Consider the following 143640-nt stretch of genomic DNA (forward strand, 5'->3'; position numbering starts at 1 on the left):
GCGATTCAGTTTTAAATACAAAGACAAATCTCCAGCCTTATGCCTCAGTGGTTTTTAAATCCGTCATGTAGTAGTTTGGTGCTAAAATGAAAATGTGGGTGTGAGTCTGAGCACATTTGAAATTATTCTTATTCTGAAAGTGGATCCGCTATTTGGAAAAAACTCCACAAAATTCAATCTTCTTGGTAAACGTTGTTGTTAAAATGCTTATGGGCTGTTTGTTTGAATGTATGAATAACACACATAAGTGGAGCAGTTTCCAGGCCGATGAGCGTGATAACAGGAGGACGCTTATTTTCTCATAAATCCCTGCATCTGATTCTGCTCCATGTTTCGTCAGCATGTTTTTCTACCTGTTACGACTCTGGATCCGTGTGAAGCCACGGAAATAAAACATGAGAGACGAGAAGATTCGCTGCAGGAATCTTAAATATTTCTCAACGCTTCAGGTTTTAATTCCCAAAACTTCCCCGACTGATTTCTCGGATTTGTTCGTCCTCGCTGACACTTTTAGTTTCCAGAAATAATAAATAATATAATAAGTGTTTCTTCATGTGCAGGACGGATGTATTTCACGTCTGAGAAATCAAGAAGCAGAAACCTGTCGCTTGATTTATAATCTAAGCTTCATTCTGTGATCGGTGACAGATTCAACACTGCAGGTATTTTTGTGGCTATTTGATTTTCAGCTCCTGTTGTTCAGGATGATGAGTAATCTGAACACACAGGTTTATTATCTTTGCCGAGGACGTTTTTTTCGTCTGGACTGTGGCTGCAGCCGGGTTTCAAACCATCACATTGTATTTATGCCACAGCCATTGGGACCAGGAAGTCAATCTGTCACCTTTTCACTGTCTCGTGTTTTGTTTCAGGCGCCTGCAGGTTTTCAGGCCGTGCATACACTCGCCTCTATTGTACATAACAGCCTGGGGGGAGAGAATCCAGCTGCTATTGTGCTGATGGAGTGGCCGGCAGCTCAGCCTGTGTTTATCATCTCCCGTGCAGCCACAGACTCAGTAGATATTAGCTCAGCCTTATCAGCGGGAGCCACAAAGGGCTGAGGCTGAAGTGGAACGGATGCTGAGGGAGAAAAGCTCCTCAGGGGGGAAGCGGCTAATGACTGTCCCCCCTGACAGAGCCTGACACTGGGCCTGGGGCGCGGCCGCCGCAGCCTCTCCGTGGAGGACGGAAACAGGCGGCGGTGAAAGCTACCGTGTAATTTCAATGCTAATAGAAGAATTTTCTCATCATATGAAGAGTTGGGGGAGTCTGTGACATCCGGGCTGGTTGATTATTATTCAGATTGGAGGAAGACAAGTGGTTTGAAAATGAGGCTGATGGTTGCAAGGTCACTGGATCAGACTGGGAGAGACCAGAGTTTACTGGAATGATCATCACTAAGGTCGTTGATGACAGGGACATGATTTTAGATGCAAACAACTTTATTCACGTGTTACAGAGAAATGTATTCTCTGTATAACCGGAGCTTTCTTCCTATGTTGTAAACTAACTGGTCCCAGGTGTCGACCCAGCGTGACATCACCCACTGGTTTGTTATTTGTTGTATTGAAGCCTCTAAATCGTGTTCAGGGCCATCTTGTCTTTGTTGAAACCAAAAGTAACCATATTTGGAGGAGCAGGGGGTGGAGCCTGACTGAGAGCTGTCAATCTAATGGAAACTACACTCATATTGTGCTTTTTTGACAATTTAACTCTAAATAGGATCATAATTTACAAAATGAACACCCTGCTGTATTGAAGGAGACTTGAATCTGTTACTGTGTCTCACAACCTGCAGAGAAGACGATTCCAATTCAGATCTAAAGTCGTATCCGATGACAACTATCCTCTCCACTTGTGTTTACCAGAAGGAAAGAATCTCATCAGCTGTGCTGGTCTGTGGTCTGAGACATGTCAACGTGTGGTCGCTGACATGAGAAAGAGTCTGAGCGTCTGCAGGAGGCTGCGCCGCACGTCACTCGTCTGCTGTGGTTCTGTATCTGATCTTTATGTTATTTCACACATGTCCGGTTCCCTGAGTGCCGTGATGGGCGGCGGGCCTGCCGCCACACGGCTGAGGAGGTCGGCAGCTCTGGCTCTAAGCAGATAACTGCCCCTCGGAGCAGCTGGCATTTGGAGCTTTTGAAATCTTAAAAACTAATCAGAGTTTTCAGCAGAGGCAATCCTGAAGCCTGGCGGAGAGCTGAGGTCCCTGAAACGCATCTGCAGAGAGATATCTGACACGTTCCTTATGCATTTCCCTAAAAGCACATATCTCTGTGTGGATCTGGCGCAGCAGGGGAATCAAACTGTGATATCAGAGGCCAGGGAACAGCGGGGAAGACATGAAAAGATATTTACATATCAGAAGAAAAGAAACTGTTTTTCTCTTTTCCAAATACTTTGCATTTGCCCTCTTATGATATGAGCGATAAAAGAACTTATTATCAAGGTTCAACCCGGATCAGACATCAAATCAGATTCATTTCTGGGAGAAATACTTTTGCTTGAAGTGTCCACATTGAAACATTTTTACTTTGGGCTTTGCTTCAATGGGATTTTGGTTTTAATTTGCAAAAGGAGCAAATGGTTGCACGGTGTTTGTCTGCAGCTTCTTAAACGAGGTTGTAAGATTTTAAATCGGGGGGGTGATGGATCATGTTGCCAGATCTGGAAAGCACAGTCAGTAAAACTATTAGAAGTTGACTAGTTTTCTTTGTGATTCACTGGAACAAACGGTGGAAACATGCGACACAGGGACGATGTTTAAAAATGAAAAGAACACCTGGCAGGTGAATGACGTCCAGTTCGCTCACTTGTGACTCTGGTTACATTCGTGGCTTTTGGATTGAAATAATTACACAAGTTGAAGACTGAAAAAGTTCCCTAATGTTAAAAGAGAAGTTATCCATCCATATCCAGGTGTTTTAAGGGTTGTGGGTGAGAGCTAAGAGAGGTGGGGGCTGACCTTCAGACACATCCCAACGTGACACAATGATCTTCTCATTCTGGTTTATAGAACGATACCAACACCGTTTGTCCTCTTTTCCTTTTTCCAGGGTGCTGATGTTAAATCCGCAACTCTGACCCATCAATGCTCAGAACAGATGAGCTTTGATTTTCCATTATTGCTTTAGCCACAAATTGCACCTAGAGCCCCCCCGAGGCGGACGGTGTGAATTCACCTCTAAGCGATTAACGACAGGTTGTGGTTGAAAGGGCAGCTGCTTTCATTCTGCTCCATCACCTAACGCTTATTTCCAAACCCCAGATTCTCCCTCACTGACTCGTGATGTGCGAACACGTCCACTCGTCTCATTTCCAGTTGTAATGAGCTTCAGCTGATGCAGACAAACGGGGACGAGACTCTGGGAGGAAGTCGGCCTCGTGTTGACCGGTGATTTGTGTGGAAAAACCTACAGTTGACGATGAGGCCACTGACGCTTTAATGCATCAGCATTGTCCTTCCAGAACATCTCTCCCACAACAGCTCATTAAAATGTTTAAATTCATATAGACTTGGTTTTGCTGCAGTAATAATTGCTACTGTTAGAGGAGCCTCTCCATTTATAACTGAGCTGCTGCCGGGGGAACCGCATATTCCCATTTCCTGGCCAGTTAGTTTCTCTATTTAAAATAATGATAATTATCCTCAAACCATTAAATAATCTTTGTTTCCTGTGGATTGACTCACAGTCGGTAGTTTTGATTAAAAAGAGCCAGTTTGTATTTGACAGGTATTTTCACAGCTCAGAGACAATAAACATAAAGTAACAATGAAATTATGAAATGTGCTTCAAAAATGTATTATCGATCAATCAATCAATCAATCAATCAATCAATCAATCAATCAATCAAACTTTATTTGTATAGCAGATTTCATAAAGAAAACACTGATATGTTGAAATTTATAAATGAAATGAATATATTTTGTTGCATTTCAACACTGGACATTATAACTAATATTACTATTGATAATAAATGAGTGTCACCAGGTATTCAAACAAACTGCTGTTCCCCGTGGTGACCTGTAGAGGGAGCGAGGCTTTCCACCACCGGAAACAGGGGAGCAGTCATGTGACATTTAACCGGAAGTAAACAGACTTCCCGCGCAGTGAAACCGGTGCAGGGAACACTTTTCCCAGTCAGCGGTGGAAAGATGGACGAGCTGTATTTAGACAATATCGACGAATACGTCAACGACCACAACAAGATCGTAAGTGAATTCTTCTTCTCCCGTCGTGCGGACGCGGGCCGAGCAGGAGCCGACGCGACCTGACGTCCCCCGGCGTGTGGGCTGCTGTGGATTTCCGTTCACTAAACTCCCGGTTTAACGTTTGCGTGTCTTTTTAGGCCAATTTATGTGCGAGCACGGTTTAAAATCAAACTTTATACCATTCGTACGTGTGTTTTGAACAATTCGGCTCTAGAATCATCTCGATAAATGTGTTTAACATGTCAGATCGGTTGGTTCAGGACAAACTGTACAGCACAGGTTATTGTGATAAATCCTAAGTTTATTATCCACCTGTATTTTGAACATTATTTGACCACTAATGTGAAATCTTTCACCACGAAGAGGTTAGTTTCAGGTTCGACACTCGGCTCACATCGTCCCTGTTTGACCAGGAGAAAAACTGCTCTGTCACATATTCAACCCTAAAGTTCCCCTCACCTCTTTGTGTGTCCTCCTGCTGTCCCTAATAATGTGCTCAACAGACTGTTCTGTGTTCCCCAGGTGACCTATAAGTGGCTCAGTCTGACACTTGGAGTCCACGTCAACACAGCAAAACAGTGAGTGTCCCTCCTCATCCTCTGATATGCAACTAAATATGATGATTAGGATTTATATGTATTTTTAATATATCAGTTTGTGTTTTTGCTTTTAATCTGTAAAACTGAGTAACTGTCTCAGTATCCCTTCATCTTATACTGGTACTATGATGTATTTATGTTTGTTCCTTATAGAAAATAACCTGCCAAACTTTGCAGTGTTTGAGATTTTCTTAACTATAATAATTACAGTGTAATATCAGCACCACGAAGAACACAAGAAGAAGAACCCTAACCCACGGGACCTCGAGTCATTCCGAATGTGACGAGTGATAAAAATGACTCCAACTTGTGCTTTGTCTTCAGAATGCTCTTCCACTACCTGGACCACAAGAGGAAGGAGAGTTCAGCTCAGCTCCACGCCACGTATCTTGTGTCGGGGAAGTTCGTGGACAACGGACAAGCAGTGAGTCGCGTTGTTTTCATCTTTACGGGAAATGAGAAACCTGTGTTGATCGATTTCTATTGATGCTGTGTTTGTTTTTTCAGAGCCACAAGGTGTCCGTTGTCAGAGAGGACAAACTGGAAGGTGTGTAGAGATTGTTTCCTGCAGCGGTGTTTAGTAGTTACTCTTCTGCTTTTAGTCCTGATGCGGGAAAAGTAGAATGAGACTATTTCCAGCAAACGTATGATGAGTAACTATGATTTAACACCGCGCTCTTGTGCACTTAGACCATGAGAGCATGAGTCAGGATATCTGTTTCCATTATGGTTATTCAGGGGTTGGTAAGTGTCTAACTTGTTGTTGTTGTTTTTCTACAGACGTTAAAGCCAAGATGAGCCTGATCGTCAGTGTCCATGTCTACAGTGTCCAGAAAGCTCTACTGAAGGACAGCGGCCCCCTGTACAGTGTGGACTACGATGCTGTGAAGGACAACTTCGAGAACTGCAGCAAGTACGTTCATCACATTGTTTCCATGGGGATAGACTTGGTTTTTAAAACATTTACCTTGCAATTCACCAGGCACAAGTGGCACAAGTGGCCCAAGTGGCCCAGCTCATTTAGGATTGGTGCCGATGTGTAGTTGACTCTTTCCTCTCTCTTGATTTGCAGATACAGTGCGATCCACTGCAGCAGTGCAGGGCCCACGTCTTCTCTGGAGCAGACCAGAGAAATACAACGCGCTCCCTCGCCAGAGCCGGTGGCAAAAAGACCCGGCGTGAACGGAGAGGTTGGTCTGGCTTCAAAACCCTCCACCAAACCGCCAAAGGGCATCATGGGAATGTTTGCAAATAAAACCACGACCAAGAACCAGGACAAAGAGGTGAAGTCGGAACAGAAAGAAGAGGCTCCTGCGGTATTGGCTTTGTTTCCTTCGGTGTAAATCAATTTCTCTCTCCAAAAACTAATCAACCAGAGGAGGAGAAGGATTTAAATCGAGGTTTATAATTGTGTTTTAAATTTTAGGTTGTCGCCTCTAAAAGCAAACCAGCTGCAAAAGTTAATCCAATGTCAAACTTCTTCGGGAATCAGACGGCAAGTGAGTAATATTCACATTGATGTACACACATATAGTCTCAGGGATTTTTTTACTCCACATTTCATTTACTTTATTTCTAGTTGTCTGTGCAACAGAGCTGAAGTTATTCTAATAAAAAATAAATCCCAAGTCCTAATGGAGGTTCAGGTTTCACAGGACATTAATTCGATGTCTTTGTTTTCTTCAGAGAAACCAGACAAAGCTGTGAAGGAGGAAGAAGCAGCAGCAGCTCCGTCGACCTGCGGAGCCGAGCTGCGACATCAGAGTTCACAACCTGAAGAAAAACCAAAAGCTGCTGCACCGTCGCCGCCGAAGGACGTGAAGAAAGACGTGAAGAAAGACGTGAAGAAAGACTCCAGGAGGTTTGTGTTTGTTTTTATTATCATGAGGTAAATCTGTGGAAATATGAATAGAAATAATCAAGAAGAAACGTTGTTAAGAGACGTCTTTCATGTAGAAATGTAGAGATGTGCAAAGTATTTGTTCTTCATGGTCAAAAATGGCTTTTACTTTATTTTAAAGCAAAACCAAGCGAATGGAGGATTCTGACAGCGAGGAGGAAAAAATGGAGAAGAAAAAGAGGCGAAGGATTAAAAAACCTGAACCAGACAGCAGCGATGAAGACGGTGAGATCTTAACCTTCACCTCGTTCTTATTTCTATTCAGTCATTTTTTATTTTAAAAAACATCATTGAACAATTCAAGTCAAAAATGGTCCTGACAGGAAAACTGATGGGTTTATTTAAATTGTACAGCCAGATTATTCAAGATCTTGAAAAAGAAACAAGTTTAATTTTTAGGAAACTAATCTTTTATTGTCGTGTCCAGTCATTCCAGATTCTCCACAGCCGATGGAAACCAAAGAACCGTCACCACGTCCTAAACAGGAGGTCGAGGCTGTTTCACATTCACGTGTAAGAGTTTAAGACGGTTTATCAAGTCCATGTTTTCCACTAATCGTCTTTTCTCTGTATTTATCACTGGATGGTTAATTAATTATTAATTATTAATGTTCATGTTTTCATGTTTATTCTAAAGCCGAGTCTCCCTGGAATGAAAATAAGGAAGAGGAGACGAGTCCTGAAATCTCAAACCTTCCTGGACGATGAAGGATGCATGGGTACGACACCAATCCATTCATGTGTTCATGCTACTGTTTATTCTAAGAAAGTCACAGTGAAATTAAGTTTGACTATTATTTATTATTTATAAACTTCTTAATGTCTTAAAATTTGATTAAATTTGTTGAAGAACAAGCAAAACATTTAAAGAATTTTATATTTGTCTTTACAACGTTATTATCTTATAACTATGGGTTTTAGTAAACACAGTTCAGAAAGATCATCTCAGTGAGGTGATTAATCAGTTTTCAGATTACTGTTATAGATTCTTCAAATGAAACAAATATTCAAATTAAGGAAAATAGATGATTAATTAAACAATTACTTTATTAACAAAATAGTCCATTAATTGTAATTTAATAATGTAAGTATGTTTTTCAACTTTAATTCGTTTGACACCTGGTGTATTTAGTTGCTTTTAAAAGGCACATTATGCATAAATAAGTGTATGAGTTGGATTCAACAAAATACAGCAAACACCTTTTTAATATAAAGTATAATAAAACCAATCAAGTCCAATATTACATTTGTTTTTCCTACGGTTTAACAGTCAGAACAACACATGACATAATTTACCTTTTTAAAACAAAAAAGACACAGTACCTCACTCGCCTGCACTTTTACTGTAGGTTGATTTGTCTTGTTTATTAAATCTGGTTTTGTTTTATTTCCTCCCCAGTGACGGAGAAAGGCTACGAGAGCGAGTCGTACTCTGAGGCCGAGGACGACTTTCAGGCCACCAGACAACCTGCGAAGAATCCCTTCCCAGCAAAGCTCCCAGCGAGCAACAGAGAGGACCAGAAGAAAAGTCAGAAGAAAACGTCCGCGAACGCAAACAAAGGATCTAAACAAGCCTCCATTATGGGATTTTTCCAAAAGAAATGAGAGGAGACGGAGTCAGAAACAAAGACACAACGAGCACAGACTCAGGATCTCAACTGAAACACATTACGTGGACGTGTCCAGTTCAGGATGACAAACGTTTAAGTTTTTTTTAAATTGTACCATGATCAGTTTAAAATGTGAATATGAGGCCGACTTAATAAATATTGACGGAAACTAAACACACGTCCTGTCTCAAAATAAACGCAACAATTTCTTAAATATAAGAAGTTTGGTTCAAGGAGAGATTTAATTGTCAAACTACGTTCTGCAGACTGTAATGTTGAGTTACATAGAGTTGAGTCGTCTGTTTGTTTAATAGCAGGATTATGTAAAAGCCACTGGGCAGATTTCCATGAGACCTGGTGGAAGGGTGTGATTATGGGTCAAGGTGCAGATCTGGATCAGCGGCGGATCCAGGAATATTTTTTCACTTCCTCTAACGTTAGAGGAGACGTGTTTCAACGTTTTCGAGAATAATTTGTGGATCTTGATGAAAGAAATCCATCTTATCTGTATCAGTTCGTAAGTGAGTTTAATTTGGTGCAGATCCAAATAAAAAAATCCAGATCTAGTGAATTTAACTGGTTTCAAATCGGGGCCTTGACAGGTTTGCGCTCTACTGGGTGACATTCTAATTATAGAATTTAATTTAACAAATTACTTCCTCCTATAAAAACAAGGAAATCTTCATAACCAGTCCTCAGAGCATTGCCTTTTTTTAAAAAGGCAGAAAACTAAAAACAATAAAATCTTAGTGTTCCATCAGTGTTCAGCTGACACGTGCAGCTTTTATTAAGTTTTCGCAGCAGATGACCTCAGTTCAACAGTCACCTCGTCCTCACTCAGTTTTCCACCTTCAGTCTGGTGGGTTGGATGTTCAGCCGGACGACAGAGCACCGACAAACGCTGGGAACAAAACAAAAAAGGTGATGAGTTTCCAGAAGACTGTTAACCACAGAACATCTGAGAAGATCTGAGCGTGTGCATGGACCCAAGTCCCCTCTGACACCTGCTTCACTTTTTGGCGACCCAAGTAATTTTAAATCAACAAGTCGTAGCATAATTAGATTTATGGATGAGTTTGGTGAAGTTTCTCAGTCACTGTCCACAACTTTCAGCCCTTTGTTGAGGTTTCTAGATAATTGTCGGTTAGTTCTTCTTTCCTTCGGCTCTGGCGTCTAGTTTTCTCCTGTGATATATGAACCAAAGCTCCCCTGTGACTCTCACCTGTGTGAAGCTTCCAGGTGTGACACACATCAGTCCAGCTGCCCACAGAGGCACCATGACAACAGAGGACAGGGTCATGGCCCATCCCAGGGAGTACGCCCAGTCAGGGTAGGTGTAGCTGTCGTTAACCTTCAGTTGTTCGTAATCGACCATGTACAGGATGAAGGAAATCTGTGAAGAACAGGGACGTGCTGTACATGAAACAATAATAACAGAGCTGAATACATGTATTGTGATTAAACTGAAATGTACAAATATATAAAATTTGCATGCAAATCAAGCAAATTAAGCTTTTCTGCAGAGATACTGGAAGACAAATTCAAATTCTCTGAGCAAAGTGAAACTGCTAAAGAAATCCCCAGCAGCCAGCGAGGAGAGACTTCATTTCTGACTCACCAGTGACAGCAGAGGAACGATGTATTTCCAGCACAGCTTGAAGAAGATGAACGGCCTCTGTCCCGTCATGTCCTTGATGGCGTCATTGAAGCGGTCAGCACCTGAGGGAAGTTCACATCGTTCATTTAGGTCATTTTCACACACACTAAATATTTGATTAAATCAAGATCATCAGCAGTTTTTTCGTAATCCTGCTGACGAACAAACAAACAAGGGTAAAAACACATGACCTCCTGGGTGGAGGTAGAAACTCATAATTAAGTTAATTTAGAAGTGTCTTTTCTCACCAAATATCCAGGCAATAGCCAGGCACTCGGCTACAGCCATGAAGTCCTGACAGGCTCTGGTGCAACCGTAATAATCAATCAGCTGGAATACGTAAATGCCTCCCTGTGGAACAAAGACAACTGAATAGACGTAATGTTGGAGAAGCATTTATAAAACAATACGTTTTAAAGTGAAGCCATCTTTTTACGTCAATATCTTCTTTACCTCAGTGACGAGGGTCAGATGTAGGAGGAAGAAGGACAAACAGATGACGAGGACAAAGACCTCGTGTCTCCCTCGAGCGTGAAACAGCTTCGGAAACAGGTCGCTCACCGAGGTGATGACGCTCTCCACCGTCACGAACTGTGGGGAGAGAATGAAACGAGCTCACGCTGGGATTTCTGTGTCTGACTTTCAACTAATTCATGGGGAGTGCAGCAAATCTCACATGTGTGTCGACAGTCAACAGGATGAGCATCAGGAAGAAGCAGACAGTCCACAGCTGTGGCAAAGGCATCATAGCTGTTGCTTGTGGGTAGGCGATGAAGGCCAAACCTGGACCTGTGGTTCAGAAGGAAATGAGGAGAGAGTCGATACTTTCTGTTTGGGTAAACGTGGACTTTTAGGGAGTAGCAGTCTTTCTGTTTAAATGGAGAAAATGAATGAATCTTTTCGTTTTGTTAATTATGTTGCCACTGAAAATCAATGGTATTACTACCGGCATCAGCACCTTCAGGCACAGTACTAACACTAGTTCAAATGCACCACATGAACGTCCTTGTGGTTCAAACATATCGTCGGAGCTGAAGACTGCAGCTGCTTCCTCTTCTTTTTCTTCTTCTAATGTTTGATGCCGTCTCAACTTCCTGAGATTGGTCAGAAAGTCTGAACGTACTGAGACCACCTCTTAGTCGGACTGAGTTGTGGCTCGTCGGTTCCACACCAGTTATTTTGGTTTGGACCAAACTGAAAATTCCAAAAGGTCTGGACCAAACGAGGCAGTTTTGAAAGCGCTGTAAAAGCTGAGTTACCTGATTCGGCCACTTTGTCGACGCTCACGCCCTGTTTTTGAGCCATGAACCCAAGAACAGAGAAGACGACGAATCCAGAAACAAAACTGGTCACACTGTTCAGCAGACACAGCCAAAAACAATCCCTGTAGGGGTCAAACACACAAGAGGCCATGTCTGTTGTTGTTGCTCAGACAAACACGATAGAAGAATATGCACGAGGGCAAAACCTACTTGTAACCTCACTACAGGAGAAAGTGCATGTGATGTCTGACTTACTTGTAACAGTTGTTGTTGTAGTTACAGTAGCTGCCCAGGACATTGAGAGTCCCCATCGTCAGGCTGTAGGAGAAGAATATCTGAGATCCTGCCTCTAGCCACACCTGCAAAAACACACTTCTGTAACTCGACTGTTTGTACAATCACAACACATGTATGGATGAAAGAAAGTCAAAACAATTAATTTAATAAAACCCCAGTCGTTCCAAAGTTAGCATCATATCAACGTGGTCACCTCAAGGTTAGCCAGCTTCTTCACATCTGGATACAGGTAATAGTAGATCCCATCCCAAGCTCCAGGGAGAGTCAGGCCTCTGATGAGCAGTATGAAGAGCATCAAGTAGGGGAACGTAGCTGTGAAGTATGCAACCTGAACAGAGACGGACATTTTGAACATCGTCTTGAATCATTCTTTCGGTTTTAAAATATCTCAAAAATATTCCCACTGACCTTCCCGGAGGATCTGACGCCTTTCCAGATACTGAAGTAGCAGAACACCCAGCTGACGAGAAGACACAGAGCCAGCTCCCACCTGACGCTGCCCAGCTCCTCGATCCCTCCAGACATGCCCAACACCCGCCGTCTGACCAGAAGGGGAGTTGGTGAAAAATACAAAATACTAGTATCATGTAAATGTGATTGATTTTTTAAAATTTTTCTAGAAAACAAAACATGAATAGAAACGTCTTTCAAAACGATTTGACACACATCCTCAGTCATTACCGCTCGTTTCAGAGCCAGTAAAGAGGACTTTTTGAAAATTCAATCAAAACAATAATATAAGTCCTCATTGGGCTCAGTCCCATCCAAGAACATGGTTCTCTCAACTGTCCAGTTACCAATGAATCCAAAAATGTCAAAGAAAAAAATCACCAACAGCAAGAGTACAGCCGAGAGCTTTAGCTGACGGTAACATGTAAGGCTGGGTGATAAAATAACAACAATAATTATCACTAAATCATTTTTATAATTAGCAATACAACAAAAGTTCAGTATATGTTGGTATATTGCTGAGACCTTGTGTAAGCATGGTGAGGAGGGATAACACATCATTAGTTTCAGTGTTCTACCTCAGATTTGAAAGTGTTTCTCTTTCTCTGCCCTTAAAGAGAAAAGAGTACATCTGTAAAATTGAAAGAAATAATGATTTGACATCAATCGTGATAATTATTGATCTCATATTAACGATTTTTCTCTAATATATTTACTCATATTCGCAAAACCATCTTCATTTAAACATGTTCATCTCAAACATGATTTTTATATTATACATACATAGGTATTTAAATGTATACGTCATTAAACAGTGATCAATTTCCAAATATTTGATTATGACCTTGGGGTAAATCAAACCATCTAACTTTAAAATAGCAGAGAGTCATTGTCAGAGCATGAAAAGTGAAGAAGTGATTAGTGATCGATAAGAGACTCACTCCCAGAACTCAGTCGCAGAAGAGGTGGTGTTGTGCAGATTTCCCGTCACATTCGATGAATTGGAAAACTCAAGACCGACACAGTTAGCTGGGAACAAAGAAGGATTTCATCACGGTAAATGAGAGAGGAACTTCTGTCATGAAATATGTTATAACAATGATGGTGGTCATCTCCACGGGTGAATTCAGGTAATCTGGGACAAATGACTGTGATATCTTCTAACACGTTAAATCAACATGTTAGATAATCTGGTAAAAAACCTAAATCTTAATCCTAAATCTCATATTCAAGATGTATATCACCAATTTAAAAAAAAAAAAGCAAATTCTGATAAAACTAGAATGGGACTCAGCAGAGCACATAGTCCCCGTAAATTCAATCAAGCTGCACCAAGTTGCACACACGTCCTTAATATCTTATCTTTCCCCTTTATCTGGATCCACAACAAACTTCAACGGGTTCTTCCCTGACCTCGTCCACATCAAACATCAAGTTTGGTTTTAATCGGTCCAGTGGTTTTTTTGTAATTTTGTTTACAAACCAACAAACCAACTTGTATAAAATAAAGCTCTGTATGCATTGGTGGGGGATACTGTGTGATTGACAGCTGGCAGACGTCCAGTACGCAGGTGTAGGTGTCCTCGAGCTCTCTGTTAGGCTCCACCCCCTGCTCCTACCTCTGTTTTGAAAAGATCAAGAGGCCGCTTGGCTAAAAGCCTGAATTCCAACCCACAGCTGGCATCGTAAATGTGGGTGTATCACAATACCCGATGTCCCAGATTACCCAACTTCCCTCTACATTATGTATTACACAAATGACAAAGGTTTCTGGTAAGAATGAAGTCTGGATGAACCTGTGTTCCAGTGGTTGTCACAGTTGGCCCACGGGAGCTGAGATCTGAACGAGAACACCAGGTAGAAAATAGCCCAGACTTGGACTAGAACGTAGCTGAAGTCATAAAGCTTCATCATGAAATATCCATATCCAATCCCTGGAATAAAAATCAAACACGTGATGCAAATTTTGCTTTATTGACGGTTTAATGCCGTTTTTGCATTTGATGTAAACTCACCTTGGGCCAGTGGACACAGTTTCCCCCAGCAGGTGATGAATCCCTCCTGCGTGTACTGACCCATCGCAGTCTCCAGTAGAAACAGAGGTATCCCACACACCACAGCTAACAGGCAGTACGGCACCAGGAAGGCGCCTGCAGTCAAAACACAGACATGTGGTCGTGGAACTCACTCAACTCTCATCAACAACAACAACAACAAAAATCCTGGTTGCATCGCGCAGTTATTCACCTCCACCGTTCTTGTAGCAGAGGTACGGAAATCTCCAGACGTTGCCCAAACCGACCACATTTCCAGCCACGACCAGAATATATTCAGCTTTACTGGCCCACTGTCCTCTGTCTCCATCGGCGCTCGGATTCTCTCGTTTCCTTTTTTCTCTGTTCATCTCTCAGTCGAGCAGCTCGATGCTGGCGTCAGGGACCAACTGCTGTTCTGAGTTTTTGCAAGTCTCACTTTCCCTAATTGACAGTTTGTGAACATACCAACATTCTTTTCAGGAGAACAAACCAGTCGTTCAACTCACTAAATCTAAAGATGAATCAATGCATCTCTGAGTGTAGAGACCAGCCCATCAACTCTCTGCTGGATTGAAACTGGAGATTTTTATTCCAATTCTGTTAAGGACTAAGTTCTATTTTACGTTCTACCTTTTGAGGTAAATAGACTTTGTCCATAATCAGTTTTTGGCAAATTAGGAGATTTTGGGAAACTCACCTGATCACTGATTAAAGTGACAAGTTTCTCTAGTGTTGAACTCTGCTGAGTTTCTATTGCTGGGCCATTACCACCTGGTGCCTGATTGACTCCTGAGCAGGGGGTGTGGTCAGCACAGCTGTAGCCAACCATCATCAACTCTGGTTTAAAAAGCAGGAATTGTTTGACGCGTCAGCTTCAGCGTCTGTGAAGACTCATCGTGCGAAGTCTTCGGGGGAGGCTGAGTATAAAGCTGCTGTTTTTATTTGAATATGTGTATACTTTCCGTGCGCATTACTACTCGTAGATACTATAGGCTTTGCACTCGTTCACACCAATACCGTAACCTTTCCTCTCTTATCTATCCCACCCGTTCCACACATACCCAACATCTTGTCACAGGGGGCCTATGGAACTGCTAGTCAGCTACCCGCAAGACAGACTTCATCTCTGGCTTTGCTACCCAGCAACCGCTTGACTTCCTTGCTCTCACTGAGACTTGGATCACACCGGACAGCACAGCCACCCCAGCTGCTCTCGCCTCTGCCTTCTCTTTCACCCACACACCCAGACCCACTGGTAGGGCTGGTGGTTCAGGTTTACTCATCTCCCGCAAATGGAGTTTTTCTCTCTACCCGCTTCCACTTTTTACCCCAACGTCTTTTGAATTCCATGCTGTGACAGTTACTCATCCGGTACAATTAACTATTGTTGTTCTCTACCGGCCACCAGGTTCTTTGGGAGATTTCTTGGAGGAATTAGACGTCCTCCTGTCAAACTTCCCAGAAAATGGGCCTCCACTTATCCTTCTGGGTGACTTCAACATCCAGACAGAGACGTCATCAGACCTATTACTTTTACTGTCTTCTTTTGCTCTCTCACTCAGTCCTTCCCCTCCTACTCACAAAGCCGGTAACCACCTTGACTATATTTTCACCAGAAACTGTTCAACATCTAACCTCCCTGTAACCCCACTTCATGTCTCTGACCACTTCTTTATCTCTTACTCTCTCCCACTATCTCAAACTGACAACCCTACCACATCAACAGACTCTGGACCTGTCCATCGCAACATTCGTTCCCTCTCTCCCGCCTCTCTAGCCTCCTCTGTTTTATCAGCCCTCCCTTCCACTGACTCCTTCTCACTCATGCATCCTAACTCTGCCACAGACATTCTCCTTTCTACTTTGTCCTCCTCTCTTGACTTGGTCCGCAAGTCCTCCCCAGCTCCGTGGTTGTCTGACTCGGTGCGTGCCGACAGAGCCACTATGCGAGCATCAGAAAGGAAATGGTGGAAATCTAAACACCCGGACGACCTGCTCACTTATCAGTCTCTTCTCTCCTCTTTCTCTGCCTCTATTTCCACAGTCAAAAGCACTTTTTACCAAACTACAATTCAATCCTCATTTTCTAACCCCAAAAAACTCTTCTCCATCTTTTCCAACCTCCTTGACCCCCCCAGTCCCCCTCCTCCCTTCTACCAAGCCACTTTGTCAACTACTTTACAAAAAAGATAGATGACATACGCTTCTCATTTTCTAATCCTCCTTCTATAACTACATTTCCATCAACTTCATCTTCATCCCCTTCACTTTCCTCTTTCACCCCCCTGTCTCCCAATCAAGTTCTTACCTTGGTAACCTCCGCCCGGCCACCTGCCCCCTTGACCCCATCCCACCTCACATTCCCCAGTCTATCGCTCCTGACCTTCTTCCTGGGTCCCCTCCTCTTCTCTCTGTACACCAACTCTCTCGGCTCTGTCATTCACTCACATGGCTTTTCCTACCATAGCTATGCTGATGACACCCAACTAATCCTCTCTTTTCCCCAATCTGAAACACAGGTAGCAGCACGAATCTCTGCCTGTCTGTCTGACATCTCAGTGGATGTCTGCACACCACCTGAAAATTAACCTTGACAAGACTGAACTACTTTTCCTTCCAGGGAAAGACTCTCCCACCCATGACCTGACTATTAACTTTGACAACTCCGTGTTAACCCCCAGTCAGACTGCTAGGAACCTGGGTGTGACACTCGACAGCCAACTCTCCCTTACTGCCAACATTACTGTAACAACACGTTCCTGTAGATTCATGCTGTACAACATCAGGAGAATACGCCCCCTTCTCACTCAGAAGGCGGTGCAGGTTCTGGTCCAGGTTCTGGTCCAGGCCCTGGTCATCTCACGCCTCGACTATTGTAACTCCCTCCTGGCAGGTCTACCTGCTAGTGCCATCCGACCTCTGCAGCTCATTCAGAATACAGCAGCTCGACTGCTCTTTAACCTAAATTCACTCACACTACTCCGCTCCTCCGCTCCCTTCACTGGTTACCAGTGGCTGCCCGCATCCGCTTCAAAACATTAGTACTTGCGTACCGTGCTGCGAACGGATCGGGTCCAGTCTACATCCAGGACATGGTCAAACGTTACACCCCAGCCCGTTCGCTCCGCTCTGCTTCGGCCAATCGGCTTGTTGCTCCCTCACTGCTAAACACTCATCAAAATCACGACTGTTTGCTGTCCTGGCTCCTAAACGGTGGAATGAGCTCCCTATGGACATCCGGACATCAGAAAGTTTACACATCTTCCGACTATTCGCTATACCTTGAATAACATTTTTAAACTAACAATTTAGTAGCACTTAAATGGCACTTACTTATAGCACTTTGTAGTTTTGCTTTTTTGAAGAAATGTTACTTTCTTGATTCTTGTTGTTCTGGGTTTGTACCCTCATGGTTGAATGCACTTATTGTAAGTCGCTTTGGATAAAAGCGTCAGCTAAATGAAAACTGTAAATGTATATTATGCTTTCAAATGAGCTAACGATAACGTTTTAACAATCTTTATTTGTTTGAATCCGCTTCACGTCCCGATAGCCCCCAATAAATCAAGTGGTCTGTGGTCCTCGCAGGACTGTAAGAAGCACGACCAATCACTTCATTCAGACCAAATGAAATGATTGGTGGGCGTACCTGTCTGTCACTTAACGACCTGCCTGCCCGTGCTCTCATGGCACATGACCGGAGTCTTTACAAGCCAGAGAGACAAACACTTCGGTAGCAAGTGAGTAACAAAAACAGCAGCATGGATACTAACATTAATGTCAGGATGTCGAGATGCCGGCTTAATTATCTTTTAAACAAAAATGATATTTCTCTGTTCCACTTATGCGATTGTATGCCTCCACCAATCAGTGCAGTTTCAGTCACATGCATACTTTTTTTTCTTGAGGTATCCTGTTCACGAGAATGGGGCCGACGAACAACCTGAAAACATTATTCCTCCAACCTGTCGCTGATGCTGAGGCATAAATACCTTTGTACTAGAGAAAAGCAAACAAACACCATGTCTCCTCTCATGTAAACGATGTTAACTTTGAAGGTTTGGATGATGCTGCACAGAGGTGCAACTCAAGGTCGATACCCGGCACAAAACCCTTCATTTGACTTCACCCTGCCCTCAGGTTACAGTGACAGATTACAAAACCAGTAATTCCAGTGTGAAGGACCGATGCTGGGTTTATGTTACAATGCCCAGAGGAGCTGTTAGTTCCTATTGTAATCTGGTAATTAAGTGAATTCATGCAAGCAAAACCTCGTTAATAACCCTTCTAATTTATTTTAGTTTGATGTTTATGGGAAGTTTTGACAAATGTAGTCATCAGCACATTTGATTTTAAATGTTTTCACTTCTGTGCTGTTGTCTTTAGCGCCTCAAGCCACTTAACAAACAAAAGACATCTAACATGTTATTCTGAACTCATTCTGCACAATAAGTATTTTTACTAGCGTCACTTTTTATTACAATATAACAAATATACTTGTGGCACTTATATGAACGTATTTAAATTGAATAATATATATATTTAAATCTATATCTTTCTTTGTGCTGTATTAACTGTTTGTCTTAACTACATGAAACTACCTTGAAAGCAGTTAGTTATTCTCATGTGTTCTGGGAGTGAGTGAGCCTCAGGGTTCGGAGGGATAGTGAGAGACAATCGCCTCTAACCTCTCCAAGCTGTTTGAAATCAAGCTGCCCTGCTCGCCTGTTACATTCATTCTGAAGGACCTGTCAAATTTGGGCCTTGAACTAACTTACGATTTCGGCAGCAAAAACTCCCTCTCTTTTCGTGCCAGTGTTGTGACGTACCTGGACATGGTGGACGTAGATCTGTCGACAGCTCGAGCTCATGGACTCAAGGAGTCAGAGGCTTTGTTTTCACTTTTAATGAACCTCAAGGAACTTTATTTGTATATTTTGCCTCTTTAGTGTGTGTATTTGTTTGTTTTTTCAATTTTCTTTAATATAAAATCCAACTTTTGTTTAACTTTAATGCACCAACCAGGAGTAATATTCTCCATTATATTGTATTTTCTACAATACAATGACTACAAAGGCTTTCTATCAAATGATAATACCTTTTCAGACTTTCTTGGGGGGAAAGTGAATGATTTGAATTATCAAAGGCTTCTCCTGCTTTTTTTTTTTCTTCCGTTTGGTAAACACTGATCAAGCTTTACACAGGATGCAGATGAACATGTTTGTCTCCTCAAAACAAATCCATGCCTGCAGCCCAATGCATTAACAATGAAAGTACATCAACACGCTATACAAGACCATAATAACTAAGTCACAGCTGTCAACTAATAGGCTTAAATTGATGCTGAGCCCTTTAATACACAGTTAGGATTCAATTATGTGTGGGTGTGGACTGGGGGTCTGAAATAAACAGCTCAGTATCATCAGTTAATGATTCAGTGTGGACTCTCATTCCAAAGCAAAATGTGTAAAGAAGCTTCCGTATGAAACAAGAATGACACTCGGAGAGCACGTACCTCCGCAGAGGCGATTGTCACTTATTATACATATTACATCTAATGTGCCTGATTGTCTTCATCAAGATTCATTAATTACTTACAATGTTAAAGAAAGTAAGCGAAATTCCTGGATCCTCACCAAATTCAATGGTTTCTTCCCTGATCTGCACCCTAACGACTGTCATTCAACAAAGCCACAAACACTGGCACGGGTTAAAAAATGTCGCCCGGCGTTAGCCTCCACCGGCCCGCACGCTTTTCTCTTTATCACGATCACGTGAATTCATCTCCTCACATGTAAGGTGACGTGTTTTAAATATGAACAGTCAGTGTTAAGTTAGCCAGCTTTGACTCAGAACTAACATTAGCTAGCTGACCAGCTGGCTATAGTACCAGTCATTCGTCATCAGTCATTAGAAAACAACATAAACTGATAAATATACTTTGATTAAAGACCAGGAATCACACATTGTAAATCTATTAGTGGAAATGTCAGACTATAAGTGTTGGAGGAGGTGTTGCCCTTCAGTGACATTTAACTGGTAATAACCCAAAATTGAGATATGATGTTGAAGACGCCCAAAACAGTTTTTTGACCTTTGACCACCAATATTGAATCAGTTTATCTTTGAGTCGAAGACACATTCTTACCGAATTTGAAGACTTTCCCTCGAGGTGTTCTTGAGGTATCCTGTTCACGAGAATGGGGCCGACGAACAACCTGAAAACATTATGCCTGCAACCTGTCGCTGGTGCTGAGGCATAAATACCTTTTGTACTAGAGAAAAGCAAATAAACACCATGTCTCCTCTCATGTAAATGATGTTAACTTTGAAGGTTTGGATGATGCTGCACAGAGGTGCAACTCAAGGTCGATACCCGGCACAATTCTCCTATTCCAAAGTGCAAAGATTTCCATCTTTGCTGCTTTTGATAGCAAAAATAATGTAATAATATAAACCTTCATTTGACTTCACCCTGCCCTCAGGTTAAGGTGACAAATTACAAAACCAGTAATTCCAGTGTGAAGGACCGATGCTGGGTTTATGTTACAATGCCCAGAGGAGCTGTTCGTTCCTATTTTAATCTGGTAATTAAGTCATGTGAGCAAAACCTCGTTAACAACCCTTCTAATTTATTTTTGTTGGATGTTCATGGGAAGTTTTGACAAATGCAGTCATCAGCACATTTGATTTTAAATGTGAAAGAAAACCTGTTTTCACTTCTGTGCTGTTCTCTTTAGCGCCTCAAGCCACTTATCAAACAAAAAAGACATCTAACATGTTATTCTGAAATCATTCTGCACAATAAGTACTTTTACTAGCGTCACTTTTTATTACAATATAACAAATATACTAGTGGCACTTATATGAACGTATTTAAATTGAATAATATACATTTATTTAAATCAATTTTTTTATTTTGTGCTATATCAACTGTTTGTCTTAACTACATCGTATAATATGTGCCATGTGATCTTTTACACTTTTATTTTAATGTCTCGGGAGCTTTACTCAATGAAAACAATGGCTGAGCCCTTTAATACACAGTTAGGATTCAGTTATGTGTGGGTGTGGACTGGGGGTCTGAAATAAACAGCTCAGTATCATCAGTTAATGATTCAGTGTGGACTCTCATTCCAAAGCAAAATGTGTAAAGAAGCTTCCGTATGAAACAAGAATGACACTCGGAGAGCACGTACCTCCGCAGAGGCCGATTGTCCACTTTATCACCATATTACATATTGAGCTCAGATACATTTATGGACATACAAATATCTATATCATATCTTGTATCTCATATCCCTAAATGTGCCTGATTGTCTTCATCAAGATTCATTAATTACTTACAATGTTAAAGAAAGTAAGCGAAATTCCTGGATCCTCACCAAATTCAATGGTTTCTTCCCTGATCTGCACCCTTCACCCAACTTTCGTGTAAATCTGTTTGGTAGTTTTTTGCGTAATACTACTTACAAACAAACAGATTGACAGGGGTGAAAACATAACCAGCTCATATTTCTGTTTCCTTCTTTTATACCAGACCCATATAACGCTGAACAGGAAACAATGTGGTCTGTGTTCCACACCCTCTGAACACACAAGTGGGCCAGTAGAACTGGTATCTAAGAGCCGTGGGCACTGAAAAAGGATATCCCTCTGTGTTTCGGGGAGTGGCCAGAAAATGTGTTCGGCCACTTGTGGTTTGCTTTTTGCACCATTATAGCATCTGTGGAGTGAGGTCAGACATTATGCATTTTGATGTAGGTCTCACAGCTGCAGCTCCACAGCAGAGCAGCCTTAAAGACAGCTGACTCACAGGCTACACTTATATCCTCATTTGGGCGTAACCACCGCTCCAGTGTTGATAATATTTTCCTCAAGTTCCCAGTAAAGCCTCATAGACAAAGCACACGTCTTCCACACTGCGTCGCGTCTTAAACTGTGTCCGCTTGCATCACTTTATTATTACGTGAAACATTAAAGACACCGTTTTTTACGGTTGCACATTTAATGGAAACTTGGACTCCTCTTGTGTTTTACCTCATATTTTCCAGTAATGCAGTGACGCAGATTTGATCCCATGGGATCTTGAGTTGGAAATGTGTTTTTTATGGGCTTAACCAAGCTTGTCCACACAACATGTCTTTGTAGGACAATATGTTTGTTTATATATAATGTTTGCTTTATAATTTGTTATATATGGATACATCTACCTGTCTATCTATCTATATGATATATAATGATATTAATACATGTTGAGGATTTGTCTATAATGACACAGTGTCGTGATATTTCTGTTTATATATAATGTTTGATTTATATAATGATATTTGTACATGTGGAGGATTTGTCTCTAACAACACAGTGTCGTGATATTTCTGTTTATATATAATGTTTGATTTATATAATGATATTTGTACATGTGGAGGATTTGTTTCAAACAACACATTGTTATATTCGTGTTTATACATGTTTGATTTATATAATGATATTTATACATGCTGGTGATTTGTCTCTAACAACACAGTGTCGTGATATTTGTGTTTATCTATAATGTTTTATTTATATAATGATATTTGTACATGTGGAGGATTTGTCTCTAACAACACATTGTTATATTCGTGTTTATACATGTTTGATTTATATAATGATATTTATACATGTGGAGGATTTGTCTCTAACAACATTGTCATTGATATTTGTGTTTATATATAATGTCTGATTTATATAATGATATTTGTACATGTGGAGGATTTGTTTCAAACAACACATTGTTATATTCGTGTTTATACATGTTTGATTTATATAATGATATTTATACATGCTGGTGATTTGTCTCTAACAACACAGTGTCGTGATATTTGTGTTTATCTATAATGTTTTATTTATATAATGATATTTGTACATGTGGAGGATTTGTCTATAACAACACAGTGTCGGTATATTTGTGATTATGTATAATGTTTGATTTATATAATGATATTTGTTCATGTTGAGGATTAGTCTATAACAACAGATTGTCCTGATATTTGTGTCTATATATAATGTTTGATTTATATAATGATATTTCAACATGTTGAGGATTTGTCTATAACAACACAGTGTCGGTATATTTGTGATTATGTATAATGTTTGATTTATATAATGATATTTGTTCATGTTGAGGATTTGTCTCTAACAACAGATTGTCCTGATATTTGTGTCTATATATAATGTTTGATTTATATAATGATATTTATACATGTGGAGGATTTGTCTGTAACATAACATTGTTATGATATTCGTGTTTATATATAATGATATTTATACATGTGGAGGATTTGTCTCTAACAACAGATTGTCGTGATATTTGTGTTTATGTATAATGTTTGATTTATATAATATTTGTTCATGTTGAGGATTAGTCTATAACAACAGATTGTCCTGATATTTGTGTCTATATATAATGTTTGATTTATATAATGATATTTATACATGTTGAGGATTTGTCTGTAACATAACATTGTTATGATATTCGTGTTTATATATAATGATATTTATACATGTGGAGGATTTGTCTCTAACAACAGATTGTCCTGATATTTGTGTTTATGTATAATGTTTGATTTATATAATGATATTTATACATGTGGAGGATTTGTCTCTAACAACAGATTGTCCTGATATTTGTGTCTATATATAATGTTTGATTTATATAATGATATTTATACATGTGGAGGATTTGTCTGTAACATAACATTGTTATGATATTCGTGTTTATATATAATGATATTTATACATGTGGAGGATTTGTCTCTAACAACAGATTGTCCTGATATTTGTGTTTATGGATAATGTTTGATTTATATAATGATATCTGTTGAGGATCGTAACAGCAGGAGGAGAGGGGAGCGCCGGGCTGACGTCATGCTGATCCTCAGCATCGGGCGGGTGAGGTGGCCACAGCCGCTGATCCACCGGTGTCATGGCTTCCTAACAGGAGGAGGAACCGCCTGAGAGGAAAACAACGACCCGTGTTCAACACCCGGCGGATCCTCATCGATCTCCCCCGGACCCTGAGCTCGGGACAGAGGGGCCCGGCCTCCCTGTTCGCCCCCGCACGGCCGCTCCTGGGCTCCAGGACACACTTTTATATCTTATCGGTGAATTTCCATTCGTGGACCGTGGAAGATGGCCGACCCGGCGGAGTGCACCATCAAAGTGATGTGTCGTTTTAGGCCCCTGAACAGCTCCGAGGTGACCAGAGGCGACCGGTACATCCCCAAGTTCCCGGGGGACGAGACCGTGGTGATCGCGGTGAGTGGTTTTGTTACCGGGCTTCACGTGCACATGTCTCCCGGGCAGAAAGTCGCCTTTTTCCGATTGTCCTGCAGCTACGGCTGTTAGCACCTTAGCTTGTTAGCTAACGTTAGCACGGGGCTGACCCGTCCGCCGCCGCCGCCGCTGCTGCTGCAGGCGTCTCCCTCACATCCAGTCCCACAGAACTCACCTCACGTTCATGTTAATATATTATTATTCTGACGCCAGCAGCGGTTAATCCCTCGTGTTCACGCAGAAAGTTTAAATTACCGTAAAATGTCACAGTTCGCAGTTGCCCTGTCACGGCTAACGAGCTGTCATTCAACAAAGCCACAAACACAGGCACGGGGTTAAAAAAAAAAAAATGTCGCCCGGCGTTAGCCTCCACCGGCCCGCACGCTTTTCCTCTTTATCACGATCACGTGAATTCATCTCCTCGCATGTAAGGTGACATGTGTTTTTAAAATATGAAGAGTCAGTGTTAAGTTAGCCAGCTTTGACTCAGAGGTGGCTAGCACACCGTTGGCTAGCAGGCTAGGCCAGCTGGTAGTTGACAGATTAGCCGGCCTTGGCTAGGTGGCTAGTTTTAATACTGTAGCTTAATTAAAGCTAACATTAGCTAGCTGACCAGCTGGCTATAGCACCAGCAGACCGAGGAGTTACTGCTCAGTCATTTTGAAAACGACATAAATACTTGGATTAAAGATCAGGAATCACACATTGTAAATATGCTATTAGTGGAAATGTCAGACTGTAAGTGTTGGAGGAGGTGTTGCCCTTCAGGGACATTTAACTGGTAATAACCCAACACGTGCATCTACATTGTGATCGAATACTTCATCCATCTTCCTTCTAACCAGGACTTTAGGTTGGGACCGAAACGAAAAAGTTTGATTCCCGAGGTGTAATTGCCCCATTTCACGATACAGACCCTCCAGCGCTCGATGGGGATGATAACATGGGCACACGTTCAACTTTGACAAAAGAAGGAAATGCCTCCACTAATGCTCTGCCTCGTCTTTACTGAATCCACAACGTATTTGCTCAGAGGTCAGTTCGACAAATGACATGCTCCACATGCCTTGTCATCATAGGCCTGTTCACTATGTCTTCGAAAACCCTGTTGACACAACCTGGGCTCATGCCGTCACACGTCTCTGCACCGTATCGGTACAGCAGGATGGAAAATCACGTACAAAAGTAAAAGGTTTGGCCTTTTCATATGCTTTATGACCGTAGTACTAGTGATTAAAGAAGCAAGTTCGCACATGCTATACGTGCAGAAGTCAGTGGTGTATCACGTGAACTAAATAAATCGTGGTTAAACATTACTTTCCCTTCACAAGACGCTGTCCGTCTCCTTGTGGACTTTGGTGTCCTCATACTCTGCACACCACTCTGCACACCACTCTGCACACCCATGCAAACACCTCCGTAAAATGAGCTTACAGGGCAATGAAGTTGCAAATGGACATGAATCACATCCTCTTTTCAAACTACTTGCTTAGGTGCTGAGTTGAGAATACAACAGGACTATTCATGCTCTGTCATGAATAACAGAAGAAGACTAGTATTGCTGTGGTGAATTCTTGAATGGGTTTGCGGTGCAATGACTTCAGGGCTTCAGCTGATAGCAGGCGTGCCGTCTGCGCCCCTCTGGCACGATGCGGCCCTGCCCAGTTCAGAATGCCAGTCAGTCACGGTGCCAAAATACCACTGCACATTGTGAGAGCCACAAGTGTTGCAGCCCAGAGCCCCTGTGGCCTCTGCCGGTGCATCTGCTCAGAGAGGTACAACCCTTACAGTGCCCATAAGCAGCAGCTCAGGCCTCTTGGGTAATCCCCCTGTGTTTCCTCTCCTGGTAACCAGCTGTTTGACCAATCAGAGCAGGCAGTTGGCCGGCTGCTGGGCATTCTCTCCGGGTGGGGAGGGTAATTATTACGGTGATGTACTTTGCTTTTCAGATGCTCTTGTCCACGATTATTGAGTCACTTTGCTTATATTTTCTATCCATTTAAAAATGATCTAGGGCGTGGACTCTCTTAATGGGACTGACGCCTCGGCACTGGTGCCTCATCGCTCAGCTTGTGTCGGAGCTGACCACGCTGCTGCTTTACCGTCGCAGGCCTCGGTGATACTGCTTTTCATACAGCATATTCACTGATTCCTAACATCAGAGATTTATGTCATCAGTATCCAGATGAGGTGGAATCGGTGTTGTAACCGGCTCAGTTTGTGTGTGCAGCAGGTGAATTATTCATGCGTCCGTTACCTCCCTGTCAGTTGTGCACCTACGAGATCGCGTCACTCTCCCATTCTTTGCTGTCACATCTCGTATTTGCCTATAACAGCCCTGGATGCTCCGCAGCAGCAGGACAGAGCTACTTTTAGATACTCTAGTGGTGGATGTGCGTGAGAGGTCAAAGGGAAGAAAAGGATTACAGAGATAACTGAAAGTGCTCCTCGTGCATTCATACAATAACACAGCAGCAATCGACACCTGTCTTTTTCCGGCCAGCTGTGTCCCAGGAAGTAAATAATAGATAGATAGATATAATAAGACTGACTTATTTTGCCGAGTAATACGAATCCAATTAGATTTAATGCAACATACAACACGACTTATGTGGATGCTGGAGGGTAACCTTGGACAGTGGAAAAGCTTTCCATAGGCAGTATCATAACGTAGCCATGGACGGCGTGGACATGACGAAGCACTTATGAATACTCTAACTATGCAATTCACTGTAATTATATTTTCAGCAAGTAATCCCATTAGAGGGAAGTGTAGGTAACGAGGCCAGTCGCAGCGGTAACAATGAGGCCTCTAAACCTGGGCTATTGTTTGCTGACAGCGGCTGGCCGGCCCGATAGTGGCTCTTGTTTTTGTCTGGGTTAATTGACGGGATGTAGCGAGCTGGAGTGAATTATCAACGTCTTATGATGCTGCTGGTCTGTGTTGCACTGAGCTGTAGATGTGACCGTCTGTCGGGGGGGGGGATTATGACACAAGGAGGAGTCTCAGCTGTAATACTTCAAATTATTCTCGCACTGCTTAAGTTCCTGTAGCTTCCAAAGTCAGACTGTGAGATATTTGGTGGGTTCACCTTCAGTTACAGATGTGTTTACATGTGAGACTAAACACCCATGAGTGGCGTCTCCATGGTGACACCAGCTGCTTGTCAACATTCTCTTGCTATTACATGTGTAAACACTGAACCTGACAATAACTATGTGCGTTCTCGCAACCCAGCGTGTCGCAGGGTCTGTCTCGTTCCCAAACTCCTAAAACATCAGAGCGAGAACCCCACCCATCGGGCTGGAGATGAGTCAGCTGCGACTTCAAACCTCCAAAGATTGCCTGCCATCTCAGTTGAACCTCAGAATTGCATATAACATCACTTTTAATACCCTGCGGCTGCCGTCTTAAGTCCAGCTATTGATTGCTGTTTCATTGGACTTGTGCTTTGAAGTTTTGGCAAGCTCGTAGGATATCTCAACCAGCTACACTCTGATTCTTTGAAGAGGCTGGCTCTTTAGCAAGTGATAAAAGCTCAGGGTCTGGTTGAGTTCGTTATAAATGCTGAGATTGTCGGAGGGAAGTCTGAATACCAGGACAGGGATATTGATTTTCATAGGTGAACCAGAATGCTGCAACTATAGCACAGGATGAATTGAGTTTGGGGCGTTACGGAGGAAAAACAGACTATGTACTTCTACTACATGGTTTTAACAGGGTCTTCAAAAGTGTAACATTTAATAATCTTAATTGTAGTCCCTAGAAAGTCTTATGTGTGTCGCATAATAAACAGAATCTCGTTACTGGTTTACCACAAGTTTCAAGTTCCTCTCTGCCTCACGATTTCTCTCAGGAGACACATCTCATTCATACCAAACACTTGTCTGTGTTTGTCAGTTTGTGGGAGGAAGTAATACACTCCAATCTGTTTACACAACCTGTCAAAGAATATTTTTAATAAAGTTACGCAACACTGGGTCTTGTTCTGATATTGCATCTGTCACTCATTCTTCTTCCTGTGTTTCTTTCAGAGTAAACCCTACGCGTTCGACAGGGTGATGGGATCAAACACAACACAGGAACAAGTGTACAACGCCTGCGCCCAGAAGATTGTTAAAGGTGAGGACTCGCTGTGTTTATAATTGTGTTTACACCCCAGACTTATTACGTAGAGACACATACAACATCACCTCAGTCTTCTTTAGATCTCGACTTAAATAGAACCATTGAATACCTCCTCAACATGTTGTATTTGGTGTTTTACAGATGTTCTGGACGGATACAATGGAACAATCTTTGCATATGGACAGACGTCATCTGGTAAAACACACACCATGGAGGTAAGGCTTACCCCTAAGAACTGGTGTTGATTTTCAAATGAAATGCATATACAGTAGCATTTGAATATAAATGGTTGGGCGACATCACAACATTACATTCGTTTTCCCTGGGTGTGCAGGGGAACCTCCATGACACAGACGGAATGGGCATCATCCCCAGGATAGTTCAAGACATTTTCAACTACATCTATTCCATGGATGAAAACCTGGAGTTTCATATCAAAGTAAGCTGAGTGTGGATTCAAATATGAAATCATATTTGGGTTCAGGTTGGGTGCAGCCACATTGTCTGATTTGCAAGTAATGAGGCTGTTTCTTCATTTACAGGTTTCATATTTTGAAATCTACTTAGACAAGATCCGGGACCTTTTGGATGGTAAGTAGCTGTGACAGTGGAGTTATCACTGAAGCTCTCATATCTTCCTGTTGCACACGACACTAGAAATAGATGTGACAGAACAAGCCGCTTTAAATCTTGAGAAAAAAAGCTTATCTGTATCCAGAACGCAGTTAATTGTTCAAAAATCATCTTTACAGGGAGTTTAAAAAGAAAATGTTTACCTAGTCCTTACATTTTGATTTTAATAGTTGCCATAATACTCAGTTTCTCAATCTTGTTTCACAAATTACTCCAATTTTGCTGAAGACTCACATTTATTTTTACACTTAATTCAATGCAAAGACTTCACAATGCTTCCTCCCGCTTAGATAACAGATTTATTTCAAGGGACATGAACCTCACATTTAAATTTCAAATCCTTAAAACCGGCCAGAGTGGAGGGATTTTAGTGAAGTTATTTCCTGATAGGAAATGGACTTATACTGAAGTCCAAGTCCATTTGAAATGTGTTGACCGGGGGTCATCTACAGTCAAGCTGGCTGAAGGAAAGGAAGCGAGGGCTGCATTAGATATTTCAAGCTCCCAGAAGGACGTTCGTAATCACAATATCTTAAGTTCTCCTTCAACTTCTTAAGAAAATCTTCACTTCTTACGTTTTTTTATATTATAAGTATCGAACTTTTGGTGCATTATTTAAAAGAAATCCACAAAACCGTAGAGAACAGTATTCTGTGTGTGTGTCTCTCTGACACATTTTCCTCTTATTTCCAGTGTCAAAGACCAATTTGTCAGTGCATGAAGACAAAAACAGAGTTCCCTACGTCAAGGTGAGCGCTAACCTCCTGTCACATTTTAATATTACTGGTCAAACCTGTTTTAATTAGGCCATTAATCTAACCCTAATGTTCTGACTGTTTATTTAAGGGCTGCACTGAGAGATTTGTCTGTAGCCCGGAGGAGGTGATGGATACAATTGATGAAGGCAAATCTAACAGACATGTAGCAGTTACAAGTAAGAAGCCATTATATTCTTAGCCACAAATATGTTGTTATAACCCCACAGACTGGAGTATTAACTTTTGAGGCAACTACGTTTTGACCACGTGTGTTTCTCCTCTTGCAGACATGAACGAGCACAGCTCCAGGAGTCACAGTATCTTCCTGATAAATGTCAAACAGGAGAACACTCAGACGGAGCACAAGCTCAGTGGCAAACTCTACCTGGTGGATCTGGCTGGAAGTGAAAAGGTACAGAGAATCAAACCAAAGTAAAACCATCTCTTAAACATTTTTGGCATATTCAATCTAGTCCGGGAGTAGTTTTACTATTAGTGTAATCTGCATTTGTGGTTGAACCATTTCCCTTTTATTGTCTGCTGGTAATTCGGAATAGGCCAGGCTCAGATTACTCTTTGTTCTTCTGAATCTTTGAGTTGCACTGGATTTTACTGAGTTTGTTGTCTATGTGATTATGTCTGGAGAGTTCACCGCATGTTGGACACAAAACTGAAAAAACAAAACAAAAAAACAAGAAGAATACAAATATCTCCCCTCGCCTGAGTGCTCCAGACATTCTCCTGTTGTTGTGAACGCGTCTGACTCGGACAATCTGCCAACGCCATTTTCCAGAGTTCATGTCTGTAAACTGCTCATGTGATTTTTCAGGTCAGTAAAACAGGAGCAGAAGGAGCTGTGCTGGATGAAGCCAAGAACATCAACAAGTCTCTGTCGTCCCTGGGAAACGTCATTTCCGCTCTGGCTGAAGGAACGGTCAGTGACACGACCTCAACTGACACTTACCAACAATTTGTTCAATATGTTGTGGTGTGCTTCTGTGGGTTTTGGTTTTATGCAATTTGCCCTGAAAGAAAAGGTGATTTGCTTGATGAGATCATTGAGGTTCCTACAACACAGACGCTGGTTCTAATCTTTACTACAGATCATAATGAGCCCAAATCTGTTTCTGGCATTATAATCTACCTTAGTCAGCTCAGTAAGTGTTGGATCAGCTATGACCTCAGGTGGATTGTTTTCATAGCATTTTAAAATGGCAGACCTGACAGTTAGCCGACAGAAGGGATGTCTGTTCTGTTTATCAGCTGCACAGCCCCGAGCGAGGTGTCTATCTGGAACACCAGAATCTTTCTCAGTTATCTTACTGTGAAAGTACCGTTTTTTTTTAAACCATCTATGGCTCCCTTTGCTGCTGAAATAACTTTAGCAGATAAAAACTTTCCTCCGAGCAATGTTTTGCTTTTGCGGTTTCATAGCAATTTCACACTTTTCACTTTGATCAATGATTGGTTTGTTCTACTTCCCCTCGGCTCTGTAAACAACCTGGGGCGGACAGCTGCTGATATATTTGTGATGCTCTAAAACAAATGAGCTATTGTACAGAGACGTCCCAACTCCCAACTGAGGGTTGTGGTGTCTAAAGAATTACAGCAGACTGCTCCAGCTCAGCTACTTGTATCAATAATACTGAATATTCATGTGTGTTAGTATGGTCGAGTGTGTTATTGCTCAACTATTTACATATTAAATGAAAGTTTTCATCAAACTTTCCATTTTCTGAATAATCACAGGGCCCGTCACAGTACAATTTAGTGTGTATAGTATATTTGTCTCATTTTCTGTATATATTTGTGTGTAATTGCCAGGCCTACATCCCATACCGAGACAGCAAGATGACCCGTATCCTGCAGGACTCGCTGGGCGGTAACTGTCGAACCACCATTGTTATCTGCGCCTCGCCCTCTTCCTATAATGAGTGCGAAACCAAATCCACTCTCATGTTTGGGCAAAGGTTAGTAGAGTTTGACTGCTTTTTGTATTTTCTTTAGTTTGTCCTGAAGAAATTAAATTGAGGTCCCTTGCATCGTGTAGAAAAGTTATTAAAGGCCAAACTTGGTAAACTTAAATTTTTTACTCCATCCAGAGCAAAGACTATCAAGAACACTGTGATTGTGAACATTGAGCTGACGGCCGAGCAGTGGAAGCAGAAGTATGAGAGGGAAAAGGAGAAGAACAAGACCCTGAGGAACACCGTCACCTGGCTGGAGAATGAGCTCAACCGCTGGAGGAATGGTGAGGAGGTCATCTCTGACCATCCACAGATTCTCATCTAATAGTCTTGAGTCTGTACTAAAGTGGACATTTTCTTTGATGGCACAAAACTAAGCTTTTTATGCACTAGACCATCCAAACATACTGAGCATGATCTGTGATCTCCCGCCCCAGGCGAGAGTGTGCCAGTGGAGGAGCAGTTTGATAAGGAGAAGGCCAACGCTGAGGTGCTGGCCCTGGACAACGTAATCAACGACAAGCCGGCTTCCACGCCCACCGTGCCCGGTGTCCGCCTCACCGACGTGGAGAAGGACAAGTGTGAGGCTGAGCTGGCCAAGCTTTACAAACAGCTGGATGATAAGGTGAGAAATAGATGTCTTTGTTTAGCCCATGTTCCCCAGTCACTGAGTCATGAGCTGGGACTGAACTCTGGACGGGGCTGTACCCAAATGTCTGAGTCAGTTGCTCAAGACATTTTCCAGAACTTTTCCCTGCCAGCCTTTCCTGCCTGAGTGAGCCCATGTGAGAATACAGCAGGAAAATGTCTGGAAAATATACAACGAACGAGTTGGCGTATTGTTGAGGTTTCTAACATGTGATGGATACAAAACTGGAAGTTTATCTAAATGTCACGAAGAACTTGGAACAACAAAGAGATTCTTGAGCCTTTTGCAATAAGGGCGCCGTCAGTGTCTACGTGCTATAAACAAAGACACACGACTTCCTCAGTGGAATTTATAAGCAATGTCCTGCTTCCTGAATGCTCTGCCCAGACGCCATCTCATGCCTGAATGTTCCAGGTATTTTCCCGTCCTGAACACGTCTGACTCAGACAATCTCCTGCTGTGTTCTTCATATGTGGGAAAGTCCAGAGAATGTCCAGGTGTCTGAAAACATCTATGGGCAGATGCTTAGTCAAAGCTTTGATGTGATCACCTGCTCAGTGGGTTCCCAAGCCCTCAAAGAGAGATCATGGACAAATATTAATATTCTTAATGTATAAAATCAACACGGTTCTCTGTATTTCCTCCAAGGCCTTGATGATTTCACTGTCTATCTACCATGAGACCTGCGGTGCTCCGTGTCGATGCTAATGTGAGTGTGTGTCTTCGTACGTTACAGGATGAGGAGATCAACCAGCAGAGCCAGCTGGCAGAGAAGCTGAAGCAGCAGATGCTGGACCAGGACGAGGTGAGTACTGGAGGTCCAACATGTGGGGGTGGGGGGGTAATTAGTCAGTGTTGTAATCAACACTGACTAAATGCTGCAGCTCTTATACATTTGAACATATACATGTAATATACATAATAACACTTCTCTCCCCAACACGCAGCTTCTATCCTCCTCTCGCCGTGATCATGAGAACCTGCAGGCCGAGCTGAACCGCCTGCAGGCGGAGAACGAGGCCTCCAAGGAGGAGGTGAAGGAGGTGCTGCAGGCTCTGGAGGAGCTGGCTGTCAACTATGACCAGAAGAGCCAGGAGGTGGAGGATAAGACCAAGGAGTTTGAGGCCATCAACGAAGAGCTCAGCCAGAAATCGGTGAGGCAGGCGACAGATAAGAGCACGGCCAGGAGTGTGGTGCAGCTATTGAGATGTTATTGACTGCCACTGAGAATTTCAGTACATAATGTGTTTTAATTTAAAAGCGGAAACTGATCTTTATGAATTATGTTTGTTTTGATATTTAAATCCTCTCTTTTCCTTCAGTCCATCCTGTCATCCCTGGACTCTGAGCTCCAGAAGCTGAAGGAGATGTCCAACCACCAGAAGAAGAGGGTGACTGAGATGATGTCGTCACTGCTCAAAGATTTAGCCGAGATCGGTATCGCAGTGGGCAGCAACGACATCAAGGTACTGAGGTGGTTTCTGCACTGTTGCCATAGTAACACAGTATCGTTGCCAGCCTCTGAGAATGCATGAAGAAATTTAGGTTTCCTCTTCAGCATCCCACAATCCAGCTTTACTTTCTTATTTGTTTTGGTTGCTCTCCCTCTTTTCCCTCCTTTCCCTCCTTCCTCTTTATGCCCTAATTTTTCTCTTTGGCCTGTCAAGCAGCACGAGGGCGGCAGCGGCCTGATAGACGAGGAGTTCACGGTGGCTCGTCTCTACATTAGTAAGATGAAGAGTGAAGTGAAGACCATGGTGAAACGCTGCAAGCAGCTGGAGAGCACTCAGTCAGAAAGCAACAAGAAGATGGACGAGAATGAGAAGGAGCTGGCCGCCTGCCAGTTGCGCATCTCCCAGGTACGAAGGAATCAACTACAAACAAACAGCAAATGTACACCTGAGTGTACGGGAAGAATAATTTAGCTTCTGAATCCGCTTGTGTATAAACGTGTGTGTATCGTCTTTGTTTCTCCAGCATGAGGCTAAAATCAAGTCGCTGACTGAGTACCTGCAGAATGTGGAGCACAAGAAGAGGCAGCTGGAGGAGAACGTGGACTCACTCAATGAAGAATTTGTCAAGCTCAGCGCTCAGGGTATGTTCTCCGCCACTTTCTAAGTTTTGCTCCTTTGATTCCTTTGATTTTCCGACTTAAGTACAATTTAGAATCAGTCTGAAGTATAAACAATACCCAATCCTTACTAATATGATTTCATATTCTGAGGGTTCAGTAAAAATTCACATCACTGGGTTTGTTCCTCTACGCCAATCTCATGACATTATTCTATTTTACAGAGAAAGTTCATGCTATGGAGAAAGAGAATGAGATCCAGTCTGCCAATGAAGTCAAGGTACGTCCCTCCATCCATTTTAAACTGTCGACACACAAAACCAGAAATCAACTGTGATAACACTGTAACGCTAAATCCCAGCACCCACCTTTCATCGTCTTATGTGTTTTATTCAGCTGAACCAGATGTAAGTGTGTTTTTTGTGTTTGTGTGCTCAGGAAGCGGTGGACAAACAGATCCACTCCCACCGTGAAGCTCACCATAAACAGATCAGCAGCCTGAGAGATGAGCTGGAAAACAAAGAGAAACTGATCACTGAACTGCAGGAGTAAGAATTTTAATTTGTGTCTGTAACTTCAAGCACTCTGCTGCTGTTGTTGTTGTGGTGGGTCAGTGCTTCCCTGGTAAAGGGACAGACAGAGGGGCCTTTAAAACCACAGTCAAAACAATGTTCCTTAATTTAATGTATTTTAAATGAGTTAATAAGTAAAAATAAATACAGACTCGTCTTTTTTGTAATCGTTGCTGTATTTCGTTTCTTCCAGTCTGAACCAGAAGATCATGCTGGAACAGGAGAGGCTCAGAGCTGAACACGAGAAACTCAAGTCCACCGACCAGGAGAAGAGCCGCAAGCTACATGAGCTCACGTAGGTTTCACTTTGTTGATCTAATATGATCGACTTTTGGGGTTGAGTACAATAAAAGTGAAGCCATTTATCATCTTATATAATACATCGTCAAAAGTAATTTAATCCACTGTGATTTAGATTTTGTGTTTAAATGTGTTTGTTGTTGTTGTTCAGGGTGATGCAGGACAGAAGGGAGCAGGCAAGGCAGGACCTGAAGGGTCTGGAAGAGACAGTGGTGAGTTGATCTACTTCATTTAATGTTTTCATGAAGATGCTCTACTCTAACTATTTTTGGTTTGACTATAAAGAAACAATCTCATTAATTGTATGTGTCTTTGTCTTATAAATCTGAATCCACATAAAGTTAAAGTTGACATGTTCTGATCTTGTCCAGGCCAAGGAGCTGCAGACTCTGCACAACCTGAGGAAACTCTTTGTCCAGGATCTGGCCACTAGAGTGAAGAAGGTGAATTATAATTTTTTTTCTTGAGTTCTCAGTTATCGTAGAGTAAAGATGTAATTAAGTTGAATCTGTTTTGCACAGAACAAATGAAAACTGACTCTATAACCACTATATAAGTGGTGCTTCCTTTCACTGTGATAAACAGCACAGAAAGCAGGAGTGTACATAGATGTGTGATCACTTCTTTCTTTCTTTGTGTGTAATAATTGTGTTGTACTTGTCGTGCAGAGCGCTGAGATGGACTCGGACGACACAGGTGGGAGTGCTGCACAGAAACAGAAAATCTCCTTTCTTGAGAACAATCTTGAGCAGCTCACCAAAGTTCACAAACAGGTAGGAGTCACACCAGCAGCCAGAGATCATCCCCGTCCTCAACTCGTTCTTCCGTATATACGTGTAAAGCTCATTGCAAAAATACTTCCATGATTCTGAGTGGCGATTTGAACTTTCTTGCAGCTGGTACGTGACAATGCAGACCTGCGCTGTGAGCTTCCTAAACTGGAAAAGCGTCTTCGTGCTACGGCTGAGCGGGTCAAGGCCCTTGAGTCTGCTCTGAAGGAGGCCAAGGAGAACGCCGCCCGCGACCGCAAGCGCTACCAGCAGGAGGTGGATCGCATCAAGGAGGCCGTTAGAGCCAAGAACATGGCGAGGAGGGGACACTCTGCCCAGATCGGTTAGTAGGGAAAACCACAGCTTGATGGAATCATCGAGCACTTTACATATCCTGATGTTGCAGTCAAATAATATCTCCAGTCTACCTTGGTATGGATTTATTAATCCTCGGTCTCTTCTCCATCTCCTCCTCAGCCAAGCCCATCCGACCCGGGCAGCAGCCAGTGGCGTCTCCCACCCACCCCAACATCAACCGCAGCGGAGGAAGCTTCTACCAGAACAGCCAGTCGGTGTCCATCAGGGGAGGAGGCAGCGGGAAACCAGACAAGAAGTAAGTTCTGTTCGATGTTCTGATGAAAACTCTTCATGATATTCTGTTACAAAGATGATTTTAAAAACCAGTATAAATGTACGAGTTGTGGGATTTTAGCAGCCGTGTGAGCGGGAGGTATTTTAAGCTAACGGCGTCGTTTCCGTTTCTCTGCAGCTGAAGAGCAGCAGGACAGAAGGACAATACCACAGAAGAAGACAATATCACGCCCCTCGCTCACCCCTGACAACCTGTCATTCCATTACAGCGAACAGGCTCCTCGTCGCTGCTGTGGAGCCAAGAAGGAGTTTCTGAATTATAAATATATATATATAAATATTCCTGGCCTGTACAGCTCCTGCCCCCCCTTTCCTCCCTCCCTCCCTCACCACCACCACCTCCCCCTACTTCCCCCAAAATCTCACCACGACTCTTTTTCTCTTACTGGATATGATAAAAAAGAACAGACGAGTTTTAATTTACTAAAAGGTAAGATAATATTCTTCTCATCCACCGAAACCAAACGCAGTCTTGAGCGCAGCCAACGGAGAGAGAGAGAGAGAGCGAAACCACGTGCACGCGTCTCAAAATGTGTAGCTTCGGTCTCGTGTTTTGATTTGCACAGTCTGTTGTCATCCGTCGTCGTCGTGCGAGTAGTTCTGCACTGTGCCAAGCTGAATGTAACGGTAGCAAGATCCGACAAAATAAAACAAACTCCTAAAATATAAAAAAAAGGAGACCCTACCAAGAGAACTAGCTTGACCCTATAGGCTAACCTCTGTACATTTCATCATAACTGTTATTGGTTGTTAACCACACTTTTCTCTGGCTAGATTTTACATGCTTCTTTAAAGTAAAAAAAAAACAAAAACTACCAAAAAAATAACCGTGCGGTTTTTGAATTGACTAGATGGCGTCGAGCACCACTGTTCTGTCCGCTCTTGTTGTACAGATGTAAAATTGGCACTGCTGCACACAAGCCTCCCTGGAGAGAGAACTGGACGATCATCTGGGAACGGCTGAAAAGAAGGATTAAAAAAAATATGACAAACAATAATGACAATAAAAAATACAAAAAAAAACAAATAAGCCAAGACGTGCGACAGTGTACTGTAGATGTATTTAACTAAATACCTGTGGAGGCCAACTGTTTTTATCATTAAGTTAAAATGAAAACCTATACTCGCTCTCGGTGACTTCATGAGAAGGATGTAAAGAATGTAGAAAAGAAAGGAGAATGATCCCGTTAACTGAAACTTCCACCTCTTAGGACGGCCTATGCTAAGTAGCTAAATGTACTGTTTTTACTGCTGCATATTTATATCTCTGCACATCGGAGCACATAGGCGTATAGACTGAGATAGCACACAACGCTCGTCCTGTCCTCGCTGGGTCGCTGTCACTCACTCATCTCCCCTCACTCTCAATGTTTGTTTCATCAGTTTTAAACATGACCTATCAGGAACTGTTTGACACCTGCCGTATCATGATGTCTTCTCAAGGGTGCCTCACGTTTCATTTTTTCTGTCTTCCCTCTCCACAAAAAGGCGCGTGCGACTCAAACGTGTTGTCTCTTTATAGATCGTGGACCTGTCAACTGTACGTGGCCCCTTTTGGTTGTAAATTTGCAGAAAGTACCGTGTGTTGCTGGGTTTAATGTACTGTATCTTTTCATTGTTCATAGATCGTGTAGATGCATATTCGAAGGGGAGCGGCGAGGGGGGGGCGTGTCAGTCAGTTAGTCAGTCAGTTGATGGGACAGACCCGTGCCGCTGATCAGCCAGTCAGGAGAGCAGGGTCTATAATTGCACAACAACTTTCTGTCATAATCTGGAGGAGGGGTTTATTTAACTAAATCTAGTTCGTCAGGGGTGTAGGATTTATTTTGTGTTCTGTCGTTTTTGTCGTGTTTCATTTTTTAGTGTTCTTGATATTTTCGTTTTTGCTTTCATTTTGATTTCCAACACAGCTTTTTTCTTTTCCTTTGGAACCTTGTGAAGCTCCAGTGCATTGGCGAACATCTTGTCGTGATTGTAACCCTCCCCCCCACCCCCCAGCATGAGAACACTAACATCTTGTGCAAGTGCAATATACTGTAAAATACACTGTATATCAGTCAGACCGGCAGGTGTGATCAGGGTGCGTCAGCGGCGGTGATCCTGCCATGGAAGTCAAAGTCCCGCCCCTCTTCTCCACTGGCTCCACCCTCACTTACTCCAAGTGTGAGGGCTCATTTCATTTCTCTTTCTCGAGCTGAAACAGGATTTTACTGCCAACAATCAATGATAAATTCACGTTCTGGGCAACAAACTCTATGTAAGATGGCAATGTCATAAACATTTACTGCCCAGTATTTTATTGTGTATTTAAATTGAGATCATGACTTTGTAAACAAACAAATTAAAGAAACCTTTTATTGGAAAAAGGACATTTTTGGCTGATCCAGCTGGAAAAGGGGGAACGGGAGTTGGTCTTTCTCCAGTGAGACGTCCGACTGAAACCTGTCGTCTCTCCGAAACAGGGGAGTTGGGTTGAATAGCACTTCTTCACGATATCTGCACTCAGAGAAACACTCCACATTGAATATTTGACTGGTTTCCAAAGTCCTGAAAGGGGAAAAAACTTTGTTGACATCAGATAATTAAAAAAATTAGTGATAATGACTCTGTACAAGCTGCCGGGAGGAGGAGCTCCCACGTGACAGGACAGTGTTTGGTGTCTATCCAGATGCTTTTATTCCCTCTGTGTAAATCTACTAGATTTAGTAAAGCAGCAGCAGCATGGACCTCAAAACGTTTAACCTTTGACCTCTCACCAAAACTTGCTATCAAATGTGCGGGCGGGGGGGGATTCGTAAATAAAAGCAGCAGAGAATATTTGTGGTGTGTTGCTAAATTAAATTGAATTTTGCATTGATTCTAAATTTTAAAAAGACAAAACAAAAACAAAAGTGTATCCGATTCTTTTCTTTTTTTTTTTTTTATTACTGTGTAATAGTTGGTGACTTTTTAAAGGACAGTTTTGAGGATCCATCAGTGGACAAGGTACTGGATCATTCCTGGAGAACTGGGGCACAAAAAGCAGGGCTCTGATACGGACGGAGATGGGAAGTTAATGAGATCACAGTTTTGGATTGACTGCATGATGTAAATGTATGTGTGATTAAATAATTATGACAAAACTCTTCCCACTCGTGTCGTTTTTGTGCTCAATCTAGATTTTAAAAAATAGTTTTGTGGGAATGAAACAAACAAATAGTCATTTAATGCTTGTTTCCATGTCCCTTTAATTTTGATGCTGTATTTTGGTGGAAGAGTTTGTTTATTATGAACAACGTGTAGTATGGGTAACATTAGTGTTTACTCTTGTTCTTCATAGTTTGATCTGAGCCATTTAAAATCTGGTAACACTTAGAGTAGGCAGCATTTATGAAGAGATCATAGACTTATGAAAGGTTTTGTTTCTATTAAATTTAGAATGAACTCATTAAAATAATCAACTAGAAGTCATTAAAACAACTTCTGGGTTGTCTGGGTGTGGAAATGCTTTAAATAAATATTAAATAAAGACAACTATGCTGAATGAGTCAAGAGTATAATGAGGTAAATAAATCAACATTTATCAGTAATCGGATAAAATATGAATCTACAAAAGAAATAGATGCAATAATTCAATAAAAATATGAATTTCAAAGGCACGATGATGAATAAATATTCTGAATTAACATTGATAAATATTAATTTGTGGTTTTAAAGAATAGTGTGTGTAGCAGCGATGATTGTGTCTGTGAGTTTAGATTTATTTTACTTGTTTATTTTTGGCTATTTTTAGCGTAGTTGCGTCTTCGCTTCGTTACAACCAGGGGGCGCTGTTTCCCAGTTTGCGTCTGAACACCTGCGGGCTCGGACCATAGAGTCGAAAAGTTAGACAGGAGGACTCACTCTGATAGGTTCTACCGCTCATCTAAAAAAACCCAAACACATTGCGCTGGGTTTAAAACAACTTCGCGTGGTCCATCGTGTCAGCGGACGATCTGTGTGTGTGAAGGTAGTTGCTGAAGTTGTGGGAGCGGGAGCGAGGACGCGAGGTGACGGGAGCGAGCAGCGGCTGGAGCGGATCATTACACCGGAGCACCGAGCACCGGAGAACAGGCCCGCGGACCCGCGGACCCACACGCCAACTCACCCCCAGGACACAGAGAGCCAGGGGAGGGGGACTCGGTGGACGCTCCACAGGGAAGTTACCGGGGAGTGGAACCGACGAGCCGCGGCGGGGCTCTGCTCTCCCGGCGGAGCGGCTCCCTCCCGGAGAGAAGGTGGGTGAAGGTGCGGCGCTGCCCCGGACACTCAGGAATGTCGTGGCCGCGCGGCTAAATCAGCTATCTAGCGTTAGCCCCCCCCCCCACGAGAAGTGCACGTTAGTGTCACGAAACGCAGAGTTAAAGGTTTTTTAACAGAGTCTCTGAAAGTTCATGTAACTGCTGACACGGCTGATAAAGTTGAAGCGGAACAAACCCCAACAGGGGGGATTCGAACTGAATCCCTTCAGGAGTGAGAGCTGCTGTCTGGGCTCTCACCTGACTGAGGTGTGTTTATATCCCGGTTTCACCTGAAAGCAGCTGGAAGACACCGTGAGGTGATGGTTTCGTTCAGCTGGATCAAAGTCAACACGTTCATATCGACACGTATCGAGATGAAAGTCACTTTTGTTTAGTTTGACGACTGGTTTTTGCTCCTGAGTCAAGAATGTGCTGTTAAACTCTTTGGTGTCAGAGACAAATACCTGATAAACAGCTAAATACTTTATACATCTGAGGCAGATTGATTACTTGCACAGTGTATTAGCGATATATCCATATATCACTATATATATATTAAACCTTTGTGATGATTTTGTCTCGAGGCCCAAGTGTCAGAATCAATCTGTCATGCTGCAGAAATCCTGAAATGTCAGTTTGCAATTTGACAACTGACGAAATCAGTTATGATACAGATGCTGTGGATTGGTTGAACTCTCACTTACCTTCTAACAACAACCAGGACAAATCTTTATATAATAAATCTCTTAACTCTTAACATTAAGCCATTTGAAGGCATCAGTCTGTGCTTCTGACAACTGTGGTTGTTTTATTTTTATGTTTTGGGACATTTTATAAAATTAGTTATGTCATTAAAAGGAACGATTGTATGTTAAATGTTAACTGCATTTCCAAATATGATCATTAATAGTGTAATGGATCATTTGAATCACATCTCAAACCCTTCCCCCTTGTGAGTGTGAGGAGTTTATGATAGGTGTTGACATATTGAATATAAGTTTCCATGGCCTCCTCTCAGTCCTACAGTCGGTGACCTACCTGCCGCCAAACGTGTGTTTCTCTCCTCCCTCTCTCACGAGACCCACTTTACATGAGCTGCGGTTGGTCGGAGCGCGACACACTGCGGTTGTGACGGGGGCGGGGGGACCGCGGGGAGTTGAGTTTCGAGGGAAGTTGTGGTGAGAGGCGTCTAACTGGGACAGGCCGTGCTGAATCCAAGCTGTTCAGGGCAACGTGGGCCTATATTTGGTTTGACTGCAAGTGGAGGTCACGGAGCACAACTCCGCTGATTCTGCTTGAGTCCAACATTCACTCTGTTTTTAACTCCTCCGACTCCCGATGGAAATATACAGCATGTCCCTGTTTAGCTGCTAGTTTCCACCCTCTTCACCAGGTAGTTAATGATACTCACCATGTCTGTGCCTGCTGAGCAGTAGGTGTCCAGTGGTCATTTCTCTTCTTTTCACTTAAAAAAGCTGCCTGGTTCGGAAGAATGAAGCTAATATCTCCAGAAAACACTTGAACATACATCAGTGTAGTAAGAACCACCTAATGTGACATTTAACCACATTTGAGAACAATTTATTCAATGTGTTGATTTGGCCCACGCCCCATCCACTAACATGGAGGAGGCGGGTTTATATAACGCAGCCAGCCACCAGGGGATGTTTTGGCTTTTACTTTTGGGGAGTTGTCACACAATCTTTGGAGTGAATCAAAAAGTAAAGTTGTGTCTTGGCAGCTGCACAAATGACAGAAACTCGCTCTAAACCTTCAGGATCATCAGTACGAGTGATCACATCGTCACGTTGTCGTTTGTGTTTAGATTTCACGATGGCCACTTTAAAGGTCAACACATCTCTCCTGACACAAACAGTTGACAGTGAAGTTTGTGAATGAACTGTGTCTGAAAAGTTAACATCATAGTTGTCCAACTCTATGTGAACACTTCATTTCCCTTCTTCTCTTCGAAACGACTCTGCAATGGGAGAGAAGTTTTCTCTCTGTGATAAATATAACTCATTGAAAGTAATCAGACAGAGACAGTCGTCCTAACAGGAGTCATGTGAGACCCGCTGCCTCCTCTCTTCATGTTGTCCATGTCAACATCTCATGCATTTACAATGAGAAAACCCAAGCTGCTGTTTTTTTTCTGTTTTTGCTGAGGCATGAAAACATTGGAGGGTGTGTTTCCTACATGTGCTGACAACGACCGATTGTTCAGCCCATGTGAATTCAAGCAGTCATGGATACGTTTCTTTTGCCTTCTCCAAAACATCAACCGAGGCCCCGGTCTTCATGTCCTGTAGCTCTGGATGGTTTTATTCCTCCGGCCCGCTCATCCACCCCACAAGCCCTCCAGTAAATCTGATTACCATCACGTTAGATTAAGGTGCTTCCTCTTGTTTTGCTGATTGGACTCAGAGAAGATTTGCGCAGTCTGCTAAATAGCGGTGCTGATGCTCGCACTTAATCTAGACAGGGATAAGTGAAAGAGACAACAGCCCCCAGGTGCTTAACCTTCTAAATCCCTCTCAGGACGAAGAATACGAGTCCTCCTCAAGTCCTAATACTGTATGTGTGTTGTTTGTGGACTTGTAGAGTTTTTCATTTAAATCATATTAGTGTCAGGAAATGATTTGAATTGAGGCATTCGTTGTTTTTGTTGTTGAGAAGGATGAATTAACTGGATTATTACAAAATAAGTGAACCTTCACTGGTTTCAAATGATTAAAATGAATAATGAATAATAATAAAATGCACAAAAATGATTCAAATTATGAACAAGGCTCATTATTCAGTCAATTTTTAACAGAGCTGCAGTTAATTAATAGAAAAACAAGTAATTATTTTGATAATTCATAATTAATAACTCATAATGTCATTATCAAAACCTTTTTACAAAGAAATGTAATTGAGGCTTCAGTCTAACCATAGACTTTGTTGTAAATAACAATAAAAGCACAAATAAAACAAAATATATAGAACTTTTAAGAAAATAAAGACATTTTCAACGTAAAACTTAAACTTTTTTACTGCTTTCCGATCTTTTATTTGCTAAAAAGTTCCTCTTTTAGTCGAGGAAAGAGCTGTCAGCTTAATTGATAGTAAACGCGTTCATTAGCTGCAGCTCGGCAGGTTTGTTGTCTGCTGTTCCCTGGAGTCCACAAGTCTTCAGCACACGGATTAGATCGAAATAGAAAAAACAGAACAGTCCCCCTCCTGTCGGGGCAGCCATCTGAATTAGGAGGTCACAGGTTAATGAAGAAGGCTGCCAGCTCCTGTCATGATACGCCCATCACCCGGTCTAATGCTCCATTAGCCCGCTCTACTCTGGGTGTTTTCACTGCGAGCTGTGAATTAGTATCTGAGCCTGTGTGGTGTTTCATTTGGTTAATGGATGGCAGGAGCAGCCAGTAGACTTGGTGAGAGAGGTAATCCACGGTGCTGTTATTAACCCTCTGGTCCCTGTATCAGGAGTAATCCAGGTGCTGCTGTGGCCCATTCTCCCCTAATGATAGGTATTTACTATGCTAGTGATCCACTGAAAGTGAAAGAGATGGAAAAGTTGGTGTAAAAACTATTTTCGGCTCACAATGAAACTGTGGTTGGACAAATTGGACTTTGGCGAGCTGCCACGGTCGAGGTAATCAATGGGAAGCGCTGCAGAGCCGCCACAGAAGTGTTAGATAACAGCCGCCTGTCCCAGGTTTACAGTTCAGCAATCACTTTACGGCTACAGCTCCGTAAAATTACTCGTGTGGTTTTAAAACGGCGTAGCTCATGTTGCTTAATGTGTGTGTGTGGGTGTAATGATGATACTTCCCATGTTTCTGTAATTGTGGATTCTTGCAAAATACAAAACAAAAAAAATTGTAGCTTCTGTGATTTGCACATTAGATTTTGTTTGACTGTTCAGCAGGACATGGATCCATCAGGATTGATCCGCCTCCCTGAATTTAGCACAAACAGAGATGTGACTGTGGTGAAAGACGTCATCGTGGGCTACGTGTCTTTCTTAGTAGAGCTCATACGTCGGCCAAGGCCCAACAGTCCCCTGGTGAACCCACGTTTAAATCCGCTAAGTCCAGATTTGTCTTGTTATCCGCACCAAATTGGAAGCACTCACAGATATCAGTCCCCTAAAGGTCCACGACTTATTCCCCGGGGGCATCAGTGAAAATGTAAAGGCAAGGCCCAACCGTAAAACCACTTTTGAATTCACTAAATCTGGATATTAATTTGAATCAAATTTCATACACGTCCCCTAAAAGTGCCTAAATCTTTTTTATTATCAAGATCTATAAAATATTCTATGAGAAAAAAGTCATAAAGTAGATTTCTACTGTTTCACTGAACGTGACTCCGTGATGACTCTGAGGAGCTGCTGTTATGACTGTCTTTATGACCGACTGTGTAATATCCTGCTCTCACTGCTACACACATTGTAATATCCTTCCACTTCATATAGAGCAGCGGCTCAGACTGAAACACTGTCTTTAAAACCACTGTCTGGACTTTCCTGCCCTGCTGGGGTTTAAAGTTCATAGAAGCTCATTCTCTTTTGTTTGGGATGTCTGGGGAAATAAGATGAAGAACACCATGAGATAATCTTTAGGTTTATTACGAGACAGGGCTTTGTTGTGTCTTGTTTTATTAGACATTGTTGTTCCCAGTAATAATTTGGCTGAGGAGGACTCAGCATTTGTTATTTTAAGGGTTTTAATTATCTGGCTAATAAGATCTCTGTTGACTGATAAATCTGTTAATTGGACACTAAAGATGTTCAGTTAACTGCTAAGCCTCCTGTCCATTCTCCATTCGATTGGGGGGGAAATTAGTGGGAGAAATATTGTTTGTAGTTACGAGTTTGCTGATTTATTCATTCAAGGCATTTGGATTATCGCTTTAAATGGAGAAGAAACATGGACCATTTAATTTTTAGCGTGAGTTACTTTATCTCCAATAACATGTAGGACTTTGAATATACAGGGATAATCTAAAGTGGACAAATAGGAACATTTTGCTAAACATTCCCTAAAACCTAAATTTTCCACACTACAGAGACCAGATTCAAAACTAAGATGTGAACTTTTAAACTTGTCAGAACACGAAACATTTATCTTCCTTCCACTACTGCTGCCGATACTAACTGAGGCTCCGGCTAACACTGGTAGCACTGCAGCCACGTCTCTTTCTACCTCTTTCCATCAGAACAGCTCGTGCACAGAGGTACAGCCTGAGGCATGAGTACGACAACCCCTCATCATGTCACATTCCTGCCCAACGGCGAAACTCGCACTATACCATTTTCTTTACTTTAGCCCCCTGTTTCTTGTCTGTATTTGGTCGATGGATTCTTGCTGTTAAAGCCACGTCTGTTCTCCAAGTTCACTACAGAGAGGAGACTGTAGTAAATAATCTTTTAGTATAACGTGCTTCTTGCTTTCAGTGTCGGTTGAGCATTCTTTTACGATTGCTTGGGGGAAAAAAAGAAGAAAAGCTTCAAAGTTCAGGTTGCTCAAGGTGTGTTGCGGCCTCGCCTCATGTTGTCAGAGTGCTCGTGAGTGTGTGTGTGTGTGTCTGTGTGTGTGTGTCTGTGTGTGTGTGTGTCTGTGTGTGTGCAGATGTGACTCCAGCAGGGAAGTATGTGTGAGGTTTTACTGATCTCGCCGCTCAGCAGAGACATGCCTGAGTCGCTGTCAGGCAGGAACAGAGAGGGAGGCCGCAGTTAGTCAGATACACAGAAACAGTCATGTAAGAAAACCATGTGAGTCACATTAATGTTTCCTCTCCTCTCTAATCTCTCTGCTATGACTGGGCTTCACATTCAGCATTTAGAGGATTACTATGAAAACTATCCCTGTATAAGTAATACTTCTCGTTTATACCAACACACCTAAAAAAGCATATCACGTACCATTCCCGTGCGCTGGGTTTGTGGGTTCTGAAAAAAAAAAAGAGGCATATTGTTTACCCACGGATTTATTTTCACACTACAACGCAGCCCGAGGGTTTTTAAACTGAAAAGAGGTCAGCAGCGTTTCCAAAACTTTTCAATGTTTCGAAAACTAGTGTGAACAGCAGGTGTAAATGTAGTCATGGGTTTTAAAACTGAAACGTAGCCTCAGTGTTTCCCCTATGTCCACCTAGCAGTGTTACACCACTGCGGAAATATTTCTTTATTGAGAGGAGAGGGGAGGGGAGGGCACCATATTATTTATTTACACACACCTGTGAGTGAAGCATGGATCATATAACGATAAACTTTGCTGCCCTGAAAAAATCCCACTTTAAATAGGCAAAACTCATTAAGAATCAGTTCACTTGATTTCACTTGAACCCGCAGTTCACTTACGAGGATATATGCATTTTAAGCTCTGTTTCTTTGTGTCTCTTCAGGTCGGCTCATGAAGCCATGCTAATAACCATCATCCTCTAGCGGTGAGCTGCCTGGTGGACAGACGGAGGCGTCATGGCCGAGCTGCCTATTGCCCCAGGAGAGGTCTACATCGAGGTGGAGTATGACTACGAGTACAAGTCCAAGGACCGCCTCATCAACATCCGGCAGGGGGACTGCTACATGCTGGTCAAGAAATCCAATGAGGACTGGTGGCAAGTGAAAAAAGAGGAGGGGACTAAAGCTTTTTATGTACCTGCTCAGTACGTCCGAGAGGTCCGCAAAGCTCTCATGCCACCTCTCAAACCCATCACCCAGCCGCCTGCCGCCACCGGCAACACACCTCCCCAAGGTGGGGGTGCCCTCTGGGTAAGGCCAACCAACCTGGAGCTGGGACTCCAGGACCATCCTGCGGAGAGCCTTCACAGACACGAGTCCGGCTCTCACCCTCGGCGCTCGCCCTCGGCCCAAACTGCCTCTTCGGGGCACTTCAGTCCCCCCGGCTCGCGCAGGAACAGCTCCCACCGCCACACCCCCACCTCCCCCACCACCCCCACAGAACACGACCGAGCTCTGCACGACGTTCTTGTCCACGGTGGAGGTCCCAAGCCCAGAGGAAGCTCCAGCACTCTCCCACGTTCCCGAGCTCGATCCCCAGATATGGCCAGGGCGCCGCTGGACGTTGACAGCACCCAACACTTTGACTCTGCAGAGGAAGAGAGACACACAATCGACTCCGAGTCTGGAGATGAACTGAGCAGCTCCTCCACTGAACATCTCCAGGTAAAAACAGGCAAACTCAAAAAGCTTTTGTTTCTGAGACCCAGTTTCACTGTCCGGCTCATTCCTGGATCCTTTCCACTTTGTCACTTCATTTAAAACAGCAGACTACTACTTCATATATCGTCATTTATTTTACCAAAGTGGCCGAAATGTCCTTCAGGATCACAGAAGTATTTTTATATTTATCTATAAAGTACTTATCTATCTCTAGTGATACTTACATTTTCCTTTTTGGGCTTTTTCTTTGCCATGCATGGCAAAGTTCGCAGGGCAGCTGCCCTGTTATTTGTCTTTGCTCTCACTAACACTAAATCACACAATGACGTAACTGTGATTCAGTGTGATGTGTTTGTTGAAGGTCATCTAAAAGGGAACATATCCACTTTTACATTCGGCACTGAAAAGCCATTCAGTCCACAATGGCGCTGCTTCCTTTGGCCGCTCTTTATGCCGTGTCAATGGCAGGAGAAAGGTCAGAGTTTTCCAGCTTGTTTTTGGGTGTGTATACAAAGACTCCAGCTTTGTCTGCAAGTACACTCTTTGTGTGATTTTTATTTTATTTTTTTTTATTTTTTTCATACCATGAGTCATTTGATCCACAAGTTTAATTATCCCAACAAATACAAAATCTCTGGTCACCAATCTCGTTCTGCCTCCCTCGGATTTCCCAGTTAATAACAGAGGCACTGTTACGCCACGGCAACAGGAAATGTGTCACTGGTGTCGATATCCGGACACCTGGTTAACAGTCACTGTTCTATAGCAGTGTCATTTAAGTGTCACCTCTATAGGACCACAAGTACAGTACTGATGATTTATGCTACATTTAATTAATTACCAATGGTCGAAGGCACCATCTGCAATCCAAATATCAAACAAAGCTTCTGCACCAAATGTAAAAGTTTGAAATCTGAAGTCATTTCTGAATCTTTTGAGTTGCTCTTAAAACACACAATTGACAAGTTGATACCAACTTAATTTATTTATTTCCTAATGTTGTTAATTTTGTATTATTATCCCTCTGGCATACATTGCTATGGATATAGGGATCATTTCGTTAGCGGAGAGAACTCTTAAGAGAAGGATATATAGAGAAATATTACGACTTCATGCATCTGTGACCGCACCAGATTCTCTGCTCCTTCAGATTTTGTGGGTGCCGGGGGGGATATGCCGGCTCCTGACTTCATTTCTTTAGACACAAGAGTTATGTTTCAATGAGTCACGTTGCAGCCCTGGAGACGCCTGAGTGTGTTAATGCTCTGCGGTGTCCTGATGTGATGTGCTGTTCCTCGCCTCCACCTCATCCAGTGTATTTCAGGAAGAACGTGTAAACACTCTGCTTTTTTCCTCAATTGATTCATGGTTGTTTGGTCAGCTGGATCCGCCGTCCTGCCGAGCTCACGTGATCTGGACGGTGGGCGTTGGTGATGTGAAACTGTCCTAGTTTCAGTGGGCTGGTTGTTTGTTTTTCCTCGGTCCTGGCAACACGCGGCCGCTGATAACACCACCGCTGAGCGTCGGGACTTCCTGAAACATGACGACTCTCTGCTACTCCTCCATCTCTGCTCTCACTTTTTCCTTTCTCGTGTGTCACCTCAACCTCTTTCCTTCGTTTCAGTGTTTTGAAGTAAACAGAGTGACCATTAAAGCAGGAGATTTAATGAGCATAAAACCAAACCAGCAGCCTCATTGCTGGAAGCAGAGCAGTGTGTTAATGTCTGCAGCTTCCAGGGCTTTGCTCCTTCTGATAAGTTCACAATCATCAGGCCGTGATGAGTGTGTCTGCAAAGCTGCACAGCTCCTTACCAGCCTCCTATCTCCTGCACTGGACCTGAGACTAAGGGCCCACTTCATCACCACTTGTGAGACTTGTCACTTCCAGTAGCCGGCACAGTTGGGATGTACGATATCTAACGAAGAGGGTGTATGACAATGTGTCTACAGTCAAACAATGGGATGGACAGAGACTTTATATAGTAAACTAATGCATAAAATTAAAAAGCAAACGCCTGGGAAATTCCTCTGTGTCGTGTCAGCGATGGAATGGAATGAAGGGAATGTTTCGCTGACTAATATAACACGTTTCTCAGCGACATTACGTAAAGGATTATCCAGCTCCCCTCTTTTTCAGTTTGGATTCTTCAGTCTCGTAAAAGTTGTCTTCTTGATGCTTGGGTAGACGTTGTGATGATTGCAGCCATTTGGCCTTAGATAGACATTGTCCATTAGCCCAACAGTAGTTCAATCTCCTCTGGGCTTCATTCATTGAAACTTTTTAGGTTGTGTGGTTGTGGTTACATCAACCGTTCCTTGTGTGACATTTGTCTCTACGTCATTTGACTGAATTCTGATACAACCTCAGGGACGGATTTGGAAGATTTCCAGGGCCTTTCCTTTCTCTGCATGTCAAGGCCCAGTCACATTTAGAATTTAAAACTTTAGGACAAAATCAGTTCATTTCAATGAGCATGAATGTTCTACAGTGAACTTTGGACACATGACTATTGACACCGTTGAGCAACAGCTTGTTAAAGCGGTTCTGGCCTTTTGAGGAAATAGAGAGCTGGAGAGTTCAACATGGAGAAAGATTTCATAGCTCATTAAACTGTGCTTCACACACAGTCCAGTTTTATTTGACCCTCCTCTGTTGGAGCGCAACTTACTCAACAAACGAGGCGTTAAAGGCAGAAGTCGATTGTGCAAATATATCTTTGGATTAAACTTACATGAACTTACTCCTGTTGGTGACGGAGCTAATGAGCTAGTTCAGAGAGCAGTTCCCCCTCCTCTGCAATTCTTTTTTTAAAGAAATGATGTAAAAACCTGAGAACAAGAATCCAAAGGAAGGAGATTGTTCTGTGATTAAAGTTCTGCTGTTAATTCCAGCTGCTTCTTTTCAAAGTGAAGTGTTTTTTACAAGAGCTTTTTCTGTGAAGTAGCTTCGAGTGTGGAGCTGACGTCTTTTCTGCTAGTTCAGTTTAGGTCAAGGTTTTAAAAGAAGCTGAGTTTGAGCTACATGCATCAGTCAGTTTGTTAAAAACATCACACATCATCAAGGTAAACAACGCTTTTTGATTCTGGTCTAATTTGGAATCGAATTTACTACCTATAATCGCTATGTCCGCATTGGCCCTAAAACAAATCTGTATCGATCAGGCTCTTGTTCAGATGAGACATGCTGCAACATAATCAGAAAGAAATTGAAGCGAGGGCACGTTTGAAAACAAGCCGTCTCAACATTTGTACCGAGGGTCTTGTCGAGACCGTCAGCCATCGATCCCTCGTGAGAAAAGGTTGAAGTCGCCCTCTGAGATGTCGCCTGATACTTTCAGAACGTCTTAGAGCCCCTGGCCACGGTGGGTTGGACAGTGAATCCACTGAAGCAGATGTTTCCCTCCAGCCACTGAACATAATGGCTGTCAAGGTCTCAGTGTCTTTTAATTTGTTGCTTCACTGCACGGCCTCCTCCACTCGGCTCTTCCTCTTCTCTCTTCCTTCAGGATCATCACAGGGTGTACCACATACTGTACGCTCCATTTTTAAGAACTGAATATAGATACCGCATAGATTAACTCAGCCCATCCTGACAAACTCAGAGCTGTGCCCAATAAGAAATGTATAGAGCAACAGTAAAAGCTCTCCGATAAATGTATCGGAGAATGTTAGATGTTAAATGTTAAATGTTAAATGTCTTTAGAAGAAATGACTGAGTCAGCTGACCCAGTCATTTCTTTTAAGTCCCTCTTATGATTGGATGTCCCCAGATGCATGTTAATACTATAGGTCTGAACAGGGCGAGTCACAGAAGAGTCACCTCCCCTCTCTGTACCCTCCACACGTTCGATCGTCACAGTCAGTAACACCAGCCCGACCCCACCGCCTCCCATCGTTCTTTATGACGGCTGTAATCAGCTAAAACCCTTTGAGGAATCTCACCAGGATTCCTCATCGCTCTGATTTCTCAGTGTGACAGGAAGTGTGAACCTGTGTGTGTTTTTTTTTTTGACACCATCTCACTTTACCGTACATGAAGTGATTGAACATAGCCATGCATGCTAATGTACATCCGTACCACATAAAGTAAGGAACTCATTAATCCAGTCGTTCACACACCACTGCAGACTCTCAGCATTTTCTGTTCCGTTCTTCAGACACAGTAAATGTGTTCATACACACGGAGTCTGAAGGATCTGTTAATATGAGTTAGGTTTTGGGAGCTCATATGAGTCTGGGAAAAAAAATGTATATGCAGAGTGAAACTGCACTGTTTGGCGTAGGCACACAACCACAGTGCAGTATTTCTAATTCACCCGTAAGCTTCCTGCTTCTACTGAAAAGCACCAGAGAAATGGGACGCTTTGCTCAGGGCCACTCTAATGTTGACAGAAGGGGAGTGTTTGTCACACTGAAATTAAATAAGCAATTAACACACTTTTCCAGACTTTTTATCGTTCCAATATTTGCTGAAAGAGTTTTTGTCACAACCACAGTTCTGTGTTTTTGTTTTCCATCTTATCTCACTGCGTCATGTTTCCTGCCAGATTGTTAGTGGATTACAAACGATGCCCTTCTGCCACAAACCCAGTTCTGACATCTGGGTCATTTCAGCTGACCAGATGACTGCGATTGTCAGCACAATGAAACACTTAGGGTTTTTTTTAGCATTGCAGCTAAAAATAATTTGCCTTTACATGAGTCTGGAGTATTTTATTTATTAATCATGTTATTGTTTTGTGAAAAAAAATGCTAGTTACGGTTTCTCAAAGCACAAGGAGACTTGAAGAACTATCCTAAAACTAAAGTAAGTTAATGCACTTTCCTGTCAGATGAATAAATGTGAACATTTGCTGTTTTTGAGAACCTGGTATATTCACATTTTGTGGTTAAATACTTATTTAATACTTTTTTGTTTAAATCAAACTTCTTGAAATGCATTAGCTCCAATTAATGGGGACGACATCTTTGCTGCACATATTGTGCCGTGGATTCAGACGTATTTTTGGATTCAAGCCTCAGAATGACTTCCCAGATGTCTCCTTTTCAGGAAAATCACCATCAGCAAACAGCAGTTCATTCAGTTCAAGTCTCAGCGGAGCACTGCAGTCTGTGGCGGTGTCGGCCTGTGTACTCATCACCGATGCTATGAAGCACTCCCAAGGGCCTAGAGTACTGTTCTGTACTGTTATCAACCTGGGACACACACAGAGCTTCAGGCGCTCTGGCAGATGACCCACTCCTTTGCAGTGTGTTCAGCGGTTGTGTAACAGAGACCAGGGGTAGAGCCGAGTTTGACACCCTCACTTTGTGTCTTTCTTTATCTCTCTCTTTTCTTTTCTTTCCTCTGCCTTCATCTCAAATTCACCTGCTCCTGCTCCAGCTGGGATGCAGCTCTGGTTCCTGTTGTAGCTCTGCAGTTTTAACTCAATTTAAAACTGCATGAAATTATGAATATCTTCGGTTTAAGAAAGAAAAGCTCCCTTATGTTCAGATTGCACAACTTTCAAAGTCATCGGATCACCGTGCACTTCCCACTACATGACTTGTTGTCTTGTGATAGGGAGTCTTATCCGACGTGAAGTGACTCTGAGCTCTGATTGGAAGCCTCGTTGGATTTTATCTGCCAGCCGATGAACTGATCCAGCTTGGGTGCAGATTTCCCAGCTCCCTAACAGATCTCTCACTGTGTGTGTGTGTGTGTGTGTGTGTGTGTGTGTGTGTGTGTGTGTGTGTGTGTGTGTGTGTGTGTGTGTGTGTGTGTGTGTGTGTGTGTGTGTGTGTGTGTGTGTGTGTGTGTGTGTGTGTGTGTGAACGAACACATTTGAACGACTAAAGAGACATTGCTGAGAGTGTCTGCAGTGGTCTGTAGATGACTGGATTAATAAGTTACTTATTTTACGTGCTACGGATGCACATTGATATGCATGGCTGTGTTCAATCGCCTCATGTACAGCAAGGTGAGACAGTAAAAAAACAAAACGAGACCACACCACTTCTGTTTTTTTTTCTGCGAGTTCCAAAATGTATCGCTGAGTGGAAAATCTGGTTTATAAGTGTAGTGTGAACTAGGCATGACATGCAAATGTCACAATATGTACTTTTTTACTGCAACATCATTACAACTCTGAACTTAGGGAATCAACAACCTCTGTAATCGCTGTGCTTACTTCATCACATTGCTGCAAAAATACGGTAAAACCATTATTGCCTAAAGCTTTGCAGCTTATTGCAATCACTGGAAAAATTTAAAAACAATTATATTATACTCCAACAAAGAAACTGTATTGAATTTGGCTCTGTCACATGATGACCAGTGCGTGATCCACTGCATAAGGTCAGTATGGGTCTGATTTTGATCTTGTGTAAGAGATAAGTGCATCATCACATATCTCTGAACTACAGCTGTCAAATTAATAAAAAACCCAGAGGTGGTGTTTACCAGTCATGTGATGATCCAGAGCTCGAACAAGATAGTGGGAGTTGTGTCAAAACGCGCAAGTAAGATGTGAAGATTTGCAGCTTTCAGTTTTCAATTGCAGAAATCCACTTTGTTAGATAATGGAGATACTGGTAATGGTTCTAATGGAGATCAGAAGAAGATCATAATGTCGATTGATCTTCCTGGGGTTGCAGGACTGATAGACGATAGAAGGTTTGAAAACAACAAACAGAACTGCCAGCATATAATAAATATCCTTGATGGTGATTATGGGGGATAATCCAGTGTAAATCGTTACTGTGTGGCTGTATGACTTCTTTGATTAGAGACAAAGAAGAGTAGTGTGTGTGTGGAGGGGCAGGGGGCACGCTGGTCCTCACTTTGTGGAGCTTTTCTTAATCCCTCTGGGAGCTTCAATTGGATATGTGTGTGCGTGTGTGTGTGTGTGTCCGCGTACACACATGTTGGTTATTATGTCAGCAAGGGCGTCCTGTGCTATGTGATGTAAATAGTGGCATTATAGGAGAGCCGGTCAAGCTGTATGTTTTGTTGCAGCTCGGGGAGAGCGAGCATCACAGAGCTCTGTGTTCTCTCTCTCTCTTTCTCTCTCTCTCGCTCTCTCTCTGTTTATGTAAGAACGTGTGTGAGTATATCAGCCACTGTGTGTGTTTGAGTGCGTCCAGGGCTTCAGAGTCACATTATCTGGTTTGCTACAGTGACATGTCAGTAAGGGAGAGAGTTTGTGAATAGGCAGAGGCTCCTCTGCATCATCGGCGTCCTCGTCAGCACCGCCGGCTGCTGCCCGTCTGACTTATTCCTCTGCAGCGGCAACTCAGCGACGGGACAGTATGTACCCAGATGAGAACGAGACGGTAAGGCAGCTTCTTTATCACACAAACCATCAAGTTCAGATGCCTCAGGAGTCGGTGTGTTCATGCAACTTCGTGTGCATGTTTTGCCAAGTCAGCAAAACCCTCAGTTTGATGTATTCTACTGTATAAAAGTAATTGCACTGCAGCGACTGATGCCTGCGAATATTTCGAACAAAATCCATTTCATAACAAAGCTTTCCAGGTGGCAGGAACCTCTTTTCCACCCAGATGCACACACGGCAGTGGGCTTTGTTGCATTTAGTGTTTGTTTCACTCTAAGAGAATTATGTTTAAATGAAGCGCTGAAGCGTGTGGATATTTTTGATCCCAGTCATGCAAGCAGAGAGTTTAGTTAACTACAGAAGCTTTCGCTCAAACAGGCTCTCGGAGCTTATGTGTCTATTCCTTCTCATCTCTGTATTTCTGTCTATGTCCCTCTCCCTCCCTCCCTCCCTCCCTCTCTCTCTCACATACACACACACACACAGTAGCTGATCTTGCAGCTTTTGTCCACAAGCTCAGGGCAGACGTGTGTTTCTCATCCATTCGTTCAGCCCGAGCGCTCAAAGTGATCCATAGCATCGATCGCTGAAACCCCACACACTTTTTCACCGAATCCATGAAATCAGTGGCCAGGAAGAAGAGCCGGGAGGTTCAGCCGTGTGTCCTGAGATGTTTGAAGTGATGATGCCATGCGACAGGACGGCTAAGAGGATGCGCTAAGCACCGGCCGTGCTTCATTACATAAGCGCCGGCTACATAACATTTGTTTGGACAGCTGTCTGGTGAGAAGAGCTCAGGGCAGCAGAGAATGATGGGAGACGGGACGGAGAGAGGGTGGAGTGGCAGACGGGACAGAATACTTTGTATTAATATATAGATATGTGTGTATATATACATATATCCTATCTGTTTGTATTTTAGCAGGTTCACAGGTAGAATGGCTGTGTTGAAAGTGACTTTAGTAACTTTAGTTTTAGTCCCTGCCAGTGTTTTAATTTGAATCTATTAATTTAAAGGTCCCTTTTGTACAAGATAACTCAAGATTGCAGAGATGTATTTTCACTGAACTAGGCGGGAGTATTAGGTGTTTATCTCCTGGTGATATTTTGGAGCTGATTGGATCAAGATCAACATAAATATGGTCAGAAAAACCCATTTTCTAAGATACCTCAGCGATGTGTTTATATCTAGTGCTCAAGTATTTCATGTGACATGATTAACAGCAAAGTGGATCCAATCCTTTTCCTTATTGTCCCCCTTGTATACCTTGGTACATGCCATTTCCACATGAGCATCTAAAGAGACAACATCACTCACAGGTCTTCAAACCTGAGAAAAGGACTTTTTGTTTTTGCAGCTGCTCAGATGCTCCTCTTTGTAAAGTGAGATCAGCTCTTTCCAAACCAACATGTATATCTGAGGAGCCACTAAATGACAGAGAACCGTTTCCACCATATAATCTCTGGGTCCGGTATAAATAAAGGTTTGCTTGTGGCCCAGCCCCATGTGTACTCATGCCTGTCTCCCTGATGACAGTGTGCGCTGTAATTTCTCACTTTCCAGTAGAAAGGACCGTCTTTGTTTGCACTTTGCCCTCAGTGAAGCTGAGACTCAGAGATGATTAACTTGGCAACAAGGGGAGACTTTTATCTTCTTACTTTACGTTCAGACCAGTTATGATCTGATTATTGGGACTTTCCTCAGTTCAGGAAATGGATTTAATCTGCGAATAGGAAAATACACAGATTGAAGATTTGTTATTGGTGTGAAATGACTCACGGATCACTGTCAAGCTGTTTCAGTCTTACCGACACTTGTTTTGATGGTAATTTTATCTCTGATTTTGTCTACAAATCTCTGATTGGTTGGATGTTTTTCAAAATGGGAAAGTGATGTCAGACTTAGAAGCACTGACTCGGTTTTTGTCTCCTTGTTTTTTCATATTGTCTTGTTCCAGGTTGTGTAACGTATGTATGAAACGTACCGTTGGGAAAATGTGAAGTTGTTCTTCATACGTTGTGTGTGTGTGGGTTTCTGCAGCTGAAGCTTAACAGAGGACAATGTGCGTTCGGCTGGTTTTAGTCTTCAATTACAAAGACCTACTTTCTCCGCGGAGCTTACAGTGGGTTTCTTATTCACGTCACAAGTTCAAGTATGGTTCCAGCCCGGTTGTTACAGTGAAGTTGCAATCACACAGGGCAGGGGTCATGGGTTAGAGAACACAGTGTGGGAATGGTAGTAATATTAACTGGTGGAGGATCAATGACAGGATGATCCACGCTTAAGTTGAGCTCTAGGCCTGTGCAATGCAGATGGCTGACGGAAGCTCCTGTTTCATCACAAATAAACTTTTATGTGTAAATCACATCATCAGATCTCATATACACAGTCCAGCTCCAAGGGCTGAGTACAACTCTTAACTACTGTCATGGTTAAGTTTGAAGTTAGATATCAACACACCGGTGTTTAATACATGTGGAGCTGGGAGTGAGTCAGCATCCTGTGGCTACTGTTTCATCTTTTTGTGCATATTACGCTACTTAGCAACTGCATGCATTGTAGTTGTGTGTGTACTTCTTGATCATTGCCACAGTTTTTTAGACAGTAGGATCAAATGTTCTCATTCAGCAGCTGATGATTTAGATCTGTGGCGTCGATATGAGCATGTTATTATGTAATAATGAGTATTGCATCGTACCGACCACAAGAGGAACGGGTTTAGAACAGATTTGACTAATTGTGCGTGACACGTTCAAACAGTGTGAGCTGAATGATTGAACCGACAAACCAAATGTCTTTTCTAGGTTTTTTTGTACTTGATGAAACAAGCTCTACGGTTTCTTCATAGCTCAAGGTCTTTCTATTTACTTAATCATGAATTACATAACTTTAGACATGTTAAGGCCAAGTATTTGCTGAAACGTCCACTCCTCACTATGATGGTGTTAGCTTCCAGTGTGGCGCAACAGATGCACATTTCTACCATTTACCACATACCTGCAAGTTCAAACCCAGCTCTACAGCTTTGGTGCTTATTTGTCAGACTGTGAAGAAACAGGCTTTCAAACGCACTGTGTCTGCAACACAGCGATTTAAATATTTTTAGTAGAACAAAGAAAACAGAACGAAGGGATGGACCTGCAGCCAGAGTCCTGCTGGGGACTTGGCTGCACACTATCCGCTCTCCTTGGTTTAATGTCAGCTCCTCTCTTGCAGGATAAAAGCTCCTTAACTTCCTGTGTGGATTGTGCCCCTGGGATAATTCCACTTCAGATTAGATTATTTCAGGAGACTTGCCTGCCTCTTCCTCCTCCTCTTCCTCCTTCTCCTGCTCCTGACCTCTGATCATTTACAACTTAATAGCATATATAACACTTCACAACGTCTGCATAGTGTTTTGCTATTGTCTTCATCTGTTAAAATGCACTCAAATGCCACAAAGAAAACTCAGCAAGCCCCCCTTTGTCTTGTTGAACTGGTTCGACGTGAGCAGGTTTCTGTGCCGTGTTGAGATTTGTTGTGATGTCTGAGACATGATGCACGCTTCAGTTCATTTGCATTTGAGACCAGAAATACAGGTTCAGGCCCAGTGAATGGCTGGTATTCTGAACAGGCAAAAACTAGCATTTTACCCCCTCAAGGACGGCTTGATTTTCCTGCTTTTTGTTGAATACAAAGAGAAATCACACAATGCTTGTTGTTATCTTTCAGTTCCACAAAGCCCTTCTCTGTGACGGGACCTCTGCTCTGTGTTTTGGTAATTTGTTATATTAAAATGTGAGCTGGGTCTGATCCTCGTCCTTGCTGCTCTGCTTCACGGAGCAAAGGTATCAGTCGAAGTGTCGAGACTAAATCTAAGCAATATGCAAACGTCTGCAGCTCCGGAGCCGTTTTGTCTTTTTTATCAACTTTGGTCGAGGAGATAAAATGTGTTCAGGCAGAGAGAAGCTGTGAAAGAACATCGCCCTTCCTGACTCAGCCCTGCAGCTGAAGGACACAGTCGGAACAGACAGAACAGCTTGTTAGTGTTGTTAAAAAGTGTTGTTAAAAAGGTCATCATCAAGGTCAGAGCACAAGAGAGTAACTATGGAAGAACATCACCTCAAAGTTATGAATATGTGTATTTACCTTTACAAAATGCCTCCATCACATACTGCTTATATTTTATATGAAAGCTTGAAGCCTTGTAGAGATCATTTCATTAATTAGTTTTTTTAAATAACCCTAAAGCTACATTATCAACCTGACTTTTCCAAACATCTTCTATTGATACTTGGATATGGAGATGAAGCGCTGAAGTTAAATAATACTTATTCTACCGTTTAAAAGAAAGTCTTTGCATTGCACTAGTGGTTTCCCTGTCACTAGTTTTCTTTGCACATAATTTCTCAGTATTTGAGCTCAACAAGTAATTTTAAAAGGAGAAGTCCTGACATGCTGCAGACAGAGGATCATCTTTAACCAGAGGGATCCTTCATCCGGCCTCTGTCTTCCTCATACCTGCTCTTTACTCTCCTCCTCCTCCACAATGAGCTGTGCTGTCGAGACTTGCATCTGTGAGGAGACAAGTACACGTGGCCTGTTCTGTGTCGCTGCAGGAGCCACAAAATATGAGAGTATTTCTCCTTTTTATATCTCTACCACGACGCCACATTCTTAAAGGTTTGCAGAGACGAGTCGAAACAGGATGTGGCTAGGAGCAAAATACCCAGAAATATTTAAATGATATTGAGTACGTTTGCTAGTTTTCACATTTACTTTTAGAAACCAGTGGTATCAACTTTAAGATACCACTACAGAATGAAATATAACTGCACTGAAGGTGGCTGACAAGGTGATAGGATTCTCACAGCACCACCCACACCCCCCCCCGACAGTTATCTTTGAGCAACATGTCCTCTATAAGCTGAGGTTAATAATAAACTTCACACATGAGCCCCTCTACTGTGAGTTTGAAAACCTTGCATCATGCCTGTTGTAAGTGTAACAGACATGGAAACTAATTTGCTTCCTGTGCAATAAACCTGCTGAATCTTCACGTTATCTTAGCGTATTAATTTGACTAATCTCAGTTCCTATATTTCCAGTTCGAAGCATTGCTTGCCCTGAGTACTGCAGAAGTTAAGCACAGCTCAACTTCTCTTGCACCAGCCAATCAAACTGGGTTTAGTCAAACAAAGCAAGTGCAGACACTAGCCAATCAAAATCCTGTTAATGAGAAAGAGGAGGCAGAGGCCGCTGGTGAACCTGGTGTGTGTTCATCTAATTGTGGATATTGTTTTTCCATGTACGTCTTTAAGCACTGTATTAATAACGAGCATGGCACGTCATGTCCACTGTCAAACATTAAGGCAAAGCATCCACGTGAGTCCAGCCTCAATACTGGAAACATTATCCAGCTGCAGCGTTTGTGGACGAATCCAAGCTGAACAAAACACAAAGGAAAACACAGGACACTGCGACAAGTGAGCTGGCTGATGTGATTTCCTATCCCAGAAAGATTCCAGTGAGGCTCTGGCAGCAGACGAGGAAAACTAACCTCCCTGGACTGAAGGAGGGAGAGACTCCGATCTGCCTCGATGCAACAGAAAAGAGCAATAAAACAAACGCATGCACCGTCGTGGGAGTTTTCATTATGCACAGGTTAAATCGGGTTGAGGGGATTGTGCAGGAGACTATTTCTGACTCTTCATCAAATTTGAAAGAGGTGTTGTATCTTCGCACCGATTTGGCTCTTGCGGCGCATTCTTTCCTCCTCACTCAGCCTGTTACCTTGAACTGTTGTTGACCCCGTGAACAGACTGTCGATGGAGTATTTGGGCTCATTGTCAAAGCTGAATTACACTGCGCTTTTCTAATTGCTCTGTCATTTCGTCGCTGCACGATGCCGCTCAGCTTTCCCTGTGTCGCAGTTATTGGTCTCTTCACTGGCTGCGTCGCCGTGTGTTGAACTGACTCTCTGCTGCTAAAGGCAAACAAAGCTCTGCGGGTGTTTTCCATTTCGTTCTAGACGATTAGATATGACCAAGGCTGTACTTTTTGATTTCATACACATACGTCATACATCAAATAACAGTTGTTTTCTTTATCGGGTAATTTACTGATTATTCACCCATTTGAAAATATCAGTAAATTTGAATTTTACAAATGTATATTGATTTTTAATTATATACATTTAGAACAGCTGTACAACTCCTTATTGAAAAAGCTGGAATAAAATTTTGCTTTGTAAATAAAACAGATTATCAACATTATATTTTGTCACCACCACCAGATTTTTAAAATCTGTGCTACTGTGAACTACAGAGATTTAGCTGCTGCTGTGAAGGAACTTGAATGTAACCAGCGTTGGGAGGAAGTGTTGATGCCATGTGAAAACGGAACTCATAATATTGTGTTATACTGTCATGATCCTTTGACGCTATCTCAAGCTGGCGAAAGCCGTCAGTGCTTCTTCATGTGCAGCGAGTAGCATGTGCTTGTTGCCTCTATAAAAAATCCTCAGTTGGCCTAAAATACAACTTGGTCCATGAGTAAGAATGTCCCATATAAAAGTCAGGTCAGTAACCCAGTTACCCCAATCAGGCCAGGGCTGCACTGACCTCTAAAATACTGTGTTTCTCATTTTCCACTGAAAAAGTTGAAAATCAAGTTGAAAGTAAATACCACCCAAATGAAGATTAAGTTGGTGTTGTTGGGTAAACTGGTCTCAACTTGTGCTGATTGCAGATTTGTTAGATACGATTGCCTGTAGAAGAACACGTCCTTTTTTTTAAAACCCTTTTCATGAACAAACCCTTTTTGTCTAAGTCGATTTATAACCCAGTTCAACTCTCTGAAGAAGAATGAATCCAATATGTCATCGGGGCTGGTGCTCTTGAAACGTAATTCTCTCCCTCTCGTGTAATATATTCTTCTCACTTGGACCAAACCCTTTATTTCTGTGTTATTCCATGATTTGTGGTGTGAGTGAAAAGGCCACTTGTAACATGTCTCAGTCGTGACTCACTGTTTTCCAGCGCCTACTCATTTATGAGGTCCACTGTTACGTCTATGGCCTCGAGTACATGACAGTTAGTGTTTCAAACATGTGAAGCTTTTTTTCTGGGCATTGAACACATTTCCTCAACTTCACATCTCTTCAGGTATTTCCTCCGTTCCATGTTTGTCCCTTTCACTCCTCTGATAATGTACATTTAAGAAAGAACTTTAGTATTAACAACGAACAAGTCCTCATATTGTGTATATGCGGAACCTACTGTCCCTCAGCAGGCGTTTGACTTCTCCCCTACACGTTTGACCTCACGGCCATTAATAATGCAGCGGGGAAAAGAATGTGGCTTTTCATGAGTCCAGAAGTGGAAAGAAACCGTTGTGGGCAATGACCTAAAGCTCAGAGGCTGATGCTGGTCGGGGTGTTTGTGTTTGTGTTGCTAAGGGTGTCCTGACGCACATGTTCTTGATATCAGTCCAGGAGGAATTTACAGATTCTCATCTGTCGATTCACAAACGAGCTAAAGGTACCAGGAGGTTGGGCACTGCATTCTTCAGTAATGAGACATGGCTTTGGAAACAGAAATAAAGGTTAGTGACGTCTTGGAGAGTTTTACTTTACAGAATGGACCTTGAATATATTCCAAAATAAAACGTCACTGAAGCTGTTTCCAGACATGAACTCCGGAAAATGTCCAGAAAGGAAAACTCTGGACATTTTTCCGAGTTTTGTGTTAATTACATTATAATGAAAAAGGAAACTGTTAAGTTGGTACTTTTTCAGTTAATCACTCACATTCCAATGATATTTTAACCCACAGATTCACAGATTTCACTTATGATCGCTGCTGCTGATAATCACTGCTGATTGTTGTCCTACACTTGCTTGTGTCTTTTTATGTTTTATGTATTTAAACATTGATTTTAGGATTCATTATTTATTATACTATTCTTTTGAAGGACTTGGGTTTTATTGGTGTTTCATTACGCTTACATTTTGTTATTTGATCCCTGTTGACATTGTTATTTTGAAGAGGTTATGGTTGAAGAGCCGCACTGACACGAGGATCTACAAAGAGGGTGGAAGATGTTTCCTGACACTTTGTTCCAGCCGGTGGCCTCACTCGAGGCCCTGTGGTATTTTTGGACGAATATATTCTACTTAGATAATTACTGCACCCAGCTGAGTCTCCCTTTATCTCTGTCAGTGACACCGAGCTTAGCAGCGTGGCTGTGTTGTGTCCTCGTTTCTCTTGGTTAATGAGCATACAGCCTCATTTATGTCCATGAATGAACATCAAATACATGCGGACTGATGGCCTTAAAGGAACTCTGTCTGCGTGTGTGAAGGAATAATACTCAGTCCTGTTCCTCCCCCACTGGATTTGGTCTTAACTCATTCAGACGACCCAGCTGGGTCCGGCTGCTCAACAGAGAAGCTGTGTCTGTTGTAATGTGATCGGACCAAATGAGACACTAGAAAGGGCTGAGGTCCTCAGAGGCCATTTCTTTTTTCTCAGCAGCGAACTAAGTTTATTTGTAAAAATAAAAGTAGATTCGATTAAATTTATCTTTGGAACTTATCAGTGTGTAGGTTGAATTTAAATAAATGTATATTGATGGATGGGGAACTGTAAAGCTTGAATGACAGAATTGTCACTTATGTTTATGCGCAACAGTTGTGAATATTTGCACAGTTGAACGTATCTGTTGTGCATAAACTTAAGTGAAATTTCAGCCCCATATCTTGAAACCATCATGTTTTGAAACCATAGGCTGTTTAGAAATAAACAACTTGACAGCTCCCCTAAAGAGGTCGCTCCCTGGTGGCTGGCTGCAGTATTGGTCATAAACCCTGCCTCCTCCATGTTAGCATATCGGACATAGGCCAAACTTAAAGGCACTGATGTATGTTCAAGCGTTCATGTTCCTGATAAGTTTAGTTTTTATCACTTCAATGGGTTGAAACATCATGATCGACAGCTGGGACTAGCTTGTGATTGGTCAGGCCGGTGTATCAGCGGGACCTGGATAGATGTAGATCAGGTGTCCTAAATCCTAAAGTAAATTGTTTACTTTAAGTTTCTCCTTTTCATAGCGCACCCTCTTTAAAAAGATTTTGAGTCTGACATTAACAGAGTCTCCGTATCTTGGCTTCATATCTACATCCTGCTCAGCTGTGTTGGATCAACGGAGCTGGATTAAGATAACAGGCGTCGAGATGTAAACATCCATCACTGGTGGTTTAGATCGTTGTGATGTGGTCAGCGGGTTATTTCCACAGCAGCAGAGCAGCAGAAAAGCTCCTCTCCACCGGGCTCTGCTGTTGTGAGAGTGAAAAGTGTGTCTTCTGTTGTTTAACTTTGATTTTAAAGATTTGTTTTCTGCCTAGCAACAGGGTCTATAGCGTAACGTATGTGCGGTAAACAACAACTTTAAATCCTCCAAGTCGGAGGGAAAAGTCCTATAAGTCGCATCCAATTTGCCTTATGTGTCCTGAGCTGTGATTACACCTGTCCCCTTGCTACGCTCTTGCATAATCACCTACACACACACACACACACACACACACACACACACACACACACACACACACACACACACACACACACATATGCCAGCTATCCTTACCAGACCTCTCCAGCCCCCAGCCACACACTGTGCTGGAAGAATTAGCCTCACGAGCTGTGACCAGTCAGGTAGATGGAATTAGAGGATAAAATCATTCGGTCAAGGCTGAAGCTGCCTCGCTGCTCAGATAGTGTGTTTCCCACAGCACCGATTTTATATTTAAGGCTGAGTCAACTCTGAGATTATTATACAGAGCATTTTTTGAATTTATAAAAAAAAAAAAAAAGGCGTGTGTCACTACGAACAAAGCCTCAAACCCCAGAGAGTGAAAATATGTCATTGAACGACAGCGACTCATTTTCTCCTCACTTGTTTTAACCGTCTCTGGTTAGAAATGTCGGTCGGGCGTCTGGAAGTCAACGGTCCTGTTTGGCAAAATGAGACGTTCCTGCGTTCAGGAAGGGCGACGGTGGTTCCAAGCATCGCGTTCCAGCCTGTGGGGAATAACGCTTGTCCCCTGTGGTGAAGGCAGAGCAGCATCCACACAGCTGCTGTTCCAGACTCACAAGCATATGGTCATACACTCTGCAATCTAAAAACCACACTCGCAAACATCTGGGAAAGTTCATTTGCTCCCACATTCGGGTGCCGCCAATAATCCCTTCTGTATTACTCTTGTGTGTTTATTTTTGCACACTTAGTCACACAATAGTCGACTGTACACAATCCCCACAGAGAGTCGTACACTGTCGGAAATGTGACATATTCAGCCCCAAATGAGCCTCATTCATTTCAATGATCTCTAATGCAAAAGGCTCTGGCAAAGCATAAAACATGGTTTAAACCCTGTAAATGAATAAATAATCTATTATAAGTTGAAGTGTAATATATGCTTCAGGAGCTTAGTTGATGGTCAGTGTCCTTATTTAAATATGGGTGTGTGTCCAGTGGCGTGTTGGGTCAGTGCAGCCTGAAAGCTTCCTGACTTCATGAGGTCACTCGGAGCACAGACTCACCTCAGGCCTTTCATTGTGTTTCCCCTGCGTGGCATTGTCCGCGCTTTTCTCCTGTTGAATGTAATTGCACAGAAGTTGCGTAATTGCGTTGGGTGGTGCCGCTATTTAAAGAGCTTTTGTGTTGACTTGCCGGCGGTTCGTCTGTAGTTGTTTTTCCCTTTGCCCCTGTTATTCATTTCAGTCAGATTTACTGAGATGACCTTAGACCAGACGGAAAGACCCACCACGCTGTAACGGACGTGTTTTATCAGCCTGAAGCTTTTCAGGGTCAGACTTCAGTCATGTTTATGTTTTGTCTTGTTCGGTCCCTTGTTATTTCTCAGTAAATACAGCGAACACAGATTTTCCTTTCTTTTTCCCTCCCCCTCGTGTACCCAGGCATACTTTAGGCATAGATATGTTTTAAAAGGGGAGAATGACAAAAGAAAAACAGATCAATGGAAGGAAGGAAGCAGCACGTCAAAATATAAAAGTCACACAGGTGATTCATTTGAAACTGCCAACCTTCCTGTTTAGTCACCTTGTTTCCTCGAACGTCTGTAGGGTGTTCTAGTCTCTGATGCAATCATAGCATCCTCTCGGTCACACCTCATGGTTTCACTAGTCGCACACATCCATGTGTTAGTTGCTGTGCAGCCACTACTGATTACTTTCAGTATTGATACACTTACATATGATCAACATATGTGTATGAACATATAATCAATTATCTATTTGTCTTTAAAATATTAAATACCTTGTTTTACCAGTTTACTAGATGCAAAGTAAAAAAAATACAAGTGATTCTGTGTTGTGTTCTTTTCTGAGTCATCAAATCAAGATCAATTTCTGCCTCCGTCAGCGACACTGGGGTGGAGGCCAAAGAGGAAAACATTAAGAAACATTTCCTAAGCAGGTTATGCAATACAGCTTCCAGCCACAGCCGTGTGTGTGTGTGTGTGTGTGTGTGTGTGTGTGTGTGTGTGTGTGTGTGTGTGTGTGTGTGTGTGTGTGTGTGTGTGTGTGTGTGTGTGTGTGTGTGTGTGTGTGTGTGTGTGTGTGTGTGTGTGTGTGTGTGTGTGTGTGTGTATAAACAGCACTTTGTCCCAGTGAAACTAAATGACCTAGTAGAGAAGTTGCTGATTTATCCGTGTGTGATCATGTTTGAGGTCATATGTGTACACGTGCGACTTTGAACGTGTGTGTGTGTGAGCACATCAGTCCAGCTGTGTGTGTGAGCACATCAGTCCGAGCTGTGTGTTTATACCGTGTGTGAATGTTTTGTGTTTGCACGGCCCAGCTCTCTGTGGTATGCAGCAGAGCAGGTTCCTCTGTGTCTGAGAGGAAAGAGGAGGAGAGAGGAGGTGAATGTGTGGAGCTCCTCCTCCTCCTGCTTCATCGCTCCTTCTCTAGCTTCACTAACTTTGTTGTCAGGCTGCCATCTAAAGGACTGTGCAGCCTGCTCCATCCCTCACCCATGAAGGGTTTGACGCTGTCCTCGTAGAGCTCTGCCTCCACTTAGTCATGTCGTGCATTGATTAGTTTGGATGATTTATTGATGATGTAGATTGGGTTCAAACGAGGAAGGTTAAATCAAATTGATTGACTGTGAAATAAGCACATTGGCTGTTGTTGTGTTTTCAGTGCCGCCTGGACAAGTTGAATCCTATGACCCATAATAACCTCTTGAAACATACAAAAATTTGAAACCACAACATAAACCTGATCTGTGAAGGAGCCAGCGAACTAAACCTGGAAGTTTGTGTTTTGAATCTCACACCAGCCTCGTCTAAATATAACTGTATGATGCCAAAGCACCTGCAGACATTTCCGTCTAATATTAGCTCTGATGTGTTCCCTGCCTGAAACACAGTCCTGAGTCCTTTTCACTTTTCTCTCTGTCTCTGTTTCCTTTCAGTTTCTAATGTGGTTTATCTGCAGCTGAAGAGCACCGGGCCGGTTGATTATTATTCCAGTGCAGAGCTGCAGGCAGCACAGATAACAGCATGCAGGTCTTAGACAGGAATTGGCAGCGTCATTCTCTGTCCCTTCATATTCTCTGTCCATAAACCCTCTGGACCGAAATAGGAAACAAATCATATGCTGAGCTGCGACCAGAAATCTTGATTGTCTGCTCAAAGCTTTCTTTTAATGATGTCACTGTCCATATTTCAAATGAACGGACTTTCTGAGACTCCAACACCCTGTGACACTTGTCGACCTGGTCCCACCTTTCCTTGAAGCACAGTGTACTATCAAAGAGAGCAGCCTCCTCGGGAGACGAGGTCAACCTCTGTCCCACTGTGGGTCACTGGTTTCTGAGCTCCGTATTGATCAGGCGGTCAGTCTGTTCACACCAGATGTCCAGCACCAGCTGCTCAGGAACATGCCGCTGCTGTAATGGAGTTACAAGACTTCCTGTGAATTTGTAATGAGTCCGCCTGGCAGTGCAGCTTTTACTTACTTAATGAGAGCGAGTATTTGACAGAACTTATTTTCCTTCTGTCTGTGGAAGTGTTTTTATTTGTTTTTTAAAGTTTGCTCTACATGACGCTGAAGCAAAATAAAACTGTACATCCACCAAACAATAAAATAACAATTAGATTTTTATTTTTTGCTGGAAATGGAATAAAAAGCTTCTCACCGTGTATTTGAATTTACAGCAGCACAGACATGAGGGGAAAATCTAGTTTTGTGGGATTATGGCTTTTCAACCGTCGATTGACGAGGACTTCCTCTCTGACACATTCATGCCCTAAATCACATGTACAGGAAGGGCACGGTGCAGTGTCTCCAGGGCTGTGCGCTGCGTGCGTTGACGGAGCTCAACTCAAACTCAAAATATATAAAACGGGGACAATGGCAATGATCCGTTGGAGGAGAAGTTTTTTCAGATCAAGCTCAATAGATGAAGAGGACGATATGTTTATGAGCTGCTCACTGCAAGAGGTAATCTTTTATACATTTGTGATTGTTGAGCTCAAGTTAAGTTTAAAGCTGTGTCTTGTTTTGCCGTCAGCAGGATATGAAAACCTTTTTATTTTACAGAATAAACAATGACGAAAAAGATTTATATCGGCATCTGCCCCAAAAAACTCCTTATCAATCATCCTCAAGTATACTACACTTTTATATCATTGTGTATATGATGTGTGTTTGGTAATCCGCTCATGCTGTGGCAGCGTATTGAACAACACACGTCTGATTATTCAGTTTTCCTCTGCACCTCCAGCTGTTTGCTGAGCTCCTGTATATTTCATCCCTATTGATCCCTGTGCAATAAAAACATCACCGAGCCAATGTTTAAAGCCCTGTGGGTGCCGGCATTATTCATGACTCTGTCTGCGCGGTGGCTCCGCAGACAGGCAGCGTCTTTCTAACGCCGGCATGAAATAATCATGAGAAGTCGTTCATTGACGTTGGTCAAGGTTCTGAGGAGAGTTGCTCCATCAGCGGAGGCAGCGGGTCGGCTGCTCTACAGCGCTGGAAACTTTTTGTCCAGCTGTCGATAGGCACACAGGCTTATTTATCAATTCTTATTTGATTTGTTTTTGACAGTTTAAAAAGTTTTTTCTTCCAAACTTAAAAAATATATCATTTTAAAAAAGTATTGGTGAAAATGTAGTTATAGTCAGGTTTAATGTTATTTTTATTTACTGTCCTCAAAAAAGTTGTAAAACGTGTTATACCACAATTTTTTGGTGAAAAAAAAAATTCCCCCGTCTGCTCTGATGCTTTTCAGTTGTTTTCGATGGGACAGATTTTTCACAATTCTCTCTCCTCGTGTGGTAAAGATGAGTCGGCACGAACCCTCCTCTCAGTGTTCAGGATGCATCTTGACAGCCAGTTTTACTTCCTTATTTTTAACCGACACGGGTCCCTGCCCCTCTGCGTTACCTAACAGCAGCACTGACTTCCCCCTGCGCTGCTCCTTTAGGTTCCCTGCTCTTCCATGGTAAACACCGGTTATGTCAGCTTCATCGACAGAAAGTTCATTTGACATTTCAGTCATTTCCTCTATGTTCCACTGCCGCTAACCAACCTGGCACAAACTCTGCAGACACTCTGTCGTTTACTACATTTTCACCTCAGTGGAGACACGGAGTAAACGGTGTGGGGGCGTTTGATTGAAGCCCTGAGGTGCTTAAAGTTATTTTGGATGAAGGTGTCCATCAACTTGCACCTGCAGCTGTTTACACTCTGAAATCTGTAAATTTCTTACGTCACGCTGTCCTGGAACTTTCCCCTGATTTCATATATATATGTATATTATAACAGACTTAAATCCACTCTCAGATGACTCACAGTTCCACCTCTCTCTCTCTCTCTCTTTTTCTGTCTTTCTCCCTCCATCAGACGGTGTCTTCAGGCCAAGGCCGCTCCGAGTCGCCTGTCTACACCAACCTCCAGGAGCTGAAGATCACTCAGGCCAACCTGCCCCCTCTGCCCTCGGGCTCCCCCCTCCACACTCTGGGCGACTGGGAGACCTACAAGGACCAGAATGGCCGACACTTCTACTGCAACCGCTGCACCCAGGAGAGGACCTGGAAACCTCCGCGAGCCAGGGACGCCAACAGCGGGAACTCCAGAGGAGAAAACCACAGCGCGGAAGAGAGCTCCGAGGTACGGAGCATTCACTGCAGAGAGGGTTCAGCCAAACACACACGTAGACACATTATTTTATACCTGGTTTTTATGAAGAACTTCCAGTGACAATGCTCCATGTAAGTGCCGTATGCCAATTGGCAAAATCTCACTGGGAAAGTTATTCAAATCTTGATCCTGATTTAAGTTGCCTCACTAAAAACGCCCCTCCAGCTGTGATCCATTCAGCTCACACTGTATGTAAACACAAACAGTGGAGGAAGTAAGAGTGAGAGTTAGTTCACACATCTGGTCGGTTGCTGCAGAAAGCAAATGAAACTCTCTGAATATCACTTTCACAAAGTTGGGTGACACACACACACACACACACACACTTACCGACTCACAAAAACACTTGGTCATCGGACACACGTCACATGAGACACTGTCAGGATGCATGATCATGTCAAGTGTCAACAGATGAACTTATGATCGAACCTGTTGGGACTGATATTAATATCATGTCTCAAAAGGGCCAGAATGATTCGTCTCTGATCATAAAAATGAAACGCCCAACATTCAGCCTCACTTAATTCAGAATCTTGATATTATATTTTTGTACCTTAAATTAGCAGAAGATACAGTTGGATCCCTGCTCTCTGTCATCTCTGAGTTTATTAGCGATACCACTGCTTCAGGCCTGATACCAAATTCAACATATAGATACTAGATAAACAACCAGTCTAAAACGGAGACAACCATCAACACCTGAGGCAATTTACACATCAGGAATCAATAAAAACAGACAATATACTGTATGTCAAGATCTATAGAATAAAATGAAATGATACAATACTATTAATAAGTGGAAAACGTTAGACTCTGAGGTGTGGCTGAGACAACACTGTAAAAGGGAAAGTATTATCAGGCACAAAAACCAGTGGAAAGGTCGGACTCAGCTGAAATGACCTGAGTTCGCAAAACTATAGTCACCCTGAGCTTAAACTGTTTTTCACAAGTATAGGATTACAAGAACTCCCACCCTCATGTGTTCACGTATCCTCGGTGTCAATGACTCAGATATTAAATAGATGACAAACACACAATCGAAGCCAGGATTCAGTTTGTGTTGTGTCTTTCTCATGATTAAGTGCTGCACATGTAGACATCAGCAAAATTGTTTTCCGCTGGCGGTGACAGATTGTTATGGGAAATTTGATTTGTCAGGCAAAATATATTTCAGAGAAAAAAAAATTCAAAGTTTTCTGTCTGACATCCAGATTCATTTCCAGAAAATATGTTGTGGGAAAAAAAACACATGCAGACTTTTGTCATTGGGAAATTGCACAAGTCAATATCAACAGTGAGAACGATTCTGACTGTGAATGACACAATCACAAACACTGAGACTTCCCAGCCTGAATCATGTGGGATTCATCTTTGTTTCACTAAATGGCTGCACCACACTGCCACCTACAGGTGAAAGGCAGTCACTCTCACACTGCAGCCTCCACAATGAAGCATTAACATTGGTGATTTTTTACTCCTTGATGGGTTTTCTGGTTTTCTGTCATTTTCTCGTTGCTCATTGGTTCTGGGTGCTTGGCAGATTTTTTTTTTCCTCCTCTGTAACTTCATGGTGAAAGACGCCCTCTCTTTTTCTCTCTCTCCCTCTCTCTCTTTTTACAACAATGTCAGACGACTCCTCTGTCGCTCTCGCCGTCTTTCCTTCCGTTCCTCTCGCTCTCCATCGGTCGACTTCAGCCTCTGCCGTCGGAGGACACCTGCTTCAGTACCTACTCTAGCCAGTCAGACAGTCAGTACGGCTCGCCGCCGCGTGGTTGGTCGGAGGAGATGGACGAGTACGGCCACACGCTGTACGTCAGCGACTATACAAATGAGAAGGTACCGGCTGCACGGGGCTGATCCTCTTTACTGTGCTGGCGATGCATGGGGGGGATGGATCTAGTGTTTGGTTATAACAGTGTTGTAACAGCACAGCATGACAGTGATTACCAGCACCAGAGAAAAGATGAAAATATTCCTCATTATCTGGAAATTGTTTTAAGCACAATAGTCACATACAGATTCCCACAGGAAATGGAAACAACGTGGGTCCAAATTCAAAACAGCTCTACAAACTGCTTGTAACACCTCATGTTCGCCAGTAGGTTTGTTATCAATTGAGATGTCAGAATGAGTCTGGGCTTTCTCTTGTCTGTCCGTGTGTCACCAGTGGTTAAAACACGTTGATGAGCAGGGTCGACCTTATTACTACAGTGCAGACGGCTCCAGGTCAGAGTGGGAGCTGCCAAAGGTAAAAAATCTGTAGGAATCCCTGTTTGTTTTATTGCAAAGGGAATCAACACTAAAGAAAATAAACATTTCTGTTAGTGGCTGATATCCTCTTTGTGATAGTGATTCATTAGATGAATTTCCCGTTACGACATCATAGAGATTTCAGACACAATAAGGCACAAACTGATAAATACAATTTCCTTTGCTGAAGTTGAAAAGTCTTGTCCACTGATGCCGTGCGATTCTAATTACCTCCCTGCAGTACAACCTCTCTCCTCCTCAGCCGTCAGGAGATGCTCCTAAAAGTCGCAGTCTGGACAGGAAACACATGGAGCCCATCGTCCTCACCAAGTGGAGACACAGCGCCTACGTCCAGGAGCCCAACGACAAGGTGGGACACGCAGATCTGCAGAGTACAGACCTGCCAGTGGTGCCTCACAATTCTTATAGTGTATGAACTTCAAACGTTTACTTTACACTTCAGCTGTTTTCTGTTGTGTTCATTGCAAAGGTGTTTTTTTTAAGTCAACAGTTTCAGTTGTAGACTTGTTGCATTGCAGCGGCTGTTAAAAACCAGACGTTTCCGCGCAGTCTCCGCCCGTCTTCACCCGTACAAACACAAAGTCAGTAGTCTGTCTCACCGACCAATCAGTGCCCTGTCCCTTAATCCCAGCAGCCAATCAGCTTGCATGAAGATAATGAAGATAATCAGGAAACAGAAGAAGTCATAATTACTCTGCCAATTGTCCTTTAAAAAAAAAATTCTTGCATGATTACCTGAGTTGATCGAGTTGTTCATTTAAATAACTTTGCTTAGAAATTGGACCTTCAATCATAAACCTGTTTAATTAAAGCTTGTTGAGCGATAACAGCAGCCGTCAAGCAAGTGATGAAATATTGTGCAATAAAAACACAGAGTTTCTGCGGGGTCTTAAAAAAGTTAAAATTGATCAATCTCAATTTTGGATCCTTCAAAAAATCTGAAATATTTGAATTACATACCAGGTCTTGAATACATTTTAAATATGTTAATGTTCATTTAATGCTAATTGCTTCAAAACATTTAACTTAAAAATTTGTTTCTTAGAGAAATGTTTTGTTTGCGATACAGATATTAGCACCATGTAAGAAAACTACAAACAAATTCCTTCATATCTGTCGTACTTAACACAGATCTTCAGTCATTATGGTCTTAAAAAGGTCTTGAACGTACAAAATTACAAATTACGAGTGACCAAAACAAACGGTGGATGTAAAAAACATCCGACAGACTGACAAAGCCACATGTGAACCAGATGTGATGCATAGGTCCAGTCGTTATTACACATTATAATGAAGAACTGTTGCATATTAAATCCTGAAAAGTAACTGACTGAAACCTGCAGAAACCCTGAAATACAATAGTTTGTAGGTGCCTGAGATTTCTGACAAACACTGTTCCTGTATCCACATCTAATTAATAATCCATGTGCGCCTCCTGGACATCACACAGGTACTTGACACACTTGGCAGCTTCGTAATCTCACCGTTAATTGCAATCACACTGTTTGAGCTCTCTGTGTCTTCTTAACCTCCCATCATTTTCTCATTAACACTCCGTTATTAGCCCATGTGACAGTTTGTTTTTTTCATCCCTGTCTCCTCACCAGGACGCTCCTCTGGGCCCCGTGCCCCCCTCTCCTGATTCTGACTCCGGCCCTTCGTCTCCCAAGTCCCCCTCCTCTGTTAGTACTCGCCCCTAACCTCGCTTCCTCGCCTCGCCCACCAGGCTCTGTCCTGCGGGGGGGTTTAACTTCGCCCCTGATTGGAGGCAGCGACACATTTCTTGCGGCTTGCTGCAGGGGTTTCGACGCTGGTCTGGATAATGTGGAAATGATTAGAGAAGAGTCGAGTGTGACGGCAGAAACAAAGAGAAGAAATCTGAACTTGAGCCTGTGCAGACATTTTTGGTTAAATTGCGTTTTGCTTGCGTTTGTTGAAATCACACAGGGGCTTTATGATTTCAAGAGACAATTGAAATAATTGTTCGGGTTCCTGATTGGCTTTATCATCCGTGTGTCCCTAGAATCTGCTTCTTGATCCTGAAAGGCATAAGATCGCTGGCAGAATGCAGCTTGACCAAGACCTGTTTCTCTTATTCTACTCTCATGTCTCTGTTCACTCCCTAGTGTTCAGTCGCTTGCTTTTCCTGTGGGCGCAGTCAGCTGGGATCGCTCTGGTGGTGGTGGTGGGGTGTTTACACCGGTGTGACGCCTGCTTATCGTTTAACCAATATCAAGCTTTGACGGCAGCTTCGTCCGCCGTGCTCCTGCTGTGGTTTTCAATCAGGGTCTGAGCGGCTGATGTGTCTGTGACATTTTGCCCTAATGTTTGTTTTTCTCTGCAGCTGTCTGAAAAGTGTGGGGTCCTGAATGTGACCAAGATCACTGAGCATGGCAAGAAAGTACGGTGAGTAGCTCCGCCTCCTTAAATATTCGTTTTGCTTGAAGCTCCTTTTGATTTTGAAAGTACAAGAAACTATTTTTGACAGATAAAGAAGTGAAAATTAAATACCTTGACAGGAAACTGCACATAATTACTTCCTGCACTCAAACTTTTGTGATCTTTCTCTTGCAGGAAGAGCTGGACGTCCTCCTGGACGGTCCTGCAAGGACACACGCTGCTGTTTGCCAAAGAGAAGGGAGCCGGAAGCAGTTGGGTGAGCGACAGAAGCATTTTCTCCTTTCAAGAAAACAAAATGTCTCTCGTCACGTCAGTTGTTCTGTGGTGTTGCTGTCTAGACTAAGGTGCAGTTCAAACAATAGAACAGTGTTCTCGATTAGTCAGGGTCATTGAAAATAGGCAGAAATGTTGAGTTTGTTAAGATGACATGACGGCAAAGTGTCTCAGTCACTCCACCGTGCAGACTCTGGCTTCAAATTACATCATCAGAGCAAGGTCCTGTGTCTGGGACATCTAGGCTTCATGTCTGGAGAGTGGTCTTTACAGTCTCTGTGTAAGACTAATACAGTAACAATGAATTCAAGTTAAGAACAGACCTGAAACAACATAGTGCGCCACAATAACATCACCATCAATCCCAAAAATAAAGAGTTATCCAGCTGTCGTAGCACATGGATGGAAGCTGAAAGGGCTTTTACGGGAGACGGTGCAGCTTCAGTGTAGTTTCTCTCACCTGCACTGTGATGTCCGGGATGCAGACTCATGAGAACAGTGGGTTCATCTGCTCTGACTCTTTTCTCTCTCTCTCTCTCTCTCTCTCTCTCTCTCTCTCTCTCTCCAGTTTGGAGGCAGTCAGTCCAAACCTGAGTTCACTGTCGATCTGAGGGGCGGCTCGGTGGAGTGGGCGTCCAAGGACAAATCCAGCAAGAAGCACGTAATAGAGGTGGGATGGAGCTCACAGCCAGTTTATGTCCTCTTCGATCTTTTCCTTGTTTTGAATCAGATTGTTTGATTTTTGTTGAAAGTGCTAAAAGGTCTGAAAGACAAACAATCTTTCAAGTGCAGTTTAAAAAATCTGTCGGAGCCTTTATTTCTGCGTTGGTTCTCTTTCTCTTTCCAAAGCTGCTTTCAACAACACAACCAAATCACCCTACTTTGGCAGTAAACATGTAAAAATTACTGATTATTTCATAAATGACTTCACAAACTCACACACATGGAGAACACACGAAGGAGTAAACGATAAAGAAAAATTTAATCTAGATGTGGTTGATTTTTTTTCGCAAGCTGAATCTTTGGTGTGTCTCTCCTGGCTGCAGCTGAAGACTCGGCACGGCACGGATCTGCTGATCCAGTGGGACACTGACACCATCATCAATGACTGGTACCGAGTGCTGCAGGAGACCATCAGCACCCACGTGAGTACTGACGCTCTCACTCGCTCGACTGAAACCTCTTATCAGTTCGTTTTGGTTCAGGAAAACGAAAGGTCAGCAACTCAAGCATCTGTTGTGCAGCTCGAAACACAACAATTCGGTCAAAGTGGTAGTTGCAGGGTTGGAGAATGTAGAGAGAGGAGCAGCCTGTTGAGAGGAGGAGTGGAACCGGCTTTATCACATTTTACTAAATGCTGCTGGCATGTTTGCTTTCCTAATGAAAGTACACATTTTAAAACAGATGTCCATGAAGTCAGCTTCAACTGAATATCAGCTGCTCATTTTATCTGCAGGTTTACGCAAAAACTAGTGAACCAATTTATTTACGTTTGGTGGAGCAGTGCGTCATGTTTAGAGGAAGAATTCTATAAATTCTGGAGCAGATTCCAGATAAATCAGCAGATCCAGGATATTATTTTTCACTTTCTTTAACATGGCAAGACAAACAGGGCGTTGGCCTTTATGGACGTCTCCGAGCGCCCTTCTAGTTTCTGAACGTTAGTCAGTAAAACTAATCATTTGTGAACAAGTTGTTGACCTATTTTTAGAAGTAACAGCAAATAGAAACAGAAGAGGCGTTCTCTCAACGAGGGTCAGCTAGCGGCTACTCCTTAAATGTTCTGTTTCCGTTCTGTCGAGCCATGTGCGGAGGCTTGAGCCGTCCTCCGGCGCCTGGGAGTCCAAACGGGCGTCCAAAGGTGCAGCAGATGTGGATTTTTACAACCAATGTTTTTATATCCCCGTGTGTATGTGTGTCTCTCTCTCTTAGGCCTGGGAGTCTGATGAGGCCATTGAAGAGGACTTGCCCGACTCTCCTGGTTTTGAGACGGGAGACAAAGAACAGAGAGACTCGAAGAAAGGCAGAGGTCTGTTTTAATGTGAACTGAAGTTTAACAGATACATGAGCACATGCGTAGAAAAGTAAAGCATGACATATAAGTTTTAGGGAAATTGGTAGTAAGTCGTAAAGAGTGAAAGATTGAAGTGTTGAATGAACAGGGTACAAGAGAAATGAACGGGGCGTGCTGTGTATATCGAAGAGTGAAAATCAAAGTACAGCAACAACCCAGTGAAGTACCGGTGTTTGACTCAACTTCCTCATATGACTTTACCTGCCCCATAAAACAGCTGCTTATCAGTTTCATTCCTCCCAAACATCGAGCGGCCGTCATGGACGTCAGAGCAATGAAACGACTGCTGGAAAACAATGTGTTGTCTCATCTCTACTTCGCAGCCGTGAAGAGCTCCTCCAGCGTGGACACCTCCGACAACAAGAAGACCAGACACAAGCTGAAGAAGTTCCTCACGCGGCGTCCGACCCTGCAGTCCGTCAGAGACAAGGGATACATCAAAGGTGACACACACACACACACACACACACACACACACACACACACACACACCACACACCTCTCCCTCACACACTCAGAATTATGTGTGAGCAGGTTTTCATTGTGTTCATGCAGAGGAGCGCAAAGACTTTACTAATTATCATATCGTATTTGAGTTTCATACATTTATTGGATTTGCTGGTGGACAAAAATAAATAATATGTTGTTGTCCAGTGAATTTCATGAATTTTTAATGTGGTGATTTTGAACTTTGAGATGAAAACTTGCCTGAATGGGTTTAGAAAATTCTGCTCTTTGGCAAAGTCCACCACATAAAAAATAAAACTTCCCGACTGCCTTAAAAATGCATCATCACCGGAGTGCAGCTCTGACTGAGGACTCTGGACTGTTTTATGACCTTGTGTTTGTTGTTGTGTGTCTTCAGATCAGGTGTTTGGCTGCAGTTTGTCCATTTTGTGTCACCGGGAGAACGGCACAGTGCCGAGCTTTGTGACGACGTGCATCGACCATGTGGAGACCAGTGGTGTGTTGGCACATTCATCACTTTATCTGTACTTAGAGGAAATGGTTCCTTCTAACATTTAACCTTTAGCTTTCTGGCACTCGAGGTCATGTCAGATGAGCCGTCGCCTGACAACATGATGTATACTCGTCTTGTTTTAGTGGAGTCATCACAGCAAATAACAAAAAACATGAGAGTAATTTTGAGATGTGAGTGAACTGGTGTTTTCCTCCCATCATGCCCTGCAGGTCTGTGTGTGGACGGGCTCTACAGAGTCAGTGGAAACCTGGCTGTCATACAGAAACTACGCTTTGCTGTCAATCACGGTGGGTCCCTGCTTCTCTTCTCTCTTTGAGAGCAAATAATTATGAGATTAATGTTGAGGAGCTTGTTTTTCTGTAGTTTTCTCTCGTCGTGGTTGTGAACTACATCGACTGAAGAGTGTGTTTGTGTCCAGATGATGAGGTGAGCCTGGCAGACGGGAAGTGGGAGGATATCCATGTGACCACTGGAGCTTTAAAGATGTACTTCAGAGAGCTGCCGGAGCCGCTCTTCACCTACTCGTTCTTCCATGACTTTGTCAACTCCATCAGTACGTCTAACTTTATTTATTTATTTATTTGTTTATGGATTCGCTCTGTGTGAACTCTCTGTGTTAAGAAGTGGGTTGTTAGAAGAAGCATTTACTGCTGCAAAACCACAAACCAGCATCCAACTGAAATTCACTTCAACGAGCATTTTGTTCTCCAGGATTTTCCTTTTGAAGTATATGTTGTACTGATTTTATTAATTTTAACTGGGAGATATTAAATGGGAACTTTGCTGATTTTCAGTATCACTGGTATAAGTTTAATTTCTCTCCATGCTGCTGCTGCTGCTGCTGCTGCTGCTGCTGCCTGCACCCAGATCTCCCTGTTTCCTTTCCACCAAAATCTGCCGGGTGACTTCTGTGCACATCCAAATTAATTAACTGAGCCACAGTTTATTTTTTATTTTTCGCCGTCTGTTTGGCTCAAAACGTTGTGTCAGTATTCTTCAGTTTGGAATTGAGACGACACACTTATTTAAAACTTTAGGATTAGTTGCAGCCTTTAGCTGCTGACTTCAACGCTCAGGGTCCTGGACTGGAAACCGATAAATAACTTCCACAAACTGTTTCTTCCTCGACTCCTCGCACCTGAAAACAATCCAACTCGACACCAAAGCCACTAAATCTTTCTTTTTAACAAGCAAAGTGTGGCTGAAGAATGTTTCCTTTCTTTATGTGGACCCCAGCGGCTCCTCCACTTACATTTCGTAACCCACTAGAAGTTCCGGTCCAGCCTTTTCAATAGGAGAGGCATGGGAGTGCCTTTGGAGCCCGGTGCATTGTGGGTGTTGAAGTTATATTTACCTTTTGGGTAAAATGAAAAACCTCAGACCATTTCTATAACCTGTATCATTGTGGTTCCTTTCATTGAAGGGTAAATGATTGTTGGTGCACCTAAATATAAACGCACTTGATGATCATTCACTCAGACATTTTATATATATATATTGTTTTTGTGCTGCAGAGATGTCCGACTACAAGCAGAGAGTTCACTCCATCAAAGATCTGGTCCGACAGCTGCCAAAGCCCAACCACGACACCATGCAGGTCCTCTTCAAACACCTCAGGACGTAAGAGACGCACAATAATATGTATCTACTTTGAGACTGTCACCACTGAATTATTGTTTTCCACGTTATCAGCGTAATGGTTATTTAATATTCCATCTTCCCTCCAGGGTGATCGACCACGGTGAAGAAAACCGAATGACCACCCAGAGCGTGGCCATCGTGTTCGGCCCCACGCTGCTGCGACCTGAAACCGAGACCTGGAACATGGCGGTCCACATGGTCTACCAGAACCAGATCGTGGAGCTGATACTGCTGGAGTACGAGAACATTTTTGGAAGGTAGACAGAAGAAGCCAGAGGACAAAGCCTATGTAGACATTTGTCTCCCCCAACGCAGAGCTCTTCTTCACCCGGCACGGCCCGGCTCTGCCCGGCCCTGGGGGGGGGAGGGGCAGCGGCTTAATCTTCATCTCAAACCAACCTGCGCTCACTGGCTTCTCCAAACTTCCACAAATACAAACTCTTGGACCAAAGCCAACGCGAACGTCTCATAAACCAAAATAAAGATGTAACTAACTAGCGACCCAAAAAAAAGGTTTTGCACTTTTTTCAGTAGCTCGTTTTCTCCTGTAGCTGCAGAGGTGACGACTTCCTGTCCCGACACTGGATTCTTAAACGTAACGACACGCGGGCCACACACGCCTCCACTACTGCACAGGCCGACTGAGCAGCGGCGAGCCACAATCCGTAACACGGGAGGTTTATGACGCTGTTCGTACCGTACTGTAAAACCCATGTATTGACCCATCACTCCTGAGGGAAACGACAGAATAAACCTGCTGTTCATCCTCTGCTTCGCTTTCGACATTTTAACACTAAGAGGTGAAAGAAGTTGGAGCTCGACCGAGGAGAAGAAGGGGATATGAGGGCTTTTTTTATTTTTTACTTTAAAGAACACTTTTGCCTCTTTCTGTATTGATCTCGTTCTTTTTTTTAAATGCTCCGTTCTCCACCCTCCTCTTTCTCTTCCCCTTTTCCCTGGACCGGGGTCCTCAGAACACATAAGAGGTTATCGCCGCGCTCTGTATTATATCTGCACGCCACCTTCAACAATCGGCTTCTAGAACAAATCATCTCGCGGCGCTCGGTCATCAACTTGAAAACAAAACAACGGTACTCAGCTGTTGCTTTCCTCGTCTACCGGACATGAAATGTTGAGGCACGCGGCCGTTAAACATGTCTCCATGGATACATTTGTACAGTGTATATGTGTGTGCATGTGTAGGGGGGGGGCGGGGGCGGGTGGATGTATGAATGGATTTACTGATGATATATTGTACAAAATAGTAAAAATAAGTACCTTTGCCGGGAGTGTTAAGAATAAGAGAAGAGGGAGAAATCACTAACCGACGTGAGGAGTGAAGTGATGAAGGGGAAGTGGAGGTTTACCTGTGAATCAGGTCGATGGAAGATTGTGAATGTAACTTTGCAAAGAAAAAGATGTTGGCTTTATCAAACTGGAATAAAGGCCTGGAACAAGAGAGGTGTTGTGTTTCTATACTTATTCATACGTGTACTTAACTCAACGCAGATCAGTCTGATGACGACGCCCCCTTCTGGCCTGGAGTTGATTTATCAGAAGAAGAATCTGTTGGTGTTAAATTATAATTATTCAACCAAACTTCGGACTTGATCTAATCAGAAAGTTGAAAAATCCACAGAGCCTTGTTTTCATTGATGCAATAAGATGCACAGTTAAGTGTTAATGAACATTTGACATCTTGATTCTAATCATCATTAATTTAACCATGAAACCAGTCAGTGTTAAAAAGCTGCTTTGGGCCCACGGCCGCCTGAACCTTCATCCGTCCTGGAGAAAAAAGAGTTTTGCTTTTCTTGCAGGTTCTTTTATTTTTTATTTTTGTATTTATTTCTGGACTGCCCTATTTTAAATTGCTCCACTTACAGAGCAACACCTTTAGAAACGAGGTCAACACTTCCTCTGGTGCTTTGACCTGAATACAATCCCTTGATGGTGGTTTAATCCACGTGAGGCGTTTGTTCACCTTCATCAAATGATGACACGTGCACATTCAGCAAAACAAGGAGAGGTTTTAGTGGAAATCTCATGTCGGTGTTTGGTTTACGACTAATTATGTTCGTTATGGATTATTCTAATTAATTAAAATGTCATAAAATACAGGGTTACACAGCCAACTTCACAAAGATTTTCAATTTCCACTCACTTTAAAGGGAGAAAAGCAGCAAATCTCATTTTAGAAAAGAAAATCAGTAAATATTTGTCTGTTTGGAGAAGTTTTCCGCTGATGAGGGAGCAGAGAACTTCCTGCAGCCGGTCTGAGGCTGTGAACCTTGACCTCACCGCACAGACTCTGAATGCCAACCCGCTGAAATGTAAAATTCAAGACCAACTTGTGCTTTGCAGAATGAGGAGATTCCTCGGTTAACACTGACATGTCCTCCACAGAGAGGCTGTCGCGGAGGTGCCCGGGCCCAGCGTCAGGCTCTGATCATTAGGTGCTGTCCAGCCACAGGAGCCCCCCCCCCCCCCCACAGCTTCCACTCCTCTGCAGCCTCAGCCCTTTGTGGCTCCTGCTGATAAGGCAGAGCTAAAATCTCAGGCTGCTTTGGAAACGATAAACACAGGCTGAGCTGCAGAAACTGGAATCCAACCTTAAAATGCCTGTATTGTGCTTTTCGGGGGTTTTCTCTTTACTTTAGTGGGTCATTGCTCATCTGTGCATGTAAAAGGTCTTTACATGTATGAAGGCCTAAGTCTGCAGGAAGCAGAGTGGTTCTCTAACTGAGAACCATTCGTTTCTTTCTGTGACAGAATCAAGGCTGAAGTTTTCACAGCCTATGTACACAGCAAAACGTAAAAGGTAATGTCTTGTTCCTTTAACCAACAAACTAAAGCCCTAAAATACAATTTACAATAATATGAAACTGAGAAAAACAGCAAATCCTCACATTTAACAACCAGTTTGTCTTTATTTCATCAAAATATATGTTTTCTCTGTCGATTAAATTACATTTAAAGATTCAACACAGATTCCAGTTAACAGGAGCTGAACTTGGAGCTTCAGAAAACAAATAATGACAGACAACAGGAAAGAAATGAGTCCAGCTTCCCATCATCCCTGTGTTCCTGCCGGCCTGTTCCTGACCTTTAACCTCATGTTGTATATTTACACGTGTTCTGTGTTTATATCAGAAGCTGATGAGGAGATCGGGAGCAGAAGAACAGAAGAGGGGCAGGCTCTGAAACGACAGGAGGCAGAGAGATGATGAATAAAGTGTCAGAATCATTTCTTCATAAGACATCGGACTCTGTGTTACATTTATTAATCAATTCATAATATTTCCACATTCATTTATCTTTCATTTAACAGCTGAATGAAATATGCCCTGTGGTGATGAGGACTGATGGAGAGACAAGACGCTGACCGGTACACACACACACACACACACACACACACACACACACACACACACACACACACACACACACACACACACCCTGACTGTGTGTTAGAGTGTGTGACCCCCTCTGAGGAACTCCCCTTCCATCTTCACATGCAGATCCAAGCCGGACCTCCTCTGTGACGATCACTTCTGCATGGTAATTACATTCTCCTTTGCAATTTGAACACAAACACACACTCACTTGATCTGCTGCCAGGGTTCATCCCGACTCCGGCTCGCGGCTCTGCATGATGATTGCGTTCCCCGCAGACATTCGTGTTGGCAGCGCCGGCACACCTCTCTGTTCCTGACACAGGCTGAATGCCAGAGCAGCCAGGTGGACTCAGTGTGTCCAAGTGTTGGGCACTTTACCCCGAGGCTAAAGACAAACCTCACTTCCACCAAACACACGAAGCCCTGGTTCTTGAACAAGCTTTAACTCTGTCCTATCCATTAAGAAAAGCTTAATCCCCAAATAATGATAATAAGTATTTAAAAAGTAAAAATAATAATAGTTTGACAAACCCACTGTTACCAGACCTGTTACCTTCTGCAGTTAAAGGTGAATAAAGGCCTCGGTCACTATTTGAGGAGATAAGATAATTAAGTGTACGAGTATTTGAGTCATTCGTCAGCAGGTGGCGTTTATTAAAGGCTCTGACCTCTGACCTCTGACCTCAGTCTTTACTTAACCCCCGGAGCTGTCGGACCAGAAACCCTCGAATGAAGGAAGCCACCAACAAACAGCTCCTGTTGAACTCCAGTGACTGAGCAGCTGGAGCTGAACTGGTTGGATTGAGAAGAGGCAGCGACTAATAAGGACGATAGAATCTGCTGAGGAGCTTCTCAGAAACACTGCTCTGATTTCCTCCTCTGTTATCACAGGCAGGACGGAGGAGTCGCTTCTTATCACAGACTGAACTGAAAAATATATTTCATGCTCTGCTCCTTCCTACATGTTTCCTCCCTGAACCTGCTCTCCTCCAGCAGAAAGCAACATCTGGTGCTGCTTTTTAAAAGTTAGTAATGAGGTTGCATTTTGTATGTAGGAAGTGTAGAAAAATGCAACCTCATGACTTCTTCTTTGCACATATGAATGTTATTTCCTTGATGGGACTGAGTAGAACGGACTATTTAAACTGATGAACTGAGGGCACATGAGCAGTGTTGGTGCTAAACGGAGGAAAACGGAATCAAGCATGCAACAATAAAAGAATTGATTAGTGTTTAATTGCCTTGTTGGAATTCCAGTGTTCTCTTGACATTTTGGTTTGACGGCTGCCGGCAGAGACGCAATGCAACCGAGTTAACGAGATTTATCCAGAAAGGCCAACGAGCTGATCCACAGCGACGCTGTGACATTTCCGACGCTGCAGATTGATCGATAAGTGACGGGCCCCTCCCCACGGACCGAGCATCAACACAGGAACACTACAGGAGAAGGGAAACTTACTGAATATGTCAAACAGACTGAGTTGGACATTTGAGGATCCATCAACAAGCGGAACGATCAATGAAGGAAACGATCTTCTGTGTTGATCGAGACATTTGGGAACCTGGTGTTTTTCTAAACTGTTTTCCATCCTGTCTCTTTTGTCTGTATCTAATATCTGTATTCTGCAGATTTATGGTCTACACATTACAAGTATATAAGGTTGAAGGACATTAAAAACAAATGGGCATTGAAATGACAGGTTGAGTAATTAAGGATGCAGCAGATAGTTTAGTTTTATAGGCCTGAGTGGTTGTTGAGTGTTGTACTAGGATGTTATACTCACACAATAAGAGTTTAGCATAGATTTGCATGAGCCTTTAAATATATGCTGCAAGAAATACAAGAGGGGGGGGGGCGTTCATCCAAAACCAGTTTCCTCCAACGTCCCCGAGGCTGCAACTGTTTCCATCAGTGGAAAATGGAAGGAACTAATAGAGCAGATTAACATGAAGTGTCGAGAATCACATTTCTACCAAACTGTCCAAAGTGAAAGTTTTCACTGTTTAAAATAACAAGAGGAAGAACCTGTGCTTCTGAACCTGTGGGGCCTCGAGGCAGATCTGTGGCTTTGCTTCTGTTTCATAAAGACGCAGTTGAAGCTCATATGAACTCATGAAGTCGATCCTGCAGCTCGTCACAGCATCTGTTAACACAGCATGCTTGGTTAGATCGGCGACTCTCCTGCTCCCCCCCGGGGAGACGGTGGAATAAAAGCAGGAGGAACGACGGCACGTTGTGATTTCACATGCTCAGTTAGGTCCGTCCACCGTGTCGGCTCAGAGCTTCGCTGTCTTGCCTGATTACTCCCAACGAGTTCACACCTCTCCAGTCATTTGCCGTCAACGAGTTCTCGTGGAAAACATCACACGCTTTGATTTCTGGAGTCGTTTGTGTAATCGCTGCCTCTCTGCCGCCGTCAGACGCTGGTGGAAAAAAGTATTTTGCTCTCTCCTCAATCCTCAATCCAATATGAATATTTTGTCCTGTTTGTTAAACTGGTTCTGGATCCCAGAACTAAGCTGGTGTGCACATTCCAACACAAGGATCCAAGGAGCCATTTAACCATTGATTGAGTTCATAACGGATGGATGGAGCAAACACAAATCAATACACTGTCATGGAAGCTGTTACTAAAAATCAATGAAATAATTACAAATTAAATGCACATAAATTGGCTTGAATAATCCATGTGTCCACGAAGGTTAACAAAGAATCTGAGGTCATCATCTGGATCCTTTTTAAACAGGATCACATGATAAAACTAGAAAGGCTCAACAGCCACTTAGATTCAATCAAACTCGACTCACACTCACAGATATCATTTAATCAAGGTCTTTGAATCAGTCCTGAGGGATTGGGGAAAATGTAACTCTCCCCCTTTTTCCAGATCGAATCTGTTCCGTAGTTTTTAGTAATTCTGCTGAGAAACAAACAAACCAAACAATGGAGTGAAAACATGATCTGTTAAATCCACCATCACTAAATGTTTGGGGTCGATTAGGAACCAGAGAGAATAACAGACGGCTTCAGGTTTAAGATTCTTAAACAACATGATTTCTACCAGGATCTCAAATCTTTCATTGTTTCCTCCGGTGACGAATGAGGAATCCAGCCTGAAACCTGTTGCTGTGAAGACGGAGGAGACGAGCGGCAGAGAACCTGGAGATGTTCGTGCTCGTTGAGCTGCTTTGGAAGAAAAGAGCGTTTCCTCCCTGTTTCCATCACTAATCACTGTTTAACTGGATCCTTCCACAGAGAAACACAACAGTCCTGGAAATGACAGTGAATTAAAGGGGGGGGGGGGAATCTCTCTCCCTCCGTGTCATGTAAGTTAACAGGTTTAACTCTGGAGCCGAGGATAAAGCTGCAGGATCGAGAGAGGAACATGAAAAGAGGAGCAGAGACGCTGATGGAGACACAGACAGACAGTCACTGGGAGTTATGTAAATTACCAGGAGCTGTTTCCAGTAATCGTTCCCATTGTAGATTGTGGTGAAGCTGCGCTGCTGCTTGCTGCTGATAAACCTCTGGAAGAGTCCGGTCTCTGCTGGATTCTATCAGGAGGCCGTCAGACAGGAAGTGTTGGCTCACACTGGTTTTATTGGTCGCATTAGTTTTGCCTCTTTGTCTCTGCGCCGACCAGATGTGGCAGCACGTGAAGAGAAGACAGGAGCAGCGGACGGAGACGGACATCAACACCTCAGTGTCCTCATGTCTTATCTGCAGCAGCTCCCAGTGCTGAGGGAGAAGGACTCTGGGTGGAGATGGTCCCAGTGGAAATAAAACCACTGAGCGTAGAGGAGCTGCTCCACCTGTTGGTCCCTCTGAGACTCTGAACCTTTCTCACAGGCTGAGACACTGACTGTGCAACAGGAGCCGAGGAACAAACCAGGAAAACACATTTGTTGAATGTGTCATTTACAGAATGGAAGACGGAGCAATTACCTCCAACAAAGAAGTAATTGAACCTCCGGTCGATCCACAGTTTCTTCCTCCTGAATTTAACTCTTGATGATTTACCTTTTTTTTAACCGCAAGATGAATGAGTTTAGAAGAATAACAAGTCAGTTATACATAATTCAAGGTCTGTTAATCCAGTGAGCCAAGAAATCCTCACACAGTTGCTTTCTGAGCTCTTTATGCATTCAGTCATGTTTTTTTTAAACCCCAGTCTGCTTTAATCAGTGGTTTTAAGAGAAAGTCCTGCTCCCTAAATGGTTTCCTCTCTGTTTGCTCAGGCGCAGTGAGCGGGGCCGAGCGGCCTGATGACTCTGAGCCACTCGGACTGAAGATTATAATTACTCCTCAGGACGGTCGCAAAATGAGGCAGAGGCAATTCCTTTATGCTTTTACAGTCACTTCGTTTTCACTTTCATGTTAAAGCAATTCTGCGTTAAAGCATTTGCATTAATATCAAAGAGTTTATTCTATTCTGCAATCGTCAGTGCTGTGGTGATATAGAGGAAATGAATGAGTGTCAATACGACTTACTTAGCTGCAATTTATAAATTATAAATGATCTGTCAGGGTTTGTAAGTGGGCCACAAGCTGAATGCAGGAGTCGAGGCTGGGACATGTTTTCCTGTGTGTGTTTTAGAAGTGTCTCTTCACAAGAGGGAGGGTCTTTCTATGTGAAGCTCCCACGTTCTCCCAGTAATTGCGTTGGGGACTCCGTCTTCCTCCCACAGTCCAAAGACATGCAGCTCAGGCTCATTGGAGCCCGTTGGACAATGTGAACATGGACGGTTGTTGATATGGTCCTGACCGGTCCAGTGTGTCCATCCCCCTCTTGTAAACCAGAAGCTGTATAGATGGTAAATGGGTTTATCGTTCTTATAGCTCTCAACCACACATTCACCTGATGTCACTTCTAATGAACTTATTCAGTGTTTCCCATTTATCTCGACTGTGGTGACCTGCCATGTATATTAATATACGTTTTATACACTTCTCAATGTGCACCAGACTGCTGAATGTGAAAGAATCTCCAGATTGTGGACGTCTGTCTCTCCGAGGACTTCACGTCTCCTGCAGCTGAATGTGACTCTTCATAAGCTTTGTTCCCGATTCTTCCTGCACAACAAGTCCAAGGTCACTTCAACACGGCAACAACAACAGGAGGTGTTTCTGTCCGGTGGGAGTCGGACTCTGTTGGTGACTTGCCGACGTGGACGGGCGTCCTTGGCTTGTCCCCGCGTTGCAGTGTCTCCAGCAGACGAGATGAGCTCTGAGGACAGAGAAGCTGATGGGATTTAGAATCTCCTGAGAGTCACTTTGCATCCATGTGAGCTCTGCGTCACTGTGACTCCGGATAATTAGACAAATACTCCGAGCAGAGGACCACTTTCATCTATATCCGGTGCACTTTCAGAACTTTTAGTCGTAGTCCGAAGCAGTTTCTCCTTTTTTCATCTGCGGCAGAGGGAAACCGAGTCTGTGGCTCAGGAGAACAGAGGGAGGGGGGGTAACTCAGACCTGCTGTCGGCCTGGAGGGAGCCTGAGGCGTGTGGCTGTTCACGCCAATGGACAATCATGCATGTATTACATAATGTCTGTATAATGTTATGTGGTAACACAGTCGTTTGCCTTTTTATAACATAAAGAACATACAAAAAATGACAAAGGCTCGTGGACCGGTGTGGAAAGACAGATGCATTTTTAAATGTGTACTTTAAAATGTATTGAAATGGATCTAATTGCAACACCTTGGATCCCATTATTTGAAATAATTTACTTTAGGGCTGACTTAATAAATATATTTATTATAAATTCAGAATAAGTTTCCTGGAAAGAACTTTGTAAATTCGTTATGTTGGTGAATTTATTCCGTCTAAATGCTTGTGTCTTTTAATCAGTGTCCAGAGAATCCTCGGAAAATGCTAAATACCATATTGTTCCACAGTAAAGTGCAGTAATCAGCATATATGAATAAAGTTTCCAGTAACTTATGAATAAATGAGGTATAAGGTCAATCACTTGAAGCTGTAGAGTGTTGAACATAGACCCGGCGCAGGCTGCACGCTGAGTGGATTTAGAGTTGGTTCAGCACATCTGTGCACAACATCTGTTTAATGGTAGTTTCCCCTGCTGATGGAGAGTTACTGTGGAGCGCTCGGTGACCAGCGATGGAATCAGCTGAAGGACGTGAGCAGCTCCAGGCAGATGCTCTCACACACAAACAGTAAACATTCAGGACAAAGACTCCAGCAGCAGCAGGACTAACGTGCTGGTGGCTCTGGTGGAACTGGTGTGGGGCAGGTTTTTCATCTTCTTCCTGTTTGACTGGTTTGTGACTAACTGAGCAGACAGGTAAGCTGCTTGCAATGAGAAGTCAAATTCACAAAGATGTGGCTCTTGTGCACTGAGGGTTCATGCGACTTGTGACCTCGACCAATCAGGTCCGTTTGTGTGTTGGTTGGTTTGTTGGTTTGTTGGTTTTGACTTTTAAAAGTCAAGAAAAACTGTATTCATCAAATAAATCTGATCATTGCAGATAATGAGCCGTGCAAAAGGACTAAGGGACGAGTCACTCATACGCACATGCAGCAGCAGCGAACCTTCACCTCCCTCTCACTTCCAGTCTGTGGATTGTGAGCAGGCAAATAAAATATCCCTTCCCTTGTCAAAGCAAATCAAAGTTTGGTGAACTTTGACCCACGATATTCACTTTGTATTCATGACTGTGTGACCGTGCAAGTCTTCAAAAATACAAGTCAACCTTCAGACTCAACCAACGACAGTTTATTTTATCTTATTCATTTATTAAAGTCTGATTATTAACTTTTAAAGAGAGTAACTTCCTGCTTCATGGTACAAGCATTATCTTCTTAGTATATGAAATAATTTCTTTATCCTTGACTGCGGTTACCCGACGTCCCACAGCCAGGAAGCTGAGCAGCCACACAGACTCTTAGAAGTTCAGTGTGTTGAGAGAGGCAGTCTGCTGGGGGGGGGGGGTTATATCCTGCTGGGAATACATGTTCTACAAAATGTATACACTCCCAGTATGCAGAGAAACTTTGGATGAAAGCAGCCACTTAGCGGTTTTAATGGAGGAGAAAAAGACGTTCTTTATTCTCCTTTGAGGCCGATTTTGTTCTCAATCTTTCAATTTCCCCCCCAAAGCAGATTTACTCATAAAAAAATAATTAAGGAGCATGAAAAGAAAAAAGGGAGGGGAGGCTGCGGAGCGGCTGGAGGACGCAGAAAAATAAAATCTGTTGAAAAAGGAAAGTGAGAGCGGAAGACAAAAGGACAAACAGTGAAGGGGAAGAGTGCACAGCAGGAGGTGAGGACTCCAGGCCTCTCATTATAAAGGTCACTAGTGGTTCTTCTCCTCTGGGACCTGATTCATGACATTATTTAGATGAAGATACCTCTGAACTCAAGACCTCTGACTCTGAGTTTAGAGAAAACAAGGTCATCAGAGACAGAAGGGCGGCTCTGCAGTGAACACCGTACAACTCGGAGTCAACTGAATATGGAGATTAAATATCAAAGTGTCTCTGCATTGTGTCATCAAAGCTGATGAACCACCGGAGCAGATGAAGAGAAATCTGCGCTCAATTCAAATGAGTCGGACTAATTCTCCCCTGGATTCCGTTTGATTCGTCACTCAGCTCCACCGTCTCCTCTCGTCGCTCCGTCTAATTCCACGAAACCTCGCGGCACATTTGATTCTGTCGCTCGTTCGGCACCTGGCTCAGTTACATGTTTAATTTCTCCTCTCGGCCGTGTTCGTTATGTGTCTGTGATCGTCTGGTTTCTTTACCGACGGCGCCGGCAGCTCGGAGCAGGAAACAGCTGCAGCCTGGTTGGGGCTGTGTGATGTGACCAAACTCTCACATCCCAACAGACGTCATTACATCTCCACATCGTGATACATACGGTTCCTCGTATCCTCTCTCGACGGCGCATTGGGGCCATTTTTTGTAAAGAGGGAACTTGTAGTAGCAGCTGTTATCTCCGTCCATCTTTTGGATTCCTTTGCTATATTTGTTTGGGGTTTGTTTGGAGAACTCCACTGATCCTTAGACTCTCTCGCTACAGTTTGACTCTTGTGTGGGTGATAGAAGACGTTAGTAATGTTGGGGATCTGTCGAGAGGACAGTTGAACAGCATCATTAGCAGAAAAGGTGATGCAACGGGTTGGATCCAGGATTGTTTTAAGCCTCCCTGCCGACAGCCAGCAGCCGGGGGCCTTGTGTTCTTAGGTCAACGTGTAGCAGGTGGATAAACTCATCACTTGTTAACATCTGATTGGCTCCATTCCCCCGTGCTCCTTTCAACCGCCCAGCACTTATCAAATCATTAATTAAGCCTGAATCAAATCTACTCCCACAGAGCCGTGCATGCGTGTGTGTGTGTGTGTGTGTGTGTGTGTTTGTGTGCACGTGTGTGTGTGCGCGCCGGCTGTGTTTGAGATGCAAATATGAAACAGAGGTCATCATGTTTTTCTGTGTGTTCACGTCTCCACAGGGAAAATGTCAGAATTTGCCACTAAATTAAACACAACAGGCATCCTGCACGTCTCCATGGAAACCAAACAAACATTCGATTTATTCTAATCACCTGCCGACTGCGGAGGATAAAAGTTTCTCTTTTTGGTTTTAGTTCCTAGTTTGGGCTTTTCGTACATGTCTCGTCACGATGCAGGTTGTTTCACCCTCGTGTTTTACTCTTTTAATCTCCCACAGTTCATCCGGTGTAACAAGATATCAGGTGAATACATCCTCTGAGAATTTTATGTTATGTTTTCTGGAGAGAAGGATTTCCTCTTCCAAGAGCCCTGGTATATTAGCTCACCTCCAAAAAGCTGAAAAGCATTAAAACGGACACTGTGGGCACTGTGAGTCTAAAGTGATAAAAGTTTGTGTGAGAGAAACGCGGCCGTGGTGAAGGTGTGAATCATCACGATGTAGCCGAGCTCTGTGTAGAAAGGACATTTCACAGTCTGACTCTGTTACATTCCATTTCACAGCCATAATCGAGGGCTGCAGTGACATCTGTGTGTGTGGAAATGATGATGATGATGATGATGATGATGAGAGGAAATCTTCCCCTATCACAGACTCTTATGGAAAGAATCCCCTCCAGTGACTCAGACGCTCTCTGAGTCAGACATTTAGCACATTTCAGCTTCTGGGTGAAGGTTGATCAAAGCTGTGATTGAGCCGATCGTCCAAACGACACTGACTCGTCTGTTTGAAAGAAACCGACGACTGTTAAACGTTTTTTTGGATCATCGTCTGGAATTCAACAAAAACAAAGATTTGTGTGGTCGTCAAACACTATGACCTTTAAAGGCTGTTGAGCTTTGACATCACTCATCATTACTGAGCTCAGAAATGTAAATCAATTATCAATTATCTATATATAATATATAATATATGACTTGGATAAAATGTTAAAATGACTTTTAGATAAAACGGGAGCAAGAAAACAAAAATGAAAATTACACATAAGAGAAAGTTACACCTGAGGTTACTTAATCAATTTGGTATTTTTCTGGGAATCGGCAGATCCCCAATGCTTGTAAAAATAAGTTAGAAGCTAAATGAATAGGCACTAAATAATAATAAATGATGGAATATATTGTATATCTCACAGAAACACACATGATCTGAAGTTAGAAGACATGACATCTGGTTGAAAGCCACTAAAAACTTCTAAATTGAACTTTAAACTTATACGTTTTGTCTCCTATTGGTCGAGAATGACCTCACAGTTTGTTCGCTGGTTATTGTCCTGCCTGCTGAATGCAGTCTGTTGTCGACTGGGGTCGGATCTCAGGTCCTTGTGCTCCGACACAATGACTGCCTTGCTCGTGGGCTCGTCAGCAGCTCATCAGAAGAGTCTCTGAGGACGGGACGGGGTGAGATTTGACCTTGATAGCAGTCAGAGAGGGAATAGATGAGCTGTTTGTGTCTGATCTCCCTGAGGGGTCCCTCATTTACCTGCTGAACACACAGCTCCAGTGTCCTGTCTGCTCCGTCCTTTGTCCCCACGCAGACACCTTGAAGGCTGGTGTGTCACACAGAGACGACCCGTATTCTTCTCCCTCCATCTTCTCTCTCTCTGCCGCCCTTTCATCTTGTCCATGTTGGAATACGCTACTGGGAATTTGCCTGAATCGTCCAAACGTCTCCCTCCGTCTTTCTCTTCTTTCTGTGTCTGTCTCTCATTACCTTGCACTCTGTTCGCTGTGGCTTTATTTCTCTGCCTCTCTTGCTCTCGGCTGAAAATCCATTACTGCACCTGAAAGCAGTTTGAAAGAGGTGAATTTCTATACCGTCTTTTTGAGGTCGGCGATGTCCTGAATGGAGCCATTATAACCTCGGAAGCGTTTTTCACTGAGATTCAAGCAGACACCAAGGTACCAAAAAAACAAGTAAATTAGGTTTTTTAATCTTTAATTCATTTACAAAGCAGTTTAGAATTTTTTTTTTGTCACAAGCGGAAACAAAAGGATTAAATTCACAAGGACGTCATTGTGTGTTTTGAATTTGCACATTTTACGTCAATGGGCATCTTGGGACCAGGACGTTTCAAGCTGCAACGATAAAGGCCAATGAATTGACATCAAAATTCACATTAAAACAATTTGGACTAAAGGAAAAATGTTCAGCGGGATGAAATACAAGGTCGTCTAGATGCTGCCGTCTTCTCCCTCTGCACCACCACACCCTGAGGACAAGTTCAGCAGCGGAACTAAGAAACAAGTGTCCAGGCTCGACCTTGAACCTTGGGAAGGTCGCGCTCCCTCATTAATGATCTTCAGACCTGGCAACCCTCAAATCACAAACATATTCATAAGACTGTGCTACATTATTCACATTCTGAATGTCTTTCGCTGCTTTGTTCAAGAGAGAGAAATCAACTTGTTCATGGTTTTCTAACTTAAAAACATAAGAAAAGCTGCGAGCTCTCCAACAGCTGGAGAAAAGTGTGTCTGTTGTGATGAATTACAAGGGTAATGTTTTTGACATCCTAGAAATCCTGTCCTCACTGTAGAGTCAGGGGCAGCACATTGTATTTTCATCCACTTTAGAAGCTACAGTCCTGTTCTAGGCTCATACAAGTACATCCATCTCTACCAGGAGTGGGATTTGAACCCACGAGGACTTGAGTCCATTGCATCTTGAGTGCAACGCCTTAACCACTCGGCCATCCTGGTGATTCTAGTCTGTTTTCAGAAGCGAATAAAAAAAATGTTCCTGATCTTGTATTTTATTGGGTTTTTAAAATACAGAATCATCACATCACAGAATTGGAGATCAGGTTGGACTCACTTTGACTTTTGTCATTTGCATCTTTTCCTAACCAGACCAGGAGGAAGGAGGAGAGTGATGGAGAGAAAGGAGACAGGAGGAGATCGTCAGTCAGACAGACTCTGAGACAAACCCCTGGGGACGATGGAGGAGCACAGGAGACAGACAGTCAGGTATTTAAAAGCCCCGGCTGCTTTATTTTCCATGTAATATAAGAAGCTTTGAGCCTTTTAGTCAAGTTGTATTTTAATGGTTTCTTTTCATTTCCCAATGACGCACAGTGCTCTCCACAAGGAGTCAAATTTATTCTGTACATGCCCTGAATGCTGCGCCTGATTTATTAATAAATAAATAAAAAAGGAAACTTGCCCGGGAGCCCATCACACGTCTGTGCCCTGGGGTCTGTAGCGTAACGACCAGGGCCCGTTCGAGGTTAATGGGGATGTTTTAAAAAGGTCGGTTTTATTTTTTACGGTAACAAAGGTCAGTAAACGTTGATGTGACGACAAAACTGCCTGGACCCGAACCCTGATGTCTGGGAAACACATTCCCGGCAGAATAAGCATTAAAAAGCCACAAACACACAAATCATTAAGCTTTTATTAGCTGCATCACTAAAAGCTTCAAACATCAATAGTAAGTCTGGGCTTTGTGCCATAGAGATGTATATATCTTTAAATATATATATATATATATCTATATCTATATCCTCTATCAACCTGTGACACGCCGGCTGATGTGTTGGATTTTACAGCAGGAATCCACGTCTCAGAGAAAGTAAATGATCAGGCTGAAGACGTGAGGAAGACGAGCGTCCACGAACCAGATAATTGTCGAGCGCTGGCGAGGACTCGTGAGGACGGTGATGGGAGTCGAGGCGTTGATAATTCTTTCAGGTACAAGACTTCGCTGTGATCTTCTTTTTTTTTTTTCTGTCTAATCTCTCTCATTCATATTCCAGACGAGACGCTGCGACTGTGTCAAACGGGCGATAATTACACAGAAGGACTCCCACTCATACAGACCATGTGACGTGACTGAGCCCAGTCCAGATCCGCTGATGGGAAGTCTGGTCGGACTCCAGCGACCCACAATCCTCTGCTCCCTTTTATTACAAATTGGCACCTTGCAATTGGCCGGTGTCAGATTAGGTTCTGAACCATTTATCTCTGTGAGTCGTCATCACTGTGCTTCACAGACGCCTTCACCGTCGAGAATCGTTGTTTCTGTTGATCAGTGAAGCTCTTCTGACTGTTCTTTAAACGTCCTTACGTCGGTTTCACACGATGTAACCATCACTGTCCACACGTCCTTTACGTTGCCCTGGTTGTTAAGCAATACAGCCACTAGAGGGCAGCACAGAGTCGACCCGCTACTGACAACAACAAACAATTTGCGATAGTGGAGTTTGTGATTATGTACGAAAAAGTTTTAAATGACGTTGTCGTAAAAGTCTCTCCTCCGTTGTGAAAATGTCTTCCTCGTGTCCTAAGATCACCTTGCTGGAACTTTATGCTACATCGCCCCCTACAATTTCTGGTGGTACTGCGCCATATCGCTATCTGATTGAAGGCCGTGTACGTTTCCCTTGTACGTACGTAAGGTCACAGAGGCGTTCTGCCAGAACCTGAGAATACAATGACTATCACAAGATGCAGAGTATAAGAAAACCTTCTCCTCACTTTCACCTTTTCCTTTTTATCTCTCTTCCTTTTATCTCCTCACTTCTGACTTTCTTCTTAAGGGCAAGAAACTCTCAGGTCATGTTGGAAACAATCTCAGAGTTTAACGCATGAATAATGAATTCAGAGCTTTAAAAAAAAAAAACCCCCAAATAGTTCATTAATTCATTCTGTGTTTAATTTAGCTTGGCACAGTAATTATCAGTTGAGTTCATAAGAGGCCAGAGTTTATTTCAGCGTCACTTAATTAGTTTCTGATTGTTGAGCACAAAGACCCTGAACTACTAAATGTCAACTGAACAGTGTCAGGTCAGTTCAATATTTACTCAAGAGAGGGTGAAAAAACACTGATGATGTAGTGAGAGATATTTTTCCGTCTTGGTCGAGTCAGGGCATTAATTATTTCCACCGTGACACAAAGAGAATATTAAACAGCTAATTAGACTTGGCAGAAATTAAATGAGCTCAGCTATGAATAGATAGATCTGCTGAATCAATGCTGTGGTTTAAAATGTGTTTACATGTTTGCACCTTTAGATGGAGCGATAAGAGAGAGAACATTTAAATACCAGGAAGAAATCCCGTCTCCTCCCGGCTCCTCTGTTTCCATGTCACCACATTACTTTCCTTCCTGCCCCTGAAGCAGAAATAATCCATTAACCCTTCGAACCTGCAGCCGCTGAAGCACAAACTGCTCCGCTCTGATTCAGCAGAGTCATTAGCGTCTCCATTAATTCCACACTCAGCAGTTCAGCTCCTGTAGGCGACAAATCAAAAACAGCCTGTGGACTAAACAAACATGTCTGCAATTACCGAGGAGGATCGTTACAGTGGAGAACGGCACTTCTTCCAAACTGGAACGGCACCGAGTCGAGAGCAAAGGCCCAACTGTCCCCTTATGTTCACTCACAGATATCAATACCCTAATGTGTCCGATTTCTTTAATCACAATGTTAAATAAAGCCTAAAGCTTAAGTCTTGTCCTTCCACCCAGTTTTAAGAAAATCGGTTCAACACTTTTTGCACAATCCCGCTGACCCCCCCCCCCTTGCTGGAGGTAATAATCATCTTGAACGATTCAAAGATACCTGTGCAGGTCAAACATTAAGTTACTGAGTCAACACATGATTGGTCACATTTTGATAGTGAGCACTGAGACGGTCGTGAGCTCTGGTAAACGATGTAACTCGCCCAGTTAGTCTGAATGGTCTGATGATTGTTTGACCTTTGGTGGGACATGAGGAGTCTAAAGGATTCAGTGTCAGTGTAGAGTGAGTCTGACCTTTGAGGAGTCTGAGCAGGAGTCTGACGTGAAGTTTAAAAAAGGACCAGGCGGTTTAACGACAAAGTTAATATACTGTTGGCTGCAGCACTGTAGCCTCCATATGGCAGGAAACTGTATATTGGTGATTGTCAGGTAAATGGGACACTTGTTAGGACCTATGCATTAAGAGTTTATGCTGGATAAGCAAACATTAGCCATTAAAAATTTGTGAGGTGATAATATTTCAGGGCTTTTTATCTGCTAGCTTGTTGTGGAGTTAAAAAGAAATATTGAACAGAGCTTTATTAGGAAGTACTTTTATTGCTTTGAGAATAGTAATGTTATAGTTAAATATCATCCACGTCACATTTACTGCTGATTCTACATCTGAATGAGCAGCTGACAAATAAGCAATTAATTAGTGTTCCCAATTATACTGTGGAGCAGAAGTTGTGAGTTGAGTTGCACAGGCGCCTCTCGTCTGCAGCGCTGGTCGCTCGTGTTGATGTGTTGGTCTGTAACAAGCTGCTGCTGTGCAGTTCTTTGGAATGGAAGCAGATTGCTGCGCGGAAACACCATCACCTGTTGTTGGAATTGAGGTCAAAGCTTTCATAAGGTTTGTTTTGTTGACGACACCTGAAACACATCAGCTGCAGATGCACCAACAGCCCCCCCCTCCATTCCCTCTGTGCTCAGTAATGGATGTTTACATGGGAGGAGACGTAGCTCTGCTCTCGTCGGTCCCGCCGCTCTCAGCAGGAGATTGGTGGAAGGGAAACAAGTGTCAGTTTGTGACAGGAGGAATCCCCACGCAGAGAAAAATGGCCGACACTTACAGACAGAGAGAAAGCGGAGTGAGAGACAGAGGAGAAGAGAGAGAGAGAACTGAGCTGATGAACAGAAAGACAGATGGAGACAGCCCGGAGGAGGACAATTTCACATGTGAAGCAGAATCTTAATCTAAATGGAGGATGTAGCCCGAGGCAGCTCTAAATGCATTAAGAGTCAGTGAAGAGCAGGAAATAACGTTATTACCAAGAGGAATGAAGCAGGTTATTAGAAATGAATAATCATCCAAATGTTTACATGGATAATGTACTTTTTATAGGGTTGAACCAGTCGAGCAGAACTGCTTTATTTTATTAAAATGCCTCCAACCGTCGTGTGATGTAAAAAAAACCTTGAGACCACCTTTCTCATCCTGCATTTTAATTTGAAAGGGTCACTTTACCGGTTGTATGTCATAGCTAATGCACTAATAATGTGGAAACTGTGGAAATATAATATACGGTATAATAACTGGAAAATGTCATCCGTGGCCCTGAGAAGAATAATGTTTGTCTGCAAATTGAAGTTCCCTGGACAAGAAGCTGCTATTGGTTGTGTGAAGTTCAGATTCCAGTGAAGGTTCATAACTGTGACAATCTTGCTGCACTAATTGGTTGTTTTTCATAAGGACAGAAAACGCGTCTGAAGCCACAATAAAAAAGCTGCTTTGTCTTATGCTTTCACATCAACTCAGAACCATAAATATACATTTTCATCAGGGTCAGATCATTGTTCTACCGTCCCAGAGAGTTCAGAGACGATTAAACATCAAATACATATAAAGGGTCTATTTTAATGTTTGATTGAACGAACAGGGATTCTGTCTCTCGGTCTAATCCCATGATGGAGCTGTTACGGGGGATTAAGCTCTTGACCTTTCACTTAACATCTTCACCCTCGGCCTGAACCTGCAGTTTCCGAGCTGCCGTTGTGTCAACCAGCGATCTGTGGTCACTTCTGTGTCCTATTAGCAGGCTCGCTCCTCTCGTCTGATCCGTGCGTGTTCTCAAAGCGCTCACTAATCCGTGGATCTGCGGTCGCTCCGTCCTAATAGCAGGTTTAGTCGCTGACTCGCTCGGAGGCGTTTCACAGTGTCAGGGCGGCTTCTCTCTTTTCGCAGAGTTTTGTTCCAGGAGAGAGCATCTGTCAGTCACCCGTGATGGATCGGAGATGCTCTGAGGTTGTCAGGGCTCTGAAGCCTCCCGCTGCGAAGCTCGGGGGCTAATATCACGCTTCACAGCCCCCCCCCCCCCAGGGCCCCTCGGCTGGATACGAACCTGAAGAGTCAAGCTTTTACTGCTGCAGCCAGGTGTTTAGAGCGAGATGGGAAGAAGTCGGTCTGAAGGCAATGGAATATAACGAAAAGTCAGTAAATGAAGATTCTGGAGAGCCCAAAGAGCTGCGAGTGAGAAGCGTGGTTTAGTTGGTAGTTGTAGTAAATATTAAATCGCGAGTCTATGATGGAAGGGAATGAATAAATGAAATCTGTGGGAAACAATGATAAAGCAGAGTCTATAGGAGTTATCTATAAGTGTCAAGTTAACTTAAACTGATTTATTGTATACCTGCTGTGACGGTTCAGTCTTCTCTTCAGACCTTCTCTGCTCCAGCTTGCCAGACGGTTTCTGCTCCAGGTAGTTCTGACATTTCTGGCACAGGGATAATTTCACACACTTCGATGCCATCTTCATCTTGAACATTACTGCAGCTCCTCTCGTATCACAAAGCCACGAGCACTGGCAGCGCAGGCAGATCTCGGGAGGACAAACCCATTAAAACTTTTTTACCATGAGGCAGAATTACTGTAAATTGAAATTTGAATAATAAACCAGAGAGCACTAAAATTATAAATAATGTATGATAACTTAATATGCTCCCAGAACTGTCAACTTTGGAACATGCAAACATGCCCCAACGCATATTATTTTGAAGAGGAGTTATTCGTAATTGACCATTTAAATTGGCCACTGAGACGTTCCTTCTGACTTCTGAATATTAGATCCTAACAAGTTGATTCAGCTAGATGCACTTACTAAAGGATTCACAGCTCTTCCACGGCAAACGCACAAAGCAGGGAATCGCTCCTGCAGCAGTTAGTGGCAGTAAATCCCAGTCGCAGCTCAGTTGTCATGTTTAAACAGCTCAGACGGCAGCTGCAGGGACTCGTCTCAGCTCTTCTCAATCTCCTCAGGATCTTCAAAGTGGGGAAGGCGACAGCAAAGCACCAAAGGATATGTTGGCATTTGGAAACGTATCGGCACATCTATGAGCACGCACGGGTGAAACCTTTCCAGTATCACCTACTGGAGCAGCTTCTGCTTCATCAGCGGGGAAAGACGGGTTTTTAACGCAGTCACAGGAACAAAGACTCACAAAGACTCAAAGACTCACGGTTGTCTCGTGTCTATTTCCTCCATCATCTGGTGAGAGAGAGAGTTTTCTTTGGACTGGTCCTCTGGGTCCGTCTGTAGAAGGTATTTCACGGGGGCTGACAGACGCTCTTTGATTTTCCAGCTAAATGGATTCCTGCGTCTCTGGGTGATCTTGGATTTAAAACAAAATAGGTGACACTGCAGTTTCACAGCTTTCTGTCTCTGAGCGATTCATGCTCTAGTGGAGAAATGGATCATTTGCTCTTATCAGGTCATCCAGGCGACTCAAACTGGGCTCTTGGATATTTTGGGCTTCATACCAGTGCCAAGCTGGTTTCCCCCTGAGGTCTATTAGAACAAAACATGCAGGTCAGCTCCAACAGATGGACAAGGTCAAAACACCCTCATCCTCCATCTTTTGGTTTTCAAGTGCTGCTGAATATTGTATTTAAAATGTTGTAGTTGAATATATCTAAACATTTTTCGTTCACAGATTTACCAGCAGGTAAATAATCTCTCTGATAAATCTATATCTGTCCTCAGTCAGAGGAAAATATCCAGCTTTACTGTCTCTGTTTCTCTTTTTTATCTAAAAAAAACAAGACAGTTGTCAGATTCTTTATTCGCTTGGAAAGACAGAGATAATCAGAAGAAGCACGATGGTGTTGTAGCGTCTTCTCAGATCCACAGAGGTCAGTTTCCCCAGTTGGAGAAAGAAAAACTCCATATTAAAAATAAACAAGTGTCAGAAAGTGGGACTTTGAGTTGTGTTCATCTTCTTAAATGAAGGTTAATGAACTTTTTGAGCAAAATGTTTAGATCAAGGTGACGTTTAACTTCTCTCGAAAGGTTTCCACGAGTCCCTCTGTCGCCACTTCTCATCACCTGATCCGAGATAAAGTCTAATTTTACATCCTTCACATCTCTTATCTTAAAAAAAAGGCTGTTCCACTTCTGAGGCTGTTACTGAGTCAGTCGAGATAAACCAGAGTTCAGAGAAGTCGCTCGATTTTCATGTGGACTTCAGCTCCTGCCTGACATTCTGTCAACAAATGTATAAACCCAAGACAAGTGAGCAGAGATGTGAACAATGAAGAACAGAGCATTTACAGTTCTGACATAAAAGTAAATCAGATACACTTCAAAAACCTAATGTAGGCTCCTACGTTTTTTTTACAAAGTTAACTATCGGACTCGATGCTTGTAGCTGAGAAGACTCCTCACTCTCTACACCTGATCGTTACTCAGCGGCTCAGTATTTCACTGTTAGTTTAAGGTTGCACGATCAGGAAAGTGGTGCAGTGGTTCTTTGCTGGCAACCCGTCCGGTGTGCCGCCCCCCTCATGTCCCCACATGTCAGCCGGGATTGGCTCCAGCGCCCCCACGTGACCCGCAAAGGTCGAAGCGGTGCAGATAATGGATGTAAAAGAAATATTGTCCGGCCTGATTTGTCAGTTGAGTTCTGCTGCCTATTCCTAATCAGGCCTGCCAGGTGTTTGGAGTGAGCAGGATTCGTCGCTGTGCCTCTGGGTGTTCATCAGGTTATCTTAAAGAGCCCTGGCTCCGGGGCGGATTCTGGGGGCCTCGGCGGACTTATCCTCCCGAGTCCAGAGCCTGTGCCGCGGGCGGGCCCCGCAGTCATCCAGCTGGTTCCACAAAACATGTTCGTCAACCTTCATTAACCAGCAGCTCAGGTTCTCTTTCGCTCTCTTTAATTCAAGTTTTCTGCTTAAAATAGTCGGTGTCAAATAATACGATTTTGGCAGGAAATTAAACTGCGGTGAGAATAATTCCTCCAGAATAATTCCATCTCGCCCTGACTCTGCTGGCTGGCCCCTCTCAAGTCCTCCCCCCTCTGCACACCACATTAACCAGCCAATATTCTGGATAATTGAGCTGTTTCGGATAAAGCCCTCTCTCTTTTTTATTCTCTGCACTACAGCATACATTAGTCGTGCTGATAGCGAGGATCAACTGCATTGGCAGCAGTGACTGACAACTGAAAGAAAGAAGCAACCCATGTAAATCCATAATAAACTTCTGTGCATAAGTAACTCATGAACGACGTGATTCATTTCCTCGGCATAATTGAAGGGATGATTTGCTCTCGGACAAATTTCCTCTCAAAAACATTTTTAATGAAGGAGTTGAATTGAAATGCTATTTTCAGGTTTAATGAAAACCCTTTCCTCTTTTTCCTTAATGAGACTATTAATGCACGAAAGTAGTGAAGCTCCGGTGGAATTCATTTAGGCTGGATTTATCCACGGAGCTCTGATTGACGGCTTGATTAATTTCTTTTCATAATTAGAATTTGATGCTTTATCTTTAACGTTGAAAAGATTTCCCAGACGTCTGTGTTTAGAGTAACGCCGACTTAAAGACTTTCATTCAAGGTAGATGTGTCTTCCAGTAAGTGCCCAGTTCTGATCCATGCAGCAGGGAGGATATCGTCTTACTGTAGTAAACGGATGTGATGTGTATCACTGACATCTCAGTAGAGTAAATGCAGGATGTGTAATTAATACGTCTAAAATCAAAACGAGAACTGCTAACCCTAAGAGGATGATCAGAGCCTTTCCACCTGCGATCAATACCGAGAATCAATCTGGAGTACTGGTATGTACTGGTTCAGATTTCGGCTCTTTTGTTTCCTCGTGGTGTCTCCTCACCAGGTTGTGGGTTTGAATCTGACGGCTAACTGTGGCCTCTCTTATCTGCCTGGGTTCTCTGCTGTACACCCGCAGCCATTGAATATGAATAAAAATGGACGACACATCTCCATTTCCTCCCACTGTCCAGAAATGAAGCCAAAATATCTCAGATGAGACGCCATCTTGCCCCGATGACATCACTTGGGGCCAGAGTCTGAGCACTAGAGCAACCGGGGATGGAGTCGTGGTAGCGAGGTGGTAAAAACTACCTGAAGTGACAGAAACCATGTTGGAGAAAAATGTGTATTTTGAAATATGGTCCATGTCCAAGCTACTAACATGGAGGAGGCTAGTGACCTATACTGCAGCTACAAGGAGATGATTTGGCTTCACTTTTGGGAGCTGTCATGTCGTCCATCTTTATATAAAGTCTATCCTGCCGACCCGTTCAAGGCGTACCCCTCCTCTCGCCCGATGTCAGCTGATTTGGCTCCACCCCCCCTTGGGCCCTTTAAAAGACGAGTTATATAGATGGATGGAGGGATGGATAACAGGTGGATGGTTGTGTTGTCTTGGAAACACTAAACTCTATTTCTTCGCTCCAAAGATTAACTTGCTAAATGGCTTCCACTTTTCATAAGTGCCTCCAGCCTAATTAAAGAATCATTATGATTCAGAGGAAAATGGGAAACGCTGTTTACAGTTTAATGTAATGATCTGTGAGACTTGTTTACGCTCTCTTATTTAAATGTCTTATTGACTTTCGGGGGGGGGGCTGTAATCGTGTTAATTCCTGACAGAGATGGACGGCGTTGAACCGACCAATAACTGGACTGAAGCTGCTGCCGGTCCGATCAGCTGTGGTCCAACAACAACAACAACAACACCTGAGTTTCTCTGAGAGTGAAATGAACAGGATTAGTGGAGCTGATCTGTGTTTCAAGGATACAACAGAGGAAAAGTCAGATCATCTTTCCTTTCTGACCTGGGTTCATGAATTATGAAAAACACCTTGAGGCTTTTTCTAACCATTATTTGAACCAAGCAGGTTGTGTGAAAACAACTTTCATATTTAGAGCATCAGACAGGAGTCAATACAATGTGAGAGGTCAGACAACACAACTCCATGAAAGGAGGTTTCATAAAAACATAAACTCCACTTCTGATGAATCGTCCATTAAGTTAACAGAACTGAAATGTGTTTCGTGAGAGTCAATTTTCTAAAAAATGATGTTATTATAATTTGATCTTTGTGAAAGCATCGCTCACTAATTGCTTACGAGGGAAAAGACTTACTTCTGAAAATGTCAAACAAACTTTTTTTGATCAAATCTTTTTCTCATGAATAATATGTACTGCTTTTTCTAAAATACTATTCAATCCTGTTGGTATAAACATATATTTGTTATACTTAATACTGTAATTTACCTGGTTTTTCTGAGACAAACTGTCAATGAAGCTCACGAATGTCAGAAATGTACCTTTTTAAAAAGAAGAATAAAAAAAGAAATGAGAAGTTGAATGTTGAACATTTTCCAATCAGGATCTATATTGATCTTTTTTTCTCGTCTTATCTTTTGGGATTGAATGGAAGGATATTTTCGTAACAAAGCACATTGATATTTTCCTTGTGTCAGAAAACGACAAAGACGACAGACAAGTAAAAATGGATTAGCGAGTCTTCGATTGTGGTCACAAATACACTCAAATACCTCCAAATATTGATATTTCTTTTTCAGCGATAATAAAGACGTGAAGCTGCCGACAGACAAGAACCCGGTCGCTCGACAAAACCCTGATTTCTCTCGTCTCTCAGGTCAGATGACGAGCAGCTCACCTGTCTTCCTCTCGGAGGAAACCTGCCGCTGCGTTCGTCATCCGACCGGCAGCCTGCGGACATTTCACACCATCTGTCAGGTCTGGATTAACCAGCGTGGACCTGAACCTCCCTACCTCTCTCTACCTCTCCCTACCTCTCACTGCCTCTCCCTACCTCTCTCTACCTCTCACCAACACTCTCACCTTTTCACCCAGCAGAAAATAAAAGCAGCCGAATTCAGAGGTTTTATTTTTTTCCCAGTCATTAATTCTTAGTAAGGTTCATTAGATCCAGACAGCAGAGGTAATTATAGGAGTCGTTAAAGCGAAGGGCTGGTAGGTTTTTTTTTTTGTGAATCCCTGATTAATATTACATATTCTTGAAATTTAATCTGTTCAGATGGACACTTGATTAATCATTGATCTTCTGAGGATTGATGTCAAGAGGACGTGAAGGTAATTCAAGAGCTTTTCATTTGTTTTCAACATTGAGTCTTGTTTGTCCCAGTCGAGTTCTTTTATCATCTTTATCATGTCAGAGTATTAATTAAAACACACCGTAGAGAACTAGAACACATTGTTGAGCACATTCCTCCATAAACATCTCTTAAATATATCAAATTAGTTTTTCATCAAGATCAATAATTTATACTTTTCTGAGAAATCAGTGAAAATGAAAAACCTCATGATGTCAGAGAAGGTGATGGATAAATAAAGATGGATGATGCATCATTTGGAGCCAGAGTCTGTTCGGTATAGGAAGCAGGAGAAGAAGCTGCGTTATCGAGGTTCTGCCGACCCCCCCCCCCCTCCACTTTCTAGTTTCTTATCAAGGTTTTGCAAGTTTTCAGTTGTAGAGTGAAGCAGTAAAGTTTTTTTAAGTAATCAAGTTATCAGATGTTTTCTCGAACACACACGTTACTGAGGTGAACTGGAATCGACCTTGTGAGAACTTCACGGCCTCGCTGCCGTCAGCGGCTCGACCACGGTGAGTTATTGATGAGGCTGCAGGGCAAAGCCCCACCTCTGGCTTTCTGAAGGTTATCAAAGTAGTAGTCTGTGTATATGATATACTGACACACACACACACACACACACACACACACACACACACACACACACACACACACACACACACACACACACACACACACACACACACACACACACACACACACACACACACACACTGTCTCCTTCTCCAGCATGAAACTGAGCTTAATCTACAGAGAAAATCACAAGATTTTTGGCAAGATTTTAAAGTATATATGATTTTACTTATCAGCCAAATAACAATCAATGATAATTTACACTGTACACATCTTTTTGCAAAGGTCTGGACACCGATGGGTAAATTACATGTTTCATTGATTTTTCTAAACTAATAATTCATGAATCTTGATGAAAAATATCATATTTATTGAACTGAGGTCTATGTATGTAAACAATTTGTGATCTTTGGATTCATGAACGGCTCATATTTAGCATATTTAACAATTTGCTGCCGGTGGTTTTGTATTTAAAACTTTTCACCTCTAAAAATCAACCAGAAATATGAGTTGCACAAACTTTTTCCGACGACAGAAACAGAACTTGTGTTTATTTGCTCTTGAATCATGGATGTTATCTGTGAACCAGCTGATCCCTTTACTGCTGCACTGAGCTGCCAATCACTCAATCAAATATACAAGCTTCAAAATGTCAGCAACAAAATAAACACAGTAACAAAAAACAGGAGAACTCCGCTGATTTATTATTGCACTGATAATGTTGTCGGGCTCGTTGTTTTTTGTTTTGTTTTTAAAGCGTTCAGAATTCATGCAGCAGCACAAACCAGAGATATTGTCTTTTTTTATTCCACACATTCTTCTTCCCTGTCAAAACCTGGCGCTTGCATTACCCACAATGCAGCTCAGCCCCTGACAGTTAGGCTGGTGATTCTGTTGTGTTATTCCAGCAGCAGCTCTTCTCGCCTCGGGCGCAGATGAGGAGCAGCCTGGTGAGCTCTCCTCTTTTTTAACTCCACATCCCCAATTTCTTCTTCTTTTCTTTCAGTTTCAAACTTATAGTCTTTAGACCCGAGTGACGCCGACTCGAGTAACATCACTGGAGGCGATTTGTCAGACTTTGCACAACTTCCTCTGGAGCCACAGACGGCTTTGTTCAACCTGATTCACACAGTTCTCCCCGAGAACTGTAAACACACTTTAATGTTTAAATCTGCGGATTTCTCTGAAATAACAGCAACTGTGAATGGTTTAATAAAGTATTTGAACGAGTGAACCGTGATAAGGAGCAGTTGTTAAGGTATTCTTGGAAAATCCAGCTAAAATGAATAACGACACTGTAAAATATACGTAACTCTGAGTGTTATTTGAATTAAATGCATATTTATTTAACAGCAGATCAAAACCCTTCCTTTCCAACCCTCACTACCCAGAATGCAGTGCATCAGTATGAATTACACAGGAGAGTGGACTCCTCGCCTCCTCCTCTAAAAACTGGGTGATTTCTCTTTTCAGGCTTCCAGCCGCTTGATCTCTGCTCTGCTCTCAAAGAAACTCGTGAGTGTCTTTTCTGTTTCAGTCGACCGGCCGGCCGGTCGGGCAGCCGGCCTCCGACAGCTCGCAGCCGCTGCTCGGAATACAGAGCAGAGTCAACGTGCATCGATATTCAACATAGTGTAGATAAGAAAGATGAGGAACAACTTTCATCCTTCAGCAGTGAACTGACTCATCAGGGCTGAGACTTGCACGGTTTTCACTCCTGCGTGTTTTAATCCAGTTAAAGTTGTGCTTTGGTTCATCTTCCTGTTTGTGCAGTTGATTCGGTGAACACAGAGACCTCCCTCCGAACCAACCACCAGGTTTTCTCTGCAAAGTTTGAGCCCAACATCCTTCTTTATCTTCTTTATCCAGCTTTGCCTCCTGGGATGTGTCTGCAGCTCTCTGCGGACAGAGCTGTCTGGAAACTGTTTCCTCTTTTGTCAAACATTTACACTGGGGCAGAGTTTAAATGGAAAAAACGTCTCTCTTCATTTGCCGGCACAAATTGGTGGGTCAGAGAAACCAGAATTGACGTCCGTGCAAATAATCTGTGCCGATTTAATTCGAGTGTGTGAGTGAATTCATCCGTCTTGATTGCTGCGTTTTGCAGAAATCAGAAGAAAACGATTTAGACTAATTTGCTGTGAAATATCAGTGACAACACGACAATTTATCATTTTAACAGGCATGATAAGATCTGACAATGACCTGGGATCAGTAAAGAAAGCTCCTTTCTGTCCTAGTATTTTTTTTCTTAGTATGGTTTGTACAAAATTAACAAAGTAAACTGAAAGGAGACTCTAGCTGGAGCTCATTAGACTCCCATGATATCACTCGCTCTCTGTTCCATTCACTCTTACACCAGCCTCCCTCTCCCTCCCTGCTGATTCTCATGCTTCTCTCCTCTCTGGGTTTTTAAAACTCCTTTCAGCCTCTGCTTAGATGTTTTGGAAGTTGCCATGGCGAGGGAAGAAACCCTCCATTGATGACTATGTGCCGCAGGAGTAGCGTGTCGCTTCCTCACAGGGGGGGATGTCTGGAAGCAGCCACCTTGGCAGGTCAGAGGAGAAATTCCTCTTGTTTTGCAGCGAGGGAGGGGTAGTGGTGGTGGGGGGGGGGAATCTGTGGCTGAATGGGTGTTTAATCAAATAAAAGGACGCGTTGAACAGTTTATTAAATCGCTGAACCCTTTAGGACTTCAGTGTGGTTGATTTGGCTCCGAGAGAGCGACGCCATCTGGACTCACGTGGCTCCGATCAACTGATGAACCCTGAAAAATCCAATGTTCAGTTCTCTTCCAACAACAGTGTGCAGTGAAATGAACAAACTGTGGGAAATAAACACAACATGCCAGGTTTATATTTAACTCAGGGGCAACGTATCATGTGTGTGTGTGTTTAACACTGACCTAATAGGACCAGTAGACCTCATGGGTCCTACTGAGGTCATCAAACCTTTAAGAAGTAGAAGTGAAAATAGTTGTGTAGTTGATTTTTTAATCACTGAAAATATAGAGCTGGTGCAAAAGAGTCGAGAGAGGAAAGCGTGTCGAGCATCCGGAAACCCCACCGCTCTCTTCTCTGTATCTATATGTTCAGATCTACTTTTCCATTTAACCTGAACTTTTCGAACCGTGTCTCGCTCTTTGTGTGTTTGACTCTCGGCTGTTGTCGAGTTTCACATCTTTCACGAACCTGCTCTTTCTTCTCCGAAACAAGTTCCGCCTCAGAATCCCGTCTGATCAGAGCTGTAAACCGTCAGCTGGTCCCTCTGTGTGCGGCGTGACCGCAGGCTGGCGAGGTGTGTGACGCTCATGCTGGGCGTGTGTGTTAGTGCACAGTGTGAGCCCTTGTTTCTCAGACTCTGGCTTCGGCGTTATCTGATTCCCCCCCGCTGTGTTTGCTCTCAACAGTTTTTTTTTCATCATCTGATTCCCTGCTGTCTGTACTCTCAGTGGGTTTTCATTATCAGATCCCCCCGCTGACTCCCTGCACCCCCCCCCCCTCTCGCCGCTCTGTTTTCAGGCCTTTTCCTTGACCGTGCAAACCCAAAGCTTCTCCCTTGTAACTGTATTGAGTTGATATTCAGCGCTCGACCTGATCTGTTGGATGCGGCTCCATCACCTCGTCTCCAGGCGGTTCTGTGCTCCGCAAATTGGTCTGAACCTCCTGCTGCATGTGGAGCTGCGGCTGCTTTGACCCACCTGTTCTAATTACAGCCAATGCAACGTGCACACGACTCGAGGAAAACCAGTTGCTCAGTTTTCATCCAGATACAGTGGAAACACTTTTAAAGAAGTTCAGAATAATCTGTGAACAAAAAAACACATTTTAGATTTTTCTGCTCATTATTGTCATGTGGATGTGAAACATTCAGGCGTCATAAATGCATTGTGAGATTTAAAGTAACTGAAATTCTTATAAAACGTTCATACAGTGTCGTGTGCTAAAACACAAGCTTTCAGCTGTTTGGGTTGAAGGTCACGAGGAGCAGAGATCCTCTGGTTTTCCGTTGTATTGTCGTAGATGTGGAAACAGAGAAGTTTGACACTTTTAACTGAAGATTCATCTGCAGCTGTTTGTGAAAATGAAGGATTTTGTTTTAAGGAGCAAAGTGACAGCGGCTGGTTCAGGCTTCTTGAATTTTATGGTTTTTCTTTGTCAAACATCACAACAAACTCAACTCGTTGCCACGTTTCACTACTTTTCACTGACACACACGTTATAATCTGTCAGTTTGACACTGAGGTTTTTCAAATAAGGATTCAACAAAAATAAAGACATTAAGTACAAGTAATTAAAATGGTGAAAGCTGTTTTGTAAGTGATCTCAGACGTTTTCCTAGAGAATAATTAATGAGTCTAAATGAATAAATTGATTGAATCTAAGGGAACTGTTGAGCTTTGACGGAGCTGAGGCACAGAGATCAGGGTTTGAAGGATTCTGGTCTAATGAAGAATCTTACAAACAGCTTTTTACTGAACATGGAGAGACTGAAGCGGAGGAGGAGGAAGAAGAGGAGGAGGAGGAGGAGGAGGAGGAGGAGGAGGCTGTGACAAACCCACCTCTCCTCTCTCTCTCTCCCTCCCTCTTTCCCTCTGTGTTGATGGGATCTCTCTCTCTCTCTCTCTCCCTAACCTCCCTCTGTCTCTCCCTCTCTCTGTCTTTCTCCCTCTCTCTCTCTCTCCCTTTCGCTCTCCCTCTCTATGAGCAGATCTCCCTCCCTCTCTCTCTCTCCCTCCCTTTCTCTCTCCCCCTCTGTCCCTCTCTCTCTCTCTCTCTGAGCAGATCTCTCTTGGAGCTGGAGAGGAGAGGACGCTCGTCTCTCTGTCTCTCTGTCTCTCTCTCTGTCTCTCTCTCCTCCAGCAGCCGCCGGGCTTCTCTTCTCCTCTCTTCTCCTCTGCAGCCTCCCGTCGCTTCACCATGGATCTGTGGACTAAATCACTCGCTTGGATTATCTCTCAGGTCCTCGTGCTTCTCTCCAGCCGGTGCGGGACAACAGGAGCAGAAGGTGAGCATGCGTGGCCGTGCGTTCTCCTACTTTCCCCCGGAGGAGACGGAGCAGGTCCGGGCTGCGCAGACGGACCCGCGGAGCTGCTCCCTGTGCTTGTGATGTTGAATTAGACAAAGTGAGCCACAGGTATTTCTCTCCTGCGGGAGTTGGTGCGCACTGGTCACGCACCAGTGGAGGTGAAGCGGTGCCATTATTTCATTTGAATACAGAATTAACGCTTGTGCAACGCGTGCGTAATCTCTGGAGCCAACTTTTACGCACCGCCCGTACCTGTTTTAAATGTTGATCCAGTGTGTGTTGGTTCCAGATGTTTCTGATCCTCAGAGCTAAATGTTTCAGTGAAACGTCTCGGTTGTTCCTGAACGATTCTGCTCATGGCAACTGTTGGAATCCAGTTGATTCACTGCGCTGCTGTTTCTGTGTTTTCTGGTTAATTTGGTGCTCCGGGCAGAATGATGCCTGAGCCATGTCTGTGCTCACACACTCCAGAGAGCAGCAGGAGTGTGAAGGGGTGAGAGGAGGAGGATGGGGAGGCGGGCTTGGGTCTGAGAGGTTGCTGGTTTGATTCTGGGATGTGGAGATAAAGAGAAATCGGTCTCCTTTCTTTCCTCTGTAATTGCTATTGAACACTCTGCCAAAAGCACCAGACAGTTTTCCTGTGTGAATGTGAAGCGGGGGCGTTGCTGTCCCCATCTCCTGCTTTAGAGAGGAGGAGGAGGAGGAGAGGAGGGGAGGGAAAGAGGGAAAGAGGGAAATGGAGAGAAACAGGACAAAGTGAGGAGAGAAATGGAGATGACGTATGCTTGTGCCTGATCCAGACAGATTGCAGAAGTCTTCCATCCTCTTCCCCGACACAATCATCTCGTCCCTCGTCTGATTTTCTTCAGCCTGTTTCTTGACTTTCCTGCCTTTGCTGCTGCAGAAAACTGTCAACTGCTTCTTTTAACCTGTGACTGATTCCCACCTTCCAACCTCATGGTCATTTCAAAACTCACCCTGTGCTGCCAGGCGTTGGTGGAGGTCACAGTTTCTGCAGGAATGAGGATATTTCCATTTGACAGAATGTGGAAAACACAGAGTTTCCGGTTTGAATACTTCTCCCAATGTAAATATCATATAGATTCAATGAAGAGTTGCAACAAGCTGGTGCAAAAATGATTCTGTCTTACACTGTGGATCTCCAACCTTGAAGCTACTTAAAGCAACACTATGTAACTTTCACTGAGCAACAGCGCCCCCTGCAGCCACACATGGTCAGGGCTCCGTGTCCGAGCGATGAAGTGATTTTCATGTAGAGGAAAAAACAGCTGGAGAGACAACTTTGCATTTAATTGCTCATCAGAAGGTCCCATTTCCTGAATTGTGAAGTCATTCGGTGTGTAAATGTGCTTTGAATTCAGAATGTGCAGAAAACGCTGTAAACAAAATGTGTTGTATTTGTGTGTCTGAGTGTTTAAACAACAGCTTGACACCTCAGTCCAATATAATAACCAAGAGCAAAGAAAAAGGATCCGGTGTGAGAGACATTTAAATCATTTCAAATGTTAATCATAAAATGTTGAACGTGTGGTTTGCAAGTGAAACAAGTTTAACAAGTTCACACCAGAAGCTTCTATTCAGAGCTGACTGTAAAATCAGGGTAATTGGTTTATAAATGATGACGTCAGCAACTCTACAACACGTGGATCGAAGATTTTCGCAGCTAATTTTGCAGATTACGAGGAAACATTCTCCTTATTCCAAGTCAGTGAATCTGCTAAGTGTTGCTTTCAAGGGAAAGTAAATGTGGATGTGAAGGAATCCTGATCTTCTACTTTATCGAGGATTTATCCAAAGCAACATTAGGCCTCATCATATGAGATGTTTTCGTGTCGGTGCTGGATTTTGAGTTTCATGTCGACCTTGAAAGCGACAGATTCCTTTTAGTGGATATAAAGGAGGGAAAGAGGAGGAACGCTGTGAAGAAAAGACGCAGGACATTTGTTGTTCTTCATCCTTCCTTCCTCCTCTTCCACTTCTGTGTAATAACATCTCCAGCTTCACCAGCAGCGTATCTGAATCTCGTCCTCTCTTCCCTCCCGTCACATCTCCCCTTCAGCTGCTTCTCTTCTTTCCTGCTGCTCCTGACTCAGATCTGCTGATAACTCTCAGTCCTCACCCGCCCGACTCGTCTTTCTGCTCGTTGCTCTTTTCTCTTCCTGCTGTTCGCTGCCAGCTTCTTTTCCTCCTCCTTTGTCCGCCCAACACATCAACACACTCCCTTTGTCATCCTTTGATTGTTCTCTCCATTCTTGCTTTCTCTGTCTTCTACCTGGATGTCAGGTCTCCCGCTGCACCGCTGCTCTGTCTTCTCTGGTCTTCTCTTCCTTCAGTCTCATTCTCTCTGTCCACCTCTCTCTCCAGATTCTCTCTCCTGCTGTTCATCTCTGCAGTTTAATACTTTCCGTCTGAAGGTGGTTGTATTTGGTTTCAGCTAATAGGATTTGGTAATATACTTTGAAACTGTTGAATTTATAGCAGCCGGTATTTTCCTGAAATAGAATTTGACGGTCATATGAAATAAATAAGAGCTGGGCGTTGTTTGCAGCATCTCTTTCTCTTCTCTGCGCAAATTCCACATATTCATAGAAATCAGTTCACCTAATTATGTCTGATTCCTTTCATCAAAATCCATGAATTATTCCCTTGGAAATCTGTGAAAATGTCAAAAGAAAAGCTTTAACTCACAATGTTGAAGAAAGGGAAAATGAAGAAGTATGTAAAATAATAATTAAGACTCAAAAACTGCAGGTATCATCATATTATAGGTTGGCAATCATTTCAATTTAGTATTGGACAAATATATAAGTTTTCTATTGGCCCTGTTTTAGTGTTTTATCAGTTTCTTTACATGGAAACTCTCAGTATTTCTCTCTCTCTCTCTCTGTGTATCTCGCCCGTCCTCACCCAGCAGCACTCATCATGCACGGACCATAAGCCGCGGCAGCATAATAAGTAAAGTCTGCAGCCGTGGATGAATCTCAGCTGCAGGTTTTAAAACAGGGCTTCACATCTCCGTCCTCACTGGAGACAGTTCACTGGTACGAAATGACAACAGAGTGGAGATACTGGGGTCTGATGACTGGTTAGCCGGAGCATTGAGAGAAGTCACTGTGCATTTAATCCCCTTCCAGTATTTCAATATGAAAGAGCAACTCGGAGGGTAGCAGCCAAATGAATAAAATGGAAATGTGAAACAGTGATTTACTCCTCAGTCACTGGTGCTGCAGGTTTGTTTAAGCGTTAAAGAGTGTGAGGTGTTATTTTAAAAAAAAAAGCTTTCAGCAGTTTGTTTGTTGTAATAGTTTAGTTTGATTGTCTGTTACAAATCTTTTCCTAGATCCAGTACATTTTTATTTAAGCAGGGTTGTGCGGCTGCAGCTCAGGTGAAGCAAAGGTTTGGCCATTAATCAAAGTGCCGGTGGTTCAATCCCCAGCTGCTGTGTGATGTGTCCTTGACCAAGATTCTGGCACTTAAATTATTCCCCCCCAAAAAAACAAGCATCAGCCCGAAAACAACACCGTGAAAAGCAACTAAGAGTCTACAATTCTGGCAGTTTTGTTCTCAGGCAAAGTGATGATTTACGAGCGTTATCCACAGACTGTTTATAAAAATGGACGTAGACTCTGGGTCCAGGAAGTGAAGCCAATGCAACAGGACCTCGAACCTGTGGTCGCTCGAATGTCCAGCGAGAACACGAAGACTTCATTTGCTCCGGAACATTTTCCTGAACTTTTCCTGCCAGCCGCCTCGTAAACTGTCCTCAAGGAAATGAAATGAAGTCTGGGAAATGTAGGACACCACCAGGATTTAGAGAGTAGTGATATCTCTGCTCTGGAGTTGATGCATTGTGAGAGTGAACTATTTTCAGAGCTATCCCCAGTGAGCATGTTGTATAGGAACAGCAGGTCATGGTGGGAGTTGACCTGTCTGTCTGCTCAGAGACGCAGGTCCAGCAGCTGAACTGAAACAGCTTCATGAACTTGTGACTGTGAACTCTGAGACAGTTGGAGCTGACCCCACACACACACACTGTCACAGAATAGCGCAGGAGTCATTGTTTCACTCGTATAATAAACCTACATAACGACATTGATTTTTGACGATTCAGCAGAACCCCAGATTAAAGCCCATGGAGGTTTTTACAAAGTTTTTCAAAATTCTTCCAATGTTAAATCATCATTTTCCCAAATGCGACTTAAATTCAGTCACTTCGGAGATCTGTCTCCGGAGCATGTGTCTGTGTGTGTAGGTGGGTGGAGTGACGGTGATGAAGTAATGAGCTTCCAGTGGAGTCACGTGAAGAGAGAAGGGAGAGAGAACACTGTCACAACACGCTGATCTGGGTCTAAATCAGTCTTCTGATGAAGAGACTCTGGTGTAAAATTGGTCTCCTGCTTCATGATGAGTCTGTGTGTGTGTGTGTGTGTGTGTGTGTGTGTGTGTGTGTGTGTGTGTGTGTGTGTGTGTGTGTGTGTGTGTGTGTCGACTGTTAAACGTTGGTGCTAAATGACTCCTCAAAGCAGCTCTTGTTGTTTTCAACAGAATTAAAGGAAATGCAGCAAAGTCAGAATCGAACTCGAGCCTAAAGACGCTTGACCTGATGCATCGACTGTATATAAAGATGTATGACAGGACTGCTTCTCAATAGTGAAGCCCCCTTGTGGCTAGGTCATAAACCCCGTCTCCTCTATGTTAACAGATGGGACATGACCAAAAATAAAAGTCAAGGTACAGATCAAATACATTTATCTCAAACATGGTTTCTGTAATTTTAGTCTAGTGGGTTGTCACTGCTTCTTTGCTGAAACTCCGACCCTCTGCAGCTGCAGGTGACACTGACGGAAGCAGCGAGGGGGAATTAACTGTGACAAGTTTCTAAAAACAAAAGAAAAAAGAATATGGACCGTTCATTGCTGCTCAGAGGAAGCAGAGACTGGGCTGATGAGCCTCTGCGAGCTCACCGTTGTAAGCTACTCCTCTCACATTGTGATTCATCGGACCAATTGTTAATCTAAAAGTGCTGAGTCGTGCAGCTTTAAAAAGGAAAGTAGACTTCCCAGTCCTGTATGTTGTGCACCAAACTGTACCCAGAGGACAAGAGAATAAAACTCTCCCAGGAAACAATTAATTCAGTCCATTGATCTTCATACTGAAGCCATTATATACGGAGCCTTTACGTCCTGCTGTCAAATTTAGCTTGTGAAATAAGAAATGAGGTCAATATAACACGTGTCAGAACTTGAGGTGGTCGTGAAAACAACGGATGTAACATGGAAACTTCAGGAGCTATTGACGGAGGAGGATTCTGGTTTGGATCAATAAGGAGAGGAACTGGTGTGATTCTCGCTGGGAGGCAAGAAAGCTGGGAAGAGATGAGATGAGAAGAGATGAAACTTTAATGTTCCTCGTGGGGGGGAAGTGGGTCAAACAAACAAACGAAAAAAAGTAGATACTGGAGATATGAATCAAATACGAGGAAATCATCATCGCTGGGAGCAGAAGTGGCGTCCAGCTGGGTTTGAATGTCAGATTTCATGTCTAAGACGATGAAGCAGCTGAGGGATGGATGGTTCAGAGTGAATGTTTAGATGAGGGGGACGGAACCTTTTCTTCATGTGAGTTTTATCTTCCCCTTCGTTGGTCGAACTGAATTATTGAACACGTCCCACTCACCTCTCGACAGGAGCTACTTCTCCTTGTCCAGGTGTCTGATGTCACATGGTAGTGATGACGATGGTCCTCACAGCTGGATTTACAAGTTTTGGAGTTTCACCCTTAAAGGATAACGACTGGATGGGTGAGATTCCCTGATATTTACTCAAACTTTGGGTAAATCAATTCTTATCAGATCCACAGGGACCTTTTCAGAGGTGAAGATTAAACCCTTTAGATGATAGAGCGATATTTTGCTTTAAAAAGTAAATTACAGTCGAGGGCCTGGATTGAAAGGACAGACGATTGAGGAATGTTGTCCCTCGACGCTGCATTGAGCCAAATTAAAAACTGAAGAACTCTTCACCTTGTTGTAAAAGCTTTTGGACCCAGAGGAGAATATCTGCCATTTAAAATCCATAAACAGAAACAAAAGAATTAAACCACGGCTCCCTGAAACCAATAAGTTGTCCTTCAACCGTTCACTCCCCAGCGAGCCCACCTCCACCACATCATTCACTTAATAATCGTACACAACTTTTTCTCTCCACATGTCTCAGAGCTGTGCCAGCGCCGGGGGCAAGGTCGAGTTTAAAGCTGTTTATCAGGGTAAATTTAAGGAGTGAAATAAATACGTCCTGAGAGGTTTCATATTTGTGTTCCCCCGCCCTCGCAGTAACTCAGCTTCTGAGCCGCAGACGTGGATCAAGTCAAACCGCTTCTCTGTTTAATGGAGACACTGCAATTCAAGTGTGGACGTTTGAAGACAAAATCAAAACTCAACGGTGAAATATAAACTTTCTCCTTAACCCTCACAGGTTTACGATGTTCTATACGACATCAGAGGACATCGAACATGAAAGACTAAATGTCTCGGGAACGAGGAGTGCGAGATTCTTTGTTCTGCTGCCTTTGTGGAGACAATAAATCCATAATGACAAAATCCAACACTGGAAGTTTCCTGTGATTATTTATCCATTTCACCGTGTTATAATAAGAGGCTGTGTTTCTGACTGAGCACGTGTGCGTGGTCGCTCGATTGAATAACGTGAGATTTGAACCCATCCTGTTACGCATCACAGGGTCGAGGTCATACAATCAGGAAACCAGGCCAACCATGGCTGAGGCTCCAGAGGGTTAACAGCATTTATACCAATGAGTGGAGGATAAATAACACAACCCCTCTGCACCACTGTGTTGACGACACACAAACAGGATACACAAAAAAACTTTTTGGACTTTGTTTACCCTTTACTCCTCAACCTTATCCGCTGTGCATTAAGAGAACAGCATCACACACACACACTTCTTTCAATGCTGATGTAAATCAACTCAGATTAAAGCTGAGACTTGGCACTTTAAGGTCGTATCTATTCATTTATTTCTCCCATTGTGCTGAAAGCTCGGAAAATGTGTAACTGATGAAATATTGATGGTCTCTGGACTGTGTGTTGTCCCAAATAAGCCCAAACTACGGCTGATGCTGCTCTTAAGCTGCCTGCGTCGTTTCATTAGCGTTGATTATTCTATCCCTCATTATGTAAATGGTGAAACCAGGCTGCGTGTCAGTGTCTCTCTCTTGTTTTTCTGTAGACTTTCATTTAAAGTTCCTAGTCGTCCTGTTGATTTTTTTCTGGTACCTCTTTCCCGGCTTCCATCTTGGCTCTAATGGCTGCACCTGTATTTCCCAGCCCTCGGTTCACCCTATAGTGACAAGAGGGGAGAACGGCTGTAGTTTAAAGTCCATTACCACACTGCAAACACCAGATGTTGTGGACCGACGGGCTCGGTTACAGCGGGGGGGTAATGGAATTTTCACCATGTAGCCTACTGAGCTTTATGCAGACTTTTACAGATAAGAGCATAAGATAAAAATATATATATAAGGATGGTTGAGAGAGGAGTTCGACCCCTTCATGGGAACGAGCCTTTCACAGACATCAAACTCTGTGTTTGTTTGCTGATGTGAAAACTTTGATTTTACATAATAAACGATGCAGAAAAGATTCGCTTTTAAATTTACATTTTATGCAAATTGTTTGTAGTTATTTATGATAAATTCTATAATTAAAGAGGTTGAATATCAAGCATCAATTAAATGTCTTTGTCTTTGTTAACAACATGTTAGGAATCATTGACAATTAAAAGAATATAATCTTCTGAATATTGGTGAAGTGTAAATGCTGTAAACCCCATGACGATCAGCTGTAGTCGTCACGTTACAGTGATGAAATTTAGTATTTTCTTTAGTTAGGACACTCTATACACAGAGGTGAGCATTTATCTATATCTATTTATATTTGTACAGTTTTCAAAAAGCAAAATATAAAAGTTATCAGTGTCCTAACGTGCTGAGATGAGAACTGAACATTTACCGTCCAGCAGCTGAAGTTTATCCTCTAGAATCGGTGCAGGTGCCGAGTTGTTCTGTGGTTAAACTCTGAACTGCCATCACGGACAGGTAATCACATTTTCTTTGCCTTGAACTCGGTGACCAGCGTCTCAGCTAATTAGGCAGTGAGATCCGCACGGTTCGGTTCTTCATACGCTCCGCGCTGAAGGAACGCTTTGATTATTAGTCCGCTGCCGGCTGCGGGGGGATTTTAATATGAGTTACAGTAAATTACTGAGATGCTGGGGGCTGAATGTCAAAGTCAGGGGCGTTATTACTCAGCCAATGAATGTGAGTGGGTGCCTTTAGAAATAAGCTGGTTATTTAAGATGTGGGAGCTCCAGGGGAATATTAGGAGCGCTTGTTTAAATATCAGAGCTCATGAAGAATCCCTCATCTCCTCCAGGATTAATCCGGTAAATAAAATGCTGACGAGCCTGTTTCAAGTGCCTGGTGGAGATTTATTGGCTTTTCGTGAGCTGTTGTTTTGCACCGAGGAGAATAAAGCCATCGCCGTTCTGTTTGAATCTGTGGTGAAACTCTCTGTAAAACGCCCTCTTCATGATTCATGATGGGGCACCGTCACACGATGAGGAAAACTGAGGATTAGTCCCCTTCATCTTTCTTCCTTAGTGTCATTTATGGAAATGTGTGCCGGCAAAGTGGAGCCATGAACGGGATCTGATGAAGTCAAGGTTACAGAACTAACGTGCAGCCACCAGCCATGAATCTGAGTTAACTAACCCAGGAACAGGTAGTTAAATGAAGCTCTGACAGACGACTGCAGTCCATCCATTCCATATAAGGACCCGTTGTGTTTGTTCACGGCCCCAGAACAAGTCTGGCTCCCGGAAAAAATGAAGACATCCATCATGTGGAGCTGTCGTCATCACAGATGACTTGTTGTCGCTTCAAATATCAGCTCTCTGCTGCAGAGGTCATGATACTCCATCACTCTCAGGCACTAAACTCTAACAACAAATGGATTTTACACTTACAACTCTATTTGCAGCAGCTAATACAGTGGTTATGACTGCCATAATTCCATATTATACCGGGGGGCATTAAACTTACCAACTGTGGCTGCATTAGGTACCAAGGTCACCATGCTCTTTCAGTCTCTATTACAGTGGAGATCAGCCTCAGTCCAGACAGATTCTCCACACAGAGGAGAGGGACTTGGATTTTCTTCAGAGACAAAGACGATTATTCCAAATAAAATCAAACAAACCAGACTTAAATACACGTTGTATAAAGGAAACATGGATGAAATATGGGGATCATGAATGTGCTCATGTCAAACTGTCTGTTGCAATCAAGAGTTGCAACTAGGGATGCACATAATAATCTGTTTGACCCTTAACTGGCAATAAGTACTTGACAAATGAATCAGTAAAACATTTGATAGTATTTATTAATGACTTCCTAATTCTGTCCATTATCAAAACTCTGTCTCCTCCCACCTGCAGGTCTCCCAGTTAACAGAGCTTCACACCACGTCTCTTCTCTGCTGACGACTGATTTTGACCTGGTCTGTTACTGAGGGTTGATTATTGTGATTCTCCTCTGAACGTGAACACAGTGAAATCTCAGGAGGGACAATTAGAGTTGCAACAACTTCTGCCCGCGTGCTGAGGAGGGTCGAAACTTTATGAATGTTTTTGACGGACCGCGGCTGCAACAGATGTGATGGGATTTCACTCCGTTCACGGCAGCTGCAGCTACTGAATGTGAGGATTCGTGAATTCTCATGTTTGGTTGTTTATGCGGCAGTTTGCACACGTAAAAGTGAACCTCTCGTTAATGTATCACAGAAACACGTCCATTCTAAATAGTAGATTTTATTCTTGAGGGTTTATCGGTGAGAAAAATGGTTCATAATGTAACTGACCTGAAGGGAGTGGGTGGATGTGCACCTTAATTTTCAGATTCTTCTTGTGACATACAAACTCTGAGCTCCCTGATTGGATGTTTCCTGCCGCAGTGGCTTTAGTTTGACTTCTTCCTAAAAGTTTTCGTTTCCCCAGGAATATTTTACCGTTCTGACTCTTGCAGATATTTTCTGACACACTTCTCAATCTTTTCCACTGATGATTCAAATGGGAGAGTTTCATTCCAATCTAAGTTCTCCAGCTGAGAGTCATGAAATATTAACTGGATTTTTACTTCCAGAACCAGGGGGTGTCTGGGATATATTGAGATTAATGGCTTATTATGACATATCTCTCCCATCAGACATTTAGCATCAATAAAAACCTTCTTATTCACTGTTCCGCCCTGTTCTCCACCTTAATGCCAGTTATCAGTGAATAAAACGGCAACTTCTGCATCAGTAGAAGTCCAGCCCAGACTCTTAAGGTGTCCACTTCACACACTGAGATATATGCTGATCACAGTTTAATGTTACCTCCGCGGTGTGTTCTTTATGAACCCGGTGACCACAGCTGTGCCGCCCGGTGCGCCGGTGCTCTGCAGCCGCTGCTGATGAGGAGAAGCAGGGCCGGTCGCTTTGTATTAGAGAGGAGGACGGAGCTGAGTCAGTGGCCATTAAAGGCGGAAGGGTAAGGCTGTATTTCAACACAACAAGACAGAGCTAAATCAGAGCTAAGCACTCTGAGGTGAAACAGAGGAGGAGGAGGAGGGTGGACAGTGAGGGAGAGGGAGAAGAGTGAGGAGGAATATAAAGTATGAGGGGATAAAGTTTTAGGGGTCAGGAGTCTGGAGGCTGTCTGGTAGTATTCCCTCTGTGTTCCTCACAACTGCAGTGACATTTTCAACTTCCCTTCCCATTTTATCCCTCACTGACTCTGCTGTCTGTGCACGGGCCACCGTCTGCAGGAGACAGAGGAGGAGGTGGAGGACGATGACAGGGGGGGACGACAGGTTTGATGAAACGTAGACCGGGACAGAAATAAGGGGGGAGAGGAAGGAATCGAGGGAAAGAAACAGACAGGTGGAAGATGAGGATTAGAGCGAGAGGAGGAACGAGGAAGAGGAGGAGAGACAGATGATAAGAACGTGTGTCTCGCTAATAGTTTCCCCTGCTGTGACATTCTCAACTGCCTCTACAATTTCACCCCCGCTGGCTATAAAAGGAAGTGTGAGTGTTCGTGTTCAGCTTTGCGGAGTCCTATAGTCCCGGGTTTCTACAAGACAGCACTGGTATAAATATTAATGTCCTTCCCCCCTTAAAAGTTGAAGAGACATCTTTTCACTATTGGCTGGAGCCATCTTCTTGTGTCAGCGCTGCCAGGAGAAACCTGGGGCTTGTTTCCGTGTTGCAGCCCAAATGCAGTGGGACCAGTTTACTGGCATGCAGGGAGGCTGAGGACACTGCATCGTACTGTACAACACAAAGACCTGCGTAGTGTCAGAGTAGTTTGAACAAGCTCAGTTGAAAGTGTTACATCACAATGTAAACTTGTCATATTAGGATAAAAATATAGGGTAATAAAGCACATTTGCAGATTTAATTACCAGGTAAAACAATTAAAGAGATTAAATGGTTTGATTATTTTATTTTCAGTCCTTGATTTGATGAAATATGAGGGTAAACCTCATTATTTCACACCATTAACATGTTGGTGGAATCACAGAAGGCTGCTCTACACTTAATAATCTTGATTTGATTATATCCGGCACACAGCAAAGGCTGTATCTCCTGATTTCATGCAGAATCCTGCCGGCCTGCAGAGGATTGTAAAAACCTCTATGATGTTTTAACAGACCGCTGACATGGGCGGGATCTGCAGTGGATGCTCTCTAAAGATTGAATTCACTAATTATGTCAAAATACACTTGAAACTGTTCAATAAATCCCTTCAAACTTTTCCCTACATACATATTATGATGGTGGTTGGTTATGGTTGGGTCGAGTCATACGGCCGCGGTCACATCATGGCAGTGTGATAAATTATAACCCCCCCGTAACCTGACAACAAAAAAATGGAATTTCTGTGAAGTGCATTATCACTGCAGAGATAAAAAACACTCGAGGCTCCAGAGAAAGATTAAATTTGAGGCAGGCAGGGAACAAATGTGTGTAATACTGGTCCGGAACATTGCTACCTGCAGTCCTCTGCTCCCAAACCACCACTATCTCCAGAACCAGCAGCTTTCTGAGGGGGACGTGCAGTGGAGAGGATGGTTTATCAGTTTTATGTGATATCTGGTGTGAAGGATGATATCTTCTCTTTTTACCTCACGTAAACTGAGAGGGCTTCGGTCTGTCTTTACCAGGGTCAGTGTTTGAGGTTCAGTGTGTGCTGAGAAGAAGGTGACCAACCATCAGCGACATGTTTCTGAGCTGCGCATTAATTAGGGTCTCTTCTGAGTTTTACCCCCGATTCTTCAGCGCTTACGAAGGTTCAGCAGCTCAGGTCAGAAGTTCAGTGTCGGTGCTTGTCTCGACAACTTTTCTAAAGGACGTAAACTCTTCTCTTGGGGTTTTTTTAAGAAATCTCAGCAGCAGTTTGTGTTTCCAGCCTCAGGAAAAGCTGAGCTGTGAGTGTGAGAGAGGCAGAGGAAGATGGAGAACATCAAATTCACTGCAGAGAAGATTTTTTAAAGGAGCATTTATCTTCTAATGTCTCCTGAGGGAGGACGGCTGTAAAGTCAAACTAAGTAGATGCTGTGACTGCGGCTTCTGGTGTGGTTTATTGAGCTACACACACACACACACACACTTAGAAAGAGAGATTGTCTTTTGTCACAACCTCTAGTTTCTATCTTTGGTGCTGTGTGTGTTCGAGCGTGTGTTCGAGAGTGTGTGTGTGTGTGTGTGTGTGTGTGTGTGTGTGTGTGTGTGTGTGTGTGTGTGTGTGTGTGTGTGTGTGTGTGTGTGTGTGTGTGTGTGTGTGTGTGTGTGTGTGTGTGTGTGTGTGTGTGTGTTATTACAGTGCCAGTGCAGGGAGGATTTGTGGTCTCTGTAGACCGGCTGTTACAGTGAAGGTGTCTCTCTTTGGTCGGGGGTGTGATCTTCATGGCTTGGCTGTTCCAGAGGCTGCATCTGGCCTCATTTTACACGACACACGTTTCCCTTCACTTGAACAATATTTCCCAGGTAGATCTCTTCTTCCTACTCAGCCAGTGTCAAGTTCTCATCTACTAGTGAGGCGTCTGCAAACAGTTTAATAAGGTGAGGAAAAGTTTATTCGCAATAGATTAATTTAGTGGTTTGTTGCGATGTTCCCCCGACCCCACTGTACGACACTGACATGAACGAATGCTTGACTCCCAGTGTTTCCAGTGAATACGGACTCCCCGTCCTCTCTCGGTCAGCACAGGGATAAATCCTGCCAGGTCGTTAGGCCATTAAAACATCCATAAAGCTTTTACTGTCATCATAGCAGCTAGACTTCGTCATAGTTTCAGCTGCAGGTGTTTACGTTGCTGTGACGTGGATGCATCATTGTCATCACAGCTCCCACCACAGATTGATCTAATTCTGCAGGAAACACTGACATGAACAATCTCAGTCACCTGAAGGGTTCCACAACTGATGATTCATCAAACTTTGACTTGCAGGCAGCGTTCCTGGTGTACCTCCAAATAACAATCCTTTACTTTGCTAGCAGTCCGGTTTGTGTTACTGCAGAACCACTCCATCTTAAATCTGATCACTTTTACCAAAGGTGTAATTTATCTTAAAAAAACAGACTTTCTCTTTTGAGGATTCTGCCAACTATGACCAAATGACAAAAACAGTATTTATGGTCCAGAAATATACTTCATAAAACAGACACATACATCCGTGTAACATCTGTCAGCAGATGGATTTAATCACAGTCCTGTGGTCTGTTTTGCTTTCACACCACAAACGCTCTGAAACCCTGTTTTCAGGAGGTGTAGGCGGTAAATGAATAGTATTTATGTGCTGCTGTTAATGACCACTCAAAGTGCTGTGGACTACAACTCACACCGACCCATTCACAGTCATACAGCACTTCCATACATTACATCACATTCAAACAACAGAGCCATCACAGGTGATTTAAGGTTTAGTTTCTTGCCCAAGTAAACTTTGAAATGCTGCCTGGAGGAGGAGATGGGGATCGAACCACCAACCCTCTGATTAATGGACGATCCGTTCTGCCTCCTGAGCCGCAGCCTGGAGGTGCAGATGCTTGTCTCGCAGCAGACTTTGAGTGACAGCTTCCACATCAGCCAAACAAAACGACATCAGAGTCTGTTTGGAACGGAACTGAAGAGCTTGAGTGTGAGAACATCTTAAGAACAATAACAGATCAAACTGATACCGTATCATAAAAACACAAACAACTCCCAGAGGACATGTGGTCGTACACCAACACATGCAGCAGCTATTGTGTTGATAAATTACTCAACTCCCACCGCCCACTGCCCCTTTACAAAAAGACCCACACACAGCAGAAGGTGCACTGTGATGCTCTGGCTGCTGTACGACTCATACGCATAAAAACAGTTTGTGGTAAAAGCTCCTCTCCTGGTGCAATGCAGAGTTTGGAGTTTTATGAATCCCCTGCGTCCAATTCAGTTTTAAATTTTGGGAAATAAATTAGATTTGCAGAGTTGCGCGGATGATGCAAATGTCCGTGTGCCTTCATTTGAATGATGGAACAGAACAGTTTTTATTTCACGGAGAATCAGTGGCCTGCTGCTCTTTATTAAGAGACATTTACAGGCAAATATATTCAAGTTATTTACTTAGTGCAGCCGGTGGATTAGTAGATATTCCATGATGCATATCTCCCTCTGGAGCCATTGGTCGGAGGGATGGAGCCTGTGAATCTGCATAATTCTGGCTTTGTGATTCAAAGCGAATGTTTCGGGGGCTTCAGCAGCGTTTGAACTGAGCCCTGGTGAAACTCGCTTCAACTCCCTCTCTGTCTTTAAACTCGACACTTAAAAGATGTGGAGATTTTAAATGCTGCCGTGATGATGTGGCTCGTGGCTGTTTTGATCACTTCATTTGGTCGATGCCCGTCTCCCACTCAGCCGCCCACACCGCTGAGGACGACTGTTCTCGCCTCTCAAAGGCAGCGCTACATTAGTGGTGTGCGGCGCGCCGGGTGCATTAGGATGCTGCTTGTATGGATTTGTGTGTGGGTTGAATTCTTGCATGTACGGATTGTGCCGAACATAATGAGCTGATTATCTGGTGCTTTTCTACCTGGATAATGTCTAAAAGGCCAGAATGAATCCAAATCATGCAGGAGTGTGTTTGACAGATAAACAACAAGCTGAGCGTTTCCCTTTCGGCAGCTGACTACTGTGTAGGGACTGAGGAAGTCGGGGAATGAAACACAAGATTCACGTATATAAACACATCGCCTGTATTGACCATTTTGTGTGTTCACGCCAGCGTTTGAGTTTCATCTTCTGTATTTTCTTTTGTTGTTGTTTTATCGATCACAGCCGCAGACTGAGCTTTATCTCAGTTTTACTAAACCGACCTATTAGACTTCATGAAGTAAACTTTATCAAAGAAATACTGAAACATTTCACACCGTGTTGAGCTGATGAAGACGTGAACTCAAAGTGTAATCTATTTTCAATGCTCTCTCTGTACGTCAGGACCAGGACCAGGCTTTAAACCCTCGGGGTCAAACCTGGAGGCAGCTGTTCTGCACATTAGTAAAAATGGACGTTGACGTTTTTTCTGCTTGAGGATGATTGTTAGTGCTCCGGAGCAAAAACAACCATCGCTGCGGCCTCATTATCCTGCTGCCTCCTGCGATGTGCTCCGAATGGAGAAATGATTCTGCCGGGCTCCTTCTCAGAAGCACTGCACTCGGGGGTTCGTGTGGCTTATAGAGCTCTGAAGTGCGGGACCTCCCGTTCACTGCTGTTTGTTGAGGTGATGGATGGAGCTCATCGGTATTCAGGGTCTCCAGTGTGGGCACTTTGTTATTCAGCAGAACAGTAAAGAAGTGGACAATGCAGGTGAATGAGCCGTGGCCTCCCTCCCTGTCTCTGGCATTAGTCTGCCGTGTCACTGGTGATTAAATGCATTTGATGGTGTGTGTGTGTGTGTGGTGGGTTTTTTCCGTGCTGTCAAACTCACCATTTGTCACTTCGGCGCTTCGTGGATGGACGGATTGGCCGGAGGGTGATGAATGGCTGTCCACAAGGATGTTTGATTTGAAATGAAAAGATATTTCTTGTCACATAACGGTTTTCCTGCCCTGCTGAGGTTTGTGCCACTTCCCATCATTTATTGTTTCACCTCAGGTGGAAACGTGTATTTTTTCCTGGGCCAGTATTAGACCAGTTAATACTGATGTTACGCACCAGAGTAGAAATAAGACGTATTCATTATTTCCTCGTGTGACACCAACTTTTTCAGAGGTGACCTTTTAACTGGTGACCCAGTTAAAAAGTAGTGCGGGTTATTTGGGAATTGCAGTTCATATGTCTGTTGACCCGGATGATTCAAATGTAAAAGTCAGGTAAAAAAAGTTAGTTTTTAGCAGTTGTGTTTAAATATGCAGGAGAGGTCCCACCCGGTCAGGGTCAGTGTCGAGGTTCAGTGGCTGCAGCGTCCGGCAGGTATTTCAACATTTAGCTCCACTTTGCTTGGAGCCGTCTGTTTGTGCTCCACTGGTCACACTGGCAGCGACGTCCACTCTTAAAAAAGTGTTTTTTTAAACTCTGCCGCCGCTCCCGCTCCCTCTCTCTCTCTCTCTCTCTCTCTCGCTCTGTGTCGAGTGTTACCACGGCGAGGTTGCGCTCGCACCGCACATTATCACCTCAGGGAATTACAGCACTCTGCACTGGAGAGCCGAGCCTCTCATTCCTCCTCTTCAGACAACTGTAATTCACCTGCTTTTCATGCTGAGGGCTCACTCAACATCCACGGTAGCAAGTGTCTGTCAGTCCAAGGCCCTGCAGGGATAAATACGACCAGGAGGAGTTCCACAGGAGCCACGAGCCGGAGGCCTCCTGATGATTGTCAAGTTGCCAGATCGCATTTTAAACAGGGAAATTAAATATGTATGAAGCTCAAAACCACTTTCTAATTATAAAATACTTAAAGTTTGACTATAAGAGATTTTTTAATGATACCTGCTCAAGAACCTCTGAGGTTAGACTCAGTTATAGGAGAAATAATCTGCTCATATTCAGGTTCATCATTTTAAGTTGGCTTATGGCTGGAAAAGGTTTAAATGGTAAATATTCATATTCATATTGTGTTTTTCTTGTGCTTTTCAGTACATTTTTATTTTCACCCATTCCCGTTTATACACTGCATCCCTGTGCAGCTCCTTCTCGATCACACACCGCCTGAGAGGCCGTCGGGGGCAATTTGGGGTTCAGTGTCTTGCCCAAGGACACTTTGGCATGCAGAATGGTGGAGGCTGGGATCGAACCTCCGACCTTCTAGTTAATGAGCTCGACCGCTTGAGCAACAGTCGCCACATTTACATTCTCCTAATGTTCACTTTCCTGAAACTGTCCACTGCTGCAGCTCCTTTGTTGGAAATGCATCGGATAATGTGATAGTGTCACAAAGACCAAACCTTAAATAAGCAAACTAAATATTTATCAACTCTCCTTCTGCATATCTGAAACTTTTAAAGTTAGAAACCGTGAACCTACATCAACTGATGCTGCATATTGGATGAGATGTTAAAAGCTGTGTTTCTCACTCAGCGCTGAACAGTCGTGGCTTTTTAAAAACAAAGGAATTCAGTGTGAACGAGGAGGATTTATACCTTTAAATGGGCTGTTTCATGTTAACTTCAGTCAATTAATACTTCAGACATCAGTGAAAGCAGCGTAAATACATAAGAACATTATTTTGAGGGCAGGCTGACACCTCTGGTCTATATATTGTATTTAGTTGCCTCCATATTTGGCAGGAAACCGGCTCCCTGGTCTCTAAATGGGGACAGAACTTCACACTCCTTTGAACACTGTAATTATACCAAGATATCCCACTTCAGCTTGTGAAGCCTTATTAATGATTAAAATCTAAAATGCTTAATTTTTAATTTCATGCCAGTTAATTTTGCTGCAGATAAACAACACTGCTGTTGTGGAATCTGTCTAATCAGCTGGTTAAAGACCCGGGTTAACATGCTCAAGTTTGAGAAGTTAAAAAAAAAAATTCCCGGGGCTGTGGTGGAGCTGAAGAGGCAGATGAAGACCTCGTGTTGTTGAGATGAAGAACATTAGTGTTGACAGAGTAATCGAAGCCTGAGCCTCGTTGTCAGAGCGGTGGGTCGGGATCGGGCCGCGACGTGAATCACAGTAATTGGCTCTTGTCTCTGCGGCGGAGAACAACATCCATTACCAGAGAGGCTTCAGACGGAGGCAGCGTCAGTTTGACTGTGAAAGTTTGCAGCTCCGGAGGAAAATGATGAATATTTACCGAGCTGATGTTCATGGATCTCTGTGTGTTTCTGTGTGAGATATAATTACACTGTGCCGACCACAGAGCTTCTCACTGAACAAACATTCAACTCTCTCTCCTCAGTGGGATGAAAATTCAACAAACAAGTGAAATATCTGCAGAAAGAGTAAAGAGCGTTGTAATAACTCGTGTTTTATGTCCATGGGAGAACGTGGAGGAGAAGCCGATTAAAACCAGCTCCATTACTGTTAATTATTGCAGCATGTGTAATGTATGAAGCTTTTATTGCAGTCGATCATCCGTAAACCATTAAAGTGTGTTAACACGTGAAGGTTTCCTCTGATCCGCCAGTATCCAGCCGGTAGGAACCAGTCCAAACACCGTTCATCTCCACAACTCCACATGATCACAGCTTCCATTCATCCATCCAGTGCAGAATTACACTGTTCATTCATCCAACTGGACATTATTACACTGTTCAGTCATTTAATCTGGTGCCGTTACAGCTCAGAGACCTGATTCCACCTGGGGAACATTAAACCTTCTTCTCAGGGACGAGGCTCCGCTCTGACTCTGGTGTTTTCATTATCTTACAAACCGGTTTCTGTCATTACAGGTGCAGCAGGAAACATTTAGTTTAAGTCTGTATATAAAGTGGACAAAGTGACAGCTCTCCAAAAGTGAAGCCAGAACATCTCAATCACCCCCTGCTGGCCGGCTGCTGCATAGGTCATAAACCTGCCTTCCTCTATCTCAATAGATCGGATCATCAATAACATTACTTACCATGTTATTTTATGCTATAAAAGCAGTTGCTGAAAATGTCCATGTTGTCTCTTCCATCATGTACGAGATGAGGGGGTTGGAGACAGTTTTGGAGCTCTTTTGGTCTCATGAAGCTGTGAGAACCTGACTTAAAAAACTCTGAAACTTTGGTCCTGCAGAGTTCTGATGATTCGGAGATAAGAGACTTTCGTCTGGCAGCATCACTGATCTCCTGTCCGAGTGTTTTTTTAACAATTCAACAGTTTTTCACTGAGGGTGAAAGAGACGGAGAATAATCCGTCTCCTGCTGCGTCTGAGACCCTCAGTGTGGTTTTCACTGTTGATCTCTGAACAGCTCCACCCTGCAGAAGAGGTTGGAGGCTTCCATCCGTTTGCTTTTATGACTCACGATTGTCTCGCGTACTAAGAGCGGAGACGTTTCCGTATCAACCCACTTGTTTTCACTAATGTGACTTACAAAATGCACCCCCGGTTTACTGAAGCTAAAAGAATAGGATGCTCCTTCCGGATAACTCCTGAGTCTCCTCCTGCTGTTCTGCTGCTGTGACCCTCCAGGTGCTGCAGCGCTCAGAATTAGTTTTGTGGCACTTCTGCACTTCTGTGGCACTTAAATTAGTTTCTTTCACTCTGAATGGGTGTTCCTGTGAGGATACTAAAGTGTGTGTGCGTCAGTGTGTGTGCGTCAGTGTGTGTGTGTGTGCGTGCATGCGTGTGTGTTCGTTCTCAGATGTGGGAATGAAATCTCTGCAAGCCCAGTTTCTTATTTGGCTGCAGAAGAGTTTACCCCTGCAGAGAAGCTCTGGAGGCTTATTTAACGATAAACTCCTGAAAACATCGCAGCTAAATTGTGTGATTGTGATTTGACTTAAAGATAAAAACAATGGAAATGTCATAAGGGATTCTGGAGAGTTGTGATTGTCATTTGTTGTACTTTATTTTTGACATTTCACTCACAAAACAATTGATTTAACTGTGAATCGATTCTGTAACCAAGTTTGATTTTCTTTCTGCTTTCTTATTGGTTAACAGACGTGTGTGACAGCGCGCTGGTGTCCAATCTGCCGCCGTCCTCCTTCAGGAGCTCCTCCCAGCTGTCCAGCAGCCACGCACCCGGCTTCGCCAAACTCAACAGGAGAGAAGGTGAGGAGGAGGTTTGACTCAGAGAGACGTGATGATGATGATGACGTGTTTGTGTGAAAGAGACAGCAGAGAGGAAGCAGAGCCAGATCGCTCCTCTGCCAGTGGAGAGAACACAAAACACAACAAACAGGAAAACACAACAAACAGGAAAACACAACAAACAGGAAAGTTTTTCACTGACAGGTAACTCGCTGGTGACTAGATTAGACGGAGACAAAATAATTTCCCCGAGACGAGACAGCCCTTATTCTCTTTGGCTGCTATTTGTATTGAGAGTTTATGCCAGAAGGATAAATGTGAATTTGTTTCCTGGTCCAGCATGAGAGCTCAGCAGGGAGTCCTGTGCTGGATGCTGATGAGAGGCTCTGACTAAATGAAGAGCATGTTTTGTTGTGGAGCTTCCTGCAGGGAACGGGCTCCGCTGCTTCATCCTGACATCTAAACTCAGAATCAGCTGGGAGGCTGAGACGGGAGTGATTTCCACCACCTGGGAAACTAAAGCAGAGCGGAGCCGGCAGAACGCTGCAGTTTAAAGCTCCAGTCTTTTTAGCTGCCAGTCGTCTCTCCCCTTGTTTGCAGATCTGACAGATGTCTTCACTGAGGCCTGAAACAGCATGAATGATACTTTTGAAGATGCAGATTTACTGATTTAGGATCATCTTTAGGTGTAGTAGAATTATTCCATTTACTTCCAACATGACCAAGATGACACTCTGTCAGTACTGAGAAGTGAGGGGGTCAGAGGTCAGTCGTAATGTGAGAGTCATGACTGCGGTTCTGTAGAAAGAGGAAATGGACTTTTGACCCATTTAATACAGTTACTGATGAGTTGCACTTTGCTGTCTCCAGAGGAGCTGAGGTTAAAGGATTAATATAATACAGAGGATTCATTTATTAGAAAAGTATTTCAATGTGATAGACAATGGTCAATAACTACATTTTTATTTGATTCATCAGCACAAGAAGTGGCTTAACATTCACCGCACATCTGCAATATTCATATATTCTCCTAATCTCGTGGTCTGCAGATTAAGAGAAGGTGTGTGTGTCACATTTCCTCCTCGGCAGCGTTGGCGGTGCAGGATCCCAGCGAGCGATCGCAGCTGCTTGCCGAGAAAATCGATGAATAAATGAACGTCTCCCGCTCATTTCCATGTCTCGCTGCTGCTGCTCGTATCACTCTGCCTCCTCTGGTTCTCTGAGGATCAACTTTGCTCTCAATTCATTTACCCACCGAGTGAACAAAGCTGATCAGAGTCTGGGAATACCACCTACACAGCGTCTTTACAAGGGGTTTAATAAGACGGGCTCGTAGCTGGGATCTCCTGTGACTCTACACATGTTCAGACCGGGTGGTTATTGAAATGTAAAGAATCATCCAGGTGCTGTGAACGTTAACATGTTATTCACTTCAGATTCTATAAAACATAGTGATGTGCTTCCGGAGCTGGATAATGGAGGAGACTGTTGTGGACATTAATCATCTCAACAAGGTAATAACGTTCTGGATGATGGTGTAGATGAAACCTTCACGGTGTTTACAGCTCATCCTTAGAGGGGCATGAATTCAAGAAAATCAGTTTATAATGAAAACCCAACGAACAATTGTTGGCTCATTTCAATCAAATTTACAAATATCCACACCAGAGGAGAAGCCAGGGGATCAGTAACGTGATTTAGATTTATCCTCTGGAAACCATGCATATCTCCACTTCATCTGGATGAGAATTTAATTTAATAAGTACATTTTGAGATAAAAACTTTGTCCGTGTTCACTTGGCATGTGTGTGCTGGTGTAAATAGGAAGCAGGTTGTTTACTCTGCAGTCGGTTGCTTAGTTGCAGAAAAATCATACGGACAGGAAACAGCAGGGGAGAAAAGTACGTGCGCTGATTTCTTTCGTTGGACTGACGAGGAAATGGACCTATTACTGGCGATCAGTGTCGAGTAGTTTTGACTGCAGGGATTCTTTTAAAACTGAAATGGAGCGTGTGTCCATGGAGCCATTAATGTCAATATCTCATAGAAAACAAACAAATAGCTGATGAGAACTTTCAATCTGGATTAAAGTGGTGGACAGACATCCTGACTTCACCCTCCAGAAAGCCGGCAGCGTAAAGGTCCAGGGACGAAACGGCAACCGAGGATATTTTGCCCTGTCTGAATACTCTTGCTAAATTTAAGGCATTTTGAGGGAAACCACGACCTCTTTTATTCTCTCAATAGCCTGTAGACATTTGACAAAACCCAGCAGGAGTTTGTAACGTGCGTAACTCTGTTCTTCAGCCTTCAGCCTGACGAAGCTGATCCCCGTGCAGGTCTGACTGCTCCAGTCTGACAATAGAAGCCAATAAAAAGCCGTGATAGTCTGGTGGTTGGAGATGAATGGCCTTTTATCAGGACGCTGGAGGATGAATGACTCGACTCGTTCAGGCTCCTCAATGGCCCCTTCTTTTCTTCTGCTCATATTAACCCTCTCACTTTTTTATCTTGCTCTATGGAATTCCACCTCTCGCTCTCTCTCTCAACTTCGTTGCTCCACTTCCTCTCCTCCTGTATCTGCCTCCGTCCGTCTACCTGTCCTCTGCACAATCTGACTTTGGTTATAATCATTAGTTTCACTCTGCCGTGCAATTTCCCTTTTCGCTGGTGAGGACTAATCCAGTGAGCTGGGTCCTCTCACAAAACGTTAATAGCAGCCTCCATGTTTAAACCTTTTCTTTGTTCGCTGACCGTTATCAGTGACGCCGCTGCAATTACATTGAAATGAACATAAAAGGAATTATTGTGCCACATTAGGCTTTTTTACAAAGGACGGAGATTTGAAGGTGGAATTAAAGTTTAGCTGGAGCCTGTAATTTGAACAGAGTGTAGGAACGGCTTGTTAATCAAGAATCTTCCAAGATGTTCTACTATTTCAACAGTTCAGTTTCAGATAGCATCAGTTTCACTTCCAAAAGTTTTCTTTCAGGCAGTTTCACTATATTGTCCTGGACACATGATTCAATGCAATAAATAAACCCAAATGTAATGTTCTGAACCCTTAACTGTTTCTTAAAAAGTGCCAAAAGTTCCAAATAACATTGAGATTATGTTTTCACCCCAGTTCGTTGGTCGGTCGGCGCATTTCCCAGAGTTGTAGAATCTATAATCTATAAGTTGATCTTGACAGGATGATTTATCTTGGATGTGATGAAATGAGATGTACTCAACCTTACATAAGATATATTTCTCTGTGTTGTTGTGACGTTTAGCGGAATGGAAACTGGCCCTGCTCCACGAGCAGAGAACCTGCAGTGCTCTCCAGCCTGCTGCTGCTGTCAGAGCTGCTCCGAGCCCATTAGCCTCCTGTTGGCTGCTCTGTCCGACTGACATGTTATCAGCCTCCTGAAATTACCCTCCACACTTTGTATTCTCATGCAAATCGCCAGCGCTCATTCGGGGCCCGGCGCTTATAGCGGTTCTGCCTCTTACACGTCTTTACGGCTGCGTAAGCTGCCTGACTCTTCCTGTCGGCTTTTCAATTTCTTTTGACCTCCTCGGCCTTTTCTTTCCACCTGTCGAACTCCCTGTCTCTCAGTCAACCTGTCTGTCTCTCTCTAGCTGTCTGCTGGAATATCAGTGCATAATTGATGAAGAAATAGTCATTTGTTTGGTTATCCATCCATCCCCTGTTCATAGTGAAGTGTCCAGAAGCAGCTCGGCCCGGCTGTCGGGGGTTTACTTCACCTCGTGTTATTTCACAGTTAACGACATAAACACTCAGCCAGCTTTTTAAAAAACACATTTATCTCTTTAGTTTGTCCCTCTGTCTTCACCATGAACTGTATATAAAGATGGAGGACGCGTCTTCTCTTATTCATAAATATCCCAGATGCCACGATCATGGGCTGTTGACGTCTGTTCAGTAGAGATTGTGGTGTTAAGCAGAAATGTCATCAGAGACTTTAACAAACATCTGTGTGATAAGAACTACCTTAAATGACCGAAACCTAGCAAACCAATGACCTGAAGTTTAGAGAAATGGACTTGGGATTGGAAGGTTGCTGGTTCAATCCCCAGACCTGCGAGACACCCTGCATCCAATCATAGTGAAACAATTTTATTACTTCTCTAAACAAACTAAACAAAGCAGAACCATTTCTGCATCAGCACTGTTTCTGAGGTGGTGCCTGGTGAGTTGGTTTTACATTCCCACTGGGACGGTCTCATTGTTCCATGATTAATTTGGCTACAACGACCATTTCATCCTCCTCTCGGCCCTGGAAGCAGTGATGTCACACTCGTGACCTCCATTAACCTGCGCTCTCCCCAGTGGGTGGTTCGGTCCGGTCGCGCCACAGACACTCAGGAGACAAATGGGCCGATCTCTGTGATTCAAAGTGACAGCCGTGACAAAAGGTATTGTGACCGTCAGCCATCAGTTCACCTCAGTTATATGAGCTTCAGCTACACTGACAGGGTGGACACAGTAAATCTCTGTAACGCCTCCCAATCTCTGAGTCGCTTCCCTCTGATCGCTCCCTCTTTTCCTCCACAGCTCCTCGGGTAAATGTCAGAGTGTCGGCGCTCCTCTGTTCGCCTGTCACTGGACACGTCTGTTAGTCAAGTGCTTATTAGCTTTGGCCTTTAGCTCTTTTAAGATCATGTTCCAGCCGTCACCAGACCGACACTGATTCATTTTCACTGCGGAGCTTTTCTCCTCGACCCTGTCAACACAACACTGAGGGTTTGGAGAGACGTCATCAACCAGGGCGTCGATGTGAGAAGACAAGGAAAGGATCAAAATGTTTCTGGTCACAACATCATAAAAACGTTTTTTGAGTGAAACACCACAGTCTCTATCGTAACGTGTCTGAATATTTTGGTTTTAGTGTGAGACCAGGTTAAAGGAGTTCATCATCTGGGGAGCAGGAAAAAAGGCCTCAGTCAAATTTCTGATAACTACCCTCACCAAGGACGCTATGTTTTCATCTGCGTTTGTTGTGGGTTTATATGCAGTCAGGTGGTTTTAGAGCTCCGTTCAATGTGTGTGTGTGTGTGTGTGTGTGTGTGTGTGTGTGTGTGTGTGTGTGTGTGTGTGTGTGTGTGTGTGTGTGTGTGTGTGTGTGTGTGTGTGTGCTCAGTGGGACTCTGGTCAGCAGCAGCCTCCTCCCTCTGAATCCGTCCATCTGGTGTTTTAGCTTTGCGTCTTCTTTTTGGCCTGACAAAGCATTTTCCTACATGGACCTGCTCACACACACAAACAGACACACACACACACACTAGACACATGCTCAAACACAAACACACACACACTTTTCAGTGCTTAAAGTGTCTTTATTGTGCAGCAGCCCATTCAGTCGACCGCAATTTATTTGTCCAGGCAAATTTCTCGCAACCACAAACACACACACACACACACACACACACACACACACACACACACACACACACACACACACACACACACACACACACACACGCACGCACGCACGCACGCACAGTAATAAAAAACAAACTGAAGAGTTTGCATTTTCTTCTTCCTGTAGTTTGAGAGATAACGAGGTGTTTTGAGGTTTATTCTCTTCACGGCTACTTCACTCATCTTCAATTAAGTCATTCTTTGACTCCTATATTCCTAAATATCTGTCATACTTATTTCTAAACATTGCATTTCACAGATACAATGACACAACGTATGTTTTTTAAATGGGTATGAAAAGACAAACATTCCTCCATGATTCAGATTTAGGAAAGTTCCTGATTTCAAAATGGATTTAAAGATGTTTCCCTCGTTCAATCATTTTCCAAACTGAACCTTTCTAGTTGAGAGTGAAAGGTCAAGCAATGCAATTCATATTCAGCATCTCTCAGAGCTCATTTCATTTCTCTCCTCTCTCTGTGTGTAGGAGCCGGAGGTTGGTCCCCTCTCACCTCAGACAGGTACCAGTGGCTGGAGGTCGACCTCGGGGAGCGGACCAGGATCACCGCCGTCGCCACCCAGGGCCGATACGGCAGCTCCGATTGGCTGACGTCGTACCTGCTGATGTTCAGCGACACGGGACACAACTGGAAGCAGTACCGACAGGAGGACAGCATCGGGGTGAGCATCGACTCACACCAGCCACATCTTTTATTCTTAGTGTTCACTTCCCCTCAGGGATCAATGAGCAGCGTCACACCTTGTTCTGTTTAACTCGTATAAGGTGATGTAGCGTCGAGCAGCAGCGGCGAACGTGGCTCCGTGCACATTGTTCAGATAAACTCATCATGAGTTTACAGCTTCATTTATAAACGATGAAGCAGCAGCTCTGCTGAATGTGCAGACTTGTTGCCAGACACTAAAGCTGCTGACAGAGAGGCGGAGGAGATTCTGCTCCATGGTGGCTTTTCTTTTCCTGTGACTCTGTCTTATTGTTCTGTTCCACCGTCTTTTTACGGTTTGATTTTTAACAGAAGGTAAACTCAGTTGTTATCGTCGCTGTCGTGTAGCTACAGCTGGAAGGTGCTGAGGAGCAGGAAGGAATACAAAACAGACACGACTGCATGGATGGTAAAAACTTTATAACCATGGCCACTAATAATACAGTCATTAAAGTGCTATGATATGGGATGATTGTAATATGGCTTATTTGTTAAGTTTTATTAAGATCATAAGATAATAGGTTCGCCCACTGCGGGGGAATCAGCTGTGTTACAGCAGCAGGGTGATGAAAGTAAAAATAAGAACATCAGTAATAGAATAATAGCTAAACCTACAAATAACATAAGGAAATATAATAAAAAAGAATGTGCTAACAGGATGTGAGATATCTGCACATAGAAGATATTGCACAGATGGAAAAAGTCTCAGCTTTGGAAAGGTCCAAATTTTAGTTTACATTAAAATGTCAGAGATGTAAAACAATTTATCGTTCGGCCGATAAAAATTGTTTGGCGATATGAGCTTTTCACAGACAAAATGAAAAAAGCAGAAAAGTTGTGCATTTAAATTGACATATTACGTAAAATATATATGTTCATTTTCTTAATGTTCAAGCTCTATATATTTTTTGATATTGGTATAAGTCCATATCTGTCCGGCTCTATTTATTTCCCAGTAAAAACCTGTCATTCTCTATTTAATCCTCCCGGTAGAGTAAACTATTGATTCCTGCCACAGCCTCGTTTGACCTCTTGTCGGTTTCAGCTGCACTGGGATCAGATCAAACACGGTAATAGTGCGTCTAGTTTATTGGGCGTTTAAGTTCTCTCTCCAACTCTGATCATGAGGACAAACATGGCCTCTGAAAAACTGCATGATGAAGAAACTAGCAGACAGCGGGAGGCAGGGAGGCAGCACCCCCCCCACCACCACCTCCTGCTGGACGCTGCACTTCCCTAAGTCATGGGACGCGGTGCTGGACTTGTTTCTGAGCCATTGTGGTGATGACACATAGTTCAGTGTTCACACGCTGGAATACAGAGCAGCTTGGATCTTGTTTGAAAGCAAACATAGAGTTTCTTACCTGGGGGGGGACCAGGTGTCCAGCTTTATGCTTTTACATCCCCCACGTCTCACAAACTGAGATGATGTGCAGCATCTTAATGAGGCAGATATCAGGGCCTGAGCTTTAAACTGAAATAGTTGCCCTGCTTACAATCAACATAAACATCCCTGAACACTCAACTCCGGTCGACACGACAACAAAACGCCTGAAGCCGAACAGTCGAAAGTGTGTCTCTATTTCACGTGAAAGAATTCCGACATCGGGATGTGCAGCAAATATTCGAAAAGACAATTCAGTGTAAAGGGAGGAACACAACAAACGTACTGAAGCACCTGGCGACACACAGATACATGTGAAAGCAGAGGGAAGCTCCCCATGACAAGTCAGTGAGGGCGTCTCTGACCCCATGAGGAGACAGTTGATTGAGCATTAAATCATTGTAGCTGGGTTAGTTTTTTTGTTGTGCACATTTGTGAAGAGTTGTGTGTGTTTTCAGTCTTTCCCAGGGAACAGTAACGCCGACAGTGTGGTCCAGTACAAGCTGCAGCAGCCGGCGATCGCCCGCTTCCTCCGCCTCATCCCTCTGAGCTGGAACCCCAACGGACGGATCGGGCTGCGGCTGGAGACCTACGGGTGTCCTTATAGTGAGTCTCCTCTTCCTCACTGGTTTGGATGCTCTGCATGGTTTTACTGGGGAAATATCTCAGGGCGCTGGTTTGACCAATTTCATCCAAACAACCGGCTGAACCTGTTCACCGGCCTCGAGGGAAATTTAGTTTGCGAGGAATATTTACAGGAACCATCAGACAGAACAAACAACAAAGAGGGAGGCAACGTTTAATATTCAACCATAGATTTAATTTGGGTCAAATGAAAGTGAAAGGCTGTTTACCACTTATATGTTGTGTGATTTCCCAGGGACACAGGAAACCACAGAGGCTTCCTGGCAGCCTTCTCTCGGAAATAATTCCATGTTTCACAATCAGTTCACACTCTCACCTCATTGTATTAACAAAAAAACAACAACACATATCCCAGTGTTTATCTTTCACACAAAACATATTGTGTCGCCTTTTGTTCCATTTTAATTTCTCTTCTCACTCAACGCGTTGGCAGGACGAGCCTGGACAAATCGTCCCTGGGAAACAAAACATCAGACGATTGGTTCACACTGTGCACAGCAGCTGTTCACATCAACACTGACTCCATCGCTGTGGAGGAAAAACACAAATACTACAGGTTTCTGAACAGCAGAGATCAAACCTGTCACTGCTCCTCGTGTTGTGGCTCCTTGTGGAGTTTGGAAAGTTTTATGAGAAAGAAGTTTATAGGATTCAAAACTCTGCTTGACTCCCAGTAGCAGGTGGAATCACCTGATTGGCATATTTTACTGAAAGAGAAGGTGTCTGTGGTGTTTCTTGCTGTGTTTGCTGCCTCGGGAAGGAGAACGATGGAGAAACATTTAAAAGATGGATTTTATTAAATAGCCTGTGTTGTTATTTAAGGACATAAACAGCACACACAGACACAGACACAGACACACACACACACACACACAGGGGTTAGTGCAGTGTTCAGTGATACAATGATCTTAAAATGCTTTGCTCAGATAGAATCAGGAGGCTTTTAAGTCATTTTGAGTTTGTCCCGTACAGAACAACACACCATTAAGACCATAACAGCACCAACACTGGAGTTAACAATCATTTCAAAGTTAAATGTTAAGTGTGAGGCAGTGGGTTCGATTCCGACCCGTCCCTTTGTTGCACGTCCTCCCCTTTCATATCAGTGAAGTCAAAACGCTCCAGAAAACAACAGAAACCGTGAGAGGTTAATAACGTCTGAGCTGCTGGACTGAAAACAAAGTGATGCGATGATATTTCTCTGACAGTGATACGACGGTACAGAGAATTTTATTGCGGCAGCGCAGACCCGTCTTGTTTCAGGATAATTATAATGAGATAAAACATAATATTCTAGAACGACACAGAGTTAGATTAGTGGAGCAGGGAGGTTTCTCAGCTCTACACGCACAGAGCATGACTCAGCGCTCCGGAGCTTCAGCCCCGATGCTCTGTAATCAGCAGGAAATGCGCCGTACAATCCAATAAGAGCATTAGTGCGAGCGAAGTGTTGGTGCTCCTGAGTGCGAGTCTTGACGAGAGCGAGTCAAAGACTTGCCAAGTTCATTAAAAAACATTCAGTCAGAAATTAGCTGTTCGGGCCGAAAAAGGGAAATTGACGCCAGAGCTCCTGCTGCTGCTGCTCTTTTTTAAACAGTTCTGTGTAAGCAGTCCATTCTTCACAGTCCACACACACACACAGTGTTTACCTCAGCTCACCTCAGCCCTGTATCCTCAGCCCAAATCCCCGGCAAGCAGCCGACACTAAAAGTGACATTTATTGTTGAAAGGTGATAAACAGAATAAGAGTCAGGCCTCCACACCTTCTGCTGCAACCACAACTCCACACTGAGCAAAACCATCTCTGTCCGGATGCAGGGGAGCAGGTTTTATGCTGGAGGTGTAATTTTCATACGTTACCTGTGCATCCGTCCCTTTTTTGGGGAATGTTTTATCCCAGGAACGCTGTGAAGGTCTTTAATTTGGCTGAAGGTCACTGTGATCTGGTCTGTTTCCTTCAGCCTCTGATGTGGTGGCTCTCGACGGCGGCAGCGGCCTCGTGTACAGGTGGAGTCCCGGAGCGAGGCGCACATCCAAAGAGGTCGTCTCTCTGAAGTTTAAGACCCTGAGGAATTCTGGGACATTGCTGCAGGCGTCGGGAGAAGGAGGACTTGGACTCAGTCTGGAGTTAGAGAGAGGAAAACTGCAGCTGCTGCTCAGACAAGGTACAACACACCAGATACACACTGTACTTATATACTCTGACAAAAGCCGATACTGAAAATACTGACATATATATAAAGTGAGCAGCTTGAAGAAAACTCTCATTACCAACTTTTCAAGGAGACACAGAAACAGACTCCCTAAATATATTGTACCAAGATTATATGCAAACTAATGAGAAGAGGAAAAACATGTTTTCTTAAGAAAAGACTTCAAATATGATCCTCAACATGTTGTTTCACACAAATCTGAGTTATCTGAAGACTGTTAGATATAATAGACAGTTTGTTATCAACTCTTCATTAAAATGTTTAAAACTGACTGGACCTACATTAGTTTTGAACACCCAGCTGCTTTGCTGTAGAAATATCCGTCTTCTCGTGATGGGATCACTTAGGATGTTAAAACCAGGACTGAAAAATATTCTCTTCACCTCAGCATCCTTCATCTTCCATCATCTATTCGTCTATCTTACTTTCTACCCATCATCCTCTATCCCTTCTCTTTCTCCTCCATCTCTTCTCACGCAAAATTGCTTCACCTCACCAATAAATGACAGCATTCCTTAAAGAAATAAATAGTTTAAAGAGATGTTTTGACGTTTCAAGTCAGCTATTCCCTTGAACACAGTCTTTAAAAAATGGGCCTCACCTTTAAAAAGAACTGCGACACCTCTGGAATGTCTGTATCACTGTAATTGTGTGGATCACCTTCACGAAACCGTCTCCTTAAGTCGACAAACTGTCTTAATACAACACATTCAGCCCCCTGTGCTTCGAGTGAGAACTGATGTGGAGACATTTCCACCTTAAAGGCTGTATCAACTTGTAAAAGAGCACAGCGTCAGTCATCAGAGAGCGAGGCTGCCGCTCGGAGGGAGGAAATTAAAACCATCCATTGAAGTGAAGTGAGGAGAGAGGAGCTGCGCCGCTGCAGCTCCCACAGATCGACACTGGAAACAACAAGCATGTCCTCCTCTTCTCTTTCATCTTCAGCTGCTCCTCTTCCTCTCGCCCCCTCTTTGTTCCCCCACGACTGGTTGCTCTTCTCTTCTTCACCCGTTCTGTTCTAATTAGTGTTGTTTGTCTTGGTTTGTCTCCTCAGATCTTTCATTCCTTTGTTTTTTACATATCAGAAGAGGAGATTTCTTCATATTCCTGTCTCCTCTCTTAACAAT

The 143640-nt window shown here is 43.3% G+C and overlaps 5 protein-coding genes and 1 non-coding gene across 20 annotated transcripts in view; 4 read left to right on the plus strand and 2 right to left on the minus strand.

Annotated features, from left to right (window-relative positions):
* Nucleotides 1–4064: 4064 nt before the first annotated feature.
* On the plus strand, nucleotides 4065–8499 carry pold3 (polymerase (DNA-directed), delta 3, accessory subunit). Its single transcript, XM_035171353.2, has 12 exons — nucleotides 4065–4216; nucleotides 4739–4794; nucleotides 5140–5239; nucleotides 5323–5362; nucleotides 5596–5728; nucleotides 5888–6131; nucleotides 6242–6314; nucleotides 6502–6676; nucleotides 6837–6940; nucleotides 7143–7228; nucleotides 7353–7434; nucleotides 8115–8499. The coding sequence occupies exons 1-12, from the start codon at nucleotides 4160–4162 to the stop codon at nucleotides 8318–8320; spliced, it is 1356 nt and encodes a 451-aa protein (XP_035027244.2). The 5' UTR covers nucleotides 4065–4159; the 3' UTR covers nucleotides 8321–8499.
* Nucleotides 8500–8548: 49 nt separating this feature from the next.
* On the minus strand, nucleotides 8549–14592 carry LOC118118295 (sodium- and chloride-dependent betaine transporter). Its single transcript, XM_035171352.2, has 14 exons — nucleotides 14239–14592; nucleotides 14007–14141; nucleotides 13788–13925; nucleotides 12933–13020; nucleotides 11950–12082; nucleotides 11735–11869; nucleotides 11500–11603; nucleotides 11242–11366; nucleotides 10659–10771; nucleotides 10436–10573; nucleotides 10231–10333; nucleotides 9944–10044; nucleotides 9548–9718; nucleotides 8549–9226 (listed from the first exon to the last, which is right to left on the minus strand). Exons 1-14 carry the CDS (start codon nucleotides 14393–14395, stop codon nucleotides 9113–9115), a joined length of 1755 nt encoding a protein of 584 aa, XP_035027243.2. The 5' UTR covers nucleotides 14396–14592; the 3' UTR covers nucleotides 8549–9112.
* Nucleotides 14593–23928: 9336 nt separating this feature from the next.
* On the plus strand, nucleotides 23929–39963 carry LOC118117620 (kinesin-1 heavy chain). Of its 4 annotated transcripts, none has more exons than XM_035169986.2 (26): nucleotides 23929–24323; nucleotides 28377–28464; nucleotides 28612–28685; nucleotides 28796–28909; nucleotides 29013–29061; nucleotides 29797–29852; nucleotides 29950–30037; nucleotides 30149–30273; nucleotides 30691–30795; nucleotides 31686–31831; nucleotides 31964–32112; nucleotides 32266–32453; nucleotides 33214–33282; nucleotides 33425–33631; nucleotides 33800–33943; nucleotides 34145–34336; nucleotides 34455–34572; nucleotides 34773–34828; nucleotides 34987–35096; nucleotides 35314–35415; nucleotides 35572–35632; nucleotides 35792–35863; nucleotides 36089–36193; nucleotides 36317–36533; nucleotides 36668–36803; nucleotides 36960–39963. In XM_035169986.2, exons 1-26 carry the CDS (start codon nucleotides 24198–24200, stop codon nucleotides 36961–36963), a joined length of 2901 nt encoding a protein of 966 aa, XP_035025877.1. In that variant the 5' UTR covers nucleotides 23929–24197; the 3' UTR covers nucleotides 36964–39963. The 4 variants fall into 4 exon arrangements, with proteins under 4 accessions (XP_035025877.1, XP_047197892.1, XP_035025878.1 ...); XM_047341936.1 differs by having other exon boundaries at nucleotides 34148–34336; XM_035169987.2 differs by having other exon boundaries at nucleotides 28805–28909.
* An 838-nt stretch (nucleotides 39964–40801) lies between these two features.
* LOC118117919 (rho GTPase-activating protein 12) lies at nucleotides 40802–81909 on the plus strand. Of its 12 annotated transcripts, none has more exons than XM_035170580.2 (19): nucleotides 40802–41097; nucleotides 47503–48283; nucleotides 70513–70779; nucleotides 72439–72645; nucleotides 72977–73057; nucleotides 73322–73429; nucleotides 73599–73661; nucleotides 74688–74762; nucleotides 75425–75486; nucleotides 75655–75736; nucleotides 76322–76423; nucleotides 76800–76898; nucleotides 77686–77782; nucleotides 78151–78270; nucleotides 78693–78791; nucleotides 79019–79096; nucleotides 79228–79362; nucleotides 80324–80429; nucleotides 80537–81909. In XM_035170580.2, the coding sequence occupies exons 2-19, from the start codon at nucleotides 47576–47578 to the stop codon at nucleotides 80709–80711; spliced, it is 2664 nt and encodes an 887-aa protein (XP_035026471.2). In that variant the 5' UTR covers nucleotides 40802–41097; nucleotides 47503–47575; the 3' UTR covers nucleotides 80712–81909. The 12 variants fall into 12 exon arrangements, with proteins under 12 accessions (XP_035026471.2, XP_035026470.2, XP_035026473.2 ...); XM_035170579.2 differs by having other exon boundaries at nucleotides 40803–41097; nucleotides 73301–73429; XM_035170582.2 differs by lacking the exon at nucleotides 73599–73661 and having other exon boundaries at nucleotides 40803–41097.
* A 13033-nt stretch (nucleotides 81910–94942) lies between these two features.
* On the minus strand, nucleotides 94943–95025 carry trnal-caa. The gene has a single exon. It is a non-coding gene; the product is annotated as a tRNA-Leu (tRNA).
* A 16562-nt stretch (nucleotides 95026–111587) lies between these two features.
* LOC118118431 (contactin-associated protein-like 4) overlaps nucleotides 111588–143640 on the plus strand; it is a 72275-nt gene continuing 40222 nt past the window's right edge. Inside the window, 5 exon segments of the mRNA XM_035171651.2 lie at nucleotides 111588–111793; nucleotides 132035–132145; nucleotides 138037–138230; nucleotides 140114–140261; nucleotides 142262–142465. Of these exon segments, the coding sequence (XP_035027542.2) occupies nucleotides 111706–111793; nucleotides 132035–132145; nucleotides 138037–138230; nucleotides 140114–140261; nucleotides 142262–142465 (745 nt within the window). The 5' untranslated portion in view covers nucleotides 111588–111705.

The sequence above is a fragment of the Hippoglossus stenolepis genome, chromosome 11 (genome assembly GCF_022539355.2).
Source record: "Hippoglossus stenolepis isolate QCI-W04-F060 chromosome 11, HSTE1.2, whole genome shotgun sequence".
Taxonomy (NCBI): Eukaryota; Metazoa; Chordata; class Actinopteri; order Pleuronectiformes; family Pleuronectidae; genus Hippoglossus; species Hippoglossus stenolepis.

What these genes read in the sequence shown, in the direction of transcription:
- LOC118117620 (XM_035169986.2), top strand. Translation starts at nt 24,198, where the DNA reads ATGGCCGACCCGGCGGAGTGCACCATCAAAGTGATGTGTCGTTTTAGG. An exon ending in ACTCTCATGTTTGGGCAAAG is followed by an intron (nt 31,832 to 31,963) that starts GTTAGTAGAGTT and finishes TACTCCATCCAG; the next exon opens with AGCAAAGACTATCAAGAACA. An exon ending in TGTCAAGCTCAGCGCTCAGG is followed by an intron (nt 34,573 to 34,772) that starts GTATGTTCTCCG and finishes TCTATTTTACAG; the next exon opens with AGAAAGTTCATGCTATGGAG.
- pold3 (XM_035171353.2), top strand. Translation starts at nt 4,160, where the DNA reads ATGGACGAGCTGTATTTAGACAATATCGACGAATACGTCAACGACCAC. An exon ending in AGACAGCAGCGATGAAGACG is followed by an intron (nt 6,941 to 7,142) that starts GTGAGATCTTAA and finishes TGTCGTGTCCAG; the next exon opens with TCATTCCAGATTCTCCACAG. An exon ending in AGGCTGTTTCACATTCACGT is followed by an intron (nt 7,229 to 7,352) that starts GTAAGAGTTTAA and finishes TTTATTCTAAAG; the next exon opens with CCGAGTCTCCCTGGAATGAA.
- LOC118117919 (XM_035170579.2), top strand. Translation starts at nt 47,576, where the DNA reads ATGGCCGAGCTGCCTATTGCCCCAGGAGAGGTCTACATCGAGGTGGAG. An exon ending in CAGAGTGGGAGCTGCCAAAG is followed by an intron (nt 73,058 to 73,300) that starts GTAAAAAATCTG and finishes ACCTCCCTGCAG; the next exon opens with TACAACCTCTCTCCTCCTCA. An exon ending in TCCAGGAGCCCAACGACAAG is followed by an intron (nt 73,430 to 73,598) that starts GTGGGACACGCA and finishes GTTGCATTGCAG; the next exon opens with CGGCTGTTAAAAACCAGACG.
- LOC118118295 (XM_035171352.2), bottom strand. Translation starts at nt 14,395, where the DNA reads ATGAACAGAGAAAAAAGGAAACGAGAGAATCCGAGCGCCGATGGAGAC. An exon ending in CTGCTACAAGAACGGTGGAG is followed by an intron (nt 14,142 to 14,238) that starts GTGAATAACTGC and finishes TTTTGACTGCAG; the next exon opens with GCGCCTTCCTGGTGCCGTAC. An exon ending in TGTTGACTGTCGACACACAT is followed by an intron (nt 10,574 to 10,658) that starts GTGAGATTTGCT and finishes CTCTCCCCACAG; the next exon opens with TTCGTGACGGTGGAGAGCGT.